Raw genomic sequence first — 143,733 nt, forward strand, 5'->3', positions numbered from 1 at the left:
AAGATACATTATTAATAGGATAAGGTATTACTAAAACTTCATCCAAATATGGTGGAAATTTGCATGGCTAAAGTCTCTAATATCTACCTGCACAAAGAATAAGTTCCTTGTCTCCATCATGCCTTTGTGCAATTGCCCAAAACAAAAAACAATGGGTTGCTCTAAAGATTGCCTACAAATATGATTTAGTTGTAGCTTTATCAAAAGCAAATCATTTCTTAAGCCAAAGAGCTCAATATAAAACATATGCTTCTACTAACATAAGTTTTTTTTTCTAAATCAGGCCCAGTTAACTAATTCTCAAACAATATGTGAAATACTTAAAGGTGGACTTAATTTAAAAATACCTGAGCAATTCTCCTATGAAAATCAGCAACACGAGTTTACTGCTGCTACAGTATTTAGGCGACATTTTGTTTCCCTCCCATAAACAGTGTCTCTGCCTTAGTGCAGAGGATCCGGACGCTCTTAGGAACATGGTGAAAGTACATGGTGGCGCAATCTGAGAATAGTACAGATATTCAAGCAGCATTATCACTGTTCTTTTAACATATTCATCATCGATCATATCAGGCCAGGCTGGGCAACAGTTAAAATGTTGAATGTTGTACTGGTAATCTAGCAACCATAGGGTACTACACGTTTCTTTCTTTGAATCCGACGGACCGGGATCAGCTTCTCCATCGCGGCAACTATAGCATAGAACAGGCAGCGCGTTCTTCCTACTAGTATTTTCTTTACTTTTTATACAACTTTTACGCGCATGCTTTCAGAACTATGTAATTTTTTAAAAAATATGTTACATACAAGTTTATCATCTCACCTTTCTAAACTGAATTATTAACTTTACAGTAATTAATTTCTTCATTAATATCATTAAATAATTATAAAAAAATCATATAACTATCGTTAAAAGGGGATATTCGATTTTTGCCACTGCTACAATGCCTTGTTTATATATTTGCCACTACATGTGTTAAATGTCAAATCTAAAAGTAGCAAATAGTTAAATATCCCTTAAAAAAGTTCGGTAGTGCACTACATCTAGCCAAATGTGGACGTGGGTACTTCTCTTGGGAAATGAATATATACTACTGCTGCGGTAGTGTTGATTATTTAGGGGATGAAAACAAATGGATTATGTCCTTAATTAGCTGGACAAATATTTTGGGTTACATGCATCAGCACACAAAAGTTTAATTGATGAGTAAAGACGATTAATTCACTTATATCCCAAAAACTTATAGTTTAGAAACATATAAGCTATGTAGTAGATGATTTTTTTAGAATAGTATTTTTAGAAGCATGAAACAAATAACCAACGACAATAATGTGGTGTGGAAGCTGAAGAGATCGATGCCAATTAAGCATGGCTACCGATAATTTTGCTTTCTCCAGCTGAAAAACATGCCGCTTCTAGACATCTTAGGGCTCCTTTGATTCAAAGGATTAGTATAGTAATTTTGTAGGATTCACGATCTTATGGATTTTTTCCTATGTATTCCTTTGATTCATAAGAAAGGAAAGAAAACATTCCTTGTATTCCTTTAGTTTATTTTTATAGGAAAATAAAAAAGAGGTCTAACCTCTTTGCAAACTTTTTCCTATAGCACTATCACAGGGTACCTTTTATTTTTTCCTGGGTTTTTCCTATCCTGCGAATGAAAGGGGCCCTTAAGATAAGGCTTAAATTTGTCTCACCTACATTTGTTTGTATGATAACAATTGATACATAGATAAATATAGATAAACTTAGAAAGTCTTGTAATATAAAATATAGAATGGAGAGAGTACTTATATTTATGTTTACTGCCTCCAATTCACAAATACCTTGCGCTGGAACTATTCACACATAAACTTTGATTATTTTTCCCTTTTAAAAAAATACAAATACTTAAAATAATGTTGTTTTGTCGTATCAAAGAAAACAATGTTGTTTTATGAAAGCCTGCTGCATTATTAAATATGGAGGTTTTTTGCCCATCATAAACAACCCCATTTAATCCCGCCAATTTTCTTAATCTGCATAAAAAAAGCCATAATTTCTCTTTTTTGGGTGGGAGGGACTATAGTGCAGAGTTCACAATTTCAGCGCAAGATTTTGGACTTGACCCCGCTTCCCCTCCCGGTAGGAAAGTATTTCACCTTAAATTTTTAGAATTTTCTGAATTTTTCAAATTTCATTCACATTAAACAAAATTCACTTAAATTTGAAATAATTTGGACCAAAATATCCTAAAATTTTGTTCATAGGTCATATCGTTGCCCTAAAATAGTTACCGAAACCAATATATTGAACAGAGTATAGTATATATATGTGGAAGTATTTTTGTACTATTATAATGTTGCTGAGTTCAATAGGTATATTTATAACTAGATGGATACCTCGCGCGTTGCTGCAGGACAACTATGTGATAATATAGTCAATATGAATTTTAAAAAAAAACCTTACCTACTACATGATTTTTCTCATGTGTTTATATATTTTTGTGCCTTTGTCAATTATCAATAGGTTATAAATGGTTGGGTTATATGGTGTATCTTTTAGGGGAAGAGATACAATTTACACTCTTGATGTATCATCGTAAGGCTAAAAATAATTGAGATGATGTGGCTTAGTATGCATTCTTGATGTATCGTCCTAAGACTAAAAATAATTAAGATGATATGGCTAAATTTATACCCTTGATTTATCCTAAAGCTAAAAATAGTTGAGGTGATGTGGGTTCATGAGAGAAGAGATAATGGCTTAACTTTAAAGGAAGTAGGGATTGAAAAAGCTGGATGCTTCCATGTACTTAATGAAAATTCCATTATCTAAAAATGGATATATATATATATATATATAATGGAAATTAATGCATAATGTTGTATTCTGAAGACTCTTTTCACATGCAAAACACACTTTTCAATGACCTGCCGTAGGGAGAAATTCGGTATTTTAGAAATGTTAGCTCACTTTAGTTGGGTTTTTTTTCTGCCATAGGAATACACTCGTTTAATTTTACACTTGTACTATTATTGTATATAATTTGGTGGCTTGCACACGTCTTTCATGCATGGAACAGGTGCATTGGACAAGTCATCAGCATCAGCAATGATCATGGACCCAGTACGTACGTCGGACGTGTGTAGATTGCAAAATTTTTGGGAGGAGGTCACAGTTGGAATTTTTGGACACGAATAAAAAAAATTTTTAATTTTTTGAGTCTAATTAAGCCATCATTAATACATGTTGGTTACTGTAGCGCTTATGGCTAATCATGGACTAATTAGGCTAAAAATTCGTCTCGAGATTTCTCACATAACTGTGCAATTAGTTTTTCGTTTCATCTATGTTTAATGCTCCATTTAAATGTCTAAAAATTCGATGTGATGTTTTTAAGAAAATTTTTTGGAACTAAACAAGACAAACAGAGAATCAAGACATGCAGACACAAACTGTACTTGTTGGAACGTAGTAATGTGGCATACATCACAGAAAATATCTCGCTCTCACGGTCTCACCTAATAACCGTGTGATCTGAAGACACAGCTTGCAATAGTATTTTCTCTGTTTTTTAATAATTGAACTCTTCATAACAATCCAAACTTTTGATCAACAATAATATATATTATTATATATAATATATATATATTATGTAAAATCATCCTAATTAATAGTTTAAAGATCATACCATTAATTAGGATGATTTCGCATAATATTTTTATGATAACGGAGAGTTCCTTGTACTTATAAATTATATATGATGGAAAAAGCAGTGATCAAATTAAAGATTGTAAAACTTTGGTCTACTCTTTCGTGTTCTCCATTCGTATTTTAATAGATGACGCCGTTATTTTTTATATGTTTGGTTGTTTGTCTTATTAACAAAGTTATGTAAATATAAAAAATATAAGATGCACTTAGCAAAATATATCATAATTACATTTTTTTTATAAAGATAGATGGATAAACGCGTAAAATATATGGAGGGAGAAAACACGAAGCTAATACTTTCTTAGGCACTGTGCAAAAGTTTGAACCAGGGTACTATGGCAACTTCTTTTATAAGCAACAGAGACAAATAACAAGCTGGTGCTGTCAAAATGGCATCACTATCAACTAGTATCAGAAAACTAATCAACTTATTAACTGCACTCCGGACAGCAGCTAACTTTTGTATAGCAAACATTTTTCTTCCTCCCTCCCAACTATTGCAACGGTTAGTTCTTTCCGAAATTTATCCGTTGCGTTGCGTTGCGTGCATATATGGCTATATATTGACCAGGTAAAACATTCACTCGGAGAAGATGCAAATTATTTAACAATGGAGAATTTGAGTCGAGGTCATCAGATGCATGGACAGATCGATGGAGAGAGGGAGCGCTTGCTGATGACGACGACGACGACGACAAGGACGTGAATGGCGAGATGGGAGAAGAAGAAGAGAGGAGGTCGAGCGCGCGCGCGCGTCCGTTGAGACGTCGCCGTCACCGCGCGCTCCCACCAACCAACCACTACTAAAACCCCCCTGCCCGGATGCCATTGCTCTCGCCTCGCTCCGACCACCTCGTCGATCGACCGAGTCACTCACCACCGTGCATATTCCGGCCGTCTATCCATCGCGCGCCAATGCCGGAGTACGAGCTGGCGGCGTGCAGCCCAGCGTCGTCGTCGGCCTCGACGCCGCCGTCGGCCTGCGGCGGCGAGAAGCGTGGGAGGGGCGCCGGAGGAGGAGGAGGTGGCAGAGCCGGGGGGCGGCACCCGACGTACCGCGGTGTGCGGATGCGGGCGTGGGGGAAGTGGGTGTCGGAGATCAGGGAGCCGCGCAAGAAGTCGCGCATCTGGCTCGGCACGTTCCCGACCCCGGAGATGGCGGCGCGCGCGCACGACGCCGCCGCGCTCGTCGTCAAGGGCCCCGCCGCGGTGCTCAATTTCCCGGGCGCCGCCGCGTCCCTGCCGCGCCCGGCCTCCGCCGCCCCGCGCGACGTCCAGGCCGCCGCCGCGCGCGCCGCCGCCATGGTGGACGTCGTCCCCGCGGGCGCGTTCCGCGGGCCGTCGCCTCCTCCATCAGTAGTGCGGTCGCCGCCGGCGCCAGAGCAATCGCACACGCACGCGTTCGGCGGCCAGGACGACGACGGCGACGAGCTGGAGGAGATCGTCGAGCTGCCGCCCATCGACGCGCTCGACGTCACGGCGGCAGAGCTCGTGTTCGGCAGCAGCAACGGCACGTTCCACGACGACCCCGCCGCTGGGCAGCCGTGGTACGATCAGCCGGCGGCGTGGCTGCAGGACGCCAGCGGCGGGATCGCGGCCGTGCTCGGCGGGGACATGGCCGGGTTCGAGATGGAGCAGGTCTGGGCGGACGGCATCGTGGCGTCCGGGTTCGGCGCGCTCCTGTCGAACATGTAGTACCGGCGTCACGTCACTCTCCTTTTTAACATGTGAATATATAGCTAGCCGGCCCCGGCCCAGTAATAATGTTTGGCTTAATTAATTAATTTATTATGCCTTCCTTTTTTCTTCATTTTCTATGGGCATGCATTCAGAGCCAATATCTTATTTTCAATGCATCCCTTCCATTACACATTTACACTACCTCCAGTTTCAAATATACGATGATGTTGATTTTTGAACATGACATTTCACCGTATGTTTATTTTTTTAAAGAAAATGTGGTAGACTGGTAGCATTTAACCTAACTTATTTTTATGTATTCAAACTATATTTTTTATAAAAACATATATCAAATATTACGTCCAACAGTCAACATCATATATTTGAAAACGGCATTCCATAAATTAAAGAAAACGAAGGTGTATTACCATGCGCTAGGTGATCTGTTACTAACCTCCGTCTTTTGGTTTTTCTTATGCTCAGAAGCCAATATTTAAAATTTTAACCTTAAATTTGAAGTTTATTTTAAGATTTTTTTCATCGTAGTTTATTTTTTAGCCATAACTTTTAGATTGGTATGAACACGTATATAAAAGTTTTATTCTCAAATTATTTTTCATTTTTGTTTTGCTTTTTTGTTGCAAAAACCAAAAGACAACTCCAATATATCCAGTAAAATTGCAAAGCATACGCTTGTAGTGACCTCAGCAAGAGTAGATACAATAGCAGGCTATAAGTCAACTATAAACATATTTTAAAAAGATAAGAGAGCACAGAGAAGAGTAGTGGGCCGCAGCTGCAGTATGGATTCCAAGACGCAGTCTGTATAATATGTGAGACCATGTAGTAATGCTTTGTAGATAACTATTGTATAAATTGGCTATTAGGTTGATTATAGATAAATTGGAGCTAGTAGTTGACTATCGAACTTTCTCTAAGAAAAATAAGAGAAGACTACGCGCAATATCTGCATACACCGGAAAAGCACTATCTGTTCACAAAAAAAAATGGAATTTACAAATTTCTGATTCTACTGTATCTCTACTAGAATAAATATATGATCCATGGTAGCCCTTTGACAAAAGGCATGAACACCGAAATGCAGGCAAACGATTGAGAGTGAGACGAACAGATCATAACGATCAGAGAAATGCATGCATGTGTGTGGCTGCAGAAAAAGAGATCCAAGCTATCTAGGTCGTTCCAACGCCCAACTAACCAAAGTACCAAGCTAACAGCTTTCTTCATGCATCTCTTGGTTTTGTGATACACCACGTAATGGCGTTCTGCTGCGAGATTAATTGAGGTTTAATTCTTTAAGCCACATCGATCTTTTCTCTTCTCTTTATATTTATAAGCTAAAATTTATTTTCTTTAACCTTAAAATAGGAGTTTGTGTTAAGATTTTTATTATAGTTTATTTTTTCAGAGTTTGCTTTAGATGCTAACAACACATATAAATAAAAATTTATTCACAAATTATTTCTCGTTTGCAAATATATCGCTTTGTTTTTTCCTCAAAAAGCCAAAAGATGACCATCTTTCTCTCCTTTCATGATAGAGAGAAAAGCTAATCTAACTTACAATATGTGCATAAGCGTTGAACGCATAAGCATACAATGATTTAATTTAGTTATTTAATAAATCATGATATTAACCATGTACACTGTGATACTCACATCGTATATACGACCTTTACATGCAAGCTAGACAGTATATCATTAACATATCACATATAAGAAACATGGCGAACATGTACATAATGATTTGGCTTTGTTGTAGATCGTGTTGACGAGGAACAACACGTACCACAGGAACAAAGCATGGTGTGGGATGTTGTCCAAATGAATGTCTTTCTATAAAGGTCAACTTATCTGGACTCTACATCGCGTCGTTGTATGCACCAGATTATTGGAATAAAACAAGAACGAATCGTAGATTATTTGAATAAAACAAGAACGAATCGTAGCAAAATAACCAGATTATTCGCATAAAACAAGACCAAATCGCAACAAAACACAACTGCGACTACACAAATGTGTTCCTCTTGTTCTCTCCATATACACGTGCTTCAAATGGCCAGGGAGCATAGCCTCTTGTAAAGAGGTTTCCTATCCTAAAATAAACAAGGTGGTACTAAACTTGGTCATATGTCATCTTAGGCTTTTTAAGATTCTTCAAAGAATTAATCTTAATATATATATATATATATATATATTAATTTCAACAACAAGTTCATCGATCCATATATGTTCACATGATGGAACGGTGCTAAACGACGACGTAGACGTAGGTACGTGCAAATGCATAGCATGCATATATATGCATGGCTCTCTACCAGGCACACGCACGTACGACGACTGAACCTAGCTACAGCTGCTCTCTGATCTGTGCATCTGTCTGTTAGTTACTCGTTGCTATCAAATTAAATGCGACTATATACATATTAGCTAGCTAGGGTTAGCTCAGTTAATTAATTCGATCTCGATCTGCAAGAGAAGGGATGGACTAGCTAGTAATCAATCGATTGATTGGCATATCGATCGATCGCACAGGTGGCTGGCTAAGGGCTATCGATCGATCGATCAGCTGAACAAATCAGCTGGGAAAATTTCCATCAGCTGCTGCATACGTTGGAATGAGGAGTAGCCAAAAATAAAAATAAAAATGCACGAGTAACAAGGCGATTGATCTCGGGATCGAGATCGGACAAATTAAAGCAAGGTTAATAATATAGCCAACAGGCTGGCTATAAGACTTTTTATAGTTTTCTCTTAGCTTACCTATATACTAATTAACTCTTTATCATTAATGCAGGGCCCACATGTCACTCTCACAGAGTTTCTTGGTTCCTATACACAAGTTGGCTACAAGCTTATGGCCTGCTTACACTCTCTCATCCACTCTCTCCTCCACATAAACGTATAGCCAGCTTATAGCCTGCTATTATACTTGCTCTTAACAGATCGGAGTTGCTTAATTAATTGGCGTTTGCGAGTGATATGACATGACCTGCAAAAGTATTTGGACAGCTTTCTTGAAGAACAGGAGAGGTCGTCCGTGATGAATTATTGGTCATATATATATATATATGTGTGTGTGATAGATCATCAGCATGGTCATCGATCCGACGTCATGTGATTCAGTGATGACGACGGAAACTCGGTTTGTCCAGAGCTCCGTCCGTATGCAAACTCGCGACTCCAATCATACGTATTCGAGTTTGTTTAAAATTTAGTCCAAGATCATAAGCATTAATTGGACCCGTTCAAAAGCATCTCCAATAGGCAGTAGCCTACATCACATCCCTGTTCAGGGCTCCATCCGTAGGGCATTCCTAACCCATTAACCCATAACTTAGATGTAGTTTCCATAAACTCCATATTATCAAGAAACTAGTACTAGATACTACTCTTCCAACGCAAATATCACTATTTCATACTTCAATTTAATGCTACTTATTTCACATGATATCTTAAATATTGTGTAGAAACCATGTCTCATACAAGACATAGTTTCATTCTCTTTTCTCATTTATTCACTTGCCACATCATCTTTTATTCTAGATGACAACTTATTTAATGTTATGAATATCATCCTAGTCATTGGGTTGAAAATACCCTAAGAGGTTTAATTTTTCGGTCTTTCCACGTTTCTAGCAGGTTCATTATGTTAGACATGGCAAAATGGACCTTCTGAGCTAGACCGACCCAAAGCATGGACATGCATTGTCTGCTATGGCACGGCCTAGTAAGACATAACACCTGTAGCATGCAGGCCATGTCGTGCCAGCCTATTTTCCATGCCCTAGGTACAAGCATGAAAATGGGTGGTGCTGGGCCGACCCAGGCACGATAGAGGCCTGTGGGCAAAATGGCCCAAGAAATTTCAAATGTGGCATGAAAATAAAGAAAAAAATTGAAGGAAAATGTTGAACAAATAAATATATGGGAAATTGATAAAAATAAGTGAAATAGAAAATATGTGAGGTAAATATTTAGAAAAATAAGGGGAAATAGACAAATTATGACGAAAATATGTGGACCAGTAGGGTCGTGTTTGTGCTTGGGCCATGTTGTGCTATGCTATAGAAGTCGGGCCACGTCGTGCCATGCCCTCGGCTCAAGCATGGCATGACCTATCATATTGTGCTCTTAGGCCACCTCCAACGCAGGTGCTTAGGGGAAGCTTCTATAAAAAAACCTGGTTTTTTTCGCCACGTCGGATGGATAGGGCGCTTGTCAAATGGAGTCGCTGCTCCGTGCGGCGTCGATGCCTCACCAGACGCTAAACTCGTCACCAACAAATTTTGAAAGCACGTACTAGCATCGACGCCTGCCGCAGCAAAGAAGTCAACCGGATAGTAAATCACGCAGCAAATCACGCAACGAACCAATATCACAGGGCCATCCAACAAACTTGAAGCAAATCACACAGTAAACCAACAACCCTACAAATTAGCCGCAAAACTGAAAGTTCAATGGACAATCACAACGTTCAGTAAATTTAAAAATCATTCTTGAAAGCCAAAGAAACAACCCCATATCTATAATTCTCAAAGAACGTTTGGGAGCTGCTCACGCACTTCACAAAGCACCATCTCCATGGAGTCCTACACAGACACTAGTTTCATGGATCTGTTGGGCTCTCATTCAACAAATGAGGTAGCAGATATCTGTTCACAGCAGCAAGAATTTGCTGCCCCTCTCCCACAGAATCACAAGGTATCATCAGCTTCACCAAGCACCCAACGAAGCAGTAAGCGACCTCGATAGCAAATGTGTAATGATTCACTCCCTGCTATTCCCTTTAAATCCCTCACTGGCCAATACAAAACCTGGAAAAGAAAACAATAGGTACTGCTTCAAAAACTTAAACCAACATGTGAAAACAAATGCGGACATATGACTGCAATGGAAGTTGCAAGGTTTTTAAACAAACAGAAACAATTCGAGTCTTTCTACCGTTGTATTGAAGTTCCATTCTTTTGGAAAAACCATGCTCGAATTTCAGTACATTCGGTGTGTCACAGGGAGTTATAATCTTCCGGAGAATACATTTCCCCCTCCTTGTGTGCCCGTAAGGGATTGGGATGGAAAAAAAAATACCGGTGACATACCTACAAGGCCTTGACGAAGCTCTTGCTCTGCTCCATGGAGGCCTCGCTGATGGTCGTGGGCCCCACTCCGGCGACCCCTGCCCATCTGCCAGCCGCCAGTCTCAGCCACAACGGCCGCATTACTGCAACACCATCGTTCTTGACTCCGGTCGCCGGTGGTGAGTGCACAGCAAGATGTGGAACAAAGCTAGGGGAAAGCAAATCTAGCTTGGGAAGAACAGCAAGATGTGGAATGAAGCTAGGGGGAAGCAAATCTAGCTCTTGAAGAAGAAGTACTAGCACTGGGTCTATAGGAGGAGAGGAGGACAAGATAAGCCAGTGAGAAGATAAGAGGAAGCAGACTACTCGAGGTGAGCTGCTAGTGCATTTAGCTCTAGCTCTGTTGCTTGATATTTTATTTTTCTTTGACCGGCATAGTAGTGCATAGTAGTGGACAGCTGTCCGGTGCTTGATTGCAGATGGGTTGGAACGTTCTGGTGCTTGTATGGGTGCTACAAACAAACCTTCAATATTTTAAACACCCATTTTATTTTATTGCATTGGACCATTAGACTCTATAGCATAGTGCTTAACTTAATTAGCTTTTTAGCACGTATTTAAACACCCAAGCGTTGGAGATGCTCTTACGGATCATGCACAGCATAGCCATGCTTGGGCTGGCCATCGAACCGAACCGCCCCAAACAAAACTGAAGTAGTGGGTTTTCGGTTATCAGTTGGACGTTCGATTGTTGTTTTGATATGGATCAGTTTTTGGCTTAAAGATTTCTTTATATTCGCTGCAAATCAAAGATACATAAGAAACTGAAGTCCTCGTATAGGAGTTGGTTAGTCGTCTCATCCTGAACGATTAGCATATGCTTGCGCAAAATTTTCTTTCTTTAAGTAGGTATGGGGCCCATTAACCCTCATGTGTTGTGCGCCATGCATGTGTGGCGTAGTTGATAGGTATGGGGGCCAGCAGCACTTTGCTCCTTGCACCATGCATGTATGAGATTTCTCCTATTTTGTATAAATCGAATATGAGAAAACCAAATTGATTTTCTTCGGATTTTTTTATTTTGGTTTTGTTGTTTTAGCTAATTTGGTTTCTATTTTATACAGATCGATCTTAACTTGAACCAAATAAATAGAACCAAGCCGAAAGAACCGAACGCCACCCCTATGCCTTATAAACAGCCCATCAAAATCGTGTTTTTTAAAGACAAAATGGTGTTGTTAACACATTTTCAGACCTGATCAACTGCTGCAGACCGATGGTGATATTACGCTCTTGCATGGCCACTGTATGCGATGATATCTGTACAAGTAGAACCGATATGCGAGCAAGAGCAAATCATAAAAAATGAACGCCTTAACTTGCCAGAAACGCAGCGATTTTTTTCCTTGTCTGATTCTGAAGCGACAACCAACTAAATTAACTAACTGTCTAATTCACATCGAAATTATTCATTTCAGCTATGGTAAGCTCCAACACGAGCCATACCACACACACACACACCGAAATTAACTAAATTAAATTAACCGTGCTAATTAAGACCTGCCCTAATTAATGTAACTATGTTACTACCATTCGCCGAGAACCAAACCCATCATGGCCAGCGCCGTGGCAGACACCGCCAGGAGCAAGGCGCGAGCCGCCGCCGACGACGACGATGATGCTGCTGCGGCGGCGCTCGTCGTTGCGGCTTCTTGCGGCGCCGGGCTAGGGGAAGGCGACGGCGACGGGGACGGCTTCGGAGGCGGCGTGGGCGCCGCGGCGGCGGCGGCAGGAGGTGTCGCGATTGGTGATGCCGGCGCGGGCGCCGGCGTAGGGGCGGCCTCGACGTTGATCACGAGGCGCTGGCCCTTCTTGCAGTGGCCGGCGTCGGTGCTGGAGTAGTAGGCGAAGCCTGGCGCGTCGAGGAGGAAGAGGACGCTGCCGTCATTCGCCGCCGCCGCCGTCACGTTGCAGTGGTAGTACCCGAACTTGTCCACCTTCACGACCGAGTCATTCTTGTACACGAATTCTTCGATCGGTCATCGCAGCAAGAAATTAATGCACTGAGTCATGCAAGAATCCAAAAAACAAACAAAAAAAAAAGAAGCAATTTTTCTGCTGTTCTTTGATTTTAAGTTGAGACCCTACCAATGGAGTCGCCGACGTAGAAGCGGATGCCGGCGGCCCACTTGGCGTACATCTCCGCGCTCGCCGGCGGCGGCACCTTCCACCCGTTGGCGTCGCCGACGACGTACCGGTTCCCCATCCGCATCGGGAGCAGCGCAGCAGAAACGGACTGGCCGGCAACAGCAGACACCAGGTGGAAGAAGACGACGAAGAAGGCGGCGACGACGACCTCCCGTTGCGCCATGAGCCCGATCGTCGTCGTAGACAAACACTAGCTCGTACGGATCAACTGGAGTAGCTAGAAGCTACCTAGCTAGCTGTAGCTATGGCTACCGGTGATCGAATCAGTCCGGTCCGGCGAAGAAGAAGAAGCAAGTGTAAATGTGCGCGGTGTGAGGTGTGAGTGACTCGTCGATCGGGGGGGTTTATAAAGCGAGGGGGGGATCGTGATCGACGGTGAGGTGGTTACGTCAACGCGGCGCGGGGGAGGCGGGGATCGGCGCCGCCGGCCGAAGCGGCGGGCTCTGGCGTGGCGGTTGCAGTTGGAGCGCGCGGCTGCGACTGCAACGACCATGCTGCCTGCCTGCCTAGGCCGCGTCAATGGCTGGGCTCCGGGAAAAGCTAGACGTCATGGGCCGTGGCCCACTCGCGTCGATGGGCTGGAGTTGAGGCCCATCTTAACAATACCCAAACCAAGTCATTGGATCCCTGCATCTTTTTTTTTTTTGAGTATAAATTTCGTGGAACCACGGATGCTTTGATCAAATTATCGCAAAGCTATATAAGGCCGTGTATCATAAAAACTATAGATTTATGGTCTAAAAGCAAAAGCACAGATTTGAAAATTTTGGTGTTAAATCTATAGTTGTGTAAGAGTGTAATCAACCTATGTACACTATTGTGAAATTTACTCTTTTTAAAAGATATCGACGATTTTTGTGTTAGCTTCAAAAGAAACTAAAGCTAATTATTACGATACTTACGGAGAAATAAATTGCAAGTAAAAGTTTAAAATATGATTATGCAATAAGCGAAAACAACAGCCAGATTGAGACAGCATTTATTTAGGAATCTATTGAACTTTCATTCATAATCGACAAAAAATTTCATCGCCATTGTTTTTTTAATTCCAGCATGGACACTATCCCTTTGGTTTGTTACTTGACTGGCTGATCTGTTAGCTGATCTGCCCCGAGTTCTACTGTTGAAACCTGGTTTTTTGTTTTTCTTTTGTTTATAAATTAAATTAAATTTTTAATCTTAATTTTAGAGTTAATTTTAGGGGTTTTGTCATATTTTTCAGCCTTTTATTTATATCATTAAGAACAAATATATAAAAGTTTTATTTATAAATAATTTTCCTTCCGTACATATGTTGTTGTTTCTCTCGAAAAGGCAAACTATGACCAGGGATTTGGTCTGTTGAAGATTGACTGTACTTAGATTAAGATACCTCTTATCTGTAAGATGTTATGCCCATCGCCATTCTTTGAAACGCTCTGTCGAAATTCAGAGTTTCCAGGTTGGCGTAGTGAGACCGACCATCCCTGCTTTCAACGCGGCTGCACCAAAAGCCTGAAACTATATGCATCTTGATCGATGTTTTGCAGAGACGGGTCTCAATTAATGTGCCTGGATGATTAAGGAATAGCGTGGCAGCAACATCTACTTTGTCCCAAAGTTGCATTATTCGGTACAAGATGCGCTTCCCTCAGACCCATACCATACTGCAATGAATTCTGTAATTTCATACACACGTCTTATTGTCTTAAGCAGAATCTTAAACCGTGTCACCCTTTTTCGTTTTTCCTGTCTGCGTTCCTCATCTGCACCTGTATTTATCCTCTTTTTGGACAACATGAAGGACTCAAATCAAATCAAACGAATCTGAACCGAACATCATTCTGAAAATGGGAAGCGGTTTGGTCGGTGTGGATAGCTTCATGGATCACCCAACTCAACAAGTTGACCTTGCCAACTCCCAACTTCCCAGTGCAAGTACTGAAGTACTGCATGCTCCATTTATACTTTAATAGATTACGCCCATTGTCTTTTTATCATATGTTTAATCGTTAATCTTATTTTAAAAGAAATTATGTAAACATATAAAACTTTAAGTTATAATTGTATTTTGCAATAAATATAATCACAACAAAACAAATAATAATTACATAAGTTTTTAAATAGTTAAATTTATGCTAAAATGTCGATGATGTCTTCTATTATAATATAGAGGTGGTATAAAACTTCGTGCGTCTGCTTAAGTTAGGTTTGGTTAACCCAAGATTCGGTACAACTGGTTATTACCAGTACTAATTGAGAGTTGCAATGCAAGCGATACGTTGTCCTTAACTTGCCCTAGCTGCATCGTCTTCCTCCTCTGCTCCTTCATTGCCGCTTGCTTCACTCCCCGGCAACTCATCTCTTCTTCCTTCGCGCGGTCTCCTCCTACGCCACTCAACGCATCCGGCCGCGGCCCCTACATAGCTGCCGCGCGAGCTCACCGATCTTGGTGCAGAGACGTGGCGGATCGGTCGATGGAGCCGGTGACGGCGGCCGCGGCGAGCGAGGAGCAGGTGACGCGGCGCGTGGCGAGCAGGATCATCAGGGCGCTGCAGCACCAGCTCCGGCTGCTGCACCGCGCCGGGGCGGAGTTCTTCGTGCTGGGCGCGACGGGGAACGTGTACACGGTGACGCTGGCCACGACGCCGGCGTGCACGTGCCCGGACCCCGCGGTCCCGTGCAAGCACATCCTGTTCGTGCTGCTGCGGGTGCTCGGCCTGTCGCTCGACGAGGCGTGCGTGTGGCGGCAGTCTTTGCGGCCGTGCCAGGTGGCGCGGCTCGCCGCCACGCCGACGTGCGGGGCCGCCGACGTGATGGCGGGGCCCCGAGCGCGGGAGAGGTTCCACCAGCTGTGGTCGGCCCGTGCGGCGGCCGCCAAGGCCGAGCAGAGCCGGCGGCGGCGGGAGGAGGCCGGCGCGAGCGCGGCGTCGTCGGGGAGGCGCGACGGCGCGGCCTGCCCGGTGTGCCTGGAGGAGATGTCGCCGCTGGCGCAGCAGCAGGCGCAAGGCGGGGCGACGGCGGCGCCGGCGCCGCAGCCGGTGCTGCTGACGTGCGGCACCTGCCGGAACTCGGTGCACGCCGAGTGCTTCGCGCGGTGGAAGCGCAGCCGCGCGAGGCGGGCGGCGACGTGCGTCGTGTGCCGGGCGCGGTGGCGGCAGCCGAGCAAGGAGCAGGAGCAGCAGCAGTACATGAACCTGGCCGAGTACATGAACGACGCCGCCATTGACGGAGACGTCGAGATGGTCGCCGACGACGGGGGCCTGTGCGCCGGATAGCTGGTGACGTAGGCTGATGTGATCGTGACATGGATGTAAATTAACGAAGCTGTACATTGTGTACTAACATATCAGTTCGTTGCGTTTTCATGACATTTGTTCGTTGTTTTCTCTTTAGAGGCTAACTTTGCAATTTAAGTGATCCATATTCATGTACATAAATTGATATTTTAATTAAAAATCATTAATTTAACTAGCTATAATCTAACCTATAATGTATGAATTGGTTTCCCATCCTATATACTTTATTCATTATTCTTTAAATCTAACGCCTAAAATCATCTTTATAAGATCAGACGACTAGCACGTACTCCATTTCTCTTTACGTAGACTTTCCATACATGAGTGATTTTCTAAATTATAAATTATCTTACCAATTACAAAGTTTCCATATGTTAGAAAATATTTTCCAATATATTAGACTTTATATAGAGATAAATATATAATTTTTTTAATCATAAATATATGCAAATATGCAATATATATTTTTAGAATCAAAGCTCATTCACAATTTTTTATCACACCATTAATTCACCTACAATAATACCATCCAATGAAGTTCGTGATCAACATCAATCATGATATAGTTGTGCTAAACATAAGATCATTTAAAGCTTTAGACCACTATTATTGGATGCTCAAATAGTCGAATCATTAACAATAATATCAGATATAAATCTCTAATAAAATACGAATGATTATCTCGTGCTATAAAAACATTTTATTAGCATTATACTTTTATGTGAAACATGTAAATTTGTTGATATGTCAAATAATACATTACTGTAGAATATTTTATAAATCATGGAAGCTATGTCCACCTACTGATAATAATAAACTGAAAACACAACTAATGAAAAATACTATTCATAATTTCATTTTGTTAAAAATTGTCATATATTTTTTAAACTATAAAGAACTCGTGTGATAAATATTTGCTATAAATCATATGACTTAATATTTGATTTATATATTTTTTTCTGTAATATAAGAAGACAAGAGGAAATTTGTTTTTGAACTTGTAATAAATTTAGATTTGAGAGTTACACAGTTGTTTTATAATTTTGATATATATAACGTCAACAAAATTTTATTTATTATAGGAAGATGGAAAGTTATATATGATGCAACTCATGTCTATATAAAGTGGTTTTCATTGAATTTAGCTTTGCGGAGTTTAAATTTATGAATTAATTTTTTAACTAAAAATATCCTCATAATATGTGAACTTGATATTTTAGTGATTCTGAAATTAGTGTATCAGTTTTTTGTTGCAATATTTTTTAAATTACCATATAATCATGGCCTTATAAATTCTGCAATTAATTTTCAAACCTAAAAACTATTAGTTTATTACAATATGGTCCAACCTATAATTAATTATGTAAAACTATGATAGCCACCGTTAACTAGTGGTTTGCTACTATTTTGTCAGAGTTTATTTAAATAATCAAATTAACAAATACTTGATAGGCAAACAAATTCAAATGTTTGGTTTATATATGATTGCATTAAAGAATTTATAATATCTTATTTACATTATTAAATTGGGTCATAGCGTTAGCACAGATATATTGCTAATAATATTAGTTTTCTACTAGAATAAGTTTACCTAATTAACCCCAAAACTATAGCAGTTTGACTACTTAACCTCATAAATTATTAAACCGTGTATTTTATCTCGTAATTAACATTTTCAATAGTTTTCGTAACCCTTTCAAATGGTTTTGTGACTGTGGCGCAGTGAGCTAGACATTCTCGCTGCATTGGAGCAGGCCAACATGCAGAACCATCTTATGTAAGAGTAGTGAACCCAAGGGTCTTCAGAGCACATAAACAATCTCGCTCACTCTGCAGAGACAATTCTCGAGAGAGAGGGCGGGCGGGGGCTTTTAAGTTTGTAACATTCTCGTAGATTATTTTATTATGATTTTTTAATATATGTTTGATCCTTCGTCTTATTAAAAAAAATTATATAATTATTGATTATTTTATTATGATTTAATTTTTTACTAAAGTAACTTTAAGTATGATTTATAATCTTATATATTTAGACAAACATTTTAAATAAGACAAAGAGTCAAAACGTATCAACGGGTAAACTAAAAAACCAGAGGGAGTATTGAATAACCTGGGTCCAGCCGCAACAACCACCCACCGGCAGACTGTCAAACTCCTCTCCCTCCATGTCACTGCCATCGTCAATGTCTGCCGGCACCGGAGAAGAAGCCATTGCCAAGAGGACGATGAGAGCATAAATCTTGGCGCAAAGATCGATCGATGGTGAACATATTCGACTGAAAATTTATGGTTTGTTAGTTGCTTGATGAACAGCAAAGGAGTTGTTTCGAAAGATATGCTGCGGAGGAGCAGGATATGGAACACCTCCGAGACAACGTGGCCCAACGAGCACAATGGAGAAAGTGAGATAGAACAGAAGAACAGAGCAGAGCACGATGGTGCGAAATTGGACAGATTGACACCAGATTTGTTGTGCTACAAGTTCTTTTGGCCCAATCTTTTTTGCTTTTGCTCGTATGCGTATAAGGCAATATTTAAATTTTTAACCTTAAAATAAAAATTGATTTTAGGATTTTTTTATCGTAGTTTATTTTCAGCTTGTTTTTAGTACACTAAAAACACGTATATAAAATTTTTATTTATAAATTGTTTTTTTTCTTAGATACGATGTTTTGCTTTTTATTTGAAACAGCAAACGATGACCCTGATACTGATTCTCATTCTTCTTATTTGATAGCAACAACTAATTCTTATTTGCATGCCACGGGGTTTGTTTGAACTTGGTTGGTGATCCGAGTGACATGCCTTGGAAAATTATGTGGATATTTTTGTTTTTATCTAGAATCCTCTAGAACTTTGTTTAGTTCATACTAAGAATATCATAGCTGCATACTTTTGTTCCAAATGGCTCAATAGGAAAAAAGATTTTGTGGGTGTTACAAAATTTTACGTGTTTCTCTCAATTCTCTACAGCACTCCCCTTAGTTAAAAGTTTCTGATATGTAGAAAATGGTCTATCAGTGTTCTTTAGAAGGGGTCACTAGTGATGACTATTAAAATATGTCCTTATCTTGCCCTTCACAAGGTCCAGTTATCCAAAACTAAGGAAACAATTAGACCTCCAATTTCTTATGTTTTTTTTCAAACTTTTTATTCCTGACCTTTGCTACTCATAGACAAACGAAAATTCCAAATTCAAACTAGCCGATAGAAAGAGTACATAAAAAACATAACAATAAGCACCATGTTCATACATATTTTTTTTCATTATTTATTTGTTACAAGATCAGGAGTGCTAGTCCTCCAGTACATGCATACATTACATATACACTCCATGCACGCAGGAAACTTGTATGGAATTAGCTGAATAAACAGGACTAATCTCTCAACTCTCCCTGTGGTGAAAATCAATATAAAACACCACAAGACAAAGAGGTAAACAATTCAGCCTGCAAAAGCTTCTATCTAATTAAGCTAGAAAAGTGCAGCAAAGAAACACACACCACCAAAAAAAAAGTAATTAATGGCGTGTGAAAAACATGCACTGATTTCTAGCCTAAAAATTAAGACAAAAACCATTAAGCAAAGCTCAATTAGTGAAAACCATGCAAACCCTACGTACTCTCTCTACTTGAGGTTCACCCTCTGGTTGAACTCGTCGGTGATGAACGGCATGCAGCTGGAACTGCGGGCGATGCCGCCGGCGGCGGCGGCAGAGGCGGCGGCGCCATTCCGGACCTCGCGGGGGTTGATGCTGGACCTGGAGCGGGGGCCGAGCTTGGAGCGCTTGCGGAGGATCTCCCTCATGGCCTCCGCCTGGAACAGCACCGGGTGCGTCCTCCCGAAGCCGTTGAAGCGCTTGCAGACGGCGGTGTGCGCCCGGAGCGCCGCCTCCCGCTCGCCGCCGTTCTTCTCGGCCTCCTCCGTCACCGCCTCCGCGCACAGGCCGCACACCCACCGCCCCGAGAACCGCGCCCGCACGCCCCGGATGTACTCCGGCGTGCACTCCTCCGACATGCCGCAGCACTCGCACCTCGCGTCCTCCACCTCCGCCACCGGCTGGAGCTGCTTCTGCTGCTCGGCGGCGGCGGCGTCCTCCATCATCGTGCTCCCCTTGGCGCCGACGTGGTGGTGGAGCTCGTAGGAGACGTCCGACACGGTGCGCTGCAGCGCGTCCGACGACGTCCTCCGCCGCTTCTCCGCGCTGCCGCCGCCCTGCATGTTGCTCGCCATCGCGATGAACGGCGCCGCCATCGCCATTGCCACCGCGCACGCCTCTCTGCTCGGAGCCATTGATCGATCAGATCTTTCTTGCAATGTCGTCTTTGTGTGAACAATTGCTTAGTTTTCTTCCTCTTCTTTCTCTTGTATGATAACGAGCTCGAGACAGCAGCACGCATGGCGGCTATTTATAGAGGTTTTGATGCCTTGATCGAGATGATCTTGACATGACATTGGCCACAGATTATGTCAAAAAGGTGATGTGCAAATTGCTGCGTGTGACTTGTGGTTTCTAGGTGGTGATCCACCTAAAGGCATTTGCAAATTGCAACACATCAAGATTTGATCGAAAAGAAGAAAAAAAAATTAATGAAGAGACATCTTTGTGTCAAGTTGGAGATGCCATTGATAGGTTGATAAGCTTACACACGTGATGGTGTGTGTGTGTGTGTGTGTGTGTTTGGGACACGGCAACAAACTGAGCAGGGGTGCAAAATGGGTGTTATATTAAAATTAAAAGGTGATTGAGAAATGTAGCCAATTGCTGCTACGTTTTAGATTGCTAGTGAAATATAGTTTGATCTCACCTTTAGTTGCATGTACTCAAGAGTAAGATTTTTCTTCTTGCTTTTTTGCACGGCGTATTTTGCTGAAACTGAATCCTACCGTGTACAAATATATGCTTGAGTAGAGATCATGAATTTCATGACTGATGATTAATTCGATTGGTTTGATCTCTAATTAAATTTCAGTAATATACTAATATACTATTCGAGGAGAAAGAATAATTTCTAAAAAAATAATCTTTTTGAGAAGGTAATCATATCATTGCAAGCTGTCACTCCACGTCGTTGATGTTTGCATTGACGGCCAGGGTTGCATCTGGGCAAAACGCATGACGAGAAGAGTCAAGTAATTCACGAGAAGCTCGCCAGGAGACATCTCTGGAAGTAGCTGTCGAGAGACTCCTGTGCTGCATATCACTGTTTATTACTACTACTGATTAGTGGTTGCTGTTCTGATCAACTTGACTAATTGAGACCGAGACCTAACGAAATCCAGTAGGATAGGACCTTCCCACAAATCAGATGGATCCCTAGGCGGCTAGCCTACTGTGTTACCCTGAGAAAAGAGATTTAGATTTTGTAAGGGAGCTTTTTGCCAGATATTATTTGACTGGCCATGGTTTATCCACACACCATTCAAATTGTATCTTGTGGCTGCTATGGTTTTGCATCTGATGGTGAAGTCAATTTGCTTGTTTGCAATTTGGACACTGTTAAGTGTAAAATGTAAAACAGTATTCAGAAGACCAAATGAGTGAAAGTCGATTTCCTTGTTTACAATTTGGACACTGTTGAGTGTAAATCCAAAAGGAGTTCAGTCTAAAACCAAATCAAAGTGATGATTTAGCTACTTATTGTCATTGACCATGGAAAATTGAAAGCATCATTCAAACCAATATTATTACCCCTGTGTTTCTAAGTGTAAAGCCCATATTTGTTGCAGCTTCCGATGACAGCACAAAACGAAGCAAGTTTCAAGCTCTACAATTTTTAATCTGTCAGAAATATGAAATATCCAGAGTTCAGCAGAAAAGAGGAAAAAAAAAAGGATCGATAAGTAACTGATAAGCTATCAATTAAACACTCTCCTCTGCTTTTCAGAAAAAAAAAAGGCATCAACTTATCATATCAAATACATGAACAGGCCTTATCAGCTTTTCTTTCAGCCTCATGTCATTTTCTCTTGATCAGAAAAAAAGGAGTAAATTGACTAAGCTTAATCATTACAGATTATCAAGTTGGATGTGTAGTAACTGCGTAAACCCTTGGAGCTCACATGCTGAACTCATCCAGCCACCCAATTGATCAGATCGTACGTACACTTTTGGTCAGGCTCGTGTTTTTCTGTATCTGAAACCGATCGACATCGCGTCGCAGCTACAGCCATGGGAACTGTAGATATTATGAGAAATGGTAGCACTAGTTCAGGTTTATGTCATTGCTGACATATTTCATCTGCAGTGTCCTTGTCAGTTGTTAGCTAGCAGCAGTCTGAGGACACTTGATGCTGACAAGAACATGTTTTTGCTTGTGATGTTTATAGAGATCATCTGTTGTTCAATTCTGAAAACTAGTTATATGTGTTTGTTTTGTTGAAATTTGGGAAGCAATTCACAGAAATAGGAATTCGGAAGCGTTTGAACTTTTGGCTTGAAAGCTTCCAAATCAGTTTGAGCAAACATTCAGTCCAAAACTGTCGATTAAAGAGCATTAGAAACGATACCTGGAGATATCAGTACTGCAATAGCATACAGCCATACAGGCTTTAGCAAGCTCAGACATTCAGAATTTCACATGAACTTCTGCGTATATTATACTGATGAATCCATGAATAGACCACTATGTAGAGATTGAGTCTAGGCCAAAGCCATATGATTCAAGAAGAAAAAACATGCGGTACTAGAAGGTCTTTCAGAGCATGGACCACATATAGTGCGGCGCTATTGGCACCAATCATACCTCTGCTATCAACTAAAAGATCGTAATCTCGACCTGAAAATTCTATGTGCAGCAACTCGTCTGAATTTTCAGGGATAAATCGGTACACTGAACAGTATTCATGTCCAATTGGTTGTTGTATCACTGGGTCTCAGCGTTGGCGGATGTGCTTTCCATCTTGATATTCACCTGCTCACCATTGTTAGATGACTCTGTATTCCCATCATTCTGGTTCTCCACAGGCTTGGTCTCTTCTGAAGAACCATTTATAACTTCTGCAGCAGATGCTTCCTGGGAGTTCTCTGCCTCCGTGTTTGCAGCTTGGTCATTAGAAACTTCTGTTGCAGCATTGCCTTCATCAGATTTTTGTTCAGAATCTGACACCTCATTGGCAGAACCCTTACCAGCATCACCAGATTCGGTCCCAGACTCAATATGAACAGCCTCACTGGAAGCATCAGATGTGGTGGAAGCAGAATCACTTTGGCTCGCGCTAGCATCAGTTTGTGAGTTCTCATTCTGAACTGATGGTAAATTACCTGTTTCATCAGGAAGAGTTCCACTGGAATGCTCATCATTTGTCCCACTCTTGGTATCATCAGAAAGGGATTCAGAAGAAGATTGAGAATTTTCTGCTTCTTTTTTCTCAGTTTCCTCTTCATCAGATCCATTACCTTTCGCATTTGACTGATCTTCACTAGTAGATTCATCACCACGTGCAGCTTCTTCCTGGGGCATTCCATTAGTCTCTGCACTGCTTTCTTCTTGTGCAGTATTGCTTTGTTGCATATCATCTACAGTTGAATGGACTTCACCTTTACTCTCATCATCAGATGGATTGGACTCAACATCACTCTTCTCTCCTTCTGAGTGAAGAATTGTTCCATCTTCACCATTACTATTAGCTTCCGTATTCCCATCTGCACTACTGGCATTCCCTTCATCGGCTTCTGATCTGTCAGTGTTTCTTGAATCATCATCACGAGAGTCACTATTGTCTTTCTCAAACACAGTTTCTCCACTGTTCTCCTCTGGTTTGCTTACTGCATCAGGGTTCTCCCCAACCTTTTCAAGAATACCATCACCATAACTACCTCCCCTTTCTTTCCTCCCCTGGAACATGCTTCTATCATCATGGGAAAGCTGGCTCTCAGCATCTTCCAAGTACTCATTTTTCTTATCATAGGAATGCTTCACTTGATATAAAAGCCAGACAACAACACCTACAAGCAAGGTAGCCTGGAGTATCGTTTTCACTCTTGATCCTCTGTTCCTTTGGTGACGACTATTTGAGTGATGAAGCATGTTTACAGCTGCTAAAGAGAAAGCAAAAGATGATTGTCAGGTTATGAGTTGTTTAATTCTATTATATCAGTACAATAGACAATTTATAATAAATTGGTAAAAAGCTTACATATAGTAGTACAAAATAATTAGTTGGATAGTATAATGCCTGCCACAAGTGCTTTTATGCTCAAACTCTAGAACTATAAAAAAAATGAAAGCCACTCATGGGGAATGTGTACTGATGCCAAATTAGCAAAGAGGAAATGCTTGTGGAGCAAACACCTATCCTTACCAATACTACCAATTACACATTGCAACTACAGCCAAAATATAACTGGGACTATAGCTATGTTGTCAACAGTGAGTATGGACTGTCTTGAGAAGGACCATGCTGAATACAAATAACCAACCCTCAATCTAAGTACTACACTATCAACAGGCTCACCACATCTCCTATGCTGTTCTGACAACACACAAATCTACTACCTCTGTCCCAAATATAAGCATTTCTAGTTTGTTTAGCAGATATTAAGGTTGAGAAGAAAAGACCACAGTGCCCTTTAGTAATGAGAAATGGATGAGGGTGGGATGGTAGGTGGGGGATAAAATGGGAAGAATCTTAAATAAGAAGTGATTGATGTGAGTAGTATTGTGAATAGCGCTAGAAATTCTTACATTGCGGGACAAGATTCAAATACTAAATGCTTACATTTTGGGACGGGGGAAGTATTTTTCAAAAAAATCCATGCATGACACACTGCATCTGGGGACTGATTTCTGATATTAAGACAAGCATTACAAACACAGATCAAAAGCAGGAACGAATAACACGCTAGCATTTCTGGGAGTGGTCTCCACCGTCTTTGTTACAAACAAGAGAAGGCCTTACAGTTTGATACGAAGAGTTAAGTCTTCAATACAATGAGGGCTAACGATGACTAGTAGAACAGGTCAAGTTCTAATTGCTGGGATCAGGTGTTTCATTAGGAAAAAAAGAAATAGTCATACATTAGTCTCCGCTTAAGACTATCATGACCCTATTACTTCTATACTTTGAAGTAGTAACCATTGGATCTAATCCCCCCCATTAGTATGCTTTAAGATTAAGATTTGAATACATCCCTAGACATAAGAGTCAGAGCATAGAAGCAATTACTAGCAGTTCGTAGAAAAGAATATGCCCTTGAACTTTGGCACCAGTGAGAGAGAACATAATATTCGATTTTATTAAAAAAATCCAGGCTTGCCTTTAAAATAGCGAAAGGAAGTTGAACAGACAATAACATAATAAGTTAATAACTTGGAGCCATACAGGTGACCATAATTATGCTGCAAAGCAAATAATGTCGAAAAAGGAAAACTAGAACACATGTCCAGATATGTTGTACACTTTCAAACAGTGGAATGAAAAAAAAATTAAGGTAGTAACACAAAATAGTATTAGCTGCTAAGGCCACATTTGAGGTCAGCAATTGTATAATATAGGTGTTTTAGCTTCTAGGCAGGCATCTGAATGAATATTAAATGCATCTCACGTTACCCCTTTCTCAAAGCAACAATTGACAAAGTAAAGAGCACCATTTCACATGGAAATTTCAGTAAAACCAATTCCTAAACCAGTAAAGAAAGGGCCTTCATCTGAGCATATACAAGATGAAGGTAAATCCTATCGTTATGAAGAACTGGAATTCAGTTTATTTGGCAAGTTGGTAGTGTGTACCTTCCACCACCCAATTTACTAAGTCTAACAGCCTAAGAGATCTGAAAGGTCAGCGTAAACAACCAGGATATTAGCCAGAAGAGGAAGGCACTTTGACGCATCGACCTCGGCAGGAACCGACATATATGTCGCCATCTATTTCAGTTCCCCGCCTGTGGCTGCATTCGCCGACCTGAGCAGTGAGCAGCATCTACTGATCCAGCGATTCCACCCCCCCCCCCCCCCAAGTCTCGTGATTCCACTAACCCCAAAACACAAATCCCGCTGGGGCACGCTTGAGCCGAAACAAATCTAATCCCCCCCAGTTCAGATTCGCATACACACACGGCGCCTGCTGCGTTGGTGAACTAACAACAACCACCCAAGCCCAAAAAAAAAAGCAAAAAAAGAAAGAGAGGATGCGGGGCACGTAAGCACGCTCCCCCGCCGCCCGCCTAGCTCGGCTAGGCACCATCCGCTCCGCCCGGCGGCGGTGTACGGCACCGCGCAGAGGAAGGCACGCCGCGGGCGGTAGGGAGCGAGCAAGCAAGGCCCGCAACAAAAGGCTACTCCCTCCCAGCGGGAGCCGACGACACCTCGCGGGAGGGACGGGCCGGGTACGGCATTGGAGCGGCGGGCAGCGAGGAGGAGGGAGGGAGGGGCGGGGCTTACCGGCGGCGGCGGCGGGGTGGTGGCCGGGTCCGGGAGGAAGCGAGAGAGAGAGAGAGTGGGTCACTGGGGGGTGGACTGGGGTCGTGGTTGGAACGTTGAGGGAAGGTGGTGGGTTTGTTTAGATCTGGAAAATTAGTGGGGACACCACACCCGCTTGCTTTGCTGCGTGCTTTGCATTTTGCATTTGTTCCCTTCCCTCCTGTTTCTCGGTGAGCTGCTGCCTGCCTGGCTCGTAAATACAAGTAGATACTCCTGATTTTATTCTTTTGTTTTTAAATGTCCAACATTTGACCATTCATTTTATTTAAAAAATTTATATAAAAACTTAAAAAATTAGTCACATATAAAATATTATTCATATTTTATCATCTAGTAACAATAAAAATATTAATCGTAAAAAAATTTAAATAAGACGTATTTTATCATCTAGTAACAATAAAAATATTAATCGTAAAAAAATTTAAATAAGACGTATTTTATCATCTAGTAACAATAAAAATATTAATCGTAAAAAAATTTAAATAAGACGAATGGTTAAACGTTGGACACGGAAAAACGAAAAATAAGGTTATTATGGGATGAAGGTAGTACTCGGTACAACTTCACAGCAATACTGATATAAGAATGTTTGTACCCTTCTCTCATTCCATCTGTTTTATCTAGGCGATACAATTAATATATAGAGTCTACTGGTCTATTTTACAAAATCTCTTGATTCTTATGCTAGATCTGGCTATAAGCTTATAGTCCGTTTCTTCTCTCTCCCACCTTACCATTTAGTTAGCTTATAACCTGATATTATATTATATTATAGTTGCTCTCAACTTTGGTGACGCATGCATCCACGTTTGAATATGGATTTATATTTAACGTACTCACATCAAATAAAGTTGAATAGGCTTTAGCCTTTGTTTTTCTGATGGGGTGGCTCTTTAGGTGTTTTATAAAAAGGCCGCCTGATATATTTGTAAATAAAAAATGATTTATAAATAAAAATTTATATACTTAATCTTATCGATCTAAAATGCTAAAATTAAACTTTGGTAAAAAAACTTAAAATCAACTTAAGATTCAAAATTTAAATTTTGACTTATAAAACTAAAAGGATAGGGTATAAGTAAACTCCAATTAGTCACCTCACTTTAAATGTTTGGTCTCCTTTGACCTAATTTTCACTTGAGAGATCTTTCTCTAGTTTACTAACATCATGTCGGTGCATTATAATGTACAACAATTTTGTGATCTATTTTTCTCTTTACGGATTTTAGTTTATCTGCTCGAATTGGCAGCATTGTAGCCATAACAATCACGAATTCCCTAGTATAGCTATTTTTATTCTCTCTCACTCCCTATGTTCCATATTAGTAATGCACATATGTACTGCAACAAGCTCCTATAATTGACAATAGACTACACAAGTGCATAGCCCTGTAGATATAATAAACAATTTTTATGAAAACATTTGATTTTTTTTCAAACGATGGGGTTTCTTTTTTGCATGATGTGGGGTGCAGAAGAGTAGGAGCGACTCCACTTTAAACAATAGAGACAAAAGGCTCTAGATGTCTTTAAATTTATTGGTATCTATATGTGATATAAATATATTGAGAGTTACAACATCTTATAATGAAATAGAGGTAATAATTCTTTTGAGCTCCCACATAGTTGTGATATTTATGGTATTCTTCACATAAGTAGAAACGAAGTTCACCCTGTCTTTCCGCTTATGCTTATGCTTATAAGCCGAATTTTAAATTTTAACCTTAAATTTGGAGTTGATTTTGAGATTTCTCATCAAATTTTATTCTCCAGCTTTGGCTTTAGATCGCTAAGAAATATGCACATAAAATTTTCTATTCATAAATAATTTTTCGTTTGCAAATACGTGTTTGGTCTTTTCCGTGAAACACTCAAACAATCATCCTACAACAAAAGAGGTTTGAACTAAAAAAGAAAAATGATTTTAGATTGATCATATGATGTGTTAAAAAAGTGTACAAGTTAAAGATTCCCTGGAAAAGGGTTCAAGCTGTAATTTGTTGCATTTCTTTTATTCTGTTCTCTTTTGCACTAGTATTATATATTTCACGAGACATATAAGCTGCATTTTTTATATCAATTATTATTCTTTTTTACGAGCACGTTTCTCAAGCAATGAAATGATATTTTTTATAAAATATTTATATATATAAGTTGATCATTTTATATTTCTAAAATAGATTTGTAACTTTATAATTGTTAATTGAACTATTTATTCGCTAAACAGACTATTACAAAATTGAACAATCTTTCGGAATAACGCAACCATATACATTCCATCTTTTTTGCAGCGTGGCTGTGTGTGATGTGCCAGTGGTTTGGCTCCTGCGGACAAGTAGGTACTTCCTTTATCCTAAAATAAAATAATTTTCTGACTACATGTGTCCAAAGTTATTGACATATTTAAAAAAATTCAAGAAATTAAAAAAAATAATCACACGTAGATTACTATTTATAATTTATCATCTAATAAAAAATATTAATTATAATTTTTTAATAAAACGAAACGTCAAATATTACACCTAAAAGGTGAAAGATTAATTTATATAACGGAGGAAGTAGAGCGGTAGACACATGCGTTGGAATGCGATGCGGTCGATCGGATCGGGATCAGGATCTGTCGGTCGGATGGTTTGGGCTCAAATATATATATATATATGGTACTTTAAGACTAATAATACAGCTAATAAGTTGACTATAAGATTTTTCTAGTCTTTTTATAGTCCACTCATATAACCATTAGTTCATCATTTTTAATGCAGAACCCACATGTCTAACATATAGTGTCTTGGTTCTTTGTGCCTGAGCTGAGTATAAGCTTATAAGCTTATAGCTAACTTCCTATCTCTCTCCTTCCTTCTCTCTTCCATGTAAGCATTTAGCTAGCTCTAGAGCAAGTATAATAGGAGAATATAAGCTAGCTAAATGTTTATGTGGAGCAGAGAGAGGATAAGAGAGTGTGTAAGCAGACTATAAACTTGTAGCTAGCTCGGGCACAAGAACCAAGAAACTCTGTGAGAGTGACATATGGATCCTGCATAAATGATGAATAGCTAACTATTATATGAGTGGGCTAAGAAAAGACTATAAAAAATCTTATTACTAGATTGTTAGCTATATTGCTCTTATGTGTGGGGTGGAGTGGGCCCACAAGGTCGGTTGGCGCGTCGCTGCGCCCTTTATGGTCTTTCATTAAATTCATTTAATGGTGGGGTGCACATGCATCATCATAACCATATACGTCTAGCTTTAGCGACTCCGGTTTTGCTCTTCCAAAGCCACGACTACTGCATTGCAGCCTTCCAGGCCCGATTCCATTGAAAAAAGAACACCCATGCTAGACTTGCTAGTACACCACCGTTTGTTTTAAATTACTAAAAATTACCCATACGTTGCAACAGGTAGAGATAATTTTAATTATATATAATTAGAAATTATCTTCACACCATTTACATCGGAGTAGATGTTTTATATGATTCTGCTTTGATTTTATACTTTCTTCAAAAAAACAATTAAAGAAAAAAGTCAATGATATCATCTATTAAAAACCAATTAAAAGCTAAAGCGTGGTTGCATTCCTGGTTGGATAACTAACTGGTGCGAAAAACGTAGTAGGGGATTAACATATCATTAATTAATTATTATCTATAAAAATTAAAAAAATAGATTGATATGATTTTTTAAAGGAACTTTTCAATAGAAAATTTTCATTAAAAATATACCGTTTATTAATTTGTGATGCGTGTAATCTGGCTTATTAAGCCAAGCAAACGAACACAGCTTGAGTAGGTCCCATCTTTTGCCCTATAACATATATGTTGTTCCAATATTGAATTCTACATCTTAATTAAGTGTTTTCCATCACACATCGCATCTGTTTTTTAACATTAGTGCTTAAGATAATGAGAACATAAATGTAACATTCTCAACCACAAATGTTTTATCTCTAATACACTATTTAATGTATTATTAGTAATTGCTTGTCCTTACCGTCATTCTCAAACAAACTGAGAAAAAAAGATGAAATTTGGTTGAAGTGACACATCAAATTAATTTGTAAAGTACTTACTCCGTATTTTAATAGATAACACTCTTAACTTTACAGTAGAATCATACAACACCACATAAAACAGAACAAAACGAAAGGTTTCTACGATTAGAAACAATGAATACAAATCCAAACATAATTTCCAACCAAGCAAGAGAGGAAGGGGTGCGTTTTTGTGTTTCTCTGGCATGGTTTAATTCTCCCCTTACATGGACTGCTCATGTAGTTTGCCTCTACTAAAACCCTACTACAGCAACATCAACGTTCTACGTCGTGCTCTATACCCCCACTGCCCGCCGCACAAGGAGAGAGTAGCCAATAATCAAACACGCTAATGCCCCACAAAAACGACAAAACAACAAGTACTCGTACTGTAATTTTCGGAACTTTGGAGGTGGTATGCGCAAAACATGCTCCTTTAATCGGAGTCCGGCCCATCAGCGCGTGGCCAGGAGGAGACGGGCCCGGTTGGCGGAAGGCCCTTTAATTCGAAAGACACGGTCACGGGCGGAGCGACCCTGACCGTCCGATGGTGAGTGGCAGCCGCACGGGCAGGGAGGGACGTACACGTGTCCCGCCGAGCATGGGCCCACGACGGACCAAATACTTGGCAGAATCGTTAACGCTTTTTATAATAGTATAGATATAGATATTCCTTCCGTTATAAGATTATTTGTTTTTACCTAGATTTATTTATATGTTAATGAATCTAGATATATATGCAAAATATATACATAAATATATGGATAAATTTAGACAAACATAAAAAATTTTATAACATGAAACATGAAACAGAGAGTAACTGATATTACCATGCTATATGCGTGAATTACATAACATGATAAATAGTTTTATTTATATTTTTAAATAAATAGTAGTAATTAATTCTGCTATCGTTTACATGAAAGACAATACCAACCGTAACGATAGAATCGAAAACATGAGTATTACAAAGGAGCAACGCGGGAAAGACTAGTGCTGTTTAAACTAACAACAACTCTTAGTCCCGTCTATTTACTTCTGCTTATACTTATAAACTAAAAATTTTAATTTTAAATTTAAAGTTGACTTTAGAGATTTTTATCATAGTTTATCTTTCACTATTTATTTTAAAATATGTAAGAATATATATATATATATATATATATATATATAATTTTGTGGTTTGCCAGTACGTATAGTTGGCCGTAAGGCCCGAGGCTCGACGGCCCGACCTAAGCATGGCATGGCCCGGCCCAACGGTTCGACCAGCCCGACACGACCCGATTCAATAAAAAAATATTGGAGACATTAAATAGACTTAATTTATTCATATAAGGCCTAGCTCAAAAAGAGAATTATGTAAAATAGACTTATTCTAGCCATATATAACACAACCCAAAGAAGATGGAGCGAAAATAGACTTATTTTAATAGCCCAAAAAAATGAGGGGTGGAATATATACTTAATTTTTTTTAAGAAGCCCATCGTGCCTTCGGGCCGGCCCGGCACGACCCGAGTGGTATTGGCCGTACCTGGGCCGCTGGTGCCACCAGTGGGCCAGCACGGCACGGCTCGGCATGTTGATCGGGCCGTGCTGGCCCAACACACTTTGGCACGGCTCGACCATGCCTGGGCCGTGCTAGGCCGGGAGGCCCAATTGGCCATCTATACCAGTAGGAATAAGTCCAATTTATGTCCCTCAACATGATACCGAGTCTATATTTTATCCCTCAAGTTAAATAACAGATATTTGTACCTCTTATGTTACAGAAACCGTCCGTTATAGGTCCCAAGACTGTATTGACCCAAGTTAAACCCTATTTTGCTTACGTGGCGTATGGTGGAACCCACTTGTTAGGTGCAATTGGGGGAGTTAATAAACGGTGTCGTCTCTCCCGTTTGGCTAGCCGTCGGCCCCACTTTCCCGCTCTAGCTCTCTCTCCTTGCAAACCTAGGCTGTTTGGCTTGTTTTTTTTTCTCTTCACCTAAATCTTCACGGTTCAGCAGCAAGCTAGCTAGCTTTGCTGAGAATGTGATGCTGTGGTGGACACCGACAAGGTGCTGCCTCCTGCACCATCGCCGGCCGGCGTCCACGCCGTCACGGTGTAGAGCGACTGGTCTAGCCACCGGAGCGTGAGCCCCTCGCCGTCGCCCTACGCCTGCACATTGTACTTGTTGGGGCCACCGAACATGCTCGTGATCACGTGGCCCTGCATCGCCTCTCGGTCGCTGATGCCGGCATTCTTGAACACGCCGCCGTCCTCCATTAGCCGTCGCCACCACGCGAAGCTCTCGTGCCGCTCGAAACGCTCAGTGCCCTTGAACGCCACTGCGTTGCGGATCTCCCATGCGAACATCTCCTCCGCCTTGGCCCTTGCGGGTCTCACGTCCGGAAGACCCGCCGCATCCACCGCGTCGAACGCCGCGGCGTAGTACCGCAGCACGCGCGCGAAACGGGCCTCCCACCGCTCGGAGTTGAGGCCGCCGCCCTCGTGCTCGCCGAGGAGGAGTATGGCGGCGTCGGTGCGGCGCGCTAGCCCCAGGAAGTCAGCCAGCGCGGCGCCGGAGTCGTCGCGCAGCAAGTGATGCATGGTGAGGACGCAGTTCACGGCAACGCACTCGCCACACTTGACGTGGAGCATCCACAGGCGGACGTCCTCGAGGCGGTCGACCACGGCGTGGAACTCGAACGCTAGGCCGAGCGCGGCGGCTGCGCGCGAGGCGCGCCAGCCTTGCACCGGTCTCCTGCAACTCCTGCCTCGACTCGCCGACTCCGGTGATCCACACGCGGCCTCCAATCCTAGGGTTCGTTAAGCGGGAGGGGAAAGTTGGGGGGGGGGGACGGCTAGCCAAACGGGAGGGACGTCACCGTCAATCCCACCATGTCACGTAAGCAAAACAAGGGTCAATTTGGGTCAATACATGCTTGGGACCTATAACGGACGGTTTTAATAATATAAGGGGTATAGATATCTATTTGACTTGAGGGATGAAATACAGACTCCGCATCATGTTGAGGGTCATAAATTGGACTTATTCCATACCACCAGTATAACCACCTTGATCACGTTCCATTTGGCCCACGTGGACTTGGACTTGGCCTACTCTCATCAATCGACCGCGTATGCTTAATGCATGGGCCCAAGGAGGCAGATTCCACATGGGCCAGGGCCCAAAGCCCAGATAAATGGTTAATTCCTCCTCCCCCGACCGAGAAAAGGAAGTGATCCCCATGTCCGATGCGAAAAGGCTAATTCGCGCTCGCTCGCGCAGCGCGAACACTCTCAAAAACCAGTGCATTGTTTCGCTGCCGGGCACGGTTGAGCCGCCAGCCAAGCTTGTTGGGCCGCCAGCAATGGAGATTTGATGGGCTGAGAAAATTAAGGCCCAGTTTTTGCAAGGAGTAAGGTTTTTTTTATTTTACAAAATAGAAATTTTATCTTTATGTATATAAAGTTTACATGTATAAATTTATATGTATAAAGTTTTTCTATATTAAGTTTATATATATAACTTTACATGCATAAAGTTTATATATATAAGTTTACATGTCTAAAGTAGTTTGTAGATATAATCTTATATTTTTAAAGTATAAATATATATATATATAGGAAGCCTATATTCTACTACCAGGTGTAGCTACTCTCTTCACGTCTAAGTTGCAGAAACACTTATATACATATTTCTTCTCTCTTCCAACAGAAAGTACAAACTCTATACATGTAGTTGTATCATTCACATAAAATTTAATAGTGTCTATACTTTCTGTTAGGTGGGAGCAGAAACAATTATAAAAATGTTTTTCATTATGGATATGTAGCGAGTAGCTACACCTGATAGTAGATCTAATTTTACTTTTATATATATATATATATATAATATACACATATATACACATAAATTTATATGTATAAAGTTTACCAATGTAAAGTGTGTGTATATACATAGAGAGGATGTTGTACCTGTGCGTGCGTGAAACCGATCGCGGGTGTGGGCGGCGCGCGTACGTATGTGTGTGTATATAGGTATAAAGTTTATATGTATAAAGATTTATATATGGAAAGTTTGTATTATAAAATTTGTATGCCCAAAATAAACGTGTGTGTGTGTGTGTATATATATATATATATATATATATATATATATATATATATATATGTATGTATGTATGTATGTATGTATGTATGTATGTGCGTGAGAGAGAGAGAGAGGAGCAGCTGTTGCACGGTAGCAGGCAGTCTGGACGATTTTGCTGGGCCGGCGGCTTCTACGAGAAAGGTAGAACCGTACGAGCGATCAAGCGATGATCCGTTCGCTCGCGCAGTGCGTCCGCGACCAATCGCTAATTAGACCCACCCTGTCCGATGTGTTAATTTTGAGGCGACGACGACCACAACCGCAATATCGGCCGCCTCTGGGTTCGGCCATACACCTAGGCAAAAGGTTTCAACACAAAATTACTTTAAAAAAATAATGTTAATCTATTTTATAAAATAGTTTTAAGCTAAGACTTAATTAATTATATATACGCTAATGAGCTGTTCTATTTTACGCAGGCTAGGATAAGTTCCAACCTCTACGTTCCAGCACACCCTAAACCTAGGAGACAGGAGTCACCATCGATGATCGATCTATCGACGATCGATCGTGCGGTTTGATTCGAGACTTTTAGCCCTTCGACTTTGCGTGTCTAGATGGACCGTTTTGCCTTTGGTCACCACGATTAATTCCTCATAACTACTTAGCTCGAAGCTTTAATTAATTGCGAGGTGACAACCTTATGATATACGAGATCTCTATATTAAAGGTGGACAAAAAGCTTAAAACTCGTGGCTCGGATTAGCTTGTATCAAGCTTCACTCGAATCGGTTTAAATCTGTAGTCTTAATAAGTCGAGCCGAGTTCGGCTTTTTATCTCAGGAGTTTAACAAGGTAGCTCGTGTGTCGCTTGTTTAGCTCATTATTACTAAAGATCGATATGCTTTTATATAATTAGGTCTTATTAACTAGTGCTTAGTCTTGTTTTTATATCTAAACTATTATATCTAGTGAGTTCTTTAATAGTTATCATCTATTCTTATCTTAAAGATAAAAATAATAAATTTATAAATTATTAGCACATTGCCCGTCCTTTGCAATAGGATTTAATTTAAAAAAATACCATAACATGTTATTAATATTAATTTTTATGTGTCATATTTTAATTGTTACATATATTTGTTATTGACATGTGGGTCTATTAATCTCACGGTTCTTTTATTCTTAAGTAGAGTTAGTGGAAACGGTTAATATATGTAATCCACCGTTATTTTTTAAAATAGAGTATAGATAAAAAAACAAGTAGTTGGTAGCAATGTTTATAGTAGTATAGATAGAGTATATTTTAAAAGATAGAGTAGAGATAAAAAAAATAAGTAGGTGGTGGTGACGGCCACCACTAGCAATGTTTATAGTAGTATAGTATAGATAGGGATGATTTAAGTGAGACATAGCTCACTAATAAGCTTAACAAGCCAGCTCGCGAGCCGAGCAGAAATAGGTTTTTAGCTCATTAACATTAATGAGCCAAACCGAGCTGTTCATTCCAATAATGAGCCCAAATTAGTCGAGCCGACTCGTTATCTACCCCTATGCCCGAGACACTAATTATATATTTCCTCTTTTATATTATAAGATATTTTATCCTTATATAAATACTAATAAATCTAGATACATATATAAAACATAACACTGATTTATGATAAATTTAGTTAGGTTAAAATGCCTTATGATGTGAAACAGATTGTATATATTAAAACATAGGTTTAGTTTCACATCGTGGATGATATAGATCGGTTTAATCAAGTTGCTCTGTATATATTTCGTCATTGGAAAACATTTATGCGGAATTTCAGAAACTGCAACCTTATCGAAATACAAACACTGCAAATCTGCAATTAAACGGAAAGCTAGCGAAGCTAACAAATAACATGATCGGTATTGCGTCTGCTAGCTTATATATGTGGATGGGAGTAGCTATTTTTATGGTGCCATATTTTCCAATAAAAAATGACTAAAATTAAGTGAAAAATGTGGATCGAGCCATATTTTTAGCAACTCAGTGATGGATAACCCTGCAACACTGCAAGATAAAAGCAGGGGGCAATTTTAAAGCCTCCGCAGTTTGCTTTTAATAAGACTAAACCGCTTATTAACGGTTAAAAATAATTTATAGAACTATTGTATATATATTTGAAATGATAAAAAAATAAAATATGATGAAAAAACGTAAATCTCATTAAAATATTTAAGTTGTAAGATTTAAAATTTAACTTGCGTTTATAAGCTAAAAGATAGGGGCGGTTGCCTGCTTCTCTCATTTCCTTTCCTCCTTGGCTATGGATCGATGTGCATACACCACACGGTGCCGTTGTTGCGGTTACCTTTGTTTAATTAGCTTTAGCCGATTGGCCTAATCAATACATATATACATACACATTGACCCACATTTTTTCACTTCAACTTATATTGATAAGCTAAAATTTGTATTAACAACCTTAAACTTTTGATGATTTTAAAATTTTTTCGTCGTAGTTTATTTTTCACTATTTATTTTAAAATGACTATAACAGTATATATAAAATTTTTATTTATAATTTATTTTCGTTTGTAAATATGCTATTAGACTTTTTTTTTTAGAAAAATCCAATGACCCTCTTTATGCGTGTGTGCAGGAGTCTTCTCCAGCAATCATTGTTAACCCTAAAAGCGCAGTAATCGACACATGTAATGCTGGCGTACGTGTCACACCGTGCGCTGCTAGTTTGATTAAGTTTTTTTATCATCTTTTAAAAAAGTATCTCAAGGTATCACACTTTTTAGTGTAAAAATGTAGTATCTTAAGGTACATTGTATCTTGAGGTAAAAAAATTATACTAAAATTCTTGGTACATTGTGATGCTTTTTAATGATGATAAAAAAGTCCCAGATGGAAACACCGAAAAAGATGGATATGTTGGACTCTTTGGCTTAGCAGATCGAAATGATATGATTTTTGATAAAACACCATTAAAATCTTCTTTGCGGGTACCTTTCAAGACAACATATCGGCTTCGCGGTTGGGCCCAACTGAAAAGGTATGACGATGATATCAAGCTAATAAATGATGCATGTTGTAAACTAGAGTCAACGGTTATATACCCTTTTACTAACTTCGGATGGAGATTCTTGAATTGAATTAAGTAATTAAGGGTTCTTTTATCTTATGTTGGTGTCTTTTAGTTTATAGTTTATTTACATTATGTTCAGTGTGGGTGAAATTTATTTATACACGAACTCTATAATAATTGGCTATAGCTGGTTGAACAAATGCCGAAATTTTATTCCACTGTCTAAAAACCTTAGCTAGTTTTCCTTTCCTCTTACCCTGATTACCCTGATAGTGAATGGATTGGACCACAGTGGCGGATCTAGGGTTTAGAATATGGGCGGTCCATTCTAAGAAAATGTTCTAAACATAGTAAATCTAACGATTCTAATATATACAATGTATATACAGATAATATAATAAACCAAAAGCATACCAAGATATATTAATAAAGCATTTTAAAACATATAAAACACTTTCAGTTTCAGGTTCATTGACGTTGGGTAAAGAACAAAAAAAATTCAATGTCCTTACTTCAAAAAAAATTTGCTAATGCCAAATTGGCAATGGGTTTATTTTACTAATAGATATATACTACTGTTGCAATAGGCTACAGAGCCAGCTAGCCAACGAATAATGCAAGAACTACTGAAGTATTGAATAGACTGAACTGATAAACCTCTAAACTCTGAACTAGACAACGAACAATGCAAAAACTACTGTAATGCAAGAACTAATTTAGGACCGATCGGCACTTTTTAGGGTGGTCCCGGGATCCAGGACCGAGAACGTCCTATGTGGGGCATGGCATATATACATAGCTTTCTGGCTTAGCAATTGGTCCATTGCATGTAATGACTTGCACCCCCTCGAGCCCAGAAGCGTATTTCTTAGGGCATGTACAAAAGTTAAATTGTAGTCGTATGTATATATACACGTCAGATTAATCATCATACATGATATCATTAACTCAAAAAAAAATTAGTCATTGTCTCTTCATTCGTCTACTACTCGCGCACATGCTCTCAAAGAGACATGCAAGAAGTAGTTAAATGTAACGAATAAATCATTCATTCCAAAGTCAAAATAAAGGAAACCCCAATTAAAATTATGTTGTATTGTATTGGGATTGTGGGGTTATATATTTTATCTGATTTTGATAGTTGAGGTGTGTGAAATATTTGGTTTCATAAATCTAGGGTACTTTCTAGACATATCTAATAGTTGAGGAACATAATATAGACTTATTCATACATGTAACGTATAAAATGATACTCCCTCCATATTTTTTATATGACACCGTTGACTTTTGATTATACGTTTGACCGCTTCTCTTATTCAAAATTTATATCTAAATATACAAAATTATAAAGCATACCTAAAGTTTCTATAATAATAAATCATATTATAACAAAATAATTAATAATTATATAATTTTTTTGAATAAGACGAAAGGATAAAAGTAGACCTAAAAGTCAATGGCGTCGTATAAAAAAATATAGAGAGTACGATGAACTTATACAACAGCTAGCGAGACGAGCTTAATGGAGTTGCCCACTTGAGGTTCACTCATTAAGCTAATGAGTTCAAAGTTTAGCTCTCGACTTGTTATGGCTATGAGTTTAACTATATATGGTAACCGCGTAAAACTTCAAACATTTATTCATTTTAGTATAGTCCTATGGGTAATGACATACATTGTAAGTGGTAATAATACAATCCGAACTAAAATTCTATACAAATAGGCAAACAATCAAATGCAAAAACTAGATCTTACAAAATGAGCAATAAACTATCTATCTTACAAGTGTTAACTAATATTTTAAGAATTTGAAATTGAAAAGGAGAGAGGTAAATTATACTCCTACCTTTAAATATTTAGGTATTAATAAAATGTAGTATTATAAAAAATATAGTTTTGCTAAAAATATAACATTTTAATGTTGAGATAGTAAATCACAAGGCAATCGACGACCAATATTTGCTGATGGTTGATGGCTCTTTACCTCTATACTTAGAGCAATTTTACAGTCCTCGAGAAGGTACAAGCAGGTACCAAAATTTTAGACAAGATTTCAGTGTAAAAGTTTGGTACCTCTCGTGGTACTAGGAGGTACCAAATTTTTACATAAGATTTCAGTGTAAAATTTTGGTACCTCTTGTGGTACCAGGAGGTAACAAATATTTACATTAAAATTTTGGTAGCTCTCAGTACCTAATTAAGTACTGTAAAATTGCTCATCGGCTTAAGACAGAGTAGTCTAAAAAGACTCTTCTAAATAACATATATTTCAGAGCAAAAGATCAAACGAGCAACATTATATACAAGCTGGGCTTTTCAGCACCAAAAAGCAAATTATCAGGATCAACCAAAGAAGGCGATCGATCGCGATCAGGTGAAGCCCGCCCCACGTACGCGTCTTTTGCTCCCTAGCTACCCGGTCGGTCAGCCGGGTCAAGCTAGATGGTGCATGTACGTAGCTAGTACATATATATTGCCATCCTACACACACTGCATGCACGCCGGCCATTGGAGAAAATGGAGATGGAGACCCCACTTATCGATAGAATGTACACACTCCGCTTTTTTATTATTATTATTATTATTTGACACCATTGATCTCAGAACTTAAGTTTAACAATTTATTTTATTTAAGATGTTTATCTAATTATTAATTATTTTTATGATTTAATTTATCAGGAAAGAAATTTTAAGACTGGCTTATAGTTTTACTTATTTGTTATAGAAAAGATGAATAAGACGAAGATGATTTAAATGTCAACGTCGTTGAATAAAAGAAAAATGAACGAGTAGATTAATGGGCAAAACGAGAGGGATGAGGGTGTGGTTTGAAAGCCGCCACTTGGTGGAACAGCTTTGCTAGCTGCTGCTGCTGCTTTAGCCCTTTAATTGAATTATTACATTGTGATTGGTCCCAGTAGTCCAAGATGGCATGCATCACGAGCTAGCTGCAGCAGCCAGCCCTGCCTTGCTTTGGTAGGTTTAAAGCCCCACAAGATCAAGAGCCCTACTTATCTAGTAGCTAGCTAGCTGCCCTAAAGAACGCTCAATGCTCGGATACTTATTTTTTTATGTGTATGTTTATGGATTAAAATTTAAATTTTTAACTTTAAAATTAAAGTTAATTATGATGTTTTTACATCGTAATTTATTTTTCAGCCTTATATTTTAGTTCACTGAGAACGCATGTGTAAAGTTTTTATTTAAAATTTATTTTTCTTTTACAAATATACTATTTATTTTTTTCTTAAAAAAAGACTCAAACAATCATCCCTCGGATCGAGTGAGAACCTTACTCACTAAGCAATGGGAAGGATCATGTATAACCAGTAGCTGTCTCGAACTCTGGTTAACTCTCCCTGTTTGCCTGTTTGGCACAGGGTTGTGAATGGCAGTATGGGCAGCATAATTATTGCATAAAAGCAGCTTAGCGAAAGCCCAAGTTGGAGGTGCTATATGTGTGTCTCACTAGCTAGCGAGCTAGCTAGCTAACGCAGCCTCATCCTTGTTCTCATCCGAATGATCATCTAAGAGCAAGTATAATAGCTGGCTATAAGCCAGCTAAATGCTGACGTGGAAGAGAGAAGGGAGGAGGGTGAGGAGAAGCTGACTATAAGTTTATAACCAGCTCAGTCACAAGAACCAAGACACCATGTGAGAGACATGTGGGTCCTGTATTAAAGATGAAGAGCTAACCATTATATGAGTAGGCTATAAAAAGACTATAAGAAGTCTTATAGCCGGCTTGTTGGCTATATTATTAGCCTTGCTCTAATAATTCTGCTTTTGCTGCTTTTGTCACCTTAAGAAAAAGTTTGATCTAGGTTATATGTTCCTACATACATCCATATCGGTCTAAGAGCAAGTTCAATAGTATAACCTACTACTAGCTCTAAATACAATAGCTACCTACGAAACATATACTACTATGTCTCACATGTCATACGCACATTATGTATTAGAGTCCATGTTATAGCTGGCTACAAATTTGTAGCTCACTCCTTTTCTCTCTCCACTTTATCTCATTAAAATATGTTTATAGCTGGTTATAGTCTGCTATTGTACCTGCTCTAACTATGGGTTGTTTAGATGGGGCTAAATTTTTTAGTCCCATGTCTCATCGGATGTTTGGACAATAATTTGAAGTATTAAACATAGACCAATAAAAAAACTAACTTTATAAATGAGTGGTAATCCACGAGACAAATTTTTTAAGCCTAATTAATTCATAATTAGAGCATATTTACTGTAGCATCACATAGGCTAATCATGGATTAATTAGGCTCAATAGATTCGTCTCGTAAATTAGTCTAATATTATGGATGAGTTTTATTAATAGGCTACATTTACTATTTATAATAAGCGTCCAAACATTTGATAGGACAAGAGACTAAAAATAAGTCCTTCTAACAAACACCACCTATAAATGAGATTGCTGATAGAAACCAATCATCCTATGACTAAACATCTCTACAAGCTAGTGTACATTACTGTTTTATTACAATAGTGGAGAGGATGTTGAGATTTTGGTGTGTGTTCACTGTCCAGATGTTGCTGGAGAAGTATTATAACTAAGGATGTAGTATGATAAGTTGAGTTTGAGAGGGAGAGAACAAGAGGAGGAGTAAGAAGATCACGTAAAATGAGGTATCTTATTATTGAATGATAAATTAAGTATCACCTACTATAAATTTGAAAAAAAATAATATGATTTTTACAACAGCTTTTAGGTGTTTTTTTGGCAAAAGACATTTAGGGCCTGTTCGTTTTAAAGGAAAACCAGGAATAAGAACATCCACTCCATCCTCTTTATTTAGCTCATTAAAGGAAAAATTCCTATGTTTTAATCCTTTGTTTTCAAGGGCAAATCTATATTCACCTTCCCGGGGTTCTCGGACCCCGGCTAAATTATCCAATTCTTACTAAATTATATCATATTAATTAGTGTACAAGTATAAAAATTAGATAATCAGTATGTATTGAACCCCGGTAATTTCTATTCTGGGTTCGCCACTGTTTATTTTGTATGTGCATTTCTACGATATTCCTATGTTTTGAAAATCCTATGAACCGAATAAGCCCTTAGTAACCTGGGGAACATACCCATAGAAAATAAGGAGATTTTTCCTCTGTCTTACCAACCAATGCAGCCTAAGGAGGTGGGATAGTGGAGAAGGTGATGGTTAACTGAAATTTGTGAAAACCGCAATCAACTTATGAACGCCAAAATAGTATATGTTCGTTAAGCTGATGAACAAAGGCTTTATTTTGTTTGAAAACAAAATTTATGGGAGGTCAAGGGTGGTAGTAGGTGAACCAATGGATACCCTTGATCCACTCTAATTAAATTAAAAATGTACTTTTCTAACTCACTTCTAGTTCATATTGTGAATATATATTCACACACACATTATTTGAATGAATATGGCTCCAATCTTTTCACTTATGCTTATAAGGCAAAATTTAAATTTTAAAACTTAAATTTATAGTTGATTTTAAGGTTTTCCATCTTAGTACGTATATTTTTCAGCCAAAATTCATCGCTAAGTCCATATATATATAAAAGTTTTATCTATAAATTATTTTAGATCATCAATAAGTGGTTTCATTTATGCTTCTAGACAGCCAAAAGATGAGCATTTTTTCTATCCTTAAAAATGTAACATAAGGTACCACTGTTTTCTATATAAAACAATGATACCTCCTAATATATTCTAAGGATTAAGAATGGTAAAATTGCTCGTCAAAAGATAGGGCTGGTGGTCAAAACATGTGCACACACGTAGATTGGCATGCCTATCCCTGAATATCAACATCAACAAGATATATATTTTTTTTCCTAAAAGAAGACTTGAAAACAAAATTGAGTGACCTAATCATGCATGTAATTCTCTAATTTCCCCTGGCATTTGGACACAATAATTCTACTAAAAAATGTACACAATACATATATACATGATAGAGCTAGGGGTATGAATAATTATATTACACGCAGCATGCTATTAAAAATATTTATGGTAAGCATTATTGAGTGCAATGTATATGTGCCCACACAGTCCCATCCACGTATCCTAATCGAGCTGCCTATATATTGTCTCGCCTTCCTCCTTTCTTGATGATATTGCCACCGAATTCATGGCACTGAAAATAGACTAAATTCACTCTAAATAATTAATCATTCTACGAGTATTTAGCAAATCCATTAAAAATGTTGCCTAACTCAATTATATCTATCACTTTCTATAGATGAAATTGTTGAATATTAATGGTATGGGTTTGTTAGCATGATGCAAAGAGCCAAATGAACAGTACAGCACGGTAACGACATGTGGATGGTTTATAATACTACAGTGACTAAACTTTTAACTTCTCTCAGCTAGGCTCAACCCCTCCCTGGTTGTAACTTGTAAGTCTGGTTATTGCATGGTAACCGTGCTAAATCAAGAAAAACTGAACCAAATTGAATTTATCAAAATTTTAAATTCTTGTTTAAATATTTTTGAATTAGTTGGGTTATCAGGCCCGCATCCCCTAGCAATAAGCTCAGTTACCGCGATAACCATAATTGAAGGCAGGCTAAACATCTTGCTCTTAGCATGCCTTTTTTTTCTTATCAGTTGGTTGGAGTGCTCTGCTATTAGACTGTCTCCAACCGTGCTTATCCAAATGCACGATATATAGTCTAGTTTGGGTCACTTACAGAGAATGGTTAGGCACCCAAAACCGTTCTTTTCCAACAACGAATGCAAAGAAGAGGCCTCGCCTACCAACTCGCCTTTGGTCTCGTCAGTCGAGAAGAGAGATAGGCATACGACGCTTCTTTGGGCTCGGTCTCACCTCCTACGCAAAATGAGTCTCGTATTTGCCCACTATGTTGGGACTTGTTTTTATCACCCAAAACACTGTGAACCATGTATTTTAGGTTTAGGTCGCATTATGCCAACACCGTTGGAGACAGTCTTAACAATACAAAAGATATTCTTGGGTAAAACACAATATTTACAAGGTAATTGCTCGCACAATATATATACATCAAAAATAAGTTTTAAAGTTTCATCATTCAGTTCTAGTTTATCAGCCACAGTCAAATATTAAATTTTGGAACCTAATTCTAGAGCCAATTGTTCGATATTTTTATTGTAGATTGTTATTCCAACAAAAATATCTTGTAGAGACATTATTCTAATATTAAATAGAGGCATTTTGTAAAAATTCCATTATACCCTGTAACATTTTTGTACATGCTTTTGTTATGTCCGCAAGAGAGTAAATACATTTTCTATAGGGATTATATTATACGACAATCATAGCAGACCATTGCTAAAAGAAGAGAGAAAAATATATGAACCCTTTCTATTTGCCGATCTTTGGACTCCAAGACTTTTTGTGAAAATCAGTTAATTCTATTATCATTGCGTTAACCATCTTAATCTCATGTCATTACTTGATTATACGTGTCTTGTATAGTTTTATATTTATATCTAGTTGCTTAGCCACACTAAAAAATATATATATACCCATAAAATTAATAAAATGCCCATAAAAGTGCGTTTACACAGGTGGCAAATTTTAGAGCGTAAAAAAGGATAGCTTTACAAGATAAATTTTAAAGTGCCACAAAAATTGTCTCTATATTATAGAACTCATGATTTTAGATGTAACTTGAAAATCTCTCTTATAAAAGTGCCTCTACGTAAGTTTATTTATGTACTTTTCAGCATTCTCTTTCGTACTTTTTATAATATAGATTTAGGGTGTGCTATTATAAATTTAGGGTGTGCTCATTGGGTAACATTTTGGGTGTTACATAAAATAAGATAAGTTATTATTATAAATTTGGAAAAAAAAGAATTTTCTTATACTTAGAAACTTCTATATAAACTTTTGTACGAAATACATAATTTAACAGCTCAGAAAGCAGAAAACGTGCTAACTAAAAGCAAGGTAAAATCAGCCTAGTTGTGATAAGAACGCAGCCTAAGAAGTTTTACTTGTAGATTTTTGTTGTTTTGTTTCACTCAGTTTTTCCATGGTTTATTAGCCGCAGTTCAAAGAATCAAAACCAAAGATGCTTGCTAAGTTGCAGCTTTTAATTTACTGAGTACTTAATCATGCACGCCGATCCCAATCGATTTGTGTAATTTAACTCAACCACATGGGGTCCAGACCACGCCTGGACTCGTAAGTGAAAACTCGCAAATTAATCACTCGATCCTACGACCGATTTGATCTGTCTCCATTTACCACTGTGTGCTCGTGACATATATGGTTGAAAACGATATTGAACTTTCCTTTTTTTTAAAAAAATGTTGTAGATATGAGAACATGTTTGCAGATATGAACAACATATAATTTTGGGTGCATATAATCGTTATTTATGTAAGAATACACCAAGAATTAATCTGATCCAGGGTATAATCAGTCGACAGAAAAGAAATAAGTTTTCGCTATTTGACCTTTAATTGAGATGAGGATGATTTTGGGCCTACAAAAAGGGGTGGAGGTGGGATGGGCCTTGGGATGCATTGAAAGGGAGAGGGTGTAGAATAGCTTATACTATGGGGTGCACGTATTAGGCTCTGTTTCTTTCAGCTTAGGATTATTATAATCCAGATTATTAGAGTAAGATGGAAGAAACAGATAACTTATTGAAGTGATTTATTACAATCTGGAGCCCAGCTTATTATAATCTGATAAGCTCATTTAGGTGAACTTTTTTTTAGATTATTGGGTGAAAAATACCCACCATGTCACCCCACTCCCTCTTTAGACTTGCAAACCTAATAATCTAGGCTTTAATAATCTCGAAAAGAAACAATTCTCAGCTTATTCTACTACTCCCTTCATATTTTTTTATATGACGCCGTTGACTTTTAGTTCCACGTTTGACCATTCGTCTTATTTAAAAAAATTATATAATTATTAATTATTTTGTTATAATATGATTTATTATTATAGGAACTTTAAGTATGCATTACAATTTTACATATTTGTATATAAATTTTGAATAAGACGAATGGTCAAACGTAATCCTAAAAGTCAATGGTGTCATACATAAAAATATGGAGGGAGTACAAATTATAATAATCTAGCTTATAGTAATCTGACTCAATAATCTAGATTATAATAATCTTAAGCCGAAATAAACAGGGCCTAAAGTCTTGCTATATATATATATATATATATATATATATATATATATATATATATAAAATATTTGAAAACGATATTGAACTTTCCTTCCTTTGTTTTTAAAAAACTGTTGTAGATATGAGAACATGTTTGCAAATATGAGCAATATATAATTTTGGGTGCATATAATCGTTATTTGTGTAAGAATATACCAAGAATTAATCTGATCCAGGGTCGAATCAGTGGACAGAAAAGGGACAAGGAATCCCAGATCGTAGAGAATATGTGAAGGCTCCATCGAACATGAAAGAAATAAGCTTTCACTATATGATTTACACGATTAATTCTATGATGTTTGACAACTCGATGGATCCGTGACACCAGATCGATCGAACAAAAGATCAATGACGATGTTCAATAGCAACAATACGCAGATCAATGGTTAATTGTGGGCGCCACGGCACAAGAAGAAATAATCTTCGATGATAACGATATGTACTATGCTACGTGGAATTAATAAATCTGATCTTACAGGAACCGGATTATATAGTATGATCATCGTAAGGTTAAACCATGGCATGTATGTAATATGTCTACCTACAAATTTAATTACTGTCAACAAAATCAGCTCAAAATTTTCAGTCAGATGGTTGGGTCTTCCATATACGTACGTACATATAGCTTTCTTCGTGCCTTTTAAATCCATTTCATCAAATCATGCACACAAGCTTGATCAATCAGCTACAAGCTAGCTAGGGCTCTAGGCAAGATTGCTAGCTAATTACTACCTCCGGTCATCTTTATTCGTCGTTTCAGACAAACATTTTGACATATTTTCTTTGTTAATTGTTTGTCTGAAACGTCATCTAATTATGTATGGAGGAAGTAATATATACAGTACTAAGTATTATACGTAACTAGCTAGCTAGACTTATTAATATATACTGCATATACATACATATATACATGGATCTAATTAAGCATGCAAAATCTCTCAGCTCATGAGGAAAACTATGGCAGTGCATGCATGCAGTGGACGAACACCTGCTCTACAAAACATGCTTGATCCATGGACGAACACACGTACTATACTAACAACACTTCACAGATGCATGAATGCATCGGCGGTGACCGGGCCGGCCGGCGGACTAGTAGGCGATGCCGGTGACCGGGCGAGAGTAGCCACCGTAGTAGTCCGGCGTGGCGGCGGCGGTGAGGCTCTGCTGCGTGCGCAGCTGCTCGTAGAACTTCTTGATGAACTCCTCCGCCTCCAGGTCCACCAGCCCGCCGTCCCCGGCCGCCGCCGCGTCGTCGAACGGCGAGTCGGTGATACGGAGCTGCCTCACGGGGGCCGGGCTGCGGCCGAAGCTGCTGCGGCGCCACAGCGCCGGGGAGGGCGTCGCGGCCACGGCGAGAGGCGCCGCGGGAGGGTCGCCGTCGCCCAGGATCTGGTCGCTGCTGTTGAGGATCTCGAAGACGCGGGCGATGTCCGCCGCGTCGTAGTTGTACCACCCGGGCTCGCCGCCGTTGGCGCCGCGCCCGCCGCCGCCGCCGCGGTGGCGGCGCCGGCGCTTGGTGGTGGTGGGGAGGCTGAAGCTGAAGTGGAACGACGGGTAGGAGGGGGTGTTGCTGCAGCTGAACTCCACCTCGCGGCCGGCGCCGCGCGGGTCGTAGACGGCGAGCGCCGGGTCGAGCGCGCCGCACGAGAACGGCGGCGGCGGCGCGCGCGCCTGGTGATCCTCCGCCACCGCCGCGGAGGCGTCACCGCCATGGCCGTGCCCGTGGGCGGTGGAGGTCATGATCTTGCCGAGCGCCTTCCCGGCGATCTTGCCGCGGCGGAGGAGGATGTGCAGGTCCATGGCCAGCTTCCTCTTGGACACGCCCTTGCGGAGCATGAACAGCACGGCGCGCACCACGTGCCACAGCCGCCGCGCCATGGTCGACTCCTCCATCTCTATCACACACACTCACTATCTTTGCTCGATCTTTCGCTTGCCTGCTTGCTTGATTGTCGTTCGCTTGCTTGCTTTCTTGTTTAATTCTTCTCTCGAATGATTGCACACTTCTTGTTCTTGCGTTGGGGGATGATGATTTGGAGGTTGTTGGGTTGGGATCTTGGCACGAGGAAGAGGAGGGGTGGAGGGGAGGTGGTATTTAAAGGGGAGGTAACAATGGTGTTTGTGGGGAGAGGAAAAGGAGGGTGGTAGGGGAGCTTTTCTTTGCAAGGGTTTTGTATTCAGTGGTGGGAGCTTCTGGTTTGGGGGTTGCTGTTTACTTGGATGTGCAGTTGTTTGTTGAGGTCTACAAGTTGGTATGGGTGGACTATGAACTCGTGGATCGGAGCCGTTGGATCCGAGCTCGACGGTCGAGAAATAACGGGTAGTTATGTTTATTTTTTGTATTTATATTTGTCTTGTATTGTGGACTTTGCTTGTACGTACCGTCATGGGGAAACTTTATAGAAAGTGTTGTAATGTTAGTTGTCTAATTTTTTGTTTTCTAAACCCTTAGCTATTTCTGTTCATCGGGAATTATTCAGGATTCACGAACACTAACTACTCCCTTCCCTTCCCTTTTATCTATCTTTTTTGACTTGCCACCCAACGCCGGTTAATTGCCACCACCATCATCTCACCACCCCTGTTCTTTCTCATCTTTGGAGAGCCATCTCACCTCACCTCATTCATCGCCTCTAATGGCTTGAGTTTTTTTTTTCCGACCTTGCCTTTCTACAACTTTGTCAGCCTTGATATTTAAGGCCAACCCCCCACTACCTCGCACTCTCCCTCGCTAGGTATACATGGTAGAATAAATTAGCATGCATCATACTCGATCCCATTGCTACTTCTCCTGAATTTGCCTCGGCTTTCTTTTTTACTTAATTAGCAAATGAATGGAGGAATATGTATGCTTCCCAAACTCAAGCAATGTGATTTTTTTCTGCCAAAACTTTCCATTTTTGAATTTCTTCTAACACTATCTTAAATCTATTTTTTAAAATTTATTATACCTAATTTATTTATGTGTATGCTCGAATAATTATCACGAACCATCCATCTATTCAACCATTCAACACAAAAGAGTAACGTGAATAATGGAATATGGGAAATAGAATGGTTTGTTCAAAACTTGATAAATGGTACAATATATTTTATGATTTAACATAGATATATTTAGGGTAACTTAACATACATAAATGCAATATGTGAATCATCACATGATTTCTTTCAAGAGAAGAATTTTGAACAGACATGAGAAAGCTTCATTTATTTTAGGTAACATAAGTAATAAAAGTTAATGCCTACATTTACAAATACTTGGCGCTTTCGATTAGCATTTGTGTTGTAAATACTTGGTGCTTTCAGCTAGCATTTGTGTTACAAATACTTAGCACTTTCTCCGTTCATTGGAGAGTACACTTATATAGTTACCTCAAAATTATTCCGTCCTTCTATGAGTTTGAAATATTATTAGATAGTATATTGGTGTTCTTAAGCTCAAAGTATGATTGTGTGATATGTATACAAAATCATCTTATTGTGTCATATTTGGTGTTTTGATTTACAAATCATCCATTCCTGATCGATATTGTCATGTTTCTGCTCTCATGGTTCCACTTCCAATCACTACACTAAAAATGGTTTTTGCAAACGACGGGACATGAAAATTACAGGCAGGTGTATCATTGGCCACTTCCAAAAGATGATCTAAGTGACTGTGAGATTATGTGCCGCTTACAAAATTGTTTTTTACAGGCGGCCCATAGGGATGCATTCGCAAGCGATCTATTGCCTTTGGTTATCACTCTCTTTTGTAAAAATACATTTTGACCACCTGTAATAACTGTTTACGGGTAGTGAATATTCTAATAAGTAGTTCCGATGTCATCTTTGGTCATTTGTGAATTAATGGTTTTTATTCTGATTTCGAATAAAAAGGAATATAGGAAACCATGAGGATATTCTAAACAATAATCATGATAGTTTTCACTCCCTAGTTGTATATATGAAAGTTGTTTACATGTACTTCCTATGTTCTTTACGTATAAAGTTGGTTAGTTCCAAATACTTTTAATTTATTTTAGATTGGAGCTATATTTACTACTCTCAATCTCCTTCATATAAACACAAGATGTCTCCTTATGCTCTTGGTTTTGCCAAACAAAGTATTTGAACTCTTCTAGATCGTTCATATGTTCAGTAACAATACTAACATTGCAAACTTTATTGAAGTAACTAAACATATATATATATATATATATTATAGATCCTACTGTCAGGTGTATAGTTACTTTCTTCAATATTAAATTCCATATAAATAATGTAATTATGTATGAATCTATGTTTTCTGCTGGGTGAGCAGAAACATGTATGGATGTGTTTTTGTGTCTAAGACATGAAGGGAGTAACTATATCCGATAGTAGGATCTATTTTTGAAAAGTAAACACAAGCATCGATCATCTACATGTGTTGCATGTATTTACTGTAGTTAACTAACAATAGACCAAATTATTAGTATCAAAAAGCAAATTAAAAAGGGTTTCCACCATGTTTTTAACCTTTTCCACGTTTGTCAGCTACGTGGGCTGAAACGTCCAATAACCTTCTAAAGCAAACACTACATAGGAATGCAATTATTGAACATTACCATTTACTTTGGAGTGGACACTTGTTACACATAAAGCTACAAAATTTTCAATGGTGTACTCCATAGAGCACCTAGAAGACCAAATTAAACACCTCCATATTAAAGGTATAATTTCTAGTTTCTTTAATTTGTGGATTATCAACACTTGGCTGGGTATTAGCAATACCAATCACCGATCGAATTTTAACGAGGAAAGTATGCCTGTAAATGTAAATATGGTGCTTATTTGTAAATAATTAATATTTACACACCACATGGCCACAAAAGTTTTTGCTTCAAGTTGATTTGAAAGTTTTGCCTAGTTACATTTATTTTTTCTGTAACAAACTATAGTGCTTGACATAACCGGACACTAATTTGGACTTGGCATAAACTCATGGATATATCAAATTGATATTACTCCCTCTATCCATAAAAATAAGCACTTCTGCCATGCCATCTGAAATTTGTTTACAAATACAACCATTTCTAGAGTACTTCCCCGTGGGGGCAGAATTAAGGGTGGGGGCAGTTAGGGCTTAAGCCCTAGGATTAGCTCTATAATCTCACTTATATCTTATCAATTTACTATGTAAATTCTAAAAATTATGAACCACATGCCAACTAAGCTCTAGCTTCTGGTTTCGCCCCTGCTTCCCCATCCAACCATATTACTCATTTAGTTTTGTTCCAATCATATTTTCAACCATTTTTTCACTCGTCGACCATCCCTTTTTTAATAAGGGGCATCTATCTGTGTATGTGAATATATATATATATATATATATATATGGAAGGAGTGTTGCAGTAGTTTCCATAAATTAATTGACCAAAGAGTTAGTCATGGAGGTCCAACAAATACGTGGGAGAAATAATGGGACTTATGTAAAGAAAAATTAGGGCATGAGAACCATGAGTTTCACGACACATACACAATTGTCCTGTGCCCTCCTTGTAATTTCCCTCTTCCTTTAATTAGTTGGTCCTGCCGTCGTACGCGTCTGCGTTGTTATAGTATGTGAAATACATGTTAACACGTCTTTGATCTATTGGCGAGTTTTGGGCTGGATTGGTTCAAACCTCACATTTAGACTGCGCTTTGTGGTAGTGTTATAGCTTTATTAGACCAAAGGTGTTTTTAGGTAAAGCAAGCTAGATCAATGCGTCATTTTCCCCTTTGGTTGGCCGTCCCACTCGATAAAATAGGGCTAAAAATGATGGCACTGTTCCCTGGTCTTCTGTAATTAGTTTGCACAGTGCTGTTTTTTCAAGAGAAGGAATTTACTCCATTATGGGGGTCATATATGTTAATTCATTAAGTTATACTTTGAGATGTATTTTATTGTCAAAGTTTCACTTGGGAACGCCGTTTGAGTGATATTTTTACTTTAGGTTAGCTAGGTAAGTTTATATTTGTTTGGGCCACCCTAAGATTTTGTGTTCTAACCATGTTTTAACGATTCTTCTGGCAAAATTGCGCATGAGTGAGGGAGTTCATTGCTTTGCCAGAATATATATGCTCGAGGCTGTTAATGTGCTGAAGAAAGTGATTTCGGGTGACCGAAATTATAAAAAAGACAAATGGTATCATCTTTTCGCGCCTGCTTATACTTATAAACCAAAATTTGAATTTTTCCGACCTTAAATTTAAAGTTGATTTTGGAGTTTCTTCATCATTGTTTATTTTTTTTAGTATTTGCTTAAGATCACTGAAAACACCTACATAAAATTTTTATTTTATTTGCAAATATATCGCTTGGATATTTCCTTGACAAAGCCAAATAATGACCAATGACCCTGAAAATTGTCTAATACAAAGTGAAAAGATTACTTAAAAAGTGATCCAGAGTAAAAATTTTGGTAATAAAATGTTGCCGAGGGTGCAACTCACTCCTATTTATGTTGACTGGTTTTGCACCATGCAACTTCATAGTGTTGTAACTTGATTTTCTCTCTTAATTAGATATTCTTTTGTGATGAAATATATATATATATATATATATATATATTCTCTATGATTTTTAGGCCAAGCATGAGAGAACCATAATGGAATTAATTCTTATTTATCAAAGGTATGCAGTAGTTTTTTTTTGCAATAAGCCATACAAAAAGGAGAGTTTCTTAGGGTTTAAGCAGGGAGAAGGTATTGCAACAATGCATATTTTGCATGGTTAAATCAATGAAAAAAGAAAAGGTGATGCCACTGGGCGAAGGCACTGCTGAAACCACACAAACCCAACAACAAGTGTCCATTGTTCATCAGAAAGTGACCCTCCTTAAAGAGACCACAGCAGCAACTCTTGTGGCTGCAGGGCTCCATGATTGCCGCCAACAGGTCGCTTTCCCGCAGTGAATTAGAGAAGCTAATAATGAACCATTAACACCTCCCTACCGGCCCCGGCTGTTAGATGATGTGAGTTAATTACGTACCCAAACGCAGCCAATCAAACACGCTAATATTATTATTATTTTTATGCTTTCAGAGGGGGCCGAATCCGGTGCATTTTACTGGTAATAGAATTTAACTCATACCGTTGATATATTTTTATCGGATGACTATAATTAAATTATATTACCAACAGTATTAGAGGTAGTAGAAATTTGAAGGGATAATATCGTCTTTTTATTGTGATCTTTATTGCAAAAAAAATAAAATTACAAAATACTGCTAATCAAGTAATTAATAAAGTAAAAAAAATTTTTTTTCTACTGGTAGTATACCAGTAAAATATACAGAGAGTTGCCATTTCAGAGTGCCACATGTGTAGACAGGTCCGAAGAAAATTGGGTGGTTTAGCGTCGAGATCTCTGAAGAGCTGGGAGGCTGGAAACTAATTTGTCCTGGATTTGATTGCGAAGTTCTTGGATATTTAATGCCTTTGATTGATTTGGACTTCCATGTAGCATATGAAAACCATGATACAGAGAGAGAGGATTACAGCTAGCATTTGAACGCACGCATGATTTGCAATGAAATCCATAATGTCAGTAGTTCGTGGTTCATGCAGGTTCTGAACTTTTTCTGATGATTTTTGCCTGCCTACGTGTTGATGGAAATGAACACTTAAACCCTAATTCGGAGCTCCGAATGAACAACTCATTGTCCTGTTTGTTTGTCCTTACGCTGGTCACTGAATTATTGGTGAAATTTTTGTTTGTTTCTATCCAAATAATGTTGGCTCCTCCACACACCACTGCAATTATGTTCAAAGATGCAATTATTATTACTTGTTGGCAAATACCCTTTTGCACACCACTCTCTCTCTTTTTTTCTTCTGAAGAGATATGTGGCACTCTTGGTTGTTCTAGCTAGTGTTCTTGCTTTGTTGCATCCGTGGAATGCAGAGAGATTAATCTCTGCACCCCATTAAAAGGCAGAGAAGCAAAGGAAAAAAAAAAGAAAGGAGCCGGCCATCCAGGTCCCTTTTGTTGTGTCAACAAGTGTGTGAATGTATGTGTCTGTGCTTGCTGCTTTTCTATCCGTTTAGATCGATCGAGCTCTGTTGATCGAATTCTCTAGAAAAAGATTGGTGTTTATTAACTCAATCAAGTTGTGGTAATGAAGAAAAAGAAGAGGGGATTAACTGAATCAAGAATTAATAGCACTGAGATGAGTAGCATAGCACCAAGAAAATTGTGCATTGGTGAGCTCGTTAGCATGTGAGATGAACACGTTGCTGCTAGATTAATTTCTCTGCAATGATCTCTAATACAGTTATGTGAGGCCAAGATGACCGAAAGAATTTTATGGGATCAGTATTGGGATGCTGCTGAAATGTTGAATCAACACATAGATCGATGGAATTTTTTTGAGAATTAATATTATTTTAATAGAAAATCGCAAGAGTAGAAGTCATCCAGAGAGGGTCTATCAAACGGTGGACGTTTGACTGGGGCCTGTCGAACGGCTGATGTTCGGTAGGCTAACCTATCAAACGGAGGGAGTTCACTAGGGCGCACCACCTGTTCGATTGCTGCGCCAGTCGAGCCTATCGAACTATCCCTATTTGACAGACTCTATCGAACTACAGAGTTAACGATCTACTCTGATCTCCTTTTCAATCGCAGGTTGGCCGTTTAATAGGGCGCCTATCGAACTATACCGGGTTGACCACTATTTTTGTGATTTTTTATTAAAATAATATTAATTCTAAAAAAATTCTAGATCGATGGTGGTCTGAAAGTCTGAATCCAATTTCCTTCAAGTCAATCTATTCAATCACTGGACTTGAGCACTATCTTCTCCACTTTTAACCATCATATCATTTCAGATAAAAACAAAATTTAACCTGTCATTAGCCACCGCAGCCAGATCAGATTTTTCTGAGCAGTAGTTCCAGGCGTTTAGCAGCTAGAGACATTGTACCAAGATCATGGTGAATGGTCAGTCAGTTCCCAAAAGCCCACATTAGGTACACGTCTCAGCTATCAACCTTTGCAAATCTCTCCATCAAACAATTGATTAATTACCATCCTCCACTACCCAAACTACAACGATCCTCCAATTTCTCCTTGCACTGCAGCATAATTAACTCATTTCGCAAAGGCGAAAGCTCACACAATCACTAGTTAATCCTGCCATTAGGCCCTGATGATGATCAACACGCTTATCACAAACTGTGATCCATGAGTGGGAGATAGGGTTTGTTAATCTCTCACTAATCCCTGCCTCTCCTTTAACAAGGTGATGGGTTCATACGGTGATCAGGGTGATCATAGAATATGCTACACTGCAGACATGATTCTGCCGGTTTTCAAACAGGCATTGCAGGTGCTGATGAATTTAGTACTGAATAAGTATGGCTCTTTTGTGTTTTCTTTTTTGAATCTTGGTGTATCTTTGCTTTTAGCTTTGCTTTTGAAAGCATGCTTGCTTGTGGTCTAATTGGGGATTGGGTTGGGTGGTGCTAGGATTTGCATTGCATCTGCAACTGCTGTCCTTGTCACTGCCTCCTTTTCTCTCTCTCTCTCTCTCTCTCTCTCTCTCTCTCTCTGTTTCTTTCTGCAACTAAAGATGCAAGTTGATGAACCAAAGTGACTGAATAATGTCTACCACTGAGTAGCTCTTGCAGGGAAGTTTTGGTGATTAATTAGGACTTCCGCGGTGAAATATCTCTGCACTTTCTGCAAAAGTATTTTACGAGGTTTGTGGTTTTGATCATTGCAATGTTCAGCAAGTTGCAGTTTGTCTGTTTTTTTTTTTCACCGTCAGATATTTCGTCGCCAGCGAGGAAGTTGCTGAATGGCAGACAAAATCTTTTTTATTGTGGGGGGTGGCTGTGGCTTGCAACTTGGAAAGCCTGAGCTCAAGCAGTTTCGTTGATGGTGGTAGAGGTGTTTCAGATGGACAATATGATGGCATGTCTGAATATTCTGGTCTGACTCCCAAACATGCATTGAAGAGAAAATGGGAAGGCTCTAAGAATGGCCCATTTTTATGGGCCAAATCCCTATGTTGGGCTTGTTAAGAGAACTGATTGGGTTGGCCCATGAAACGAAATGAAAAGGTGGGCAAATGCAGAATTTTTTGGATTTTTGATTTTATTTATTAAATAATTCACAAATTTGATTTTGCGTTTCGAAAAATCACACTTCTAACCTCCTGCCGCCCTCTAGAAGGGCGGAAAGCCTACGTGGCTAACATCTCGGTGGACAGGAGTGGAGGAGATGACGGCGGTGCGAGAAAAATTTCGTTTAGACCCATGCAAGGACAGCAAGGGGGTTTTTTTGCAAAACCTGCAGCCTCGGCTGAGAGGGGAGGCAGGGGCTGGAAAATTTGTAAAAAAGCCCAGAGGACAGCAAGGGTCTAAATAAATATTTTTGCCACACCGTCGTCATCCCACCCCCTCCCATCTGCCAAGCCGTTAGCCACATAGGCTTTCTGTCCTCCCAGAGGACGGTAGGAGGTTAAAAGTACGATTTTTCGAAATGCAAAATCAAATTTGTGAATTATTTAATAAATAAAATAAAAAATCCCAAAAATTCGACAAATGCACATTAACGGATTAACCTAAAAATAAATCAGATTAAAAATTTATCCACACATGATATTAAATACTTCCCCCATCCCAAATTAATACCATATAAGGTCTGGGTACAAAGACAAAAAAATCTATTTAATCAGCATTGAATAAACAAGAATTACAAATCTTAAGCTGCATGTATACATACAAAATCAAAATTTGCAAATCACATCAAAATTTATTGGATAGATGTATGTAAACATTTAATGTGCGTGTAAACCCAAAGATTATTCACACTACAATTAATACATAATAGGCTCTATTCTCTTATATGATGATTAATTTGGGATTTCTCTTTTTTTTTCTTATACGATGATCCATTTAGAATGGATAGAGTATATACCAACATATAATATTGCCGTGTTTCTCTTGATACATTTTCTCTTCAAAATATTAAGCAATATGAAAATTTTAAGTGCAGTAGTATCTGTAGTGGCCAGTGGGTCTCTTTCATGGGCTAAGTACCAATGTGTACTGATCAAGAGGCCTCATTTGATTGGCCCAAACACTAGATTAGCCCAGGCATTCTCCATCTTCCTATTCCAGCTAGCCTCTGATCATCTCAAGATTGCATTTCTTTATTGTCTAATCTGAATTATGACTGTACTGATAATTCCACCTCCCCCTTTGAAACAGAGGATAGATTCTAACATGACAGATACCTACTTTATCAATATCTTTTTTAAAGAAAAACCATAAATGTATATGAGGAGTTACGGGAAGCTTCTTCTCTTTCGCTCATTCAGCTATACATATACAAGAGGCATACATGGACCCCTTTTGGGCCTAGAAACACACACACATGTACACAGCCCAACACTTCCCCTCAAGATGGGCGATAAATATCTATCATGCCCATCTTGTTACATGACAATATACACTCTTTGACACCTAAAGCCTTTGTTAAACGGTCAGCCACTTGTTCTCTAGAGTTTACAAAGTTTAACTCTAAGGTTCCCTCATCTATCCTTTCTTTAATAAAGAAGCGATCGATATCAACATGCTTTGTTCGGTCATGTTGGACTGGATTGTTAGCAATATTAATGATTGATTTGTTGTCGCATCATAACTTCATGGGAGTGTTTATCATCAACCTCAATTCAGTTAGAAGATTTCTTACCCATAATAACTCACTCAGACTCATTGACATTGACCTGTATTCCGCTTCAGCAGTTGAGAGAGATACTACCGATTACTTCTTGCTTCTCGAAGATATTAAATTGCCACCCACAAATACACAATAGCCTGATATTGACCTTCTATCATTAAGACAACTGCCCCAATCTACATCACAGTATCCCACCACATCAAGATGTCCATTCTTCTTGAACCATAAGCCCTTCCCTGGGCTTCCCTTCAAATATCTCAAAATTCTATACACAACATCCATATGACTACTTCTAGGATCATGCATATACCGACTTACCACACTAACAGCATGGGTTATATCAGGTCTTGTATGACATAAGTATATCAACCGTCCCACAAGTCTTTGATAACTCTCTTTATTCACTGGGTCTCCTGATTCAGCACACAACTTATGGTTTTGTTCAATTGGTGTAGAGATTGGTCGACAACCAAGCATACCTGTGTCATTGAGCAGATCTAATGTTTACTTTCGCTGTGAAAGTACTATCCCTTTAGGAGATCTTGCAATCTCAATACCCAAAAAGTATTTTAGCTGACCCAAATCCTTAACTTCAAATTCCTTACTTAGATTTTCCTTTAATCTTGCTATCTCTATATAATCATCCCCTGTGATAATCATGTCATCCACATACACAGCAAGGATAGTGGTGTGACACTTCTTGTGATGATAGAATACCGTATGGTCTCCATTACATTGCTTATAACCCATGCCACACATTACACGCCGAAAACGATCAAACCATGCTCTTGGTGACTGTTTGAGACCATATAGAGATTTCTTCAATCTCAATACCTTGCCTTCAGTTTGTGAAGTAGTAAATCCAGGTGGGATATCCATATACACCTCTTCCTAAAGATCTCCATGTAAAAAGGCATTCTTGACATCTAATTGATGCAATGGCCAGTCAAAATTAGCTGCACAAGAGATATGTGTTCTTACCGTGCTCATCTTTGCTACCGGTGCAAAAGTTTCATCATAATCAATTCCATATGTTTGATTGTATCCCTTAGCCACAAGCCTTGCTTTGTATCTTTCCACCTTCCCATCAGGGTTTTGCTTTATTGTATACACCCACTTGCAGTTAACAACTTTCTTCCCTTCAGGAAATGGTACAATATCCCATGTTTTGTTTTTTTCAAGAGCCTCCAGCTCATCCAACATAGCTTGATGCCACCTTGGATCTCGCTTTGCTTATATCCAATCCTTTGGAATTCGCACCAAATCTAGTGATGCTGCAAAGGCTTTATATGCAGATGATAAAGAGTCATAAGAAACATAGTTGGATATGTTATTCTCATCATCACCCTCATCCCGACCCTCAAAACCATACCTTAGTGGGGGTTTACCTGCCTTGCTCCTTACTCCCTTTCTAACAGCAATTGGTAAGTCAGATTCTTCTTCTCTAACTTCTTCCTCTTCTCCCCCTGGCTCCAAAGGCTCTTGCCCATAACTTGTATCTTCCATTACTTGACTATCTTCTTCGATTTGTTGGATCATTGGAAGTCTCGTTCTCCTTGTGTAGACTTGAAGGTTTTCCTCTTCATGTGGCTTCCTCCATTTTTGCTCTCGTATATGATCATTCACATCAACTGGAATTTGGCCAATCACAACTTTTCTCTCCTTCTCTTGTTCATCTACCTTGGCATCCACTATTTTATCATCTCTTTGTTTGTCATGATCACCAAACAGAGAAATTAAATCTGTCTCTCACCATAAAATGGAACAGATTCTCTGAAAGTAACATCCATACTTACAAATGTTCGTCGTTCTGACGGACTCCAACACTTATAACCCTTCTGGCAAGATGAATAACCTATGAAAATGCACTTTACAGCTCGAGGATCAAGTTTTCCAACAGATGGTCTGTGATCTCTGACAAAGCACGTGCAACCAAACACCTTTGGTTGAACAACAAACTCATTCTTCTGAAATATCATCTCATATGGTGTCTTCATCCCAAGTATTCTCGATGGTGTACGATTGATAAGATATGTTGCTGTCATTACTGCCTCACTCCATAAAAATTTGGGTACATTCATAGTATACATCAGTGAGCGAGCTGTCTCTAAAAGATGACGATTTTTCCTCTCAACCACCCCATTTTATGGAGGAGTATCAGGACAAGAAGTTTGATGTAATATTCCTTCTGATGAAAGAAAGCTTCTGAGTTCATTATTTATATACTCCCCTCCATTATCAGTTCTAATAAACTGAACCCGAGCATTAAAATGATTTTTAATGTATGCATAAAAATTTTGGAAGCATTTAAGAACCTCATCCTTGTGCTTCATAAGATATAACCATGTCATGCGAGAGTAGCAATCAATAAAGGTAACCAAATACTTCATTCCACTCATAGAAACCACAGGTGAAGTCCAAACATCTGAGTGAATTAGCATAAAGGGTAACATACTTCGAAGTCCTCTACTCACATATGATGTTCTTGTATGTTTCCCATACTTACAAGCATCACAAACTAATTTAGATTTATCCACTCTACTAAACTCTGATGGGAACATTTTTCTCATAATTTCAAAAGATATATGTACTAATCTATAGTGCAAAAGTAATACTTTAGCCTCTTCTTCACTTGTGGAAGCCATCAAAGCTAGACACATGGCTTCATTAGTTCTTCCCTGATCCAAGTACCAAAGTCCATCACGCCTGACGCCAATCCCAAGTTTCTTCCATGTTTTCCTCTCCTGAATTAAACAATTCTCACGATCAAGGGAGACCCGACAATCCATATGATCAACTAGAGAACTTATTGAAACTAGATTCACTGGAAAGGAGGGTACATGTAACACTGATGATAAAGTGATTGAAGGAGTACACTGCACAATACCCTCTCCCTTAACTGGGCATAATGTTCCATCAGCAGTTTGAATAGTTTCTTTACGTGCAAAAGGGTATGGTTTATATGATGCAAATTCCCCACACATGCCCGTCACATGTCTAGATGCACCAGAGTCTAGTATCCAATTTGAATGAGAACTATTGATAGACATAAATGCTTGATTTGAGTTACCTGAGGTGGAATGAACAAAGTTGGCAACATCAACATTTGTAGGTTTAAAAGAACCCTCTTCTGCAGTGACCACATTAGCTTTTTGATCGCCCCTGTACTCATAGCCTCTACCTCGGTTACCTCTACTTTCATATCCTCTTCCACCTCTTGCTCCCTCTCTATCACCACTTCTTCCTCTTCCATAACTAGGCTTACGAGGAGCACGACAATCACGCATAAGATGCCCCATTTCACCACAATTAAAGTACTCTCTAGTCTCTTTACCTTGTACAATTGCATAAGTGGGACTTGGTGAAGGTGATGTGGTACTAGGCAATATCTTCTTCTTAAGTTCCTCTTGTGCCATAGCTGCAATAGCCTCATCTAAGGTAGGAAGGGTAGTTTGGTGAAACATTGCATCTCTTCTTCCTTCGAACTCTGGGTTTAGGCCCTTCAAGAATTCAATGACTCTTGTGCGCTCTACCCATTTTTTCATTTTTGCTATGCAACTAGAGTGCTCCAAACCAAGAGGATCATAATGGTCTAAATCAGACCACAAACTCTTCAATTCTGCAACATATTCTGCCACAGAGCGCTCCCCTTGTCTCAAAGCACTTCTCTTCTCCTGTGCATCCACCATTAGCATCACATTACCTTCTCCTGAGTATAGGTTAGCGAGAGTTTTCCACATCTCACTCGCACTAGAGACTGTCTCAACAGTTGTAGCAATAGCAAGGATTAGTGAAGTCAATAACCATGCTACCACCAGAGAGTTGGTAGTACTCCAAGTCTTCCATTCTACACTTGTGCTCTCAGGTTCTTTCACTTCTCCTGTGACATATCCTTCTTACCCTTTTGTCTTTAAAATCAACAAAGCTCTCCTTGACCAACTCAAATAATTTTTGACACCCTCCAACTTAATATCATTCTGCACCAGCTTAATTTTTTGTACTGATTCGCCACGAGGAACAGCTGCATTGCTTGTACTAGGGGTTTCACTAAGTTTCTTTGCAAGCATATCTACCAATTTACCCATCACCTGTTCAAGCCCTTGATTTTCAGCCATTTTAAGCAAGTAGCAGAGATAAGAACCACACTGACTGCCTCAGTTTGAGAAAGAAAACACAGCAGCAGCCACCAAACAGCAGATAAATTCCACACAAGGATCCAATAGAATCTTCTCCTTTATCACTTAGATGCCCCTCCTCAGATGTACTCTAGTGTTGGCAGCAATAGAGATAAGAATCTCACCGAACGACAAGCAGCAAGCTCTGCCTCGGCAAGCAGTAGCTCTTCCTCCTCTTCCCCACGAACAGCAGCTCTTCCTCCTCTTCACCACGAACAGCAAGCAACAGCTCTGCCTCCCCTTCAGCCAGGAAGCAGCAGCTGTGCCACCTCTCCTCACGCTGCCTCGCCTGCTTCCGCCGGCCCCAAGCAAGTCGTCGCCTTTCCCTGCCTCGCCTCTGCTCGGACCAGCCCCGAGCCGCGTCACCCTGGCCGCCGCCGCCAGCGCCTCCTGCTACACGAGCTTGCTAGGGTTTCAACCTGAGCTCTGATACCATGAGGAGTTACGGGAAGCTTCTTCTCTTTCTCTATTGCTCATTCAGCTATACATATACAAGAGGCATACATGGACCCCTTTTGGGCCTAGAAACACACACACATGTACACAGCCCAACAGTATACATACATGATACATACACACGGCACTCCCAAACTAACTTGACAACAGTTGGTACATTCAGTCCACCAATTTTATGAAAGTACTCTCTATTTTCCTAACACTAATTTATACGTCATGCTCCAGTGTTTTCACACAAAATATATTAAAAGTTGTTGATGGTCAAAGGTTTGATAGTTTGACATTAATCTTGCCCAAAACGTTAAAAGAATTATAGAACCTGAAGAGTACCTCATATATTATTTTCTTATTAATTTTGGTATTTTAGTGAAATCACTTGAGGGAGTCATTGTTTGATGGCATATTTGCAAATTAAAAATAATTTGTGAACAAAACTGTGGAATACATGTACTAGGAGTATCCATAGACTATATGTATACATACAGTCGTAGGGGTACCAAATATGAAGGAGATTATATATGGTATCAACCGGAGTTTGGTTACAGCTGGATTGCATGCCGCCTATGCCGGATCCGAGTTGTAACCGAATGGGAGGGCTAGACGGACGGTATATTTAGATCGGCTATCTTCTAGTTGATCTGCCCACAATCCAATACAATCACCAAGCAGGAGTAGGGTATTATCTCACTAGTCGAGAGCCTGAACCTGGGTAACCCTGTGTCTTCATCCTAACCATCGATCTTTACGCCTCGCTAGCCACCCCATATATATTGCCGACATCCAAATTGTCGACAAAAGCTTTTATATATGTGTTCTTAGCAATCTAAAAAAGCAAAGACCATAAATAAATTGTGATGAAAAAACCTCAAAGTCAACTTCAAATTTAAAGTTAAAAATTCAAATTTAAAGACGAGGGTGTAATTTATTAACTTTGTTTTAGAAAGAGTCTTCGTCTAAATTTTAGTATGGTGGGAGTACCAGATGTTTGGTTAATCACTTAATTGAATTGCTTATGCCAATAATTTAATGAAGTTAAATAGTCTTGGCAGGAGAAGAGCCAGCAGCAGCACGTCCGACCTCTGAACCCTCAAGTCTGGACAGTACGTGGTAGACGTGCGGCGACGTCACGCAGAGGTCGCAATAACATAAGTAAATACTAAAAGAAGGAAACAAAAAGAAGCTTATATACTAATATCAGGATTAACTTCTACACTAAGTATTTGACTGACACCTATTGCGCTGAGAGTTTATGTATTTGACTGACACCTATTCGCTGAGAGTTTATGGCTCGTTCGCAAGTGATTGTGACCACCAGTCACGTGAGCACCACAAGAAAGCTATTAATATATGATTAATTAAGTATTAACTATTATAAACTTAAAAATAGATTAATTTGAATTTTTTAAATAACTTTCATATAAATTCTTTGGTAAAAACTCACCGTTTAGCAGTTCGGAAGTGGGCAAAAAAAAAATTTGTGTGGTTGGTTAGTTGAGAACGCGCCCTTAGAGTAGAATGAGTATCGGATTTTATCATAAATATGTTACATGTAAGTGTGTGCGCTTCGGCTAGTTAAGAACACGAACATGTTTATATTTGTGAGTAGCTGGAACTTAGCTCCACAAAGGTCACACAAGCTTCGAACATTTTTGACAGCCGTAGACGTTAGTGATGCTTAACTTTACAATCAACGCTACAACTGCGCCTCATCCGGAATAATAATTTAAAAAAAAAAAAAGAGGATGGGCGCATCGGTCACCCGTGCCGTGGCGTGAATGCGTACGTGAATACACGTTCTCACTAGAAGATTATTAGTGTAGCAGCCCTGTCTATCTTAAATCGCATATCTACTCTCTCTTTGACACGTAATTAATGGCCTTTGCCGTTCTAGTTTATCGGTGATTATTATATGCAAAGAGATTAGTAATTAATTAATAATATATGGGCCGCCACAGATGGTTCATCCGCACTACTGCCATGATCAGTTAGTTGAACTAATCACAATTGGAAATAAGGAGACCAGAAGAGTAGCAGCAAATTAATATTCGTAACGTGACGTGCTGATGGTATACTACTTGATAGGCATAGCCCCCTGTACGGGGAAGGGTTCGACGACAAACTAATCTTTGGACGATGGGAGGAGATCGGTAACTAATTAACCACGTTTCCCTTTCCGTTAATACTAGAGCATTTTGCTGTTTTGTTCGTCAGAGGAAAACTTTTAAGTGTTATATTAGACGTTTGACTGGATCTATCGGAAGAGCCCTTTTAGACACGAATGAAAAAAACGAATTTTCTCTCGTGCTAATTCCTTTCAACAAAAAAGAATTTCATAAAAACAATAGACGAATCTTTTGAGCTTAATTAATCCATCATAGGTTACCGTAGCACTTATGGTTAAACATGGACTAATTAGTTTTTTATCTCAATTTAAATATCCAAAGATTCGATGCGATGTTTTTTAAAAAATCGTCTTTATTTGATGAAACAGTTAAATTACATTTCCGCGTGGTAATCTTCTTGGGTTTGGGTTATAACCTAAAATTTAAATTTTTAACTTTAAATTTAAAGTTAATTTTAAGATTTTTCATCAAAGTTTATTTTTCAGCTTTGACTTTTACGTAGCTATGGACACATATATAAAAATTTTATTCACGTGTTATTTTCGTTCGTCAGTTTTTTTTCTGCCAAACAGTCTCCAGATCTAGGATGCACAACGTCAATCCAATGGCACAATCATGGGCGGTACGAATCTACTGCATATCTTTGCAAGAAATTTGTATCCGCGGTACGTACAAGAGCCTATACGTACTCTGAACCACAGTTTCAGAAAAATAATTTTTAAAAAAAAAGTCTATGAACTCGAGAGAACACGCTAGCATCAGATATACTCCATTGGTCACAATATAAATATATTTCTATTGCATTAGAGACAAAATAATTAAAATTTAATTTAAATGCCATTATTAAATAAAAAAAGTAGTATGGAATAAGTGGTAGGTAGATGTCAAAGAAACAGGTTTGAATATGAAATGATTAATGAAATGAGAGGTAGATACTCTAGATAGCATGATACTATTTTTTTCTAAGATATAATTAAATTTCAGAAATGTATTTACGTAGTACTAAGGTAAATACTATTACTCTCTCTCTGTTTCATAATGCAAGATATCTGACATATTTGCTTACAATGTTTAATCATTTGTAATATTTAAAAAATTATAAAAATATCATTTATTTTGCTTATGACTTACTTTATTATAAAAAAAACTTTAAGCATGGGTTGTTATTTTTTTATATTTATTCTTAATTTTTATATAAGACATAAAACATTACAGCTAAACAAAGTCAAACGTGCTACCTACAGAAAACGGTGGCTCGAGTCGCCGTCGTCCACTCGCCTCGCCTGTGCGTCACCGTCGGTGAATCACCGGCAGCGCGGACGTCACGCCGAGTACAAGCTGCGCCCATTTCACCACCGGCCGCCCACCCGCCACCGTCCAGGCATCTGCTTTCGGTGCTTCTTTTCACTCGTGAGCAATGCATGGTTCTCGTAATATAGAAATGATTAAAAATGCTGGATCGAAAGTATATTATCAGTCCAACTCTATAAATTGAAGAAAAAACATAGAAAACCCTATAGAAATTATTGTTTGGATCAAGCACAGCAAGAACACAGAAACTATAAGAGATAGAGACACAAATTGATTTTTCCAAGAAGCTAAACCCCATGTTAAAAATCTTTCAAATTTCTAAAATTGTTACATTTTGAGGCATTTGTGAGAAATTTTAAAGGAGCTTGGAAGATTGCATTCGTTTGTTTCAAACGGTCGTATGGCAACTCTTTTTTCATATACGAATCTAATACCTCAAAATTTGTCCAAGATTTGTTTGTTCCAAATGAACCCCGATGATTCAAGTGGGAGTTGAGTTTGGTTTGGTTAGGTTAATTCGGTCCGGACAGGGGGGAGTAAAAAGGTGTATCCACGGTGGTAAATCCCATGTGATTTGGAGCAACATGCATGCTCCATGTTTAGAAATGTTTTGAAGGCTCGTCTTCTCCACGACGCCATCTCGCTCGCCCACTCGCCCACGTCTTCTCTTCTCTCCCGCGCGCGCGCTCCTCGTCGACTCGCGCTCCTCACCTCGCCGCCGCGGGAGGGTGATCAAACGAACACCCTCCGCCTCGGCTCGTCGGACCGGCCGCCGCCGCCATGTCCGCCGCCGCGGCAGCGGCCGATCGGAGGCGGGCGGAGGCGGTCGCGTGGCTGCGCGCGGCGCTGCTCCGGGGCGGGGGCTCCCCGCCGCCGCGGCCGCTCCCGCCGCCGCACGCGTCGGACGGCGAACTTAGGGCCGCGCTCGCGGACGGTGCGCTGCTCTACGCCGCGCTCCGCGGGCTCGGCTGCGGCCCCGCCGCCGGCGACGAGGTAGGCAGACGCAGGCTCAGGCTCTCCGCCACCACCCCCGCGCTCCCGTCTCTTCTCCACCCCCACGTACTTCCGGCCGGTCGTGATCGTCGCTGGCTATCGCTGCTGTTTCAGGGCGGCCCGGCGGAGGGGGAGGGCGATGTCGGGAGGTTCCTCGCGGCCGTGGAGCGGATGGGCCTCCCCGGCTTCGCCGCCTCCGACCTCCACACGGTAAGCTTTCTTCCGTGTTGCATCAGAAAACTGGATTAGTAATTGCTTGCGGCTTGCGGGCGATGCTGTTTTGGATTATCGATTTTTGGAGTAGATAGGGACCCGAAATTTGATTGCTGGGCTGTACAGCTTCCCCTCCAAGGAGGAGATTGCAGTGTTTGCTTTCGCTGTAGGTTGGTTGAGACTTGAGAGGGTTGTGACTGACTGACTGATTCTCAATCAATAAGATTTGTTGGTTCAAAATTCCTTTCTACAGCTTAATTTCTTTCCTTTTACTGTTCGAAGTTTAATTTGGTCATAATTGATAGTATTTTGTAGTTTCTATACAAGTTAGTTGCGGACTACAAAATGTTTTCTGATGAAAGGCAGGTTCATACCTATCAGTGAGCTGAACACAATCTCTGCGAATCTTTAGCTGTTCAATGATTCTGTTTATGAGAGCTCATCAGCTGAACTACTTCTACAATGTGTTAGTGAGTTGTCGTATTGGAGTTTTATGGATTATTCGTTTGGATGCTTTAACAATAATACTGCAATTTTTAATTGGTATAGAATGTTGCCATGAGACTCTGTTGGTGTTCCGGCTCTTCAATATATTTAAGATGTATCTTCCCGTTCTTGTTTGAATTTTTTTTATTGACATGATTGGCATTCATCTAGGGCCCAGTATCATCTATTGTTGCCTGTCTCCTTGCACTAAGGGATTATTTTGTATCCCATGATGTGGAGGGCTTAAGCTGTAGCATTCCAGAAAAAGGCATGAGGAACATCATAGAGTTTCCCAGAAGGGAGAACGATCTCAGCACACAAGAAGGCCAAAATATCCCCAAAAGTCCGGCTATGTCAGGTGAAATCTTATTAGTTTTGTGCTCAATTTTTATTTAGAGAAGGGTATTTTACCTGGCCTCTATATCCAGTTGGATATATGCAGCCATTAGTTTTGTGCTCAATGCTTTCAACAAACTTTAGTTTTATGAATTATCAACAAAACAATGAGGGCCACGTAGAAAACTTTGCAGAGTTGCTCAATCTTTTTACTGCTCATAAAAATATTGAAGAATTCAATTTTTAATGGTCAAAGTTTACTTCTACTGCTAACTTGCACATGAGTAGACTTACGCTATTCATAACTCAATTTACATTCAGGTGGGGTTTCTCCCCCCACCACGCGTTGTTTATTCAAAAAAAAGCTATGACATATGTTCTCTTTCTATTGTAGAACCATCATCTCCTTTATCGCAGGCTACATTATCTTCAATATCACGCCATGCTGGGCACAATTTTCATGATGTCTTCCAACTCAGACAAGGATGTTATTTTGATCTGCCCAGTTCAAAAATTTCTGAGATGATGAAATCCACCAGCTTGGATGTAAGTTTCAGATAGTAACTTTTTGTTTGTGAGAAGTTTGACAAAAGATATTTCTTGCCAAAAACAACGATATTTATTCTCTGTATCATGTCAACAATATTGCAGCATGCCCCTACTCAATCACTTTTGACTGTTGTGAATACAATCCTTGATGGGCTTATTGAGAGGAAGAATGGAGAAATTTCTTATGTAGGCTACTCAAAAGCAATGCAGTTAGTTTGTTCTTTTCATGCTTCAAAATTCTGATATTTTTTGTTCTTATCCCCTTTGATCCTACTGAATATAAGTATATCACATTGTTTCCATAGCATGTCGCTTGCTTGTTGAGAAAGATCATACTAGAGATTGAGCGGCGTATTTCTACTCAGGCAGAGCATATAAGAAATGTAAGGAGTACTTATTCCTAGTTATTTTTCATATCATTCCTTTTGTAATAGTTGCTTGGATGCAGCAAAATAACCTTATGAAAGCACGCGAAGAGAAATATAAATCAAGGATAACAGTGCTAGAGGCACTAGCAAGTGGGACAGGTAGACAAACACATGTAAAGTCATGTGCAGAAAATGGAAAAGCACATGTAAGAATCAATGGCATTGATCTCTGTCAATGAAAATTTCAATGTAAATGAAAATTGCCTTATATTGTCTTTCAGGTCTCTGCAGATCATCATATGAATGAAAAAGAAGAAAGTAAAGACACAATTATGAAATTAAATCAAGAACTAGAAGCACTGAAATCATCATATGAAGAGACCAATATCATGTTAGAATCTAAGAAGAAAGAGGTACTTCAGCTTTTGATGGACAAGGAGAACATTGACTATACAGTATCGCAACTCAAGCAAGATCTTGCAATAGAAAGATCACATCAGACACATATTCAAGAAATGGAGACTAGGGCTTTGCAGGCACACAAGAAACTAGAAAAAAAGATAATGGAAATGGAACACAGGCTAGAAGATTCTAAAAGTAGAACTAGAGATATTGAGGAATTGTTAGAATCAAGAAGACAAGCATGGGAGCAAAAGGAAATTGCACTGAATCAATTTGTAGGTTTTCAAACACAGAACATTCAGGTATTGACTGGTTAGGTTGCTTTTCTCTCTATATTTCTTTGAAAAACTTGTAAGGTCATCATTTAAGCTTAAAGTTGTTCCCTACCAGGATTTGAGGTTGTCTTCTGTTTCCATCAGGCATGAAATCCTACACTGCCAGCAAAAATGGTCTGAAGAACTTTATGACCTAGGTGAGAAGAAACGAATCACTGTTTTAATCCACATGGTATAGACATATTATAGTTTTCATTTTATATCATGGTATTGAGAATGCCATTTACACCTATGCAGGACGAAGCCTTAAGGTATTGACGAATGCTGCAGAAAATTATCATGCTACTCTCGAAGAAAATCGAAAATTATTCAATGAGGTTCAAGAGTTAAAAGGTTACAAAGCAGACATCATTCCTCATTTTATATATTGATATTCTTATTTCTATCAGCCTCTTAGAATTATGCTTATTTATCAGGAAATATCAGAGTCCATTGTCGGATAAGACCTTTTCTCCCTGGAGAAGATCAGACATCTACTACAATTGAATATGGTAGCGATAATGGCGAACTAATTTTAGAAAATCCTGGAAAACAAGGAAAGGAAGGAAAAAAACTTTTCAAATTCAACAAAGTTCTTGGCCCCTCTGCTAGTCAAGGTAAGAATAAAAACAATTAATGTTGACTAGTTGAATGCCTCTGCGTTGCAATGGAATTAAAAGAAAGTTCGAAATATTAATCCATGAATTCATATCCATGTTGGAATTTGGTATCCTCCCTTAAATTCTTTGTTTATTAGTACGGTTTTGATATATAACTCAGTAGCTCATATTACTCTTGTCAAAATAAAGGTCATTGTTTTATGGGCCCACATGTTAGGAGCTAGTGGTGGCAAGTGGGCAGATTCACCATTCACCACACCACCGCTTGAGTTTTCTAAAGGACCATAGATTATACTATTTGTCCTGAGAAGCACCAAATTTTGTGGTGCTAACATGGAGTGTATGTTGATTGTTTATTCATTTTCTGGCTAGACGAGGTATTCAAGGACATTCAACCACTAATTAGATCAGTTCTTGATGGCTATAATGTTTGTATTTTTGCGTATGGTCAAACTGGATCAGGAAAAACCTACACAATGGTATGGTGCTGTAAGCATAAAAATATTCATCTGATTTATGTCATTGATAAGAAACACTATTGACATTATTAATGTTCTTGCTATGTTGTTTTTACAAATATCAGACTGGACCTGAAAATGCAACCGAGATGGATTGGGGTGTCAATTACAGAGCTCTGAATGACCTATTCCATATCTCACTGAGTAGAAGAGACACAATCATGTATGAAGTTAGTGTTCAGATGATTGAAATATACAATGAACAAATCCACGATCTCCTCAGCACCAGTGGGTCAAAGAAATATCCTTTTGGACACAGGCATATAGTAATAGAATCATTTATTGACAACTTTGCACTAGTAATTTGCGAACTCCATTGGGAAGTGTTATGCACATGAATTTCCAAGCAATCCATTTCCATTTCATGGAACTTGGTTTCATCCAATGTCCACAATATGTCACTAATGTCTCAGTCACAATAAATGGCGTATTGCAGTCTCATTTCAAGTGAATATATGTAGAAATGTGAAAACATAGTTGGACACCACTTTATCACTCTAAAATAGTCTAGATATGTAACAAGACATCCATTAAACCTCCACAAGAAGTGCTTCCCTGTTTTTCTTTAACTTGCGCACACTTGGGATTTTGAATGCCAGCCAACCGAATGGGTTTGCTGTCCCTGATGCAACAAAGCATCTTGTCAACTCAAGTTCTGATGTTATTGAATTAATGGGTATAGGACTTAAGAACAGATCTATAGGTGCGACAGCATTGAATGAAAGAAGCAGTAGATCTCACAGGTAAAATTTCATGTTTCATGATTCCGGTACCATTTCCTTTCTCCTTCTATTCAAATATAAGCTTGTGTAATCTTGCAGCATAGTTACTATACACATTCAAGGTGTTGATTTGAAAACCGGAGCTACTTTGCGTGGTGCACTACATCTCGTTGATCTTGCTGGAAGTGAGAGGGTGGATCGCTCTGCTGCTACAGGAGATAGACTAAAAGAAGCACAACACATCAACAAATCTTTGTCTGCTCTCGGAGATGTCATATTTTCTTTATCACAGAAGAATGCTCATGTACCATACCGAAACAGCAAGCTTACACAAGTTCTGCAAAATTCTTTGGGTACTTACCTTTCCTAATCAATTATATAACATTGTTTTAAGATTTTTAACCTAAAAGATTTCATGTTTAGGTGGGCATGCAAAGACGCTGATGTTCGTGCAGATAAATCCAGATGTATCTTCTTATGCAGAGACTTTAAGTACTTTGAAGTTTGCTGAAAGAGTGTCTGGAGTGGAGTTAGGTGTTGCAAAGTCCAATAAAGAGGGTAAAGAAATTAGAGAATTCAGGGAGCAGGTGACAATTTCTATTTTCCTTTTACTGACTATGAAACTGCTCTTGTTTGTACGATGACACATTACCTGCCTCAGTCATTTATATATATTCTATGTTGTAACAAGTACCTAAGGTGCAATTATCCTTATTTCATGAAAAAAAAAGACACTGTAGATGGTTTAGGTAAAATTTTGTCGGCATGAGATGGAATTACTGTTATTTTCATCATATATTCTTCACATTGCTAACAAAAGAAAAACCAATTGATTACTATAAAACCTTTTTCAATCTGCAGCTCTCACTGCTTAAAGATAAAATTGCAAAGAAGGATGAACAAATCAACCGGCTGCAACTACAGAGTCATTCTCCAAGGGAAAGGATAGAAAAACGTGCTGATTCCTTCCTAAAACATTCGTCATCTTCCCCAGGCATATCATCACTAGGAAGCAAAATCCAACATCGAAGAACAGCATCTGGTGGAAAGATAAAGATCATTGGCAGTAGAGCAGGTTCTGATGTTGACAACTTCTCTGACATCAGTGACAGACATTCTGAAGCTGATTCTATGCAATCTGTTGATGATATCCAACAGTCAAGGGAGATTATGCGCCTTTCTAAGCTCTCTATGGGTGAGATAGGACATAATTCTGTTGACCCTGAGCTTCCTTGCTTTGGCTATGCTGATTCAGAGGGGATGCTAAGCGACATATCAGACAGTGGTCTTTCCATGAGTGCAGAAACTGATTGTTCTATGAGCAGTGTGGTTGAGCTCACACTCTTACCAGAGCAGGAGAGAATATCTGACACTCAGAAAGAGCAACACATGGCACCAAGCACTCCGAAAGATCGGTTGTAAGTACTTTCTGTTCTTTAGTAAATTAATAACAACTAGTCGGTGAGAAACAATCTGGCCAATCAAAGAACATGAGAGTCCGTATGATCCTAAAAAAAATTATGGTAGTTACATACGTTTGTTTCATGACCCTTAACTTACCTGTTCCTTATCCGCTCATATGCTTCTGACACTTTAGCATGAATAGTACTGTATAGTAGCATTAGGGTTAGGGGAGGTTTTACCCTTCCATTTCTAAATAGGAATATGTATTTTCTAAATAATTTTTGATAGGGGTTAGCTAGTTGATGTGCATATATTAGTTGTGCCTAGATAAAAAGTTAGATACATGGTTTGTTGGGAAGATTGATACTCTTATCATCAAGGGTTATGTCGGTACTCCATGTAAAGAGTACACGATGTACTAGACGATCAGCTCATTCCAGTAAACCCCTGAGCGTCCTTATACTGTAAGAGAAACCTTATTGCTAGTAGAGAGGCGAGTAGCCAAGTACCTTTTCTCTAGTCTTTGGATCACTTACCCAAGTCAATACTAATAAATGTAAGCACTTGTTCTTCTTCAAACAGGCATAGGGTGGCCACTCGAGCGCAGAGGACAACTACACCAAGATCACCACAATCGCCTACCTTGTGGCCTAAACTAAGAGATCCGCCACCTCCTAGATCTCCAGGTAAATTTCACTTATGAAGCTTTCCTTCTTTCTAAGTGTGAATTTCTTTAATGTGCCCTCTGGAAAGAACAGGCTGCACACATAAGGCATGGCATACTGATATACTTGAGAAGAGAGATGTAATTACGTATCGACAGAAGCTGGACGAAAACCATGAAAAATCGAGGTTTCAGGGTGAGACCGATAAGGGTTACTGGGGAGGAATTCAACAGATTTTGGAAGATATAAAATTTGAAAGAAAAGAACTAGAAAAACATATAAATACTATGATATTTTTGCCAGGGTGGATAAATACTATGATATTAGTAGCACTTATTGTTAGAGTTAGAGTGTATAAAGTGAATTACCTGCTTTTTCCTATCAGTTTAGGCTTTTAGGTATAACTGACTGATGCATACAACTTAACATGGTATCAGAGCCAGAGGCCTCGAGTTCAAATCCTGGCTAGCGCACAATTAATTATATTAATTGCAGCCCACTCCAATATTCTCGTCTTTCCCTATCAACTTAGGCTTTTAGGTGCAACTGGCTGGTGCATGCAACTTAACACTTATTGGCATAAATGTTTTCAAAAGAGTTTGAATTAGTCCATCTAGGCATAAATATTTGATGTTTAGGACAATTTGGTCAAACTTGTAAATTCCAGAAATACTTAGTTTAAAAACAACAAAAATGATATGCGTATATTTGTCTTGGAAGTTAACAGTAAACTTATTAGGTTTTATAAATATATTATAGTATAAAATTGGTGGTCGGACTTTCAAAAGTTTGACCAAGTGTCAAATATTTATGACTCGAGGGAGTATGTGCATTTTTTTACTGAAACAAAAAGGAAATTTTTGACTGAAACAAAAAGGAAAAAAATGTGAAAAAGATACGAAGCTCTTAGTGGGCCGAAAGGTCAGTGAACCATAATGCTAGGATTCCTCCATGCTTAATGCCCAAGTCCGCAGCATGGACCAGACATTCCTCACCTCTTCATAATTTCTCACTTTTCCTATATTTCCCACCATTTATATAAAACAAAAACTAAGTTCAGCACTATGCTTGTTTTTCCGCCAAATTCAAATGCTTTTTGTGTTCTATGTCGGTTATCGTAGCCTCAAAATTCCTATCATTTTGCTCAATTTTTTGGTGGATACTTTGAAACTCGATGATCCAAATTCAAATTTTGTCCAAATTTCTCAGTTTTCTCTTAGTTTTCACAAAAACTATTATGTTGGGTTTGGAGTGTCCATCAGAAATGTAAACCCTTCTTCATTTTTTTATTGGGCCTTTCCCAAGCTGGGTGGCCAAATTTCATTAAGAGGGGTTAGAATATCATAAGCATTCTAATGATGTATTAGCTATACAAATGAGTATATGACCAAAGTAGGGCCCAATAGTTGTTGCATTTTCTAAATGGCATAGAGAAGTGTAGAACAAAACATCACCAAAACACGACAACTGGCTGTGATTTACCAAATCAATGGTCAGATCATTCTTAGTAAGGGATAATAAGTTCAAAGTCTTCCATATGAATTACCACAAAGTAGTCGCTAACCCATACATTGTATGGAACTGTAAATATTAAAAATTTAGTATTATGTTAAACATGTGGGTTACCTATGAAATTAGTGTTCAACGTGTGTGTAACCTATAAAACTATAGTTTATATTAAAAGAAGAATTCACATCAGTTACAACTTGCTAACTATCAATTTCAAATTCTGGAATTAAATTTTAAAATTCTAAATTGAGATCCATGATGAAATACTATATCATATTTACTAATTAACGACTTTCAAAAGTATTAAACTAACGTCCATACTGTTTCCATGATGGATACTATATCATATTTGCATGATTTATTTAACACGATCTCTGAATATGATTCACGGTCATGATAATATAATCTATCAAATCAATGGTCATATTATTCTTGTTAATATGGGAGCTCCTAGGAAGTGCTCATTTAGTATATAGGTAATTTTACAAAGTGATCGCCATTTTTTTTTCTTTACAGTGTCCACAAGCACAGGAAAAATCAGAGTAACACAGGCAACATCTTCATCGAGAAATTCCAGTACTCAAAAAAGGTGGACATAGAAGCCGTGCATCCTTGATGAATATCTTGCAACATTGGTATTACCTTTTGTACAGTACATCTAGAAAGCATTTCTTTTGTTCTTTAATACGGACTAGACATTATTTATTCTGCACTCTGGTTTTCTTTCCCAGCTGGAACTGCAAAACCAGTTGGAACAGATTATTTCCTTTTCTGTAAGGTGTAAATGCTCTAGTACATATGATACCTTTACAATGCGATAACCTTTGATGTGTTGATTATAAGCAATGAAAACAGAGTGAGCTTAAGACACCGAACTGAGTATACACATAATTTCCCTTGCACAAAATCTTGAGTTGATTTTGCCAAAGAAACATGTGGTAGTTGGTTTCTTTTTAAGGTAACCATCCTTGCAGAAGAATCACTCCATATGAAAAAGGAAAGAGAAAAAACACGACCAAGATGTAATTTATCACAAAACTTGTTGAAATTAGTGATTAGATTAATTCATCCCAAACCCTAGAAGGGTGGGGTATATACACAAGAGTAGGGCCCCATGGGCCTACATGGGCCTCATCAACACCCCCCCCCCCCCCCCCCCCCCCGCAGTCTGAACTTGCCAGCGTAGCGGAGCTCAAGACTGGACAAGAAAGAGAGTACACCCAAGAACACAAACCCCCCGCAGTCCCAATTAGCCACTGGTGACGTTGAGACTGGAGCGAAACTTCGAGAAGGTCGAGGAGGGGAGACCCTTCGTGAAGATGTCAGCAAACTGGGAGGTAGTCGGGACATGGAGAAGGGTGGAGAATGTGTCAGACTTCGCACGCAGTAGAAAAGTCCAAGAGTAGTGGGAGAAATCATCAACAATCACCAGATAATATTTAAAACCAGAAAGACTGATGACAGGAGAAGTCCACAGATCACAATGTATGAGATCAAAGGCATGACTCGCATGCGAAGAAGAAGAAAAAAAAAGGAAGTCGAACATGACGGCCTAGCTAGCACGCATGACAAAAATGCCCATCAGTTTCCCTAGTACAAGTAAGATCTGCACTACGATTGAGCCGAGCCAAAACATCGTGGCTGGAATGACCAAGCCGGCGATGCCAAGTAGTGGAAAAAGTGGTAGCGGCAAAAGCAGTAGACGAAGGTGGAGTCGATGAGGGAGCAGCGGAAGCAGGAAGATGGAAGGTGTAAAGGGGTCCTTGGCTATCACATGGGAGGAGTGGACGCCGGGAAGCCAAATCCTTCACAGTAAGACTAGAAGAGTCAAATTCAACATAACAGGAATTGTCAGCAGTAAATTTGCGAATGGAAATAAGGCTGTGAACCATCTGTGGAGTAACAAGAACATTAGGAAGGTGAAAGGAACCAGGAACAGAGCCCACAGAGGTGACAGGAAGGCAAGAATCATTGCCAACCATGATAGCGGAAGGGTAGGAGGGATGGGGAGGATGGACGGAGGAAAGAATACCAGTATCAGGTGTGGAGTGGTACAAGGCGCCCGAGTCGGCGATCCACTCCGCGCTGATCAGCGGCGTCAGCTACATGGTGTTGAAGGACTGAGCCAGTGCCGCCTGGTCCTAAGCCCCCGGTCAGGCTAGAGACGGTCGAATCAGAGCGGGAGGAGTCCAGGGCACCGGGGAAGCAGGGCCAGTGAACATGGCCATGGGCTGGTGTGGATGGCGTGCCCCACCTCCCGGAGTCTGGAATGGCCACATTGAGATGCGCCCTAACCATGGGTTGCTGAAGGATGGCTAAGGAGCAGGAGGAGCACGACCACCCCCACCCGAACCACCACCACTGTGCCCACTCCGGCGACGGCGCCCGCCACGGGCCCTCCCACCCCTGCTTGGCCCGAGGAGAGGAGCACCAAGGAGAGAAGTGGCAGGTGAGGCCGAAGAAGCCGGTGGAGCAGTCACAAGAGTGGTGGAGGTGGATGAGGAGGACGAGCTAGGCGAGAGGCCCCTGCTGATCTTGTCGAGGCAGAGGTCATCGCGAACCTGCAAGAAAGTGGGGAAGGGCCGCTGTCGAGGAAGCCAGGTCCGGAGAAGGTCGTAGTTGCTGTTGAGACCCCGCAGGACATGGAGTACCAAAATCCAATCACTCACCGGGCAGCCGAGTGTCATGAAGAGCATCCGCAATACCCTTCATCTTCTGGCAGTACTCGCCAACAAAGAGGTCCCCTTGCACGAAGGTGCGAAACTGCGCATCAAGATGAAGGGCGCGGGCCTCAGCGTTGCCGAGGGACTGGCCCTCAAGGGCCAACTAGGCTTGGCGCGCGGTGCCGCTAGGAGTCCGGATGACGTCCTAGAGATCGAGGGAGATGGTCCCAAAGATCCAGGACACGACGATGCTGTCGAGGTGCAGCCAAATCCCGTCCTGCGCCTGCACAGGAGTATCGGTGAGGACGTGGTCGTCGAGGGCATAGCGGTGGAGGGTGAGGAGGACCTGGTCCCGCCAGCGTCCGTAGGAGGTGGACGAGGTGTCAAGGATGACGGGGACCAGGGCCCGGATGTTCTGGACCCCGATAGCCTACAGGTGGAGATGGGCGACCATCGGGTCACTCACACGGAGTCGGGGACTCGGACCATCGGACAGAGGTGGGCGGGAAGTGGTGTCGATGAAGGGGACGACGGGCTGCAAACCGGCGGAGAGGAGAAGGTAGTGTTCCGCCTCAGCAACCCGGCGGGCGAGAGCCTCTACCGCAGTGTGCTCACGCTCCCAACGAGAGCCGCGACGTGGACCCGCTCCTAAGCCGCCAGAGACTCAGTCTTCGCCGAGAGGAGGGCAGCAGCCAAGGCGGCGTCCGTTGTGGTAGTGTTGGCAGGGCCGGATTGTCCGGCCGCATGAGTCGGACCATCCGACCGGACCATCCGGTTAGACAGAGAGGCTGGGTCGGACCGTCCGGTCCTTGAGCCCGAACCGTCCGGCGGCGACAGGGGAGTCGCGGTGAGGAACTCCGACGGCATGCCCAGGCTGGCATAGGGGGCAAGCACGGAGGTGGGGAAGGGCACGACGACGGTGTTGACGACAGTGGTCGAAGCGGGCAGGAGCGCGGCGGCGACCAGCTCGCCCGTGTCGGTCGGCGGTAGCGTCGCGCCCGCACCCTGGCCCACGGCGCTGGCGGCCAGGGCGGCGACGTATGAGGAAAGGAGAGGGAGGAAGGGGGAAGCGGCGGCCAGCAGCCGGCCATGGTCGCCGGCAGCGGCAACGCCGGCCAGAGGAGGAGGGGGGGAGGAGAGGAGGGATGGAGAGAAAAACTATAGCTTGATACCATGTTGAAATTAGTGATTAGATTAATTCCTCCCAAACCCTAAAAGGGTGGGGTATATACACAAGAGTAGGGCCCCATGGGCCTACATGGGCCTCACCAACAAAACTGATCTTGTGAACCCTAACATTAGAACTTGCAAGCAAGAAAAAATAATATTTAGGGCTCCTTTAGAATGTGGTAAGTTTTTCCCTTATCTGTGGTAATTTAGTTCATTCCTGTGAAAAACATGCAAAATTTTGCATTCCAAAGAAGGACAGGAATCAGGATTTTCACATGGAAATTCCTGCATTCGAAACAGGACTTTAACCATTCGTAAGACCATTTTGTCCCTATACTTGGTTTCTCCTGAGAATTGGTTGTGACATAAAGGAATCCAAAGAATAGGCCATGAACGAAATTTCTCACAGCAGTGCTCTTACAACGTTTACATTTCCGAAGCTAAAAGGTCATGTGAAACTTCTGATGATGTATGGAGTACAGAAAAACCTACGGGCATATTTACATAGCATAAATAGACCACAAAAATGTAAGGATAAAAGAAGATATTTTGTGGGGGAGGACAAAACAAGATTTGGTTCAAAACCAAAAAAATTCTCACAGATTTTATCTGCTGTTTCAATGCTCCTATCGATTTTGGAAGTTCAACTTCTTGATGCAAATGGCATACATGAATGCGAAAAATACAGCGAAGAGCACGAGCACCGGCGCAACAACTGCCACAAATTTTCTGTGGTATCCAAAATGATGAGTAACATAGTAGCTGATTGTCTGGTTGCCTTGGCCAGGTACTGAGATGATGTCTTCTAGGTCTCCATATTGTGTCACTATGAGCCCATACACTGTCCATGCCAATGGGCAAAGCCAGTAGTACCAGATCCACCATTTGGGAATTCTCTGAAATAAAACATGAATAACACCATTAGTTTGATCCTTGAAGAAGCATTAAAATTTTACTCCCTCCAGTTTTTTATGTTCGACATTGTTGACTTCTAGATATACGTTTAACCATTTGCCTTATTCAAAAAATTTATGTAATTATTATTTATTTTTTATGATTTGTTTTATCGTTAAAAGAACTTTAAGCATAACTTAGAATTTTGTATACTTCCATAACAAGTTGAATATGATGATTGGTCAAACAAACGTTTAAAAGTCACAACATCAAACATTATAAATCAGAGGGAGTAAAAGAAATGGCTTGATCCGAGAAACAACTCACCGGTCTCGGAATGAAGAATCCTGAGAAGAGGTTGAATAAGGAATAGAAAGCTGCGGCAAAGATGGCTGCAACCTCATGGTTTGGTGAGATTGCCACAGTCATCATACCATAGTATGTGAAGTAGAGAAAGGAGAAGTAGGAGACGAAGAAGAACCAGAAGAACTTGGCTGCTGTCCATTGGAAGCTCATCATGGCATAAACAATGAGGGTGTAATATGCAGTTTGGATGAACACATAAGGTATCTCCATGACAACCTACAGAAAAGTACAAGAGTTGAGCAACCCTGGAAACAAATGATACCCCACTGCCTTAGCTACCAAAATAAGTTACCTGAGCAATGGCATAGGGCATTGCAGAGTACATCCCAGCAGCTCTCTCTCGGTAGAAAACTGTTCTCTCAATCGACACAATTGGCTGCACAGTCGCACAATTGTTGATACCGATAAACATCACTGCCGTATACATTGCTCCAATGACCATTCTGAGAGAATTAGCATTTCCCCTGAACCATAAGGGAAAAAAAAACTTCAGATACTGATACATTAGGATTACGAAGTCAAAGATGAAAAATGGATATAAGTATTTACTTCTTGGTGCCGATCTTCCAAAAGATTGTGCCGAGTAGCAAGGCTGTGAATAAGGTGAAGGAAAATCTAACAAGGTTGTAATCTGGGCTGCGCCAATATGTCAGCCGTTGCTTCCAGAGGCACGCCTTGAACTGTCCTATGATGGATTGAGAATATTTTGTAGGAAAATGCAGATCTGATGTTCCTGGCGGTGGCTGACTTAGCTGGTTCACCAATACCTTGTTTTGCCTGAAAACACGGGCCATCTATTCCATGAGAACTGACATACAAGAATTAAACAGCTCGAGAATACAGAGAGGAGTTTTTAGTCCAAGAAAAAATGTTTCACTTACTTGTATAGGTCTGATGTCTTATAGTACTCAGCAAAATCCATATTTAAGCGTACTTCTGCGGCTACTGAACTGATCTCAAGCATCCATGTAGCTGGATTGTACTTATCTTTGATTTTAGGCACACCAGGAATTGCCTAGTAGTATTAAACAGCAGATTGGTTAGAAAAGTAAATGCATTCATGTTTTCAAAAAAATAAATTTATTCTAGTTATTCATAACACATCTTCCAAACTATCTTTACCTCAAAGTATTCAATCATTTTCTGGGAATTACGACCCAATTGCCCAGAATATATCACCTGCCCTCCTCTTTTCAATAGTAGCAACTGCATATAAGTTTCAGCTTGAGTTATCATTTAGTTCATGAAAAAGTGGAATAACTGCTTAAGTAAATTATTCATTGGCTGTGTGCATCCATGTGGGATGTAGAGGCTGGATTGATATCCATTATATAGAAAAATGTAGATTATTCGTTGTCACCTCATCAAACGCTTCAAATATGTCAATGCTTGGCTGGTGTATTGTGCAAACCACTGTCCGTCCAGTGTCAACTGTGTTCCTCACTGTTCTCATAACAATGGCTGCTGCTCTTGCATCTAGACCTGAAGTTGGTTCATCCATGAAGATGATCGAGGGATTTGCAACAAGCTCCACTGCTATTGTCAATCTCTTCCTTTGCTCTGTTGAAAGCCCCGTGATACCTGGCAGGCCAACTAATGCGTCCTTCAGGTTGTCGAGCTCCACTAGTTCCATGACCTCATCAACGAATTGCTGAAAACAATGGAACATGTGAATTTCATGTGAATTCGAAAAATTGTTATGATTATTGACTAATCTTAGTAACCAGAAATTAATCACTGTTCAAAAAGATAAAACACATGACTGATATATATCTGAACCAAGAATTACATCCTAATAATGTTGTGTTAGCCACAATCAAAATTAAATTACTTCAAATTACACTAATGATGAAAAAAATGTAGTCAGCATTAAGATAAAAATGCATGACTTACAATCTTGATATCATCGGTGATTTCTTGATCTCCTATTTTTTCTGGAAGACGCAGGAAGGCAGAGTATATCAAAGACTCCCTAACTGTGACCTGAGGTGAATGGATATCATTTTGCTCACAGTAGCCAGAAATCCTTGCAAATGTTGCTTGGTTCTTGGGATAACCGGAAATTCTCATATCTCCTTCAATGTAACCACCAGTCTTTCTTCCTGCCAAAACATCCATAAGAGTTGTCTTTCCAGCTCCACTGACTCCCATGAGTGCTGTCAGAACTCCAGGCCTAAATGATCCCGTAACCTCACGTAACAATTGGAGCCTATCATCCATCACTCCTTGCTGTTTCATTTCCTACATAGATAACATTAATCTCAATCAAATATTACAGGTTTTCAATTGGGGATGGTAAGGCAGGGAAAAGGGTAAGATTCCAAGAGAAGTTGTGCATAGGTAAAACTCACTGCAGGCATGTCGACATAGTAGTTCACATCATCAAAAGACATGGATAAAGGGGTAAATGGAAGAACCATTCCTCTTTTTGGACCAGCTTCATTGCTACTAATGGACGCCAGTCGTGAAATCCCATTCGATGAACTATTGCTCAGACGAGCACTCAATCTCATCTCCTTCATTTCCTCTGAAATAATTTCCTCATTAATCCTCAGCTTTAAAAACTCACCTTTTTCAGATTTAGTTTCAATTAAAGTCAGAGTTTCTTACTGTAATTGCCACCATTTGATTTTGTGCTTCCATTTCTTACTGTGTGTTTTGCATCCCCGTTGCCTTCCGCTTCCTTCGCAGTTTCTTCAGATATGACAGCTTGTGGTTTGCCCAGAGCTAACAATCAAAAAACCAGCAAGTCACATATTGGTCGAAAAACTATGAGCACAAAAATCATTTAGATCATAGACACTTACGATTCAGATAAACGAGCGACAAAGTGAAAAGCACATTGAAGAATATGGTGAAACCTAAGAGGCCTGCTGCTCCAATCCAGAACCAACTTTTGTCAGTAAAGATGTTGGCACCTTCCAGCATAGCTATTCCTAGTCTTTTAGGAATGTTGTTGTTGTCCTATCAAGATGCATTCATACCTTGTCAGAAAACATATACACAGGAGTTTTTAAGGTCACTAAAGCGTTACCATGAGGTACCACACTTTTTAGTGTTAATTTGTGGTAACTTGCGGTACTTCCTCAAGGACCATAGTGAACCTTTTTACGCAAACAAGTGAAAGAGGCAGTGCTGTGGTGAACCTACCATTACAAACTTGTTCATCCACCGAGGAGAGTAGAATTCATTGACTGCTAGAGCATTATACCCATACATCAGGGGTGAAATCCAGTAACCCCAGATCCACCATTTCGGGATGAATGCTGTTAATAGTCAATGGCAAATTACTAGTCAATAGAGTCAAATATTTATATGCACAAAAAAATGGAGTGCAAGTAATTAGATAAGTAATAGACCTTTTGGCAGAAGAAATCCTCCAAGAACAAAAAATATGAGAAGGGCCAGGGCTCCTCCAGTTTGAGCAATGATCATGGATCTGCACAGGCCAGCAGTTGCTCTAAAAAGCCCACCTGCCATCTGCTGGATCAAGAACACTAGCAATAATTGTTTGAAGAATCTGTTGCAGAAGGATAACAAGTAAGCATACAGAAAGCTTACAGTCCCAAATTCATATAACAAAATTATCTTTTTCTGCTTCATATGTACCTGTCAGCCTCTGGGGCAAAACCTATAGTATAGTATGTTACAACCACCCAGACTATAGATTCAATGATGGAAAAGGGGATTCTGAGAATAACATTCGGTAGAGTGAAGATCCAAGCAGGGTAGAAGAGGAGGTCTCGGTGCTTGAAGAACACTGGCAACCTTGTGATGGTCAAAGAGAGCTCAGCAAAACCATTGAACATGTTCACAATCAGAGTGAAGAGTAGTGCTCCAATGTACACAAAGCCATCATCTAAATTCCTTGTGTGCATCTGGGTCCTTAGAAACACTGTTGACGCGACAAGGGCTACAATGATGAGCTTCAAATTCACCATAAGAAGGTGTTAGTTGATTGGATTGTGTATTTTGTGAAGTAGCAAGACTGAACAGGAAACTTTTCTCACCTGGATAGTCTTGAAGATGTACACAAATGAATTGCGCTTAATGAGGAGCCATTCCTTGGCAAAGGATGCTTTGAGGAGCTCTCCTGTTGACACCGATTGCTTCGAGAAGACAAGGGCAGCCTGATGGCTACGAGTTTTATCAAATGGGACTGAGAGATGATTCTCAAGTTGGAGCCCAACATGGAACCTTTTAAATCTCTGTGCAAATTCAGAGACTGAAATGTATCTGTATGGCCTATGCTTGTCAGCCCAGTACTGCTCCTGATCCTTCTTTGATGTCACCTGAAAAATAGGCAATATAAAGCTGTTCAAGTAAATTCACGTATTGAAGTTTTCAGAAACATTGTTTCTAATAATTAGACTACTTCTTTATGTTACCTCCTGAAGAAAATCTGCAGTGCCCTTGCGCTCTGGGCAGCTAAATCCACAGGACTCAAAGAATTCAAGCACGTATTCACGGGGTCCCTGATAAACAATCTGGCCTTCTGATAGTAGGATAATGTCATCGAATAGCTCAAATGTCTCAGGGGCTGGCTGTAGGAGTGACATCAAGATGGTGGCCTCTCCCAAGTGCACAATTTGCTGCAGGCATTTTACAATCTGGAATGTAGTGGAACTGTCCAATCCAGTTGATATCTCATCCATGAATAGCACCTTTGTTGGACCGACAATCATCTCACCTGCATTCCAAATGAGCAAATTTGTTTCATTATTAGCATCCTTGAAATTTTCATGGGCAAAAAAGGTTGATGCCTTCAATACTTCATACTGATCATTTTATGAATTGCTAGTTTTTATGTTTTGCATTTCTCGACATATATTTTATAACAAAATACTTGCATTCTAGATTTTATCCATATAATTTAGAAATGCAAAAATAATTCTATACCTTTTTTTCAGAATATATGATATTTTTTACATGAGTTCGGCCTCCAAAATCCAACTTCGACCAATATCTTTTGTATGAAATAGTTACAGAAAAAAATGATAATAGAGTATGCAAATATTTTTATATATAGCCATGTTAAAAGAAGGCAATGGTGGTTGTGATGATGAATCTGCCTAGGGGTGGAAGCAGACAGAATATGCCGGAAAAATGTCAAAACTGCTTTCTAAGCCATATATTTTGTTGAAATCAGAATCGAAAAACAATAAAGCCAGAACAAATATGACATTGGAATAGGAAGCGGAAATATGCCAGTGTGGCAGTGCCAATCCAGAACCGAACTAGCAAAATAATTATCGCCACCACTTCCAATTGATTTTGCTGATCCAATTCCGACAATTAAGGCTACCATTATCAAACCCAATTCAGCCAGCCCACCTCCCATACATTATAATTTGCAATATTCCCCTTGAAGTTCTTAAATATTAAAAAAATAGTCCTTCCACATATTATTGTGTACTTACTTGACCTTCTAAAATACTATTTCTGATGAAAAAATCTAATGTGATTAAACTGTCCATATATATCTCTAGAAGCTATGATTAGACCCATGTAAATAATTTCAGGTGCTTGTCGTAGAGACATTCTTTTTTAGGGCAGTAACAAAAATGTTCTTAGGTGAATGTATTTAATGAAAAAGGCGAGGTACAAAACTCTTTTGAAAATTCATTTTTATCCACAACAAATGCTACAGGATCCATCAAAAGTTGAACCCTACTGTAATGCAGTAGTTCCTACAGTAAGAAATATTCAGTCACATCTTTTTACCCATGCACTTCTAGTTCATTCTAACTTTCTTAGAGCTATCATATTGAACCCAATAACCTAGAATGCAGCACTATCTAAGTGCAGTCTGCCGAAAGAATAGGACATAGCTCTTGCTCAGAGGAAAGAGTGGTCACTGGACAAGTGACCATCCAACAACTATGAAATGGAGCCTTAACCATAAGATGCCAATATGATACAACATGCACTCCAATCAAGTGCTTGCGCCCTTCTTCATGTGTGGACCTCAAAGGCACACATATATCTCATGATCACCACAGATTTTTGCCAGTAGGAACCACAAGATGTGACACCGGAATTGCATTGTCTGCTTCACATCAACACATCATAGTCTTCTAGAAGGGCATAACATTTTGGCAAGTTCCTTTCAGTCCCTTCTAAGTTTAAATCTAGTTTGATTCATACATCTACCCCTGCTAACCCTCTAAACCAGAAAGAAACAAACGCACAAAGCAGCAGCTCTTTTCACCAACATGCATGAACATGACACAACACTGCTGATGGAAGCAACTTACCAGTAGTGACGCGTTTCTTCTGACCGCCAGAGATCCCCCTCTGCATCTGGTCGCCGACGATCGTGTCCGCGCATATGTCGAGCCCCAGTATCTGCTCCCAAGAAAATTCAGTCAAAAAAGAAAAAACATAATTTTTTAACCAGCTCCAGTTGCAACCGTCACGATCAAGACAGTTTAAAACTAACATGACTAATCCCCGTTAACCCCATGTCAAACATGGGTTTAATGGCCCTGAAAGCTACTGTCACCTGCCAAAAAATAAACCTCTTTTCAAACTTCACCTACCGTCCATCCTGCCCATGTAATTATGTACACTACGTGGCCATTGCTCAGAGTAAAGCTGGGAAGCAGAAGCTTTGGCCAGGCATATCATCAAACATGTGGTGGGCATCACTACGGGTGCGTGTGTGCACGCGACCGACCGCCAATCCGGTGGTGCCATTTCCATCAGGCCAAGCGGGTGCACCAACCCCCTCCCAATCCCCTCCCAAAGCTACAAGGATGCCCCACCAAGAACTCAACTGTGCTAGGTGAGGAGGAGGAAGAAGAAGATGAGGACGAATCATCCTCTAGTCAAGACTCCAATGACTAGAGAGCAGAGTCAGCAAACAAACCCACTCGGCCACTCCCTCCTGCTGCCGCTTCCTCCTACGAATCACTACCAGTGTGTGCCCAAGAATCAAAGTAGTGGACTTGGTGATTGATTGGATCCATGGAAAGAAAAAAAGAGAAGAAAATTTCTCCCCTTTTCCCGTTTGGTGTTCACCAAACCATGGCACCACCAACCGTGTCAAGGTTGGTTGTTTACTTGTGGACATTTGGTGATTTGATTGGAGTTGGACTGGTCTGTGCTTTGTGTTTTCTCTATCAAGATAATACTATCTTTTTGCGCGTTGATGACATAATGGTGAGGAAATATTGTGCTAATAGTAGTTGCTAAAACCATATGTCAACGATGTTACTGTCAAATTTGGAGTGTTAGGGAAGGGGGAAAATGACTCCAATAATTTATATCTGATGCTGATGACTTAGCTAGACCTTTCATCTTGTTTGACATTTTTTTAATATATCAAAATATAAGTTGTGCTTAATTTTTTTATAAATGATTAAACAAATCATAATAAAATAAATTATGGTTTTCTAGTGGTTATTATGAATAAGGCAAATAATTAACGCTGGAGGGAATAACAAATTAAACGAAGCTCCTTACTCTGAGGGTGTAATCTGTCTGAAGGCTGCTCTCCACTCCTTCCATGGAAGTAGCCTGCAACAAGGGATTAACCATGCATCACGTGAACAAATTATAATTATTTTCGAGGATAATTTTTTGGTTTTTTTAATTAAAAAAGCTTAGCTTTTCGTGAAAAACAAACGGCATATTTACAAACAAAAAATAATTTGTGAATAAAATTTTTATGTACGTACTCATGGCGATCTAAAAACCAATGTTAGAAAATAAACTTCGATAAAAAACCCAAATAAACTCTAAATTAAATTTAAGTTATAAGTATAAATAAAAATAAAAAGATTGAGTGCTCGAAACAAAATAACTATTACACCCATATGCTATAACGTCTAATTGACTGTGAGATGTCGTTTTCGCAAAGATCGTGTTTGTCATTAACCTCTATCAAAATCATTTTAATTCTGTCCTTTTACGACAGTACAATTAAATTGCACGGAGAATAGTTCAATTCACGTTGAAAATTTTCTAGTCCGAAAATTAAGCTACAAATTGGTCCACATACAGAGGAGACGTCACTTACTGACCATATATAAGGACAATCTAATCTAGATCCTCCCTAATTAAAGTGGTTGTACTTGTAACACGTAGCACTGTTTACTACCTCCGTCCCATAATAATATTATTTTTCGTTTTTTCCCGTTCAACGTTTGACCATTTGTTTTATTTAAAATTTTTTTGCGATTAATATTTTTATTATTATTAGATGATAAAATATGATTTGTACTTTATACGTGACTAATTTTTTTAAGTTTTTTACAAATTTTTCAAATAAGACGAATGGTCAAACATTGGACACGGCAAAACGAAAAATAAGGTTATTATAGGACGGAGGTAGTAATAATTACAATCATTATCAAAACAGAAATTAATTAACAGCTCAGATTAATTACCTTCATGAAGAGATCAACCTCAGGCTCCGGGCGGATGCCGGCCTCCTTCTCCCTCCTGGCCAGCTCGGTCAGGAGATCTGCACCATCCATTTTTCCCATCCAAAGTCATGATCGATCAAATTAATTAATCACGAAAATTAATTAATTAATTATTTTTTCATCAACAGCATCGCGTGCATTTTCACCGGTATCTTTTCGTTTATACTTATACTTATATGACAAAATTTAAATTTTTAATCTTCAATTTAGACTCGATTTTAAGTTTTTTTACTAAAATTTAATCGTATGTATATTGAATTTTATTTATAAATTATTTTTCGTTCGATCACCCATTTTACGCAGACGCACGTACCGTACTTGGTGCCGACGCCCTGGCACCTCGCCGAGAAGTCGAGCGTCTCCTTGACGGTCATCTCGCCGACGTGCACGTCGGTCTGGCTGATGTACGCCGCCGTCTTCTGCGGCACGAACTCGTCGAGCCCGAAGCCGTTGTACGTGACCTCGCCGGAGGAGCGGAGCGAGGGGTCCAGCTTGCCGGCGAGGGCCAGGAGCAGGGTGGTCTTCCCCGACGACGGCGGGCCGAGCAGCAGCGTCATCCGCGAGGGGCGGACGGCGCCGGAGACGCCCCGGAGGATGGGCAGCGTGGCCTGGCGCCCCAGCCGGACGCCGGCGAGGCCCAGCGCGCCCTCCGCGATGTTGCGCGCCGTGTTCAGCAGCGTCGGCAGCGCGCGGCTGCCCACGTGGCACCGCGCCTGCACCGTCAGCTGCTCGAACCGCACCTCCACCGTCGGCAGCTCGATGCCGACCCTGCACCATTTTCAAGTTCACATTTCCGTTTAGCAAAAATGCCGATAAATATGTGTGCTTGTGTTTTTCGAATTACACGAAAGACAGACATGCATGTACCTCCTGTTTTTATTTTTGTTTAAACGACTCGGTATAAAATTGTGACAATCTTATTGAATATAATATAGGCAAAGACTACCGAGATAATTAGAAAAAGAGAAAAAGGACACTATTTCTGTTTTTATTTGACATTTTTAAAGTACTCATATCCCCGTCCCTAGATATTTGATGTCGTCGACTTTTTTTATATAGTTTAACTATTCGTCTTATTAAAAAAATTATATAATTATTAATTATTTTTATATCATTTTATTTAGTGTTAAATATACTTTTATGCAACATATAGTTTTACATATTTTATTAAAAAATTAAATAAAATGAATAGTTAAACATATATAAAAAGTTAACCGTGCACGGAGAGAGTATATATGAATTAATGTTCTTATAGCACCCTCGAAAATAACAAGGACAACGCTAAATTCCTGATGTCACTTGTAATCCTATTATAAGCTCAAACGTATATTTGTTCAACGTATGTAATTAAATATGTCATTTGTATGGTTGATTAAAATGATTATTTTAAAGTATAGCTGTCACCAAAACCCAGTCAATCATTGTGCGTATTCCATCGGAAGAGTAGTTCCAAGAAAAACATTTTTTATCTGCTCGGTCAACCGACATATGTCATAGACTAAAGGGGAAATGATTGGTGTGTTACGGTTGATCCTACTATGATTGATATTGACTCGTTCCATGACTTGTACCGTCGTTGTTTAACTGGAATTAATATAAAAGAACGATTTATTAACAATAAAAAATAATTTAATGTTAAAATTTTATATTTAAGTTTTAGTGACAGTAAAGTCTTTAAAATAAACTAGGATAAAAAACTTTAAAACCAATTTTAAATTTAAGTTTTAAAATAAAAAAATTAGCATGTAAATATAAGCGAAAAGATGAAACGCACATTTCCTGTGGAGTACGTAATGGATCAAGTTGCAGCGTTGGTTTGGATGTCAACTTTTGTTTAAGCAAACCTACTGCCAGGGACCATCGACAGAGTGATGTTCTCTATTTGGAAGTGCATAAAAAAATAATAAGTGCATCATATAGATATGTACCAGCATGTTGCTCCTACCCCACAAAATATGGCACTTTTTTTCAAGAAATGTATATTGCTCAATCTAACTACTTGTGTAGTGCCATCTTATCTGTAATGGGATAACACAACTAGCATTCATGCGTTTTATTTTTCTCATGGAGGTGAGACATGCTATTTCTAACTCTTAACCTAAAAAATTGTATTTTGATATGTATTGTTTACAATATAGAACGTTAAAACCCGACTAAATTTTGTCATAGAGTTGCATATACTCCAAACTGAAAATGATAATGAGTTCATACTAAGTTGCAGCTTTTTACTAACTGTGCAAAAAAAAACAGAGCTGATAATGGAAAAGGTAAAACAAAATCCTGATTTGGTTTAAGTGAAGTTACTAGTGTTCCAAAAGGAACTATGCAGTATATATGTTGGAGGCCAAAAACAGAGTCACCAGAAGGTAAAGGAAAAATGTCTACACTAGCTACTGACGTCATGCACACGTCAGGTGACTTCATTAACCATAATATCCAGCATATGTTTGTCTGTGTCTGAATATAATGCTATTTCCATGTTTTTTGGATTTGTTTAGCAAAACCAAACATTGTTGATAATTAAGACAGGGAAATGATTGAAAGGTACTAGTAGCTCATTGTGTGCCCTTCATTCCATCATCAATCAATCACACACTGCTTCTTGGTGTAGTGCCTCATGGTTAGCTAGCAAGCTACTCTCTCTCTCTCTCTCTCAACCGCAATTATGTATGCATTTATTCATAATACGATAAAATTAATTAACAAGGGCTAATGGAGCTGTCCCAACTAACCCCCTCTCCCAGCATCTGTGAGTCGCAAAGTGTATGAAAAAAGTTGTCTGAATTGAAGATTATATTCGTCTTTTGCTGCATCAGAAAAAAAATTTAAAAAAAAGGAGATGCCGGCCTGCCGGCCGGACATGTTGGTTCTCTTTGAGCTTTTGGGTGTTCAAATGCATCTTTCCAGATGGCTATATGGCTTGGCTTGCAATATGAGTGAAGATAATAGCTAGGCTAAATTGTGGCCATAAAAAAAAGTGCAAGCTTTATGTTGTGTAACAAGCCAACTACCTGTATAAATCATTCAACACCCCATGTACTACTCGTATAGCTAAGTTTCATGACTTTATACCTGCATATGTATGTGTATATCTTTTTTTGTAGAGTTTGGATTAATTTCTATTACTTCTATCTCAAGATAATTAAGCACGTATTTAAACTAAAGAATTACATTTATTTTGAGATAAAGAGAGTACTGTACTAAAAGTATTTATTTTCCTCGGGCTTAACCTGTCTTGATCAGTTGGACTCGGGCTAGCTTAGCCTAGTTGAGTACTAACTAGTCAAAGATCTTTTTCTTTTTCTGAAGCAACCTCCGAAAAGGGTAGGCATCGAGTTCTTGCTTTTCGTTTCAAGATATGTAATCTACGTAAGTAGAATATTACGTTTTCATTTTGTAAAAAAGAAAATTTACAAGAGTGTGTGAGACAAGGTAAGATAATTAAACAAAGGAGCTTAAGCTAGTGGATTTGGGATTATACGTTACAGCAGCATGCATGCATGCATAGATAGATGATATAAACTTATTAATTAATCTCCTATTACTTATATAATTATAAAAGATTCTATATATGAATAATTCTGGTTAGAGGGAATAGTAAAAAAAAAAGATGATGCAAGTTAATTAGGTTACGTACCTGTCGAGGCGGTTGCGGAGCTTCTGGAGGAAGCGCTGGTTGTCTTCCTCGGCGACGCGGAAGACGCGCTCGATGAACTCCTGCCGCTCGCCGACGCCGAGCCGGCGGACGTCCACCTCCTTGTACTGCGCGGCGGAGGCGGCGTGGGCGTGGGCGGCCTCGGCGGCTTGGGCCTCGGCGGAGGAGAGGATGGCGGTGCGCATGCGGCTGTAGGTGGGGAGGCGCTCGATGGCGGCCCAGCGGAGGGCCTCCTCGTCGTCGTCGGCGGTGCCGCCGCGGCCGCTCCGCCTGCCGCTCCTCCTGCTCCCGCCGGCGTTCTGCGGCATGAAGGCCTCGTCGACCCCCCACGCCTCCATCCCCATCCCCCGCCCGATGCTCCTGCTCATCCGCCGCCCGGACTCCCACACCTTCTCCATCGCGCTCTCTATCCTACTTAATTAACGGCGAAGGCTGATCGACCAGTAGCTAGCCGGCAGCGCGTTGTGTCATGAGACCAGAGGGACCGACTGCATGCGCCGGCGAGCGGCGGCGGCGGCGGGGTGGCCGGGAGCCGGGAGAGTGGTGGAGTGGGCGCGCTGGAGAAGGAGGGGTGGGAGCGCGCGCGCTTTTATCCGCTCGCTCGCGCGCGGGTGGGTACGTGGATTTTTCTTTCTTTTCTTTTTTTTTTTTGAGTGATGATGAGACGTGGTGTGGGTTGGTGGTGCGGATGGCGGGCTGGGTAGCGAGCGCGCGAGGTTGACTGGATGACGACCGACCGCGTGCGCGCGCGGGGAAGGGAGGGGAGGGGTGGGTGGGAGCGGTGAATCCGGCTGAAAAACGTCCAAATCGATGCGGAGTTTGTTTGAATCTGTGCGAAATATGCCGGGTTTTCGAGGGGATTGTTTCGATTAAGGGTGTAAGTGAGCCGATCTGCCAACCTGCTTATAGACCAATTAAGCGGGTTGTCCATCGAGTTACCCACTTAATTGACTTATATACGAGTTCGTGGGTCAGCTCACTTACAATCCTAGTTTCGATCGGTAAGAAAACTGGGTACAATGAAATCGACCTGGCTAAAAGAATAGTTTATCAATAAAATATATATATATATATATTGTTAGCGATCTAAAAGCCAAGAATAAAAAATAAACTACGAGAAAGTAAATTTAAAATCAACTGTAAATTTAAAATTAAATTTTTAAATTTTGGCTTATAAACATACACAAAAGTGAAAAGACAGGATCTAGAGTATTACTCAACTAAATTTCATAGGTACATGTTATGATTTAGGTAGAAGAAAAAACATGCATCGTATCCTGTTGGTCCACTGTCCCGGTATGCACATTTATCATTGACTAGTTGTCCTTTAGTCCACTGTATTACTTTATGAGTCTTGAGATCAAATCTTAAATTTACAAAATCTTTGATCCATAATACTATAAAGGCTTTATCTATCTAAGTAAAACATGTCTTTCTGTACATGGTAGCAACTCAAAATTGGTTAATGGCTGGTGTGGTTATGTGAAATTATAGCACCATAACAGCCGAATTTATGTGTCACATGTTAAAACAAATATGTTTTCCATGCAACTCGGACAATAATACGTTCGGTTTGTGTGAAATTTGTTTCTTTTACTTTAAAAAACAGAAAACATATATCTGAAAATGAATATCATATTGGAATATTGGAAACAAAATTATTAGAGGGGAAAGATGCAATATCAATTAAAAACCGATAAGCTATATATCAATATTTAACACGCACTTATATCATGATGATATGAAGAAGTTAATTCTTGATATATTTAAATCGCAAGTTATAATTTCTTTACAATAGTTGGCTCAAGACTTTTAATTTTACTATTCGACGCAGCGAATCCTTTTCTTCTCGTATTGGATTTTCTTTGTCACTGTTCCTGTAGACTTCTTCCCAACTAGCAGATATCCTAACATATTTATTCCCATGCTGTTGTCTTCTACTAGCTAGCAGCCATACCTCCTACTCCAAGTGGCAATTTTACCATATTTTAGAAAATATATCTAGATACTAAAATTTAGACTCAAACTTTTGATATCTCAAAATACAAAAAATAACTGAAGGTATTAACTTTTATACTACAGAATATAATATATCTTGACACTCTATTAAAAACAATAAAATTGCTTTACTCTAATCTAATATATATACGACCTCTCTCCAGTATCATTGAGACCACCGTAGCATTCTTGACGTTGAGAGGCTGGCTGCGAGGGACAATGTAACCACTATCCAGCGCCTCCCATCCTCCTTCAGCAATGACAAGAAAAATAACATTGTTATAAATCAATATGATTTCTTATTGTCAATGTTTATTGTTTATTTCCAATCAATTACTTGTGGATTAAATTATTATGAATATTTCGATATGGTTTTTGAAATGTGGTGGCTTCTATATGTAGTTACTGCAATAAAAAAAATAATCCATAGCATAAAATTAATAAACTTGCGTGTGGTTGGGGGATTCAATTAGTTGCATGATTGCATCCATCTATTTGTTGTATCACACAAGTTGAAACCTAATGTTCCACCGGTTAGATTCTTTTGCTGTGATCAAGGAGTACCGTTTCTGGTCTTCGAGTTAACCTTTTGGCAATGGCTTAACTGGTGCCACATGCATGGAGCAAGTGCACGGACAGATTCAGAGCATGAATGTATGTTTACACTCTCATTGTTTGGTCAATGGTTAATAAGTACTCCCTCCGTCTCTAAATATTTGACGCCGTTGATTTTTTATATACTTTTGACTATTCGTCTTATTCAAATTCTTTTGTGCAATAGGTAAACCTATATATATGCATAAAAGTATATTTAACGATAAATGAAATGATATAAAAATAATTAATAATTATATAAATTTTTTGAATAAGACGAATGATCAAACGTGTATAAAAAAGTCAACGGCGTCAAACATTTAGGAACGGAGGTAGTAACAAAAACTAAACTATTTAAGCAACCAAAAACCACTACTACGTACAAAAAATAATTTCACATGTGGCTATAATGCATTTTTTGCAGACGGGTGTGTAGCGCTGCTTGAGAACAAAAATCTGCAAACATTAGGATTTTTGCAGGTGGGAGTTCCAACCGTATGCAGAAGATGATTTGCCCACGTGGGTATGTTAAGACACCTACCTGCAAAAAGACTTTTGGAAAAAATCACAAAAAAATCCTCAAAACGAAACACATGCTTCCATCTCTGACACTCCTATCGCTACCCGAGGTCATCAATGATGGTGGATGAGGAGGATCCGTGGAGGAGGAGGAAGAGTAGTCAGTAGCGTGTGATGGCCACTCCTGTCGCTTGTGCCCCATTGCTGCCCTAGGACACCAATGGTGATGGATGATGAGGAGCTAAGAAGGAAGAGGCGAAGGAGCCACTGGCGCCTGACCTAGACAAAAGAAGATGGGGAAAATAGGAGATGATATTGAGGGAGAGAGGAAATACATGACTTAGCATATCGGAGAAGGTGAAGGTGATTTTTAATTCTGATTGTTTTTTACAAGTGATACTCTTACAAACCCACTTGCAATAATCTATTTTCGTCGATAGGCTAGTAAAGCGTACGCCTATAAAAATCCTGACATTTTCCTAGATGGCCCTCTTATCGCCCCCACCCCCCTACAACAATCTTTTTTTGCGGGCGGGCTGTGTCCCTCCTCCAAGGCCGAGCCTATTGCATATGATCTCTCCCATGACCTGCATAGGATTTATGAGCAAGATTTTGATATATGTATTCTTATCGGTTTCATAAACAATGCTCGAAAAGCAGAAGTATGATGAAGAAAATCCAAAATTAACTATAAAATTAAGATTTTGGTTGCAGCAGATAAGACAATAAGGAGACAATGAGAGGCTCAATCTCTCCATGTTCAATTACATTTGCTTAGAACAACTGGTAGGATACTGCAACAGATCAAGTAAATATATGGTTGCTGTTCAATTGAGCTCATTGGAGTATACTCCCGAGTCCCGATCCATGATTATTTCCTTAACATAATCTCATATATGCATACATTTCGTATTTTTTTTTCATACTATTGCAAGAAGTACTTCCAAAGCAATACAAATTTCAGTAAGCCCTAAAGAAAATTTGATATTCTAAACTCCCTGAGTTTGCTATTTGAATTTTGCGATAGCATTTGAGATATTTTGACCAAACGAAGTCGACTTTGGCCTTGTAATTTTGTGTGGTTCTCTAATATAATCTTACCTATGTGTATGGTTTTTTTTTGAGATTTTTTGAAAACTTATATGATTTTTTTACATTGTTTTCACTGTATACTTACCTAGGTAAAGCATATGCTCATACTAGAATAAGTTTCTGGGTTTTTGACTCAATATTCATCAGCCAATTTCCTAATAAATGAGAAAAATACTGTTTAGGGGTTTGAGGCCACAAGAGAGATGTACAACCCTCCAAAGAAAATTAGCGAAATGACAATCAAAGAATATACGTTGGATAGTCTGGTTATGCATACAACCGCAACATTTTTTTGCTACCATTTCAATTACTTCTTGCTAAATTATCTTTGACTAAAAATTACTATTTTGAACAGGTACCACATAAGAATCTTTTATTTTGAGATGCACTTTCAATTTCCACCTGTCCATTGCTAATTAATGCTAAATACATGATAGGCCTCCTAACAAATACTAAAACAAATATTATGAGCACTAACCACTATAAATGAGAAAAACAAATGGGAGTCAGGTAGCTCCTTTTGTGAATAATAAGCATCTGCCATCCTTGATGTGGTTGGTATACTGAACTCTTGTATCAAAGAGGATGAGTTCAAATGCCACATAGTTTAAAGCTTAATCTGCATCCTTATTTTTCTTCCTTTTCCACTTCTCTGACCTTGGTATATTCATGTGTAGACTTTAGAGGATATCCAGTGAATTTAGTATTTGTGTTTATACCCACTGGAAGTGTTCATCAGAAAGAAAGTGGTGGGTGAGTGAGAGGGACATGGAAGGACTCGAGCTACCCAGGCCAATTCTTACTACTGCAACGCAACAAAAAATTGATGGATCGAATTAGTACACACACACGGTGTGTATGCAAAACCAGGACATGCTTCCCAAATTCCACCCCCATTGTCCAAAGTGACCCAACTAACATGGAAGACTTTGAAGTAACAGCCTGCAAGTGAAACCTGCTATTGTGCTACCAATTGCTCTTGCAAGTTGCAACCAACAACTTCAAACACAGCCCATGGAACTATGTTTTGCTTTTTTTAAGTTTTGGGGAAAATGTATTAATTTGTCGTCACTTAACTCTCTATTTGGTTTAGTTTTGTTCTTAACTGTCGTGCGGGTGATTTGTTGATTTTTTATTAAAAAGGACAAACTGTTTTTTTAAAAAAATAATTTATGGATAAAAATTTTTTATATATGTTTTTAACAATAAAAAAACTAAGATTGAAAAATAAATGACGATGAAAAAACCTCTAAGTTAACTTCGGATTTAGGATTGAAAATTTAAATTTTGACTTATAAAAAAAAAAAGATGAAGCGGCAGTCCTCAAGTCTCAGAATAGTAAAACATGTCCCTAATTTGTTCGATTAGACAATGGTTTTGAGCCATGTATGTATGTCGGGGTCCTCTTAAGTCTTAAAAAAGAGGAATGAGTACTAGAGAATAAATAGAAGGCCCAAGTGACAAAACATGACTTGTTAAGGCTCCAATATTTCGAGCTGCTCTACGTCTCTAAAATTATATTTTAAAAAGAATATTATTCTACTACTCCCTCCGTTTCACAACGTAAGACTTTTTAGCCTTGTCTAGATTTATATGAATGCTAATTAATATATATATATATATATGAGAAAATCTAACAAATGTCATTGCCAAACACTTAATTCTAAAAAATGCCCGACGAGTGTGAGTTCTACAAAATGCCATCAAACAAATAAATTTGTCTAAAAAATGTCATCGCCGTTAGGGTTCCGTTAACCTTTTCCGTTAAGTGCTATAATATGAATAGTGTATTTAATGGAAAAAATGGATGTAAACCTAACGGCAATTGCATTTCTTAGACAAATTTGTTTGTACGATGGCATTTCTTAGAACTCATATTCATCAATGGTATTTCTTAGACTTAGACGTTTGTCAATGGCATTTTTTAGATTTTCTCTATAAATTATATATATTTATCAATTGATAAATTTAGACAAGGTTAAAAAGTCTTACAATATGAACGGAGGTAGTCCATCGCTAGACCACTTATTTTAAGATGCAAAATTGAACCTTTTATATTTAATTTATCCCTGTGATTATGTGACTTGTCTATTTCAAGCAGGCCCTAGAGAATGGTGAGGCATGGAGGAGGCCCTGCAATGCAATCCTCTACGACAAGAAGGCCACACCTTCTACTTTAATCAAAACTACTCTCAAATATATCAAAGAGTACACGTTTTACCTAGCTAGTTTTGAAAGGAATTTTACCCGATTTTACAAATTAAGGGATAAAAACTAAACTAGTCGAGAATTGGGGATGAAAACAAAATACTTTTTTTCCCCAATGATATTCCAGGAGCCATGTATACATACAAGCATTTTCCACACCTTCAATGGTATGTTATTATTGTTTTTATGAATATTAAAGCTTTAATAATATATATGATAAACATGTTGGTCTTTTTTGGAAGTATACCAGCTAGGGCTAAAATAAGAGTCACGCCAATTGCAACTTACTAATTTTGAATTAAATTTTAAAATACAAAATTAAAATTTTAATATAGTTACAACTTTATATTTACTAATTTGGATTTCAAACTTTTGGAAAAGCAAAAACTAAAGAGCTCATGATATTTTTGACTGCATGTTTAATTTTTCACGAACCCCCAACATGATATAAGGTTGTGATAATATGATCTATTCCTTCCGTTCTATATTATAAGATTTTCTGGCCTTATCTAGATTTATTTATGTGCTAATAAATCTAAATATATATAAAAACATATACATTAATATATTGATGAGTATAGGTAAACATAGAAAGTTTTATAATATGGAAATGAATGATTGCCTAATAAAAATTTGATCTTTGTGGTTAACCTGAGATGTTTCTCAGAGTGCCCTGTCACTGTAATTACAGATAAGATATGTTTTAGCCTAGAAAAGTACTTACATATACATCCACTCTAACTTGCTCGAGTAATCGATTCAGACAACAAATCAAATTTACCACAACATGCACGAGCAGGGAGACAAAACCAACACCACACGCAATGGCGCCTACGGTCCAGAACAGAAGCAGCTTACAAGTTACCTTCTGTAAAGGCACCTATCTGCATCTTCAGAAACAGAGGGACAAATGGCTCCCCTCCAACACATCATGATCAGTATATTTTGTCTTGCTATGTGGTTAGGTAGATCATGGTAGATGAGTGCATGCTTATGTGTAACTAAAGCTGAAAATTATGGGTGCAACTTTTATGAACTTGTAATTATCAGTGCCAGTGGATGGAGGCAGATTCTCAGGTGTACTTCTTGTCACTGGATTTTGGAGCTTCCATGGTGCACGAAACCATCTTCCATTAGAAGACTCTTCTTCCCTGGAGGATTACCACAGAACCAGTTGTCACTTTTACAAGATAATAGGAAGTAACTTTCTATCTGAGACTTCTGGATGAAGCTAGCAAGTGTCATACATACTTCCTATGTGTTTGCTAAGTATGTCATTTTTTTTCTTTGGCAGTAATGACGTCAGAAAACTTGCCGGAATATATTACCAGAAGTAAGACTATAACATTCATGTACATGGGAAGAAACAAGAGAAATTCAACCAAAAAGGGAGAGGGCTAAAATGTCACGGTTGTTTGAAGGCTACCCTCCTCTGATCTAGGTCTTCATTTATTAAGAAGGCCACATATAACTCTAGTTTTGTAATATTCTAAACAATTCTCTTATTTGTTTGTGCCACCAAGCGGTATGCAAAGTTGTTAGTGTTTTTATTCTCTTGGTCCTCATGGGTGGAACTACAGGCATACCCTGCACTCCATACCTAGTGTGTGTGTGTATATATATATATATGTATTTCTAAAAAGGTTCACATGGATATGAATATGTGTTACTTAGTGCATATATATTAAATCATGTTGTCAATTTTACTATTATTAACGAATTGCTAAAATGAACTTACAAAATTGTATACGACAATTTTTAGTCGGAAGTACACTTAGCTAAAATCCTAGATTTACCACTGCTTGTCCTTAGCAGTTACCATCGAGATTCCTGAGCACCAATGGTGGATATCGGAACCTGTCGACGGGACAAGCTGAGGCATAGTAAGCCATGACGCTATTTGGTTATAGACCGTGGCAGAGAAATAGCCTTGCACGAAAAAGTGGTATGTGTCCTCGAAAGCTTCTTTGCAAAGGCAACATATCCAATCGCATGGCCAGTGCCTGATTAGTAGGTTTTCGACCATTTTAGGGTCCTTTGCTGTAACACGAGCCAGGTGAGGAAAACATGCTTTGGTTTGGATTGAGAGGTTCACATAAATTTGAAACTCGAAAGTGCGATTGATCCTTGAAACTATGTTGTGTATGCACTTTTTGCTAAGTACTCTCCTTTTTTTTTTCTACCATCTCCAGACTATGTCATCTTCTTTCTTAGAAAGTTGGATGTGATGTAGCTTGCTATTTAGAGACATAAAATCGTTGATTTCATCATAATTAGTTATGGTCCTAAATGAGGACATCCACCTATTTTCTAACAGCTCTTCATGCAATGATATTACTTTTCTCTCTGCCAAGAGGAACAGACTTGGAGCTATGTCCTTGGGGCACCTTGGTTGTAGCCAATTGTCATGCCAAAAGCTAGTTTTCATCTAGTATCCTAGCTTTATTTCAGTCACCATTTGGAATAACCCTTTGTCTGTTTCATCACATGGGGGTGTTCGTTCCCACCCATGGTTTATCGCCATGTTTTCTTTCTAGCCAAATACAGCACAGACATAATGCTCTTGAGAAGTGATGAAGGTTGAGGATCCCAAGTCCTCCTAGACTCTTGGGCCTACATAACGTAGGCCAGTTTATGAGGGAGCTTCCACCATTAACATTCTTCGGATCATCCCCTTTCGAAAGAAAGGAATTTGTAAATCCATCAATCTTTTTGATTACCCATGATTGTGCTTGGATGGCATTTAAATAGTATATTGGTACCGCCAAAATGACTGTTTTGACCAACAAGCTTCTTCCTACTGATGTGAAGAACCTCCCTTTCCATCCTGGGATCCTAGATCCTATTTTTATCAAACAAGGGTGTGTAATCTATCTTTCTTAGTTTTTATGTGGAGTGGAATTACTATGTGTGTAATATAAGTTTTGTTAATAAATTATTTTTCGTTTGCTAATATACTGTTTAGTTTTTTCCATCAAAAAGCGAAACGATGACCACCTCGGTCAGACAAGATCAGTTGCTCAAGCTGGTTGATCTGTTCTTCGGTTAAAACGATTTGGAGAGAGAGATAGAGATAGACCTGAAGTTATTGTGCTTGTGTAGTGAAGTCTGGAGGACGGGGGAAAGCTCAGAATCATCAGGAAGAAAGTAAGCCAAAATTGACTCGGAATGTACAGAGGTGGCGGCTAAAATACCTGAAAATTCTACCAGTGCCCGTGTTGGCAACAGTGACCTGAGACATGTTGAACTGCACAGTTTTGATCTTGTCCGGAAGCAGACGAACTGCTCCTGCCAAAGCACAAGAAATTTGATACTGCTGACGATGCAGTCCTGTGTCACCGATGCATGGTGTATAGCTAGCTAATGATGATAATAAGTCATCGCAAATGATCGGAAAAAAAAATGATCATGCCAACAGAAACAGGACACACAAACAGTAGCTCTTAAACAGGAGGCTGATCAGAGAAATTTCAGAAAAATCCAAACACCTGGTCAAATATTGTCTCATTGCAGCGGTTGCGATGGTTTTGAAATGACCAAATGTATGCATGGCATATATTCTAATCATGAAGAAAAATCAAGAATACTCGTCATAAAAAATCTATAACCAATCAAACATAATCGAGTCGAACAATCAATCATTCATACATACTTTCCAGACATGTGCACAACATGCAGCTGATTAATTAAAATCTCTCTTTTAAATCAGGAAACCCATCAATTACAAACATGCTACACGGGCAGCATCATCGATCGCAATCCTCTTTTTTGTTCTTCAGGAGCAGAGAAATTAATTAGATTAGATCAATCATCATCAGCTCGTGAGTCTGAACAACGGCTAGCTTCCAAGAGCAAAACTGAAAAGAAATCAAACAGCAACGAGTTGCAGCAATTAATTAAGCACGCCCCGGTCAAACTGAAGAAGATTACGCGCGCGCGAGGTTGGTGGCGATCCCCCAACGAATTCTCTCAATCTATCTCTGCGATCAGGTTAAGTCGCAACAACCGTTGAAACTGCAACCCTCGCCCTTGATTCGCTCTACTGAATTAACCTAGCTTCACTGATGGTGATGAACTGATGATGAAGGTGAAGAGAAAGAGCCTCACCTGCTTGCTTTTTTTTTTCTTATTTTGATAAGTCAAAATTTATATTTTCAACTTTAAATTTGGAGTAGTTTTTTTTGGAGTTTTCTTTATTTTCAGCATGTGATTTTAGAACAAACTGGTGTATACATAAGTTTTATTTATAAATTATTTTTTGTTTATAGAAAACGAAGAGATAGAACGAGAGCTCTCAGACGCTCTCAACGCCGACGTCGCCGTCGAGCGGCGATGACCAAAATGCAATGCATGCGTTCCATGTCGTGAGAGCGTGACCTGCGACTGCAAGTGGTGGCAGGCAAAGATGCCTAGTCAAAAACGAACTCAAAAAAAAAAAGAAAGAAAAAAAATCTACCGTACCTAGTCAAGATTAATTAAATTATGATGGGAGAAAGAGCTATAGCTAATGATCAGTACGGAAAATGAAATGTTCGACGACGTACGTAGGAGTCGATGCGTTTTGGCTAGATGTATATCAGTGCAGACTATTCTGCAGAGACTAGTAGTAGAGTTGTAGTAATAATACTGTGGTACTTGTGATTAATTAGCTGATGATGATGTTTCTGTGTGGAAAATGGCAAAGCAGGAATAGCACCACTTGTCCCTCCAACTTTATTTTGGGCTAGCGAAAGTTGAATTTTTATTGTTTTTCAAACCTTTTATTTTTCAATTTTAAACTAAACATGACTATTACGATAACATTGGTTAGCCACGCCAGAAAAACTACTGTCACGCCTATTGCTCATGGTATAGTAAAAATGTTTAGATTTAGAAATAAGTTTTGGAGGGGTTTAGTTTTCAAATTAAAAAATAAAATGTTCAAAAATAATGATAATTCGCAAAAGTTAGCATTTTCACATGGGTATCTGACTTGTCGAAATTTAACTGCCTTCTGTTGTTTTTTAGCTTCCACAAAATATTCTTCTTGTCCACTGTACAGTCTTGAAGGATCTTTCGTCTTTCAGTTGTGAACTTGTGATTTGACAACTCTGCACAATTCAACAACAAAAAACACCATATTTGTTTCAACCATTCGGCCAGCATGGGAGCTAGCTATTTTCAAAACTAGCAATTGCTATTACGTGCAATGAGATTTTATTAAAAAAATATCATTTGTATTTTATTAATATTACTTTTATATCATCTCTTTATATATATATATATATATATATATATATATATATATATATATATATATATATATATGTTCTTGACATGTGGATCTATTTATTACACAATTTTTTTCTTGACATGAAACAAATAGAGTCGTGGAGGTGATTGACATATAGTTCTACGTACGGTCATTTTTTTTAGAAAAATCAACAAACTAGTAGGTGAATGATAGATTTACTACCACCAGTCACAACCATTAGATATGAGTAAAGATAATTAGGCCTCAAAATAAATAAAATTAATTGGGCCTATGCAACGTAAATAAGGGAACTGTGTCGTAAAAGGCCACGAGGGCCATGAAGAGCACAAATGGGCTGCCTCCAATTCTTGAAGGCTCTTTTGCATTTCAGCTGTGGACTTGTGATTTGACACCTCTACACCATATTTATTTCAACCATTCGGCCAGCATGGGAGCTACCTATTCTCAAAATAATTAGGCCTCAAAATTAAATTGGGCCCATGCAGCGCAAAGTTAATTGGGCCGTAAAAGGCCACGAGGGTCTATGATGAGCACAAATAGGTTGCCTCCAATCCAATTTATAATTTTTTATAATCAATAATTAATTAATTATATACTAATTTATTACTATATTTTTCACGTCGACAATCAAAATTAAATTGGGCCCAAGCAACGTAAAAATTAAATTGAGCCATGCAGTGTAATATTTAATTGGGCCGTAAAAGGCCACGAGGTCCATGATGAGCACAAATGGGCCGCCTCCAATCCATCTCGGCCCAAATCACGAGACGACTAACTCCCTAGCTAGGGTTTCACTACATAAACACGTTCACGACGCGTCTCCCCTCTTCTCTCTCTCTCTCACGCCTCCGCTTCTCTCCCCCCGCGCCGCCGCTGCCGCCGCAAGCCGCAAGCCGCAGCCGGCCACCACCGGTGAGGGCAGCCATGTCTGACTCCAAGGCCGCCACGGCGGTGACCCTCCGCACCCGCAAGTTCATGACCAACCGCCTCCTCTCCCGCAAGCAGTTCGTGCTCGAGGTCATCCACCCGGGCCGCCCCAACGTCTCCAAGGTGAGTGCGAGACCTCTCTCGCGTCCCTCCCCTCTCGTCGTCCATTGGTGGGTGGGGGTTGGTTCCTGCTATGGCGGGTCCTGACGCTGGCTGGCGGTGCGCAGGCGGAGCTGAAGGAGAGGCTGGCGAAGCTGTACGAGGTGAAGGACCCCAACTGCATCTTCGTCTTCAAGTTCCGCACCCACTTCGGAGGCGGCAAGTCCACCGGCTTCGGCCTCATCTACGACAACCTCGAGGCCGCCAAGAAGTACGAGCCCAAGTACAGACTCATCAGGGTACGCACCGCACCACTCAAATGCCATTCCTCCCTGCATTACGCTATTCCATCTGAATTTGAGACTGATCGAGCAGAATGGCGCTTGCCTCTGTGCTAGGGTTTATATACCTGGCGTGTGAACTGACGAGAGATTTGATTTCTTGACACCACCCAAATTGAGATTCAATTACTTCACATCACTGACATTAGCTCAGATGCACGAGTGTCAACATAAATAATTTGACAATAGTGTCAAATCATCGAATTCATCGTGAACTGACGTAATAGCAGTGACATTTAGATGGTCGGTTAGTCTTGGGATTTCTCTGGCCTTGTTTAGTTTGCAAAACCTTTTTGCAAAAACATCACATCAAATCTTTAGACACACATTTGAAGTATTAAACGTAGTCTAATTACAAAACAAATTTCAGATTCCGCCTGAAACTATGAGACGAATCTTTTGAGTCTAATTAATCCTTCATTAGCAAATGTTGGTTACTGTAGCACGTATGGCTAATCACGTCCTAATTAGCCTCAAGAGATTTGTCTCACGATTTTCACCATAACTGTTTAATTAGTTTTAATGTTCATGTATATTTAATGCTTCATTTAGATGTCCAAAGATTTGATGTGATGTTTTTGGGAAAAGTTTTTGGGAACTAAACAGGGCCCGAGAAGCAGTTGAGAAGTTGTCACAGGTGATGTTTGGGGATCAAATTGGTTTCCTCGTGTGATTCTAGGTGCTACTACTGTTCAAAGCAGTTCCTATGAGATGTGTTCTGGGCATTCAGTGTGAACTTAGTGAAATTATTTGTGTGTCTAGCTGTTAAACAAGGGGTGTGAATAGGTAGTTTAGCCAATGTATCTATTTGAAAAATGGGTGGTTATCCCTACACCACGTAGAACCTTAGAAGTACATCACTGAGGGTTGATTTGCTCCTTGCTGAACTTTGGCGTTCCAAGAATTTGGCAAGGCTTATTTTGGCTGTAACCACACTTGTCAGATGACCTCCTGAGAATTTTGGTAATGGCGGTGATCCTATCTTGCATTAGCAAGATTTTGGTAGCAAACCAAATAAGACCTATTCCATCTCTACCCTACCAAGATTTGGTAGTGCCAAAACCTGACATTTGCAAATTTTGGTATGGTAGAGAACCAAACCAGCCCTTGATGAAAAATATTCTGAATTTGACACTTAATTTGCTGGCCTACACTGAAATTACATGTCTTTCAAAATTTACCATTGAATGTGTGAATGGGAGAGAATGGCACGGATTGGAACATACACACACTTGGTGGCAAATTATGGAAGGCTTGTGAATTGGGCTTCATGCTGAGTCGTGTGAATTGGGTGTCAAGTATTACCTTCGTTTTCGAATGTTTGGCGCCATTGACTTTTGGACTTATGTTTGACCATTTGTCTTACTAAAAATTTTCTGCAAATATACAAAAGCAAAAATAATGCTTGAAGTACATTTAATGTTAATAAATCACAAGATAATTAATAATTATGTTTTTTTAAATAAGATGAATGGCCAAATGTAATTATAAAAGTCAATGGCGTACGGAGGAGTAATACCATCTGCCCTCAATCAGCCACGTTCTTTTGGGATAATTGGTCATATGTCGTCCATTAGATTGGGGCTCCAGAATTTGCTATTCTGGAATCTAATTGATAATTTGCTACCATATAGTTCAACTGCTCTACAATTTGCCCTTGCCTTTTGATTATTTTTGAAGCATTATAGGCCTCTTCCCATTTCATAGATTGATTCACGTGAAATATCAGCTTTACATGTGTGGAGTCTTTGGCAATTTGACATGTTTGAATTACTAATATTTTGTTTTTCTTGACAGAATGGTCTTGCTACTAAGGTGGAGAAGTCACGCAAGCAGATGAAGGAACGGAAGAACAGGGCAAAGAAAATCCGTGGTGTGAAGAAGGTTGGTATCAACCCAACATTTTGAACTTTTGAAATGCTAGCATTATTGCAATAGTACTTTGCTAGTTTGCTTGATTTGGTACTTTAGTGCGTGACCTTAATTTGTGTTTTCTGCCAATTTGTTTTGCAGACAAAGGCTGGAGATGCTGGGAAGAAGAAATAAGAGATGATACTCACATTGCTGTCTTCATGTGTTCATTATCAAACCATGCTTTGTTTAGAGCTGTCTCCTTGTGGCAATATTGCGGAACGGTTAATTATAACTAGGGAAAAAATTGCCACATGTGTTCTTAGTATGCTGAGGCGTTTGTAGTATCTTGTTCTTGGATTTTGAGTTTTGAGGGAATTTGTCGGACTCTAGCATATATAGTACTTAAATCACCGCGCATGTTCTTATGTCTTATAAATTTTCTTTTCGGATTCCGATTGGGTCATCACGAGGCAACACTGTTTAGTCTTGCAACTATGACCAAAGCTTCATTGTTTCATAGAAACTAAGCGTAAGTGAAATGGTCTATTAACATTTTACAAATAATTTATGGATAAAACTTTTATATATGTGTTTCTAGTGATCTAAAAATGTAAAGGATAGAAAATAAATTACTATAAACAAATCATAAAATTAACATGATATTTTTAAATTTAAATTTTGGTGTATAGAGTGAAAAGATAAGCGGCTAAATCGTTCGAGCTCCCCACTAGACAGGGGTTGGAGCTCTATTTAGTTTATTATATCATTTGCTAAATCTGCTAGTGTGCTTATGCGTTGTTTGTTTTTACTTAAAATTATTAGAAATAATTAGAAACAAGCCGATGAATTATTATAATAATTTATTATAATCTATATTACTGTAATTTGATAAGCACATTCATAGGTGCTTTTTTTGGATTATTGATTGGCTGAAGACCCACTTCGTTTTGACATTTTGAATTAATTATGCACCTTGTCACTGCTTACCCAATAATTTAACATATCCAATAATCTGATAAACAAATAGATTATAGCTTATTCTTCTCCTATATATCGTAATCCAACTTATAATCTAAACTTACAATAATCCTAAGTAGAAACAAGCAAGAGCTTAGGTCGAGTTCGGACGTGAATGGATAAGTTAACTTTCCTCATCACGGAAAACATGGTAATAGATTAATACATGATTAATTAATTATTAATTATTAAAAAAATATAAAAAAATTAATATGATTTTTTAAAACAATTTTCCTATAAAAATTTTTTTACAAAAAATACACCGTTTAGCCGTTCGGGAAACGTGCGCGCGAAAAACGAGTAAAGAGAAGTTAACTAGTAAGGCTACGGAACGCGGCCTTAGTATATCTAATGAATAAACTTTCTTTCAAAAAGCAAAAGTAGAAGAACGTGAAAGATTATTCTTTGCATCGTCTGCATCGTCGGCAAACTTTACATTCTCTTGGTACAAGTAGGATTTATGAAACCGTTTGATCTATTGAAAGCCCTCACTTAGCGGTAGTGTAATTATCGTGCCACAGTTATGAAAACCATTGCCGCGTAGTTTGGAGCAAAAACCGCCACTAGTTGAAGTAAGCAAATCCATTGTCAAGGCTTCACCAAGGCTACTAATTTGATGTGAAAACCACATCTTGTTGAGCTGACAAAAAAAATAAATTTGGATAAATTTTATTCAAATAAAACTGCCGGTTATTGCTACAGTACCCTAGCATCACAGCTATTTTATAAACCCTGGATACATCATCACACGGTAAGCGGTGGTTTCGTAAACCATGGATACAAGAAAGCAAAAGTGCAAATGAAAGGAATGCTTGTACACTAGGGAACACAGGTAGTAATTCTACTTCCTTCATATTCAAATACGTAGTATTTTGACTTTTAAACAGGAACCACTTTAAGCATAATACATATTTTCGAACATTTGCACCAATTTTTTAACGAGACTTATGGCCAACATCAAATCTTAATGTCAAAGCATCATGCATTAAAACATGAAAGGCGTAATTCACTATTGCAAATTTGACATGTATCAATGTATTATAATCACTGGCGCAGAAAATTGCACCATTGTATTTTCACTTTTGCCTGTGAAGCTAAAATTTGAATTTTTAACATTAAATTTATAGTTATTTTTGAGATTTTTTTATTGCAGTATATTTTCCATCCTTTACTTTTAGACAGCTAAGAACATGTATATAAATTTTTACTAATAAATTATTTTTCATTTACAAATATGTCATTTGGACCCAATTAACCTGGTATTGTCAGTGAAATTCCCAAGGACAATTTTTGCGACTATTGGTTCCCCGTAGACTAGCAATTTCATCAGTTGACATAAAACAACTCAGAAACCAAAACCTCACTAGCTGATCAGAACTTGATGTATTTTACAGGGGATAGGAAACAACAGAACATTACCACAAAACAAAACTAACTCAAACATGAAAACTATTCCTTCTCGTTGCAAAGAAAACCATAGACCTGCTTCAGGTTTCCTCTGGATGGTCGTGCATTAACAGCATATTTGCAAACAAATACCAGCCTCTTCCTCATCTCCAACTTCGTGACATCTCTTTTCACAAATGAATTGCCATGATCAAAGCATCCTTGGAATAAATAAGACCAATTAATTAAAGATAGCAAAATATTAAATTGCAAAGCAAACCTCTTAGTCTTCTACAGTATTTGGCATAAAGTTTAATTATGTTTTGAGAGGATTTAAAATGAGTACGAATGCAAAGTTTATAGTAAGTCTGAATCATTTCTACAGTTTAATTAAAGAGAAGTACGATATTCATATTCATGATTATTCTTACCATCACAATCAAATAACCGTGCAATTATCGCCAAGGCCACACAGATGCTTATATCCTCTCCTGTAAAGGAAGTAAACCAACAATAAAGGGCCAACTTGGAAAAGCAACTGCCGGAGAACTTAAGGTTTTACTTATTACAACATGAGGAGAAAAGGCAAGCTTATTCGGATGGTGAAATATGCACATTACCATTTTGACAGCATATTAGTAGTTTCTTCCCTGCAATCAAATTTCTATTCGCAAAGCTAACTGCTTTTGGAAGGCTTTTCATCAGTGAAAACCGATCGTCCTTTGATCCCTAACAGCATAAAAGTACAAACATGATGACAGTATTTACACAATGGGAGAACTTAAATGGTCCAAAGATTTCACTTACCACAATAGGTAGTTCTACGTAAGAATTGTCTGAAGTAATAGAAGGTAAATTTGATGTGCTGTCACAATTCAGTATACAATCCACTTCAGCCAAGGCATCTCCAACTGCATAGATCATGCATACAGAAAAAAATTATCATCAACAGTCATTTGCCTGCATCAAATAAACTTTGTAATTTACTGAGTTCAATAAAGTTTCCATTATCTAAAATAAATAGAATTTGTATCCTGAAAGAACAGATTTAATTGAAGGAAGGTTATAACTAGTTGGTTTCTATCCACATCGACATAATACAAATAGTTGTAGATAGCATACTGTTTTGCATTACAAAGATATGCATAAAATAATGACAGACAAACCCACTAAAGGAAAAAGTTCTACAAAAGATCAATGCAGTGCATGACAAGCTATTGATGAGAAAACACAAACAAAAACAAAACAAAAATGCAACTATCAAAATAATCATGTTTTGTACCTTGGAGAGTTGATGCTACTGCAAGGTTTGATGTTCCAATCCAGAAGAGTATATGTCCATCACTGGAATTTTGTTTCTGTGTAGCAGTAATGGTTGGAGGGTCCGAATCCATTAGTTGCATAACACTTGTATGATCACCAACACTGAAAGGACCATCATTACTTGAACACTTCAAAGGCTTAGCTATAATTTGGGGAGAATGTTCGCCTCTCTGTGCACGATAGACCCTGTCTTTCTCAACAATATCTGCAACTAGTTGATGACAAAGGTCTGGTCCACCATCAAGCAGATCATATGAGTGCTTCCAGAATAATGTAGGAGTTAGACCCCGTGCCCAACTCTCTTCATCATCTCCAGCTCCGGGAATATAATGCCAGCTAAATTCTGAAGTCATCCTTTGTGTAGCTACCGCACCAGATGCGGATGCTGACACTAATATAATAGGAGTGAAATTCCATGATTCAAGCTCTGGAACTTCATTTAACCATATACGTGACTTTTGTGATATCCACAGTGGACGTAGTGGTTTCCGCAAACATAATGCAAGAGAATGAATGTCTGCACCGCATGATTCAAATTGTGTCAACCAATCCTCGATACGCCCCTCTATAGCGTTTTTCTCAGTATCTAGAACCCATACAGGAAGATGCACCGAGCTATCCCAGTTTGATGAAGCAGATATCCTTTCAGTCTCTTTGTTTGGTACAGCAGCTGACTAACAAGCAAAATCATGAAATATCATGAGAGGTGAATACCGAGAACATGAAATTGTTAATTCAAACAAAAGGGATAGTGAGAAGAAAGAAAGGGACATATAACAAAAAGAATGGGCATATATTATACTCCCTTTGTTTTTAATAGATGGCGCTGACGCCATTGGCTTTTAAACTTAAATTTAACTATTTGTCTTATTAAAAAAACTTTATCATTATTTATTTTGTTATGATTTGATTTATCATTAAAGGTACATATTTGCACATTTTTTTAATAAGACAAATTGTCAAATGTATGCTAAAAAGTCAACGGTGTTATCTATTAAATATCAGATGGAGTAGTCCAACAAGAATACAGTAAAATTAATGATGACATGAATCACATTGTAAATTCTAACAGCCTTATTTCTATTATGTGCCTCTGGTTTTCCGTAGTGATCCATGTTTTGGCTTCATAAGGACAGTTGTTACCAAAAACAGGCATCTTATTATTGATTACCAAATAGTTTTAACAGTAGCAAACTAGCAATGGAGAGCCTTGAAATGAGGTAAACTGTGCACAAGGGTAGAGTGAATGAGTGATATAATGCCCATCCGAATGGAAGTATATGTTGGAATTTTGGTACTGGTTTAATTCCTAAGAAAAAAAATCAAAAGGCCACCTCAGGGAGGTATGCATATGAATTTTAGTCCCAGCTTGCTTACTTCTTGCTTACTTTAGGAGATAAGGACCTCTTTTACTGTGCCGCTTACCGATGTGCACTTGAGAGAGCAGGTCTCTGAAACCGTATACTTCGATGTCCTGCACCTAGAGAGGGTGAATAAGGTTTTTGGTTTTTGGGAAGCGCTACGACTGCTCGCTGTTCATCCACCATAGCTCGTCTTCCTTCTTTGTCTGCGGCACGGCGTCATCAACATGTATTGGTACGCAAAGTTCGTGCGACGGAATGTTTCAATCATGTTATGTATATTCGATCTATTCATGTGCAATGTTTTCGTCTACATGTCTAGATCGTATCCATGTGAGATAGTTCTTTAATTTGCATATTTAATATCATAAATAAATTAAATCTATATATGCTTATATTTTCACCAGTATAAGAAGCCAATATACCAACCATGTCCAAATCCACTCCACTTACCTGATTGATAGTTTGCAGCCGATGCCTCTCAATTGCTCGGTTCAGGACACAGCACCAAATGGGTATGGTCTTTGACATGCTGTCAGGGAATCGTTTCCCTCTCCTTGTTGAGTCAACAATTATGCATCCTCCTCTCTCCCCTGCTCAAAAGAAAAACAAATATTTTGAGTTGCAGGCCTTTGCACTCGCCAGACATAAAAAATTCTCCAAAAAAAATCACAGTAACATTAAGCTGTGCATTAGACCAAGTTCAAGAGTTCAAACTCCCGAACTATTTGACCATGGTTATTCGAAATTATCCACCTGCTTGGACAGGTAAAGGGATTCTAATGCTAAACCCTGGCTCTAGATGTATGAATCAAACACAAGCACAGTTTAGGCCAATAACTGAACAGCGAAGAGCAGCAATCAGCCTCAGGAACAAACCGGCGAGGAGGGCGAGGTGGAGGTTGAGGCGTGCGGTGGAGAAGGCCCAGTTGCCGGCGTGCCCATCGGTGGACTTGAAGTAGCAGGTGGCGGCGACGGCGCGCTGCGGCGCGTACCAGAGCCCGCAGCGGAGGTTGGCGACCAGCGGCAGCGCCGGCCACAGCGCCGCGATCTCCGCCACGAACGCCGCGTCGTCCGCCACGCTCCGCAGCGCGTTGTACAGCGTGCTCTCCCGCCGCTTGATGCGCCGCGCCGCCTTGTAGATGCTCAGCGTCGACGGCCCAGCGGCGGCGGCAGCATCCGGTGACTCCGACGCCGCCGCCATGGGGAAGAGACGCAGAGCTGCGGTTGCGAAGTGGGGGAAATATGGGCCTCTTTTGGAAAGCAATTGTGGGTCCGCTTAATTATAGTTGTCACAATGAGGCCCGCTTAGCGTAGTAATGGACCTAATTCCGGCCCATGTTACGCTGACGGTAGCGCAATTTTTGCAGGCCCATGTAATTTCCGATCCATTTATTTGCCATCTGTGGGCCCTGTTTCAGCCCATCGATTTATATTTGGCCCATATATGGATCTGATGATTTTTTAAAATCAATTTCGGGGGTGTCTAATGCGCGCGCGGTCACTAGATCACCTCTTTTCTGGATATCGCATATATCCTCTTTTATTTATATATATACACAACATAATTTAGACATGCAAACTTTAGACATATAAAATTTATACATGTAAACTTTAATATATGCGCACACATTTTAGACATATAAACTTTACACGTATAAACTAGTAAACTTTATACTTGCAAACTTATATACACATACATATACATACATAAAAACGCAAAAGGATATAAATATTATATATATATTATTGATATAAACTTAATATAGAAAAATCTTTATACATATAAATTTATACATGCAAATTTTATACCTATAGAGTAAAAAAACCACATATACTATAAACATACCGGCCCATGACTGTATCTCCTTTAAAGATTACTAGTGGTGGTGGCCGGTGGCAGTGAGTCTGCCACCATCACTGGCAATCGCTGATATGTGGGCCATAGTTGTCAGCTCACTATTGCTGACATGTGGGCGCATCATTTGCTTGTCGGTGGAAGGTGTCCCCAAGCTCCATCGCTCCGGCCGTCCGCCTTCTCCACCACAGCTCCATCGCTCGCCGCGCACCCTGGCGACCTCCCGCACGCCCCTGCCCCGGTCACCCACCGCTCCTTCTGTGCCCCAGCGACCTTAGATCTCCATCGCCGCTCCTTCACCCGCTGTGCGTCCTGTCGACCTCCCGGCCACCCGTCGCCCACCGCTCCTTCCGTGCCCCGGCGACCTCCCGGGCGCCCACCACGTGCCTTGGCCACCTCCCAGCTGCCGCCGCCCCGCCGCGCGCTCCGACCATGGGCATGGTATCATTTTACTAGACTGCTCAGTATGCTAAGTGGCTCATCTTCTTCTTCCCTCTCCTAGATCCCTCTCCCTCCTCGATTCGGAACAGCCAGCTCTCCCGCCGGCGACCTCTCGCTCCCCTCCTTCCCACCATCTCCTCCTCCTCATCCTCACTCTCTGTGTCTTCCTAAAAAAAGGCTCTGCATTGAGGCGTATGCTTTCTGAATCTGACAGAGTTTAACGAGTATAGCCTTTCCTCTGACTATTAATCTTCTGAGGTTCCTTTCTTGTTTTACAGTATTTACTTTCTTTTATTCTGTGCAGCTACTTACATCCAGCTGATACTACAACCCAAAGCTAATAGATTGGTTGTGCAAAGAAGTCAGGTGCATCTTTCTCTCCAAGCATCATTTCCCTGTCCCATTTGCATCCTTCTCTTATTAGAATTTAGTTCTGCACAAAAATATCGGAGATGAAAGAGATGTTTTCTTGCTGAATTTAGAGAGGTGAAATTATCAAAACAAAAAAGAACAACTACGAGCCCTAGAACATATTCTTAGGTTATTACTGGCTGATACTATGCCATTGAATTTAATTTAGTGATATTACATCCTAGCTTGTGCATCATGGTATTGTGCAATGGTTATAGCTGGAACACTTCTTACTTCAAATTGGTGATTGTTCTGGATATTCTTCTGAGTCAAAAAAAGATGGTTTAGGATTGAAATCCAGGGCTTCATGGAAATGTATGCTTTGAAGTTTGCTCTTCTATGCACAAGTTACGCTGATACTTGTTTAATTTCAGATCATTTTTGCATGCAAACATCAATACAGAAAACCTTAAAACATGGTGTAATTTTAAATGGAAATTCACGAGAAAAAGTAGCCAATTCATTCATTGGTTGAGGCTCTGCATCGTATGGATTGGATTCTGGCCTCTCTTTCTCACCGAAAGATTGGGAGAAAAAAAGGCTGAGACGAAGGCATCGAGGCGAGGTGGTGGCGGTGGCCTCCCTTCCGCTCAATATAACAAGCCGACGCCGACACAGATGTTGTCGCAATCGTCGCTTCCCCTGTTTTCCCTTAGAAGCTTCACTATCCTTCGGCTCCTCCGGCGGTTGGGTCTAGGAGGACAGGTGGTGTGTTCGTTATGTTTCTTTGATTTTTTGCGTTTAGGCGATCCCAATGTTCAAAGTGATTCGCAAATATTTTTTTTCTTCGTTTCAATAATTCAGGGTGGAAAGATTCATGTGCCTTGGGAGGAAAAAATCGGGTTTAACCCAAACAAATTGTCGTATGATGTTTTCACATGCTAATTATGCACTTGTTTTTATATGGCTTATTATACTAGACAGTTTGTAATAATTCAAAGATTCCTAGAACATTTGCATATCAGCATATGACATCTGCTCCTTAAAAAAAGCGGTGCAAAACTTTTAGCTGGTTTGTTTGGTCCTTATGTAGTGAAGGAATATTCTTTTCATTCTGTTTCACTCTTAAAGAAAATGTGTCTTTCTTGTTGCCTCACTAACTATGGTCCATCCATGTTTTTTGCTTTACCTTGTATGTTTTTCTTCTCTTAATCTTAGCATGTGACATACCGTTGTTTGCATTTGGTCCTTAACCTTTCAGAGTAGCTCCCTACATCTGTATCTTATTTCTAATAATGACTATCAGGTATTTTTTATCTGCTCAAAACTACACTTTGTGCTACTAGCTTTCTGAATACAGTAGGAAGGCTCCTAACTGAATCAGTTCACAAATAATATAAACAGAATATGGACTCCTGGAGGTTTTTCATGCTTTATACCAAAGAGAAAGCAATAAACACACGCATACAATACAATCTCAATTAGTTGGCACATAGGCTAAACTCATCCTCTATTATTAAGAAAATATACATGTCAATGTTAGCAAAGAAATATCTTTTTTGTTTGAGACATGTATTAAATGTTCTTTATAACAGGGAACTGCGAATGTGTGCTGTTACACTGGTTGGTATGGTTGGAACATACCTTAATGTTTTGTTAAGGCTTTAGTAATTATGCAAAATTATTGTACTTCTAGCACTGTAAGACAAGATTAACAAACTCACTTTAGAATAATATAAACTTTTGCTGATGCTTGATAGTACTGTGGACCTTCATTCTTCATCATCTGATAGTATTGACTAAATAATTCATCATTATTTGTGGGCCTTCATTCATATTTTATTTTTATTTTTATTTACTATTTAGTAAATGCTCTTTCACCAATGTCACGGTCAAACCCTCATGGCAAAGATAATTTTAAAGGAATACAAGGTCCTTCTTTCCCCCCCCCCAAAAAAAATATTTAGTATCACCACCTTTGTATGAATACCGAATACAACATGTCACACCAATCATGGTGGCGATAAATTCTTTTGGCAGTGGTTGATGGATCTAATACATCAGAAAGATTATAGTTAAGTTATATATATTGATCAGATTGCAGTTAGTACGACAATAATAAATTCTGCCTTTCGCTTGATGACTTAAGTAATTGGCTTATATAAATTATTTCATAGTATCACAAGCCTCTCACAAAGCATCAAACAAGCTTGGCTGATATGAATTGTTTAATTTAATGCACAATAGTATTGCATTCAATCTACCATTATCCATTATGCTTGCAGTTAGTTGCTTAGTGTCTACTTACCAAGTTGTTAATGTACAAACATAATTCTTCATATTCAATGCACTTCTCAACACACGTTTATCTTTATTTAACTTCAAACCTGTGAAGTTAGTCATTAAGGACAAACTACTCACCAACCATTTAACTAAATGGGCAAGATGCTCTCATGAGCAACTATGCTTAGAGCAAAGCTTGAACAAAGTAAATTATTTGTCCTTGTTAATATTGTGTCAATCAATCTTGTGATGAACAGAACTATCTAACATATGTTCTTCATTTATTTTTTTTCATTTTTATTTTAGACCATAGTCTGCACACTAGATGCTTTAGTAGGATTTACTTTGATCCTAATGTCGTAGTTGTACATGAATTGAAGAAGGGGTAAATAAATTTTGTGCAACAATTTATTTTATTAATTGTAGTTTCAGTCACCCGGTTTAATATGAATGTTTTTGTAGTCTCCACAAGGAGCTATCTAGACAACTTCTTCATGATGCTTAAGGGGAAGAGTAGGTGCATTACTTTTGGCAAGGATACCTCTAGGCTCTAGCTATATGCTTGCTAGAAGTGCATGATTCCGATGTGATTCACTGTGAAGGAAGTGACTTTCTGACTTATAGCTAGGGTAATTGCTAGGAGTAGACAGATCTTGAGCTAGGATATTTCTAGCTAGCGTGCTTGCTATACGAGTCTGATTCACTGTGCAATTGCTGTAGTAGCACTTCAAAGTTCAAACATGTGTGTTATGTTGTTTTGTCTAATTAATGTTGCAATGTTTGCATTGTCACTCTATCTGGTAGTCGTCACTACAATCTATATGCAATGAAACTCCTGCCCGTATGCAACATGTGCTTTAGGGTTCATGAAACTCCTATCTATATGCAATGAAACACCTTTCTTTATGCAATAGAGTTGTGATGGTATTATGCGGAATGCGCTTATTATGATTTAAGATTTTTTATGTATCATTTATATACTATAGGTTGTTGGTATGAATTATTTTCCCGTTGCAACGCACGGGCACTCAACTAGTATGGAATAAATGGGCCGTCTTCACCATGGACCGAGCAGAGGCGGCTAGCGCGAGCGAATTAGACTTTCTGATCAACTTTGGCCGAAAAATGCATCCTGTTGAGCGTACTCAGGCATATCTCGATGTGTCCAGTTTAGGCCAACGGGTTGCTTTCGGCTCCTTGGTCAGAAATATGGGCCGTGCACAAATCATGATGGGCTCAAGTTATCTGGAGAGTCTGGGCCTATTTCAGCTCGTGTAAAATGAGCGAAATTTTTGAATTTTTGAATTTATTTATTAATTTATGAATTTAATTTTGTATTTTGAAAAATCACAGATCTAACCTCCTACCGCCCTCTAGGAGGGCGGAAAGCCTACGTGGCAAATGACCGACGGGTTGCGAGAAACGGGCGCAAACAGCGACCCTGACGATTTTACGTTTTGGCCCTTTCTACCCTCTGTAAGGGCGAAAAGGGGGTTTTTGCAAAATCGCCACCCTCCTCCCTCACCTCTTGGCTGGGCTGCGCATTTTTTCATTTTCCCCCTTTCCGCCCTCTATATGGGTGGAAAGGGGCTAAACGCAAAATCGCTCGGGGCGTCGTTTGCAGCCGTTCCTCGCGGTCGGGCGACTGTTTGCCACGTAGGCTTTCCGCCCTCCTAGAGGGCGGCAGGAGGTTAGATATATAATTTTTTTTGAAACACAAAATTAAATTTGTAAATTATTTAATAAATAAAATCAAAAATTCAAAAAATTCTAAAATGAGCTACGGGTTTTCTAGTACTGTTGTGATGTATTTTGTGATTTGTATTTGTTTGCACATGGTGACCGTGTGAATTTTTCGTGTATCCTATGTTCATAAGAATACCCACATGTAGATGTCACAAGGGGATCAAAAAATGCTGTCAAAGTATGCAATTATGCAATTAAGTTGTTTTGAGTTTTGAGGAAACTGAAGTAGATTAGGAAGAAAAGCGGATTATGTATTAAAATGTGAAAAACAAATACATAACAAACTCATATCAAAGTTCAAATGTCAAAATTATTTTGTTGTTCATTTCTGTTGGGTAGTGCTTACCTAAATGCTTGGCATGGGCAGACGCCTGTTTACATGTTTTGAAGTCAGTACAATGTTAATTTGGTAGAAAGCTAACATAGTGTGTACTATTATAAGGGTTAAAAATCATGATACCACTCACCAGATATGGCAAATTTAATTGTTGCTGAAAATTTTGAACCAAAGTTGATTATCTTTAATTGAAATGGACTTATCTTTAATAGGATCATCCCCTCTGTTTCAAGATGGAATGCTGCCGTAGAGTCAGAATAAAGTCTACATTTACTTTGGCATAGGGAAAGAGATACATTTCTTTTACAATCATGACTTGATACAATGTAACAGTGGTGTTTTCTATATTTCTGTAAAATTAAACTGTGGGGCCTCCATCACTGTTGTTTGCTCAAAAGAAATCAGTGAAAGGAAGCAGACGAGAATTTGGTGGTGTCTGGACACTGCTGCTTGCTTCTTCCTTTTGAGGACTACTACAAGGTGTGGTCGCTCTTGCTTCAGATGATCCTACTGATTTCTGATTTTGTAATTTCATTGGCATGATTTGGTTTGGTTATAGGCTTATAGCTTTCGTCAGTGAAAAATGGAGCTGAGGATAGGTGTCACGGTTTTGATTGTATGATCCCGTGTATACGTTGTTTTAGAACTTGATAATGTGTTGATCACAACTATTATTTTTTATGTACCAACTCTATTTTGACTGTGGTAGTTAGTGGTGAGTACAAATATTAGACTTATGCTAATAGAATGCTAATTAGAAGCGGTAGCTACTAATGTGATTGCTTATCAGTTATATTTTTTGACTGAATAAATCACTTGTGAATTAGAGTGCCATACATGTTACATGCATAACAAATTATTCCAGAGGAAGAATGGATTGACTTCATGGACATGCTCTGAAAACCACTGCCAGCCACTTTCAGGATCAATGCAAGGTAATGTTGCTTGCTCTCTAGCATCAAGGTGGCATCACATGTTTAGTGTACTAATTTTTGCGTTAATTGGTTGTGACTCATTGAATGGCAATATAGTTGGCTCACTTATCAACACACCATTATTGCAATACAGCAATACGTGCATTTTAAAGAAATCAATTGAAGTTCATTGATAAATCTTCTCCGCTCTTAAGTTTATATACCTATTTGGTGTGTTTGTAAAACAATAATGCTTAGTACCATGTATAACCATCTGAATTTCTACCTCACATATTTATATTAGTGTATATTCATAGAAGTAAAATTTGCACCTCAATTTAGCCTCTACCACCTGATGGTGTTCTTTTTTTTACTCACATAAATTTGAAGATAGCTGCAAGTTGAAGAGAGTACAGCGCCTTATTCATACATGGCAAAAGGATTTTTTTTTGTCTTCGTCAAGGCTGCAATAATGTCATTCAATCTTGACAAATTTTACTCCTTCATCATATACTTATTACTCACTCGAAAGGTAAGAACTTCTCTTCTTAGCATAATCCCTGGCTTAATATTTCCTTGATTTGGTCAGATGTGAATTTGATTCTAGAGAACATACATGTTATGTTCATGCTGAGAACGAGATCTTCGATAAAACACTACTTAGGTGTAAGATTATTTAAAGAAGACTATTGGTACTTAAATGTTAGATTATTTTCTACAAGTCTATTGCTATTTAGGTGTAAGAATATTCTTTATAAGAGGTTGGCATTCCCAGATCGTGTTGCTTATATGTGCAATGTAATTTTCACTAGAGACAAAAAGGGTTTATACACATGATACTAAGCCTTATCAATTGCTTACAAATCTATGGAGTATGGACTACGGTTATGCCTTATGACAGCATATATGAAATCCAACTATAGATGACTAGCCGAGTACCCATACACGTGATTAGAGCCAGAAAAGTCCTCAAGTACCTTTTAATAAATTGAGATGCTGGCTTTTTAGAAAAAAAACATTGATGAGATATGTGTTTAGAAATTTACTTCTTAGCCTCTCTCTGTAATTAATTGTACTGTTCACCCTTCAATGCCAAGAACAATACCTTGTCAGCTTCTTTTTTAATGACAAATTTTAGGTTCTTTGGATAAGGAAGAACTAGAGTATAAAAATATCTTTAAGAATCTATCTTGTGATTGCACATCATATTTCCATGACATGTACTTAAAATCCTTTTTTTCTCATAATTGTATGTAGGTTTTAATCGATCTTGTAAAATTTTTTTTGTTGCAGTCTTTGAGCAAGATCATGGTGACTGTCCGAGGTCAGCATCAAGACCAAGGTCGAGGCCACAACTAGCTGGAGTCCATCATCCTCTGTTCCTCTTCCCATGCTGCACATGTAAAATATTTTAGTTCCTTTGTTCAGTTACAATAATCAAAAGTGTTCCAATGATCAATATCAGTCAAATCCTACATGAGAAATTATTAATAAATTTGGTGCTGTTTTGCGGCACATGTCCTGTGTTATCTTGCCCGTTCTCCTCCTTTTTTCTGGAACGTGCTCAACCTAAGGCCTGGAATATCCTCCATGGAAGAATTATATCGCTTCAAAAAGCAACCCTGCCTCCCGAAAAAGAATCATACGGTTTTCCTGATGCTCTGCTTTTGGCTGCTTTGGACCCATAGAAATGGTGTCATTTTCAACAATAACGAACCCTCCATTCATCATATTGTTCTTTCTGGCTTAGAAATGCTACCTACTTGGGTTCAATGACTAAAGAAAGAAGATACCCGGCCTTACTTAGAGCGGGTACAATAACAGACTATAAGCCAACTATAAACATATTTTAAGAAGATAAGAGAGGAGAGAGAAGAGGAGTGGGCTACTAATTTATAGCCAGCTGCAACACGGACTCCAATATACAATGTGTGTATGACATGTGGGACATAATAGTATATGTTTTGTAGGTAGCTATTGTATAAATTGGCTATTAGATTGGCTATAGATAAATTGAAGCTAATAGTTGGTTATACTATTGAACTTGAACTTGCTCTTGATAGTCTGTAGAAACATCGTTCAGCGAGCCTGGCATAGCTTGCCTGCTTCTCTTTAGCCTGCGACTCGCTTTGTAATAGTTCCCCTCTCTCTGCCTCTGGGCTTGTTCTTTTTGTATATTACTCCTTTTATTTAATTCAGGTGGGACCCTCTCCCCCCGGTGGCCTCTTAAAAAAATAAATTTGGTGTTGTTTTCCAAGTATATAGAAATATGAAGTGTTGCTTTTCAAGTATATAGTAACCAGAAGAGTTGTTTTCCAACTATATAGAAATTTTGTGTTGCTTTCCAAGTATTTAAACATGTATCATAGGAAATCGTAGCATATTTCCATATATTCAGTTTCCATATATACTTACAATGTATCTAATATCTATATATTTCTTCTAAAATATGAGACAAGCAGTAACATAGGAAAGCATATCATATCACATGCATGTAGTCAGTTTTCATAGTTATAATCTATGCGAGGTATATATATAAACAAGCAAAACCAAGAATATTGTTTAACTGGTAGGTAATGAGAATGATTTTTTTTATTTATATGCAATGCAAAATATGAAGTTCATGGGAGCTACAAAGTTTAAGTTTGTAATGCAAAAGTATGTTTATAAATTGGAGCTAGCCACTATTATTTCTTGTTTTAGGACAGTGGTTGCTATATAATGACCATTGACATGTCAAATATGACACGAGTGTATTAGTTGTGGTATACCTACATGTGACACATCTTGGTGTATATCGCTTTCTAACAAATAGACGATAGCTATCATATTTTTCCTTATCATTTTTGGACTGCTTTTCGTGTTACTCTTGCTAATAATTCTCTCATCTACCGCTTCGCGAGTTACTCATGCTAAATTATAATGATATATTTTTATTATTGTTTGATGTGTGGCTTTATATTTTAAAATGATACTTTATACAATATTATTTATAATGAATTATCAAACATATTATAACACCGTAGTGTTAGCATGAACACATTACTAGTAAAAAATAAAGTGTCCACGTGTCGGCTGTTGATTGACAAAATGAGGGAAAAATCTCTGCATGTTTTTTTCGCATCTTACGAAACAACCATGTATTTAATGAGACACATATGCATGCATGCACAACAATGAATCTGTCAAGGAGGGAGAAATCTCTGCATGGATTGTCATGAATAGACTGCATGCAGTTTTGTTTTTTGCATTTAAATAATAAATAAATATACATGTATAAAAAGAAAGTGGAAAAATCTTCGCATGCAATTTCTTTCGAATCTCAAGGTCATGCACTAGCGCCAAAAATTTTGGATCTCCTGGTCCTACATTAAATACACAATTAATTTTCATGTTAATTTCGTATGCATGCAGTCGCTTCGATTTTTGTATGAATGCAGTCGCGTGTATTTTGCAGTCGCGTGTATTTTGCACTTTGCCCCTCGCTGCCCTCTGCAATGGCGGCAAGGGGCTAGAGCGTTAATTCGACACGGCGCCATCCCAAGCGCGCTTCCCGCCGTCTACCATGTTATCATTCGGTCCTCAAGAAGGGCGGCAGGAGGTTATATTTGTAAATTTTTAAATAAAAATATAGTTTGTAAATTATTTATTAAATAGAATTAAAAATAAAAAATCTTTGACGACGTGGGGAAAGGGCAATCGCGGCTGCCCCGGCCTCAAGCAATCAGTGGGCTAATTCAACTCGGAGGACGAACTACTTGATGGGTTAAAGGGTAGGCCAAACTTAATCGTGGGCCTAATCAGTATGTATGCAATTAAGTGGTCCAAATTCATAAGTAGGCTGAATTTGCCCATTGGAATTCTATTGTCCAAATTCACTAACGGGCCGAATTTGCTGACAGAAACTAAGTGGGATGAATTCACTTGTGGGCCCAATGTTTTAGGAGAATAATCTGGGCTAAATTCATAGGTGGGCTAAATATTTTTCATGGAAATAGATCGGCCAAATTCATATGTGGGCTGAATGTTTTCACTAGAACAGATGGGTCAAATTCACTTGTGGGCCGATTGTTTTCACAGGAATATATGGGCTAAATTCAGATGTAGGCTGAATATTTTTCATAGGAATAGACGGGCCAAATTCACTTGTATGCCGAATGTTTTTCACAGGAACACATGGGATAAATGCAGATGTAGGCTGAAATTTAGATGGGCCAAATTCACTTGTGGGCTGAATTTTTTCACCTGAATAGATGAGTCAAATTCACTTGTGGGCTGAATATTTTTCACGGGAAAAGATGGACCAAATTCTAATGTGGGCCGATTGTTTTCACAGGAATAGATGGGCCAAATTGAGATGTGGGTTGAATATTTTTCATAGGAATAGACGGGCCAAATTCACTTGTGGGCTGAATTTTTTTCACGGGAATACATGGGCTAAATGCAGATGTGGACTGAAGTTTAGATGGGCTAAATTCACTTGTGGGCCGAATATTTTTCAGGGGAAAGATGGGCCAAATTCTAATGTGAGCCAAATATTTTCACTGGAATAGATGGGCCAAATTCAGTTGTGGGCTTAATTTTTTTCACTGGAATAGATGAGCCAAATTCATTTGTGGGCTGAATATTTTCATGGGAATAGATAGGCCTAAGCCCAGGGTGGGCTAAATTCACCGGTGGCTTTTGATAGGCCGAATTCATCGATTGGAAAGTGATGGGTCTAATCCTGGTCGGCCTGGCCATCACAGGCAGTGCCGATCTGGGCCTTTGCTCCGGCCGACGTCGCGTGGACGCCGGAGCGGCACGTGCACCCTCGGCCGCCCACCGTGGAAGCACGGACGATGCGGGCGACTCCGTTCGGCGCGCGGCTCGTGTCACTGACTCACCGGCATTAGCTGTGTTATTTGTCGTTGAAATGATATTTTCTATTTTAATAATTAATAAAAGTTAAAAAATATTTTTTTAAAAATAAGACATTTGAATTTTTATGAACACAATACAATTTATCTGTCAAAAAACGCTCCGTACAAACTGAGAAAATAAATCAATCGTTATTGTAGAAAACCTCGCCGCAGCTAACTACAGTGATGTCTACATTCTCCAGTGAACAATAGAGATTAATACTACTTTATATAAACAATTTATTAATTAAGAGATGTCATATAAAACACAACTATAAACTAAATATCATCAGCTAATTTTAACTATTGATTAACTATTTTTTTATTTTGTCTTTTCTTCCGAAGATCATAGAGATTATGTACTCCTTACCTCTTTTGTGTGTGCGCGCACTCTCTCCCTTTTGGTCTGCTTCGCCACTTTTTGTTCTCCCGTGGGCAAGCTTGTAAGGGTACACATAGTGCAAGGACGTGGCGAGGAGCTCTACGCTGCCACTTCGAATTCACTCCTCCAACTCGGCCCAGCACGTAGCTTTGCATAACTACTCGTATCCTCTGCAAGATCCGAGAGCCCTGTCAGAGAGCGAGGAGCTTCGAGCGGGTCCCCTCCTTCCTTGCGGGATGACCAAGCTCGTAGACCGGAGGAAGTACCAAGAGAATCGAATGATCGACCCCACCACCGTCGGACGCTGCCTCGTCAATCTGCGCCGCCCCGACGGTCACTGGCCGCCGCCTCTTCGCAGCGCCCTGCCCCAACCAGCACCGGCCGCCGCCTCATCGCGCCGCGCCGCCTCGACTGTAGCTGCGCCCTTTGGCCGTGGGGACGTGCTGCCGCCGAGCTCCGCCGGCGCTTGGACATGGACGCCGCCGCTGCCCCAGACGCTTTGGTGCCGGCGCCGAGCTATCCCGCCCCCGTCCCCCACTGAGATTCCCCGCCGAAGACATCCGCCTTTGACGCGCAGCTGCTGGCGGCGAGGTCTCCGGCCTCCTCGAGACCCGCCGTACCGGGAGTTAGGGAGAAGAGAGTGTAGAGAGAGGGGAGAGGGAGAGGGAAATGAGACAGAGATTTTATAATGCAATGTTAAAGTGGAATTAGATAAGATCATACATTCCCTCCATTCCATACTCACGGTAGCTCCTCATAGTGGTACCTCATACTACCTACTCAAAAATAAGAAAAATGCTCTTAAAAAAACATCGTGCTCACATAGTCTAGACTAGGTCTGCAAGCATGTCAGATGTTAGCATCTCTCTCATTATCGCAGCAGCTATTTACTTCCAACAGAAATACAGCAATCAGCAGCTGACTGTTGGTTCACTGTCACTGGATTTCTGGATCGTCGGTTTATGCTCACTCCCTGAAGTTGTTAAGCTGTCTACCTCACGGAGTTTTTCTGTGGTTCAGAGTGTGATTTCTGTGGTTTTGTTAGACTAATTTTGAATTGATTTAATCACATTTGTCCTGATTAAATGATACTGCTGGGGGAAAGGGGCATGTTGGAGCAAATTGGCTCAACCATATCCAATTGTTCAGTCAAATCGGCTTATATATCTGCTCCCTATGGCAATTACAGCTTGTCGAGCTGCTGTCTCACATAAGTAATAATTGACTGATATCTACTTTCAGATCATGCTACTAATTAATTTTAAAAGAATACAAACATGATCCTCGTTTTAATTGATTTGTAAGATGTGCTGCCCTTTATTGCAATTTATTTGCAAATGACTGATGTGTTGGATGGATATCATCATCCAAAGGATCTTATAAAATGAAGTGCAACCAAAAGGATGGCCAAGGAATACATATTTATAGGTCAGGGTTAGTAGCTATAGTCTGAACTTGTGAAAACTGCACTGGAGTTCTTTTTTTTAAAAAAAAAACATGTATTAAATTAAACAGGGGAGTTATCATTCAACTTACTCCATATCTTGGTCAAAGTCGGTGACCTGAACCTATATAAATCTAGCTAAAATATCATCTACCATTGCTTTCGCCACTCAATCAATAGATTATCACTCCAAATTTCATAGCATATGTTACTTTGAATTTGTTCCAAGTCAAATATATTCAATGGTGGATTTAATTAAACTAATTTATTGTACGTAGATGTTAATATAATTTTCCATAAATTCCGTCAAATTTGAAGAGATTTGTCTTAATATAAATCCAGAGTGAAATGTACCGTGTAATGGATGGAGTATTAGATAACATAGATCAAGCATCTGCTGACTCAGAATCAATATTCAATAGCGATGAAAACTGCACCAGATCTGCTTGATGCGTGGCTAATATTTGTCGCATCCAGCATTGCATCTGATTTCCTGGTTGCCCAGTTTCTGGCACCTTGCAAGATAGTGAAATGAAATACTAGCTAATAACAAAATAAATGCGTGCCGACCATCGAAACTAACTCGCAATATATATTATACAAACGAAGAATCATTTGCATTTCTCTCACAGGAAAAGAAAAAAAAAACGAGGAATCGTTTGTATTCTTCAACACGGTACAGTAGTTTATAACACTCGGCTGATCTGTTTGGAATTGTGTTCCATGCATGTTTCTTTATGCCATTCTTCTCTGAACCACTATTTATGCCGACCTGATTTTTCTTCAGGGAATTTTTGCACAGAACAAGACAGCAGAGAAGGCACGAGGGGCAACGCAACTACACTACACTGTGTATGTGTATAGTATTGGCCAAACCATGCACGCGGCTGTGTCAACTTGACCGTGATCTGCCAAAAAAAAAAAAAGCTGCTCCCTCCGCGTTCTTTCATTTAACACCGCTGATTTTTAAGGTTATATTTAACTATTTATCTTATTTAAAAATTTTAAATTATTTATTATAATTTAATTTATTATCAAAATTATTTTAAACATAACTTATAGTTTTATATATTTGTATAAAAAATTGAATAATGTGGGCATAGGTTGAAAAAGTCAACAAGTCAAATAGAAAAACCCGAGAGAGTATATGAAAGAAGAGAGGGAAAAACGAAAAGAGAAGATGTACCAGCATGTTGCATAGTATAGTAGTAGTAGATGACTACGTATCTTGTTCTATCCGGTGTCCTGTACTTAATTTTGCAATCGAGATTCTCCTCCTGTTGTTCTAATCAAATCAGCTGCCACATGATCGATGCCTACGTTACGTACGTGCTTCAATTCACAGGCTGCAACTCGATCGATGTTGGTTCCAATTATTTGGTCGATCGACACCCGGCAACGGATTACAAAGAATCGATTTGTGTTCTGTACTACTGCTAGTGCTACCAACAAAAAGTAATTTATGAATCAATTTTTTATATACATATTCTCATCCATCTAAATGTCAACTTGAAAAATAAATTTCTATTAAAAAAATCCAAAATCAATTCTATATTTAAGATTAAAATTTTCAATTTTAACTTATAAGCATACTTTTAGTTCCTAAAATTTTTTTCTCAAAAACATCATTTTTGAACCTCTAAATGAAGCATTAAATATATATAAACATTAAAACTAATTATATGGTTATGAAGAAAATAGTGAGACGAATCTTTTAGGTCTAATTAAGACGTGATTAGACATAAGTGCTACAGTAATGTGCTAATGATGGATTAATTAGACTCAAAAGATTCGTCTGGCGGTTTCCAAGCGAAATCTAAAATTTGTTTTGTAATTAGACTAAATTTAATACTTTAAAAGTGTGTTTAAAGTTTTAATATGATTTTTTTGCAAACTAAATAACCCCTTAGAGACAACAGTGAGAGCCTTTCATAGTAGCTAGGCTTGTAGCGCGGGGTTCCTCCACGCTACGTCGAGATGTATCGCACTAGGCATATGCAAAAGTCTCCTCTTTCGTCGACTGGCTCTCAATTCACTCAAACGAACGACCACCTCTGGGGAAAAGAGAAACATATATCTAGAGAATATTGGGTTTCTCGGTATTTTAGTTTATAGCACACAATATATTGATACAGGGTAATTGCATTCATTTAAAAAAGTTACACGAGGCACCATATTTTTTGTATAAAATTTATTATCTTAGCCTACCATGTATTTCGAGATTTTAATATCTAACGAATTTTCTCAAGTACAATAAAATTGTGCTTGATACGAGAGTCAACAAATCCATCGCCCCACGTCAAAACAGCTAAGCTCACTCATAACTCAGTTCATGCATCACCGTTAGCATGGCAGTGATATCTCTAGTCATATCATAAATATTTAACGTTTATAACAAAAGTCAGTCAAACTTTTAATATATTCTTGTGTTCTAATATTTTGTGGTAAAAAAACAAAGAAGCGGGCGCAGGCTTGCCTATAAAAAAGAACAGAGAAGTGTTGTGATCTAAACACTCTAGACTCTTCAGTATCTGGATAAATTTATCATGTGTGCGTCTCATGCATGGCTCATGGGGAATATTATTTTGTTAATACTTATCTAGTTATCTTCTCGGCACCTCATTCAAATAAGAATCCCTTGCGATTTGCGAATCGAATGTTGAAAACACGCAGCGTCGCCGGCCGCGTCGCGGGTTTTATCTATGTATTTTCCTTTTTTTTTTCTTTTTTGCCTGGTTGAGAGCGTGTGGATGATGGCGTACGTGCATGCCGTAGTGTAGTCCATACACGGAAAATCAAAAATGGTCTATTTTCGGATGCGTCCGGGTTTTCATGCGGAGTTGCTTTGTCCTGTTGTCCCCGGTGTAATATACCCACGGTGTTTTGTATTTTAAAATATTTTGACTATCTCTATATTTATCTATTAATTAATATATACTCCCTCCGATTTTTTTCTGTTTGACACCGTTGACTTTTTATCTACATTTGACATTCGTCTTATTCAAAAAACTTATTATGATTTGATTTATTATTAAAGTAACTTTAAGTATAATTTATAATTTTATTATTACAAAATTTTTGAATAAGATGAATGGTCAAATATCAATAAAAAAGTCAACGGCTTCCAAAAACGGAGGGAGTACTTTCATCTATTTTTTTAATTGACGCAATTGATTTTTAATTTACGTTTGATCATTTGTTTTATTCGAAAAAGTTATATATATATTTAAAATTACAAACCATACTTAAAGTTATTTTAGTAATAAATCAAATCATAACAAAATAGTTAATAATTATATAAATTTTTTAAATAATACGAATGGTCAAATATACATCTAAAAGTTAACGACATTCACACACACACATAATACTAAAAAGGTTAGGGGCAGCATCTACTGGTCGCAATATTAGGCCTCGTTTAGTTTGCAAAATTTTTTTCTAAAACATCTCATCAAGTTTTTAAACACACATTTAAAGTATTAAACGCAGTCTAATCACAAAACAAATTTCAGATTCCACCTGGAAACCGCGAGACAAATCTTTTGAGTCTAATTAATCCGTCATTAGCACATGCTGGTTACTGTAGCACTTATGGCTAATCACGTCCTAATTATGCTCAAAAGATTCGTCTCACGATTTTCTTCATAACTGTGTAATTAGTTATAATGTTTATGTATAGTTAATGCTTTATTTAGGTGTCCAAAGATTTGATATAATGTTTTTGGAAAAAAAATTTGGGAACTAACCATTGCCTTAGTTGGTCGCTCTAGCTACGCGTTACTCACGTGTATGATGTATATATGCGCATATATTTATTGCCGTAAACGTGACGATGCAACGCGCTTCTGCTCGATCGTTCCCCGTACGTAATTACTCGCCTTCGATCTCATCATATAGAAAAAATTTAGAGTTGGATATGGGCATTAAAAATTTTGGTAGATTTAAATAAGATTGTGATTAGTTAGGAAGAGACAACGTGTGTTGTTAATCGCTAAAATTTGGAAATAGATGAAAAGAAAACGTGGGTGTAGAAATCACTACATATGTACTGGGATAGTAAATTTTAAATGGCAGAAGTTGTTATGTTTTGGACTGCAGAAATCTAGGTTACAGCTAGATTATGGTTTTGAGTACACATGAAACTTTCAACCACAGCAATTTTTTTTTGCATGAATAAATATTTCAGTGAATCCTGATATGCCCAGTATTAATTGTTGTCCTCCAATATTGGTGTACAGCTGTAGTAATTTTCCGGATCGAGAGGTAACAGTTGTGCCCAATATATATACTCGCTCATTTTCATTTAATTGACGCCCTTGACTTGGAATCTACATTCGACATTTGTTTTATTAAAAAAATATAATTATAAATTATTTTGTTATGATTTAATTTATTAGTAAAATAACTTTAAACATAATTTATAATTTTATATATTTAAAAAAATTAAATAAGATAAAAGGGTCAAATACAGATACAAGAGTGAATGGTATATAGCAGCCATTTGTTTTATATATCACTGAATTCATGCAGGATGGATGGAAGGTGGAGGTGGTGCGGCGCAACAGAGGAATCCTAACAAGTAACAGAGGGGGCGACAGTACTGCAACGAGCGCCGGCTACCGATCGATCGTGTAGTGCAACTTGGCCCTCAACCGGATAGATAGATACGATTAGATCTCCGGACATATGCCGGTGCGGTGCTTGCTCTCAACATGTTATAGCATCCCAACAACTAATATAAATTTGATCATCTATATCTTCATTAAGATGATAATCTGAAATAGTTTCATCCTTCGTATCTCTTTGTACTCTAACCGATCATCAATATATGATATCCTCCATATCTCTTTGAAGTATGGAGAGAATATACAAATATAGAGTTTCTCTGCTAATATGGATGACGTCTAAAAATAAAAGATAAGATAAATGTGCTGTTGAAACTTATTTTTTATCTCTCATTCTCTATTTTGAGATGGAGAATGTGATATATAAACTTTTGGGGATGCTCTTAAGATCATTAGGCAGCTCCAACCAAAACTTGGAGGAGGGGGTCAGTCATTGGTGCATATAATCCGAGCAAGATTTTTTTTAGGTTAATTGGATCCATGACATTATAAATTTTATTGTTTTAAAAAATTTCCTTACTATTAGACTAAATGGAATAATGCCATACAATCTCCCAACTATTCCAAATATGCCACGGCATATCCCTTAGATGTATTTAGAAAATTTTTTGAACCAAATTGTGTGCTACTTATATTATAATTATGTATCAGGCCGACTAGAGTGCGGGATCTCATATGAACGATCAAACCAACTATTTGATACTGGATGATACTTGGATGATACTGGATGATATCAAATAAAATGATGATGTCACATTTTGTTCATTACTTATCCTGTTTGGACATGATCAGTAGATTTTCTGATTATACATATAGCTAATTAATTTCTCTGTTTTGTATTATATTTTATATCGTAAGCCTTTAATTTAGACTCATACATTGATCTATGCGTATAATTTTATATATATTTAGATCCATTAGTATCCATATGAATCAAGACAAAAAAAGAAAATCTTATATCATAAAACGAAAAGAGTATAATGTAATTGCACTATATTAGCATGATTTTATCAATAAAAAACACCGGAAGGAATGATTTATACGTAGAGACTTATATTTTCGTCTCTACTTATAAGCCAAAAAATAAATTTCAATCTTACATTTAAAGAATATTTTAAGGGATTTCTCATCGTAGTTTATCGTATAGCCTTGTTTTTTGGATCGTTAAGAACATATATAATTTTTATTTATAAATATATCGTTTAACTTTTTACGTGAAAAACCAAACCGTCACCACCGAAAACAAGATAGGCTTTTGTGGCCGGGGAAGCCAGCACCGGGCGAGTGGCGAGCCACGTGTGGCTGGTCCTCGGGCGATGGACGGTGACCGCACAGTGATCCAATCTTCCTTTTCTGCCGATGGATAGCTAGTCTAGCTAGCTGTAGTACGTGGACAAATTGCACTTTCTTTGTACGATTGTACCCCGTACAGATGTAGCGAGGTGAGGGCCAGTGATATCGATCTCAAAGTAGTAACATAGATGCACACCATCGTGGCATGAATTATTTTGGCCAACACTTTGGTGGAGACACATAATCTCATTCCCAGGGTGAAATTATTCACTAGCATGGAATCTGTCATCTCAAATAGACGGATAGCATTATCAGTATCGGAAACGGCTACCGTCAATACGCAGAGGTCATATATGTGAGAAGTTATTTGAAACGGGCATATGACCGTCACGGATGAAAGTTATCTTAATCAGACAGAAGGGGAGGCCCGTCACGGATGAGTCTGTTTCTATTGGATGTTAGTATACGCCCGTCACGGGTGATGATTTCTCTACCGGGCATTAATACATGCCCGTTACCGATGAGTATAATAACAAAAAGAATATATATGTTTTTTTGCTAGCCTAAGTCCTTTATTAACTGTGCCCATTGCAACAATGACAGAAACAGATATATACTTTTTCCTTCTCAACGCCCATATAGAGCATTCTTGAAAATCAAACATTCAGCTTCATATTCACGTATGTCCTCATAGCCATTCGAAGATTAAAATTACATAGAAAATGATACACATGTTTGCTTACACCCAACGTGACAAGTTCACAATAGCAACCGACGTACCACACATACGATAGGAAAAAACATATTCTGTCTGTACTCAACCATAGAAAGCAGTCGCGTATGGGAAATTACAAGTACAAATCCAAAAAGGTATATATATTCATCATATATATCAGGTATTTTAGGATTCAAACTCAAGACCTCCACCTGTACAAACACATGCTCTAACCATCTCACGTATGAAACTCTTTTTGATTGCTTCTTCTGTTTTATTCTTTTGATTATTGATTTTCAAATCATATAATGTATATTTGAATCTATATATGATCTTAAATTAAAAGGTTTCCAACTATAAAGTTGGAGTTCTCGATGAGATCTACAGTTTTCATATAGAAATCTTCTTCATCCAAGGTCATTTAAAAATTTTAACTATTCATTTTTAAATTATATTTAAATAATTATAACTTTTATTTGTCCAACAAAACAATTTCAAATAAAAATATAGTCAATTATAAGTTGTAGATGAACTCAAAATCTACAACTTTGATGTAGAGCATATCTTCATCCGATGTCATTTAAAAAATTCAAAAATATCATGTATTTCAAATATATCCAATTAATGAGAAATTCAAATCTGGACATGTAAACATTGAACAATGTCAAATGAAAAAATATTACAAAGTCGTAGACTTACCCGAGATATACGCCTATCTCTATAGAATGCATATATATTCGACATTGTTTTCTAAATTCAAAACTTAGTTTTTCAAAATAGATCTAACGTTTTATAACACATATTTGAGCATATAAACAATCTCAAAATAATGTCAATTACAAAGTTGTAGATCTTATCAAAATCTACAACTTTTTTATTAGGCACATCTCCATCCGGAAGAATTTTAAAAACAAAAATATTATTTTTTAAATGGTTATTTTCTTATCCATAACGGGTCGTAAATATCGACCGTTACGGATATAGTTAGTTTTCGTAACAGGCCATAATTATGACCCGTTACAGATAAGGTTAGTTATCCGTAACAGTTCGTCATATGACACCCGTTACCGATATGTTCTTATCCATAACGGTCCATAATTAAGTCCCGTTACCGATAAATTAGGTATCCGTAACGGTTCGTCCTACAACACCCGTTAACGATACGTTCTCATCCGTAACGGATCATGGTTTTATCCTGTTACATATCATTTGTAACGGTCCATAATTTAGTCCCGTTACCGATAAGGTTAGGTATCCGTAACGGTTCGTCCTGCAACACCCGTTAGCGATACGTTCTCATCCGTAACGGGTCATGATTTTATCCTGTTACAGATCATCTGCAATGGTCCATAATTACGACCGTGACAGATACCTTATATCCATAACGGATCATTCATCCGTAACGGGTCATGATTTTATCCTGTTACAGATCATCTGCAATGGTCCATAATTACGACCGTGACAGATACCTTATATCCATAACGGATCATTCCAAGCAGACATATTTGAAACGGGATGTATTTTAAGCTGTTACGGATAAGTAACAGGCCGTATTTTCTCGAAGAAAATGAACTACTGAACAAAAATAAAAATAGAATTGATACAGTGCAGCATTTTCCACGATGTGAAATCCACACTCATGCGTGCATTCATTGCTCTGATAAATTGTCTATTATTATTATTATTATTATTATTACTGCTGCTGCTGCTGCTGCTGCAGCAGCAGCAGCAGCGAGCGTGCCGTTGTTGTATATATTCACAGGCGCGGCTCCCATCTTTGTGCTACCCATCACTAGTTCCTCGCATCCTCTACTCCCAAACCTCGCATTCTTGTTCCTTCTCCCGACCGCCACCATTCCCCACCGCCATCGGAGGCGCCAACCGAGTGACTAGCCGGCGACCTAGGGAGAACGACGCACACCAGGTCGATAGGAGACAAGGCCGGCCTGCCCTTGGCATGTTAGGAGGGAATAATATCAACGGCGGCGGCGGTGGAGCCATGGACGTCTACCTTCCCCGGAGCCAAGGCGACGTCGACGACGACGGCAAGGAGAGGAGAACAGGTACTGTACTGTCCCCTTCCCACTCTAATGGCGTCGAGGTCTCCTCGATCTCCTTGTTGATGTTGCGAAATAAGATCTGCATCTGTTTGTGTTATCATGTTAATTCGTTTGCTCTTGCTAGTCGACGTTATTGATTGAGATTCTGCATCTGCTTCGCCGCCATGGCGAGTGAAACCTGAGAATTAATCGAAATCGTTGGGGACCGCAGCCAGCCAGTCAGGCTTCGTGAACTGCGGGGGAATTAAAAGCAGATGCAGATTCCCATGAGAATTAACTCGATCCGGGCAGGCATCTCTCTCGATTCCTCCCTACGATCGAGCCACTATAATCATCCATGAGAATTAATGATAGTATTTGAACCTTTTTCCTGGCTAAGAGTAAGTTTTATAGAAGGAAGGGGTAATAGTTACCTTGAACTACTCGTTGATTAATAGGTAACATGTACAACACATTATCATACATCCTCTAATTTACATAATATTCAATTTTATTTGTTTGCTACTCCCTCCGTTTTATAATATAAGACTTTTTAGACTTTTGCCTAGATTTATATAAATACCAATGAATCTGGACATATATATAAATTATATACATTTATTAATTGATGAATTTAAACAGGGCTAGAAAATCTTATCTTACAGTATAAAACGAAGATAATATTAATCAATTGGTCTATTTTTTTTATTCGTCTGGATCCTCGACATTTAAGCGTATATGATATCCTGCAGGCTTGCAGTTATCGCTGCTTAAGGCAAAAACAGAATATGACAGATGTATAGCAACAAAATAAATAGTACTAATACTACTAACGCGTGCAAGGGAATCCTCCCAAAAAAAATGAAAATTTCTAAATCTCCCGACCCTCCATGATTCCGCTTTCAGAGCCATATATTTGACCTCCAGACTCCAGTGGTATCCACACTCAAGCGTGCATTCACTGATACTATTATAATTTGCCCAAATAAACAAAATAATAACAATAAATAAATAAATAAAGTGGGACCAGCGCATCCTTGCTGTATATATACACTGCCGCGGCTCGCCTCTTGTGCTACCAATCACTCGTTCCTCGCATCCTCCACCCCCCTACACCGAGAGGGAGACAGAGAGAGGCGCGGGGGCCGGCGAGATGACGAAGGACGTGGAGATGGTGGCGCGGAGCGACGTCGCCGGCGGCGGGGCGTACTACCCCTCGCGCCATGTCGGCGGCGGCGACGGCGGGGAGGACGTCGACGACGACGGCAAGCAGCGACGAACCGGTACGTACGTACGGGCACCGGTATATCCCGCGTTAACCTCCTTCGCCCGCCGTCGCCGCCATCGATGGCTGGCGTGCGGGTTTGCTGTTGTGTTTGTGCTTTTGTTTGGTTGGTGGGTGGTTTCTTCGTGGTGGATCTGTTGAATTTGTTGTGGTTTTCGCTTCCTATTTTGGGGGCATGCGCTTTAATGATCTCGATTTGGGAGAGTAGTAAAGAGCCACGGTGACTCGAATGGATCATCCTCCCAAAAAGGAGGTTCAGATCACGGAGCACGCATGGATTTTTGGTAGAAAACTCGAAACGAATAATTTTTTTTTTTGCTGCATTTCAAGGGAAGGCGTGAGCAGCAGCCATGACTGCGTGAACCCTTGTCGTATGTCCTCGTCTCCTCGGTTTCTGTTCTATCCAGCAACCGTGCTCTCCTCGCCCCTCGTCGCGTCGGACCTTGGATGCATGTGCGTCGGCGTTGCTCCGTCAGTCCATCTCCTGGCCTTTTGTGTCTCTTCCGCCTTTTCCCGGAAAGCCCCAATGGAAGTTTTGGTTGGTGCGGTTGGCTAAACCGCTATGAACATTGTTTTTTTTTTTGAAAATTGTAAAGATACCATTGTAATTTGTAAAATTGTTGATATGCTATAATGTCTCAATTTATATGAGTCTTATGTATCATTGAGATACCAATAATATATTTTTAACTTTATAAAATTATAATGTCATGATTATAAATTTTCTTTTTTCTGCTGTGCGTTTCGCGTCATGCGCGCTGTCGGAGGCAAGGGTCCAGGCCACTGACTAGCCAAGGCGGCCAGCAGGGGTCGCGTGATGGTCAACCGCCCGCGTCCTCCACGGTCAACGCGCGTCAGCCACTCGATCTGAGCCTGCACGGCCCCGATGACGCCACGTGCGCAGCACCGCCCATCCCTCGGTGGCACGTGCGGCGGGCGGGCGTGTGAACACGCACGTATGCGAGGCCGATTAGTTAATCGCCAGCGTAATTTTTTCTACGCGTGCAATTCTGACCCGATGAAAAGCGTAGCTGCTTTTTGGAGTTTGGATTCCTTTGAGCTGCGAAAAATCACCGTAGCTTTTTGACGCGAAATGGATATATATATGCAATATGCTTAGTTGAGCGGTCCAACTTAGGCTGCCAAAATCAATTATCTTAGCGTTAGTCGCTTCAATGAGGTCATATCAATGGAACCTGAGGCCTACCGACGCTGCTAACTTGTGAGCGAATAATTCCCGGCCTGAAAGCCCCTCTTTGGATGGCCTTCCTGGCCGTTTCCGATCGTGCAGAATCTGTGTCCTCAGTCCTCGTACCTTTTACGCAGCACCAACCGAAGTGCTTTTCCATGTCCTACATAACTTGGTCGCTTCAGACATATGCTTTCCATCCTTATCATATTTTTCTACTTTTATTTGTAGCCTTTTATGCTTCAAAACCTGGTAATGATTGTGCGTAACTTCAGCAAAGACCGATATTCCATTTACGTAATTATTATTTATTTTGTTATTCCTTGATTTATTATGTATTTTAGGTACCTTATAATTTTTGCATATTTATATAAATTGTTTCTTGAGACAAATGACCAAACGTGTCGTAAAAAGGTTAATGGAATCATCTATTAAAAACTGGAGGTAGAGGAGTAAGTTAAAACAATAGATTCATTTTTTTTAAAAAATAAGCAGGTCGTTCTCTAAAGTGCAATATGACCTTTGTTGAGATTCGGTAAAGATCATGTAGAATTACTGCGTCAACCGTTATTAAGATATTAACTCTTGTTGCCTTTTAAACAAAGGAAAAAATATAAGAATTATAGAGGATTTGAATCCTGTAGCTCTTTGAAATAAAATATTTATTCCTACTAAATTTTTCAAAAATTCCTATAGAATAGGCTATTTTAAACGAATTTTGGAGTAAAATAAGTACGTGGTATCACCTAATATTTTCTTCTCCTTTTGTCTTGAGTTCAGGTGTTTCTTTGTATGCATCAATCAAAAGATAGTTTTAAAACTTTTATGTGTTCTGAAATCCTATAGGAATCTAATGGGCATGTTATTTCATTCCTAACAATTGGTGTTTTAAAGGAGTTCTATGTCCTCACTTTCTTCCAAAATATAATAATTTCTAGAGCTAGTTGTGAGAATAAGAAAGTAGCTATATAAGTGACAAAATGAAACGGAGAACGATTGTGATCGGTTGAAATGATAGGTGGAGAATTATCCTTTGGGGGTGTTTGTTTGTCTTTTCAGAGAAAATCTAAACGATATATTTACAAATAAAAAATAATATGTGAATAGAACTTTTATATACATGTTCTTGCTAATGTAAAAGCCAAAGCTAAAAATAAATTATAATAAAAACTTATCCAAAATGATATCTTTGTTTTAGAACAAAGGGTAAAACGTAAAAATATATTTATTTTAAAATAGAGGAACGGAGGGAGCAGTAAATAAGGAGGAATTAATTATTTTGTGTACTTACACTGGACTTTGTTTTCTCCCCTTGGTTCTTTCAATGGGAGATACGGGCGCAGCCGGTCAGACTGAGGAGAGGAAAATGGCCATACCTTTTGACTACGAGCATCTGGCTTGCCATGCCCGGCGCTACCTAGTCTTTGGGATAAGGTCACCGATGCAAGGACGATAGTCGATTGATGCGCCGTAGGCCTGCCATTTCTGACCTTTTGGCGCACGACTCTACGCATGCACCGGTCTACCCGTAGGAGTCGGGTAATTCAGAACTAATACAGTCTACACATACAGTATGCCATAGTTATGGTAGTAGAATGGTACTCTTTTTGTCAAAAAAAATGAATTCTGATCATGTCTTATTTGAAAAAATTATTTAAAAAAATTTCAGGTAATTAGAAAAAAAATAGTCACATGTAAAGTACTATTCATAATTTATCATCTAATAAAAACAAAAATATCAATAACAAAATTTTTTTGAATAAGACGAAGAGTTAAAATTTGAAGGTAAAAAATAAAAAAATGGTTTATTTTGAGACGGAGAGAGCAGTGTAGAGAGAATTTTTCATGGCACGTATTGTGCAATGATGCAGTTTATCTGAATGGTTTTAGTTGGGCCTTTTTGAATGCTTGAAGTGAAAAGAACTTCTATCGAACGCTTTCTAAAACGTCGATACTTTTTGAATAGAGTAAAACTAGACTACTATGACCTGTTCAAATGGGAGTATAGTTTTTGCTAGCTAGTATAGTATCTATGCCGGTGGTCGCAAATTGCGGTGTTCATCACATATTCACATGTGTGTAGGCCCTTTATGTATGTTGAGTGATTGACTTGTGTTGTCAAATGACATGTCTATTCCGTTTCAGTCGGCATGGGACATGGGTCCTGTACTTTGTCCCAAAGTGTGCATGTGTCCCATCCTTTGGAAACTAATTAATCATATGCATACACTGATTGTGGGGGGGGGGGGGGGGGGGGGCTACGGCGCATATACTTTAGACCATGGATGCATATGTGGCCATGTGGTTACAATTTACAAATCATTTTTCTCTTAGGAGTATGATGCATGCTATTGCTGTTACTGATTGGAGTGACCTTGCCCACGGTTGAGAAAAATATCGAGGACATAAGAACTGAAATCCGAAAAAAATAATTATGAAGGAAATGGTTACTTTCAGAATGTGGAAGAACTGAAAATCTGTGCAATTCTCTGAGCAGGAACGGTATGGACAGCGAGCGCTCACATCATCACGGCTGTCATCGGCTCCGGCGTGCTCTCCCTCGCCTGGGCGACGGCGCAGCTCGGCTGGGTGGTCGGGCCGGTGACCCTGATGCTCTTCGCGCTCATCACGTACTACACCTCCGGTCTTCTCGCCGACTGCTACCGCACCGGCGATCCGGCCACCGGCAAGCGCAACTACACCTACATGGACGCCGTCGGGTCTTACTTAGGTAAGTACTAACACCAACCTGTGCCTACATCAGCTGCACTTACATGCTGGAAATGCTGTGCTTACATATGCAGGTGGCTGGCAAGTCTGGTCCTGTGGTATTTTCCAGTATGTCAACCTGGTTGGGACTGCAATTGGATACACGATCACAGCATCCATCAGTGCAGCGTAAGTTCTGAACAATCAACAATGGATCCGTTCACAAAACATAATGGCACACTGCAATTCTCCAATGTTTTTTCACGGCTAAATGCCCCTGTTTTTGATGTTAGTTTGGTTGGATGATGTGACACTTGATCTACAGTGCTGTGCACAAGGCCAACTGCTTTCACAATAGAGGCCACGAGGCCGACTGCGGCGTCTACGACACCATGTACATGGTCGTCTTTGGGATCGTCCAGATCTTCTTCTCCCAGCTGCCCAACTTCAGTGACCTCTCATGGCTTTCCATCCTTGCCGCGGTCATGTCCTTCTCCTACTCGACCATCGCCGTTGGCCTCTCGCTTGCTCGAACAATATCAGGTGAAGAAATTTTTCACAAGACAGCGCCACTCTAGTCTCTGCTTTCAGTTTTCTCATCACTGCCTTGTGTTTGTATAGGTCCTACTGGTAAGGCCACTCTGACTGGTGTTGAAGTTGGAGTTGATGTTACTTCTGCCCAGAAGATCTGGCTTGCTTTCCAAGCGCTTGGTGATATAGCGTTTGCGTATTCCTACTCCATGATTCTTACAGAAATCCAGGTAAGTTTGGGGGCAAAGAAAAGTTAAGAGTTTGACAATATTTAATCACTACTCACAAACATGTCTCACTTAGTCAGTTTGCTGTTTGCAAGCTGTCACAGTAACTTAATCTGAAAAGCATGTCTTCAGTAAAGATGTTTCAGTAACTGATGAGCCTGAAGAACATGCCCTCAGTTTGCAAGTTTTTTCAGTTAATTGATTGATTGGTGAAAGACTGAAAAAACGACGCTGAAATTGCAGGACACGGTGAAGTCGCCACCGGCCGAGAACAAGACGATGAAAAGGGCGACCCTGCTGGGCGTGTCGACCACGACGGCGTTCTACATGCTGTGCGGCTGCCTGGGCTACGCGGCGTTCGGCAACGCGGCGCCGGGGAACATGCTCACCGGCTTCGGCTTCTACGAGCCCTACTGGCTGATCGACTTCGCCAACGTCTGCATCGTCATCCACCTGGTCGGCGCCTACCAGGTGTTCTGCCAGCCCATCTTCTCCGCCGTCGAGACCTACGCCGCCAGGCGCTGGCCCAGCTCCGACTTCATCGCCCGAGAGCACCCCGTCCTCGCCGCCGGCAAGCCCTGCAGGTTCAGCGTCAACATGTTCCGGCTGACGTGGAGGACGGCGTTCGTGGTCGCCAGCACGGTGCTCGCCATCGTCATGCCCTTCTTCAACGACATCCTGGGGTTCCTCGGCGCCGTCGGCTTCTGGCCGCTCACCGTCTACTACCCCGTGGAGATGTACATCCGGCAGCGGCGGATCGAGCGGTACACGCCGAGGTGGGTGGCGCTGCAGACGCTCAGCCTCCTCTGCTTCCTGGTGTCGCTCGCCGCCGCCGTCGCCTCCATCGAGGGCGTCAGCGAGTCGCTCAAGCATTACGTCCCCTTCAAGACCAAGTCGTGATCGGCCAGTGCGTGCAGCTACTTGTTCGTAGGTCTCAACAAATTCGACAGGGTGGGGGTTAGGGAGCATGATCATTTGATTGTTGCTCAATGTGTATAGAAGAAGAAGAAGAAGATTTGTGTTCATATAAGAATCGGCAAGTTTAACAAACATGGCTTGTTCTGAACCCTTTCAGACACAGGGCATTGGATAAGAGATTAAAGATGAATGTATGTGTTACAAGAGGGGATATTACAAGCAGCAGCTCTTCATCCTCACAATGGTTTGGGTTTGGTTATGAAGATCATCTTTCTTTCTTTTTTGGAGAAACCAAAAGTGATGTACAACAGGGTGACATGATTGTGGAGATTGAGGATCGATGTTTTGCTATAAATTGATACCCCGTATTTTCATTTTTCTTACGCTTATAAGTCAAAATTATAATTTGCAACCTTAAATTTGGAGTTGATTTTGAGATTTTTTTTATCATAATTTATTTTTCAGCCTTTATTTTTAAATCGCTAAGAAAACATATAAAATTATTTTTTGAGGATGATTTTTTGGTTTTTTTATGAAAAAAAGTCAAACTACGTATTTAAAAAAATAATTTATGAATAAAACTTTTATATAGATATTCTTGGCGATCTATAAGTCAATTGTAGAAAATAAATTTGGTAAAAAAATCTTAAAATAAACTCTAAATTTAAGGTTAAAAATTTAAATTTTGATTTATAAGAAAAACAGAAGCGAACATAGTACAATGAAAATGACCAAAAGATGACCCATTGCATTGTGCTGTCAGTAGTTGAGTTC

The 143,733-nt window shown here is 39.2% G+C and overlaps 12 protein-coding genes across 14 annotated transcripts; 5 read left to right on the forward strand and 7 right to left on the reverse strand.

Annotated features, from left to right (window-relative positions):
* Nucleotides 1-4,251: 4,251 nt before the first annotated feature.
* LOC121054785 (ethylene-responsive transcription factor TINY-like) lies at nt 4,252-5,581 on the forward strand. Its single transcript, XM_040525483.1, has one exon. It carries the CDS (start codon nt 4,523-4,525, stop codon nt 5,393-5,395), a length of 873 nt encoding a protein of 290 aa, XP_040381417.1. The 5' UTR covers nt 4,252-4,522; the 3' UTR covers nt 5,396-5,581.
* A 6,256-nt stretch (nt 5,582-11,837) lies between these two features.
* On the reverse strand, nt 11,838-12,997 carry LOC102717807 (early nodulin-20-like). The gene is made up of 2 exons (XM_015838434.2): nt 12,627-12,997; nt 11,838-12,507 (listed from the first exon to the last, which is right to left on the reverse strand). Exons 1-2 carry the CDS (start codon nt 12,847-12,849, stop codon nt 12,065-12,067), a joined length of 666 nt encoding a protein of 221 aa, XP_015693920.2. The 5' UTR covers nt 12,850-12,997; the 3' UTR covers nt 11,838-12,064.
* Nucleotides 12,998-15,142: 2,145 nt separating this feature from the next.
* On the forward strand, nt 15,143-16,036 carry LOC121054800 (mitogen-activated protein kinase kinase kinase 1). Its single transcript, XM_040525552.1, has one exon. The coding sequence runs from the start codon at nt 15,143-15,145 to the stop codon at nt 15,941-15,943; it is 801 nt and encodes a 266-aa protein (XP_040381486.1). The 3' UTR covers nt 15,944-16,036.
* A 3,173-nt stretch (nt 16,037-19,209) lies between these two features.
* On the reverse strand, nt 19,210-20,321 carry LOC102713096. The gene has a single exon (XM_040525439.1). The coding sequence runs from the start codon at nt 20,255-20,257 to the stop codon at nt 19,592-19,594; it is 666 nt and encodes a 221-aa protein (XP_040381373.1). The 5' UTR covers nt 20,258-20,321; the 3' UTR covers nt 19,210-19,591.
* A 2,131-nt stretch (nt 20,322-22,452) lies between these two features.
* Nucleotides 22,453-26,425, reverse strand: LOC102718090 (acidic repeat-containing protein-like). Its single transcript, XM_006656093.3, has 2 exons — nt 26,348-26,425; nt 22,453-24,002 (listed from the first exon to the last, which is right to left on the reverse strand). Exon 2 carries the CDS (start codon nt 23,992-23,994, stop codon nt 22,831-22,833), a length of 1,164 nt encoding a protein of 387 aa, XP_006656156.1. The 5' UTR covers nt 23,995-24,002; nt 26,348-26,425; the 3' UTR covers nt 22,453-22,830.
* A 20,839-nt stretch (nt 26,426-47,264) lies between these two features.
* LOC102713375 lies at nt 47,265-48,933 on the reverse strand. Its single transcript, XM_040525274.1, has one exon. The coding sequence runs from the start codon at nt 48,646-48,648 to the stop codon at nt 47,845-47,847; it is 804 nt and encodes a 267-aa protein (XP_040381208.1). The 5' UTR covers nt 48,649-48,933; the 3' UTR covers nt 47,265-47,844.
* Nucleotides 48,934-60,852: 11,919 nt separating this feature from the next.
* On the reverse strand, nt 60,853-63,052 carry LOC121054767. Its single transcript, XM_040525395.1, has 2 exons — nt 61,525-63,052; nt 60,853-61,198 (listed from the first exon to the last, which is right to left on the reverse strand). Exons 1-2 carry the CDS (start codon nt 62,192-62,194, stop codon nt 61,155-61,157), a joined length of 714 nt encoding a protein of 237 aa, XP_040381329.1. The 5' UTR covers nt 62,195-63,052; the 3' UTR covers nt 60,853-61,154.
* A 4,438-nt stretch (nt 63,053-67,490) lies between these two features.
* LOC102718656 (kinesin-like protein KIN-14M) lies at nt 67,491-76,488 on the forward strand. 2 transcript variants are annotated; one of them, XM_006656094.3, is made up of 19 exons: nt 67,491-67,512; nt 67,627-67,722; nt 68,383-68,569; nt 68,942-69,093; nt 69,199-69,282; nt 69,402-69,479; nt 69,545-69,670; nt 69,746-70,168; nt 70,257-70,338; nt 70,439-70,534; nt 70,618-70,797; nt 71,173-71,279; nt 71,384-71,559; nt 71,897-72,061; nt 72,140-72,393; nt 72,464-72,627; nt 72,902-73,458; nt 74,027-74,130; nt 76,135-76,488. In XM_006656094.3, exons 2-19 carry the CDS (start codon nt 67,684-67,686, stop codon nt 76,215-76,217), a joined length of 3,057 nt encoding a protein of 1,018 aa, XP_006656157.2. In that variant the 5' UTR covers nt 67,491-67,512; nt 67,627-67,683; the 3' UTR covers nt 76,218-76,488. The 2 variants fall into 2 exon arrangements, with proteins under 2 accessions (XP_006656157.2, XP_040381013.1); XM_040525079.1 differs by lacking the exons at nt 67,491-67,512; nt 67,627-67,722; nt 68,383-68,569; nt 68,942-69,093 and having other exon boundaries at nt 69,199-69,305.
* Nucleotides 76,489-79,809: 3,321 nt separating this feature from the next.
* On the reverse strand, nt 79,810-93,364 carry LOC102719122 (ABC transporter G family member 42). Its single transcript, XM_006656096.3, has 21 exons — nt 92,781-93,364; nt 89,457-89,911; nt 89,105-89,181; nt 88,179-88,232; nt 86,969-87,059; nt 85,100-85,401; nt 84,722-85,003; nt 84,321-84,637; nt 84,071-84,231; nt 83,862-83,977; nt 83,519-83,675; nt 83,322-83,438; nt 83,063-83,238; nt 82,605-82,952; nt 82,072-82,362; nt 81,834-81,917; nt 81,593-81,726; nt 81,261-81,488; nt 81,004-81,175; nt 80,673-80,927; nt 79,810-80,347 (listed from the first exon to the last, which is right to left on the reverse strand). The coding sequence occupies exons 1-21, from the start codon at nt 93,194-93,196 to the stop codon at nt 80,078-80,080; spliced, it is 4,503 nt and encodes a 1,500-aa protein (XP_006656159.3). The 5' UTR covers nt 93,197-93,364; the 3' UTR covers nt 79,810-80,077.
* Nucleotides 93,365-105,270: 11,906 nt separating this feature from the next.
* Nucleotides 105,271-108,120, forward strand: LOC102719396 (40S ribosomal protein S24-1-like). Its single transcript, XM_006656097.2, has 4 exons — nt 105,271-105,513; nt 105,618-105,788; nt 107,628-107,714; nt 107,844-108,120. The coding sequence occupies exons 1-4, from the start codon at nt 105,388-105,390 to the stop codon at nt 107,874-107,876; spliced, it is 417 nt and encodes a 138-aa protein (XP_006656160.1). The 5' UTR covers nt 105,271-105,387; the 3' UTR covers nt 107,877-108,120.
* A 1,843-nt stretch (nt 108,121-109,963) lies between these two features.
* Nucleotides 109,964-114,006, reverse strand: LOC102713646 (uncharacterized protein C3F10.06c). Its single transcript, XM_040525528.1, has 7 exons — nt 113,651-114,006; nt 113,225-113,364; nt 111,370-112,084; nt 110,895-110,998; nt 110,708-110,816; nt 110,519-110,578; nt 109,964-110,308 (listed from the first exon to the last, which is right to left on the reverse strand). The coding sequence occupies exons 1-7, from the start codon at nt 113,973-113,975 to the stop codon at nt 110,151-110,153; spliced, it is 1,611 nt and encodes a 536-aa protein (XP_040381462.1). The 5' UTR covers nt 113,976-114,006; the 3' UTR covers nt 109,964-110,150.
* Nucleotides 114,007-135,859: 21,853 nt separating this feature from the next.
* LOC102719682 (amino acid permease 3-like) lies at nt 135,860-143,310 on the forward strand. 2 transcript variants are annotated; one of them, XM_006656098.3, is made up of 6 exons: nt 135,860-136,124; nt 141,072-141,305; nt 141,379-141,472; nt 141,609-141,826; nt 141,905-142,044; nt 142,285-143,310. In XM_006656098.3, the coding sequence occupies exons 1-6, from the start codon at nt 136,019-136,021 to the stop codon at nt 142,939-142,941; spliced, it is 1,449 nt and encodes a 482-aa protein (XP_006656161.3). In that variant the 5' UTR covers nt 135,860-136,018; the 3' UTR covers nt 142,942-143,310. The 2 variants fall into 2 exon arrangements, with proteins under 2 accessions (XP_006656161.3, XP_015694346.2); XM_015838860.2 differs by lacking the exon at nt 135,860-136,124 and adding an exon at nt 137,189-137,383.
* Nucleotides 143,311-143,733: the final 423 nt, after the last annotated feature.

The sequence above is a fragment of the Oryza brachyantha genome, chromosome 6 (genome assembly GCF_000231095.2).
Source record: "Oryza brachyantha chromosome 6, ObraRS2, whole genome shotgun sequence".
In the NCBI taxonomy this organism is placed as follows: domain Eukaryota; kingdom Viridiplantae; phylum Streptophyta; class Magnoliopsida; order Poales; family Poaceae; genus Oryza; species Oryza brachyantha.

What these genes read in the sequence shown, in the direction of transcription:
- LOC121054785 (XM_040525483.1), top strand. Translation starts at nt 4,523, where the DNA reads ATGCCATTGCTCTCGCCTCGCTCCGACCACCTCGTCGATCGACCGAGT.
- LOC102717807 (XM_015838434.2), bottom strand. Translation starts at nt 12,849, where the DNA reads ATGGCGCAACGGGAGGTCGTCGTCGCCGCCTTCTTCGTCGTCTTCTTC. An exon ending in CTACGTCGGCGACTCCATTG is followed by an intron (nt 12,508 to 12,626) that starts GTAGGGTCTCAA and finishes GACCGATCGAAG; the next exon opens with AATTCGTGTACAAGAATGAC.
- LOC121054800 (XM_040525552.1), top strand. Translation starts at nt 15,143, where the DNA reads ATGGAGCCGGTGACGGCGGCCGCGGCGAGCGAGGAGCAGGTGACGCGG.
- LOC102713096 (XM_040525439.1), bottom strand. Translation starts at nt 20,257, where the DNA reads ATGGCTCCGAGCAGAGAGGCGTGCGCGGTGGCAATGGCGATGGCGGCG.
- LOC102718090 (XM_006656093.3), bottom strand. Translation starts at nt 23,994, where the DNA reads ATGCTTCATCACTCAAATAGTCGTCACCAAAGGAACAGAGGATCAAGA.
- LOC102713375 (XM_040525274.1), bottom strand. Translation starts at nt 48,648, where the DNA reads ATGGAGGAGTCGACCATGGCGCGGCGGCTGTGGCACGTGGTGCGCGCC.
- LOC121054767 (XM_040525395.1), bottom strand. Translation starts at nt 62,194, where the DNA reads ATGTGGAAAACTCTCGCTAACCTATACTCAGGAGAAGGTAATGTGATG. An exon ending in CTTTGTTCATTCCACCTCAG is followed by an intron (nt 61,199 to 61,524) that starts GTAACTCAAATC and finishes TGTTTAATTCAG; the next exon opens with GAGAGGAAAACATGGAAGAA.
- LOC102718656 (XM_006656094.3), top strand. Translation starts at nt 67,684, where the DNA reads ATGGGCCTCCCCGGCTTCGCCGCCTCCGACCTCCACACG. An exon ending in TGAAATCCACCAGCTTGGAT is followed by an intron (nt 69,094 to 69,198) that starts GTAAGTTTCAGA and finishes ACAATATTGCAG; the next exon opens with CATGCCCCTACTCAATCACT. An exon ending in AGTTCTGCAAAATTCTTTGG is followed by an intron (nt 72,394 to 72,463) that starts GTACTTACCTTT and finishes TTTCATGTTTAG; the next exon opens with GTGGGCATGCAAAGACGCTG.
- LOC102719122 (XM_006656096.3), bottom strand. Translation starts at nt 93,196, where the DNA reads ATGGAGAAGGTGTGGGAGTCCGGGCGGCGGATGAGCAGGAGCATCGGG. An exon ending in GTCGCTCGTTTATCTGAATC is followed by an intron (nt 83,439 to 83,518) that starts GTAAGTGTCTAT and finishes TTTGATTGTTAG; the next exon opens with CTCTGGGCAAACCACAAGCT. An exon ending in TATTTGAAGCGTTTGATGAG is followed by an intron (nt 81,918 to 82,071) that starts GTGACAACGAAT and finishes ACTTATATGCAG; the next exon opens with TTGCTACTATTGAAAAGAGG.
- LOC102719396 (XM_006656097.2), top strand. Translation starts at nt 105,388, where the DNA reads ATGTCTGACTCCAAGGCCGCCACGGCGGTGACCCTCCGCACCCGCAAG. An exon ending in CCAAGTACAGACTCATCAGG is followed by an intron (nt 105,789 to 107,627) that starts GTACGCACCGCA and finishes TTTTCTTGACAG; the next exon opens with AATGGTCTTGCTACTAAGGT. An exon ending in AAATCCGTGGTGTGAAGAAG is followed by an intron (nt 107,715 to 107,843) that starts GTTGGTATCAAC and finishes TTTGTTTTGCAG; the next exon opens with ACAAAGGCTGGAGATGCTGG.
- LOC102713646 (XM_040525528.1), bottom strand. Translation starts at nt 113,975, where the DNA reads ATGGCGGCGGCGTCGGAGTCACCGGATGCTGCCGCCGCCGCTGGGCCG. An exon ending in AGTAGCATCAACTCTCCAAG is followed by an intron (nt 110,999 to 111,369) that starts GTACAAAACATG and finishes TGATCTATGCAG; the next exon opens with TTGGAGATGCCTTGGCTGAA. An exon ending in ACGGTTATTTGATTGTGATG is followed by an intron (nt 110,309 to 110,518) that starts GTAAGAATAATC and finishes ATTTATTCCAAG; the next exon opens with GATGCTTTGATCATGGCAAT.
- LOC102719682 (XM_015838860.2), top strand. Translation starts at nt 137,254, where the DNA reads ATGACGAAGGACGTGGAGATGGTGGCGCGGAGCGACGTCGCCGGCGGC. An exon ending in ACAGCATCCATCAGTGCAGC is followed by an intron (nt 141,473 to 141,608) that starts GTAAGTTCTGAA and finishes CTTGATCTACAG; the next exon opens with TGCTGTGCACAAGGCCAACT. An exon ending in GCTTGCTCGAACAATATCAG is followed by an intron (nt 141,827 to 141,904) that starts GTGAAGAAATTT and finishes GTGTTTGTATAG; the next exon opens with GTCCTACTGGTAAGGCCACT.